This window comes from Alexandromys fortis, unplaced genomic scaffold (genome assembly GCF_014885135.2).
Source record: "Alexandromys fortis isolate MF-2015 unplaced genomic scaffold, M_Fortis_MF-2015_v1.1 scaffold_16, whole genome shotgun sequence".
NCBI lineage: Eukaryota > Metazoa > Chordata > Mammalia > Rodentia > Cricetidae > Alexandromys > Alexandromys fortis.
In genome coordinates, this window is record NW_026067893.1 from 16,217,831 (window position 1) to 16,362,009 (window position 144,179).

The window sequence follows — 144,179 nt, forward strand, 5'->3', positions numbered from 1 at the left end:
GCATGCTTGCCCAGCCCACACAAGGCCCTGTGTTTGATCCTCAGTACTACATAAACCAGGTGTGGTGATATTTGCAGGTTGATAATACCAGCACTCAGAAGGTAGAGGCAGGAGAATCAAGATTCAAAAACTTGCTCAGGGAGTTTGAGGCCAGCCTGGGCTACAATAAGACCCTGTTTTAAAAACAAAAACAAACAGAATTAGCTAATGTTGCAATTTCCTAGGCCCTACACCCTTGCCTTCTAAACCAGCCTCTGCATTTTAAATGGACTTTTTCATTATTTCTGAGGCATGTTAGAATCAGAAGAAGGGACAGCTAGAGAAGACTTGGCGATGATGCTGGCTAGTTCTGCTTCTGTGGCAGTGTGCAGGGTGTTTTTGTTTCTTTATACTCCTGTGTATTGTGAGAAAAGTGAAGGCCCAGATTCCCCATCATGAAACTTTGGGCTGATTTCTCAGCACTTAAATGACCAGCAACCATCAAAGGCCAGCTAGAGGGGCTGATGGAAAAAAAGAGTTGTGGAATCTAAGCCTTGCTTCTTTGTGTTCTTTGACACTGCCAGCATCAGCACCGTTCTGAGGAAAACGAAAATGAGTGCTCTATTTCCAGGAACTGTCTGCTTAAAAGTGAATTTATTCCTTAAGAAATCTGATTTGTGGTAGATGAGTCTTGGTCTGGTACCTTCCTAATGGGTCCTTTGAAGGTGACAGGGATGTCCTGGGGTGCTTGTTTCAGGTAAGAGAAGTGTTTTATAGGTGACATCTACTCTTAACTGTCAAAGGTAGATAGATGAGCAGGACTCTCCTCCCTCAGGGGATGTCACTACCTCAGTTTTCCTGTCAAACTCTGTCAGGCTCTGTAACCTGAAACAAAGGGGGAGCTGGCGAGGGTGAAGGACAGGTTCTAATGAGCTGTCCACTGGGCCCCTCTCGGGGCTGGAAGCCCCTCTCTCTGTTGTCCTGTCTCAGCTCTAACTTGATTCACTGCTGTTGGAGTGACTTCTCTCAGAGCTGAGGAGGTGGCCTGGGGCGGAGAGGCGGCGCTGACTCCTAAGTAGTCCCCCATTGTGCACTCCCAGGGTTTGCTGTTTTACTAAGGTCCTCCTACTGCAGCTCAGCTAAACCCATCCACTATCCCCACCTAGCTAATGGGGGAGACCTAGTCAGGCAGGCAGCTGGCCTCCGTCCCCTGAGAATTTACCAGGTGTGATATAGAAATCTTAGACCAGAGAGTGAGTCACTTCCAGCTGTCCCCTGGTCAAGATGCCAGCAGTAGCTTTAATGATGCAAGCTGGAGACGCCATGGCAGGTCTACTTTGAAATGATAACATAGATTTGTTTTATTTTTATCAGCCCGCTATACCAGTCACTACACAATTCTGCATTTAATATTATAGCACTAAAATAGTAATTACTTTAAATAAATTTTTTATCCAGGACTACGGATGGTATGAGATCCAACAGCTCTGGCATGGGTGTACACTAGCAGTTTGTGAAGATGTTCTTGTAAAATATTTAGAAGTTTACACAGCAAAGTGTCCCTTACCCCCCCCCCATATTCCCAGCGACAACCGCTGTCGACGACTCACTGAGCATCCTCAGTGTTCTGTTTAAACCTTCACTTACTCGTGTACGTACACACTTTTTTTTTCTAGAAAGGAGATTATGTTCAACATATTTCTATATGACTGTGGTTTGTTCTGCTTGAATATTATATATCTGGGGGGATATTTCCTGGGGCTCACCTCATTCTGTCTCATTTAACATCAGTGCAGCATGGCTTTCTAAGGGGCAGCCTTCTGTGCAATCACACCCAGTTAAGGCGTGGCTACCTGGAGCCCAGAAAGAAAAACGAACAAGGGACCAGGTGTGCGTGCTCGCTGGGCGATCCCCGCCAGACAAAGGAAGTCGGGCTTCCCATTTTTGTGTCGTGAGTTTTCCCATTATAACAATTAAAAATATAAATGTTATCCTTAAGCTGGCCTGGTTATTTCCCATATCGAGCTAATTCACAACATTCCATGCTCCAAACAAAGGCATATCCCGGGAGACCATCTAGAACATTCCAAGCTATGACAGTCATACCATGCGTATACCATCCGTCTATGATGCCGGGGCTTTCTTGACTATTCTGGCTCTGATTATAACCTTCTTTTCTGGGGTCCCGCTAGAAGCCTATGGACCCTTTGGCACCCATCCCCAGTCTTCCTTGGCCCAGTCACAGCCAGACCCTCGCTCGCCTGGGAAACCAGAGATCCCAGGATCCCAGCTGTGACCTTGACTTGTCCCTGCCATCATCTGCTCTTTGGGTTGCAATGATCTTCCAGAGAAGATTCTGCAGCCCACTTGGCTCCCTTGCCCATCTCACCTCTCTGGGCAGTGCCAGTCATGACTTCTCCTTTGAACTACCTTTAGGATCCTATGGAGAATTTAAGTAACCAACACAAATATTTTCCCTCCTCTTCTCCTTTTGTGTGTTTATGAGGGCACGCTCATGTATGGAGGCTAACAGGTTGATGTTCGCTCCCCGCCTTGGTTTTTGACAGGGTTCTTCGTGAACCTCGAGCTCACCAGTTCTTCTGGGCTGGTTGGTCATCGAGCTTCAGGGACCCACCTGCCTCCATCCCACCAGCGCTTAGGTTACAAATGCGCACCACAGCACCCAGCTCTTTCCGTGTGTGTTGGGGATTTGGATTCAGATTTTGAGGCTTAAGCAGCAAACACTTACTGACTAAGCCATTTCCCCATCCGGCCTCCTTCTCTTGCTCTCCTTTTCCCTTCACTCTCCTCTTCCTCCTCCTCCCTCTCTTCCTCCTTTTCTGGTTGGTCTGTCTGTATGCCCACCCGTCCATCCACCCACCTATCCACATATCTATCGTCTATCTATCTATCTATCTATCTATCTATCTATCTATCTATCTATCATCTATCTATCATCTATCATCTTTGAGAGAGGGTTTTTCACGGCCTGGAATGGTCTAGAACCATTTTGTAGCTAAGGGTGCTTTTTAATTCCTGATTCTCCTGCCTCCATCTCCTGAAAGCTAGGATCACAGATGTCACCACTACAACCATCTATTTCCCTCTATAACTTTGAAAGGTGTACATTATTTCTTCATATTCCTTAACCAGATAAAAATATTTGCATGGTGCGAGAGAATTGTCTGTATTCTGTCAATCATGTTTTAAATAAACGCTGATTGGCCAGGTAGAAATTATAGGTGGGTCAACCAGGCAGGAAGTAGAGGCGGGTCGGAGCCATGAGAACAGGAGAATGCTAGGAAGGAGAAAGCCCATTTCTGCCCAGACCACCGAGAAGCAAGATGTATTCTGCCTGGCTGAGAAAGGTACCAAGCCACGTGGCTAACAAATAAGCTACAAGAACTAATAAGTAGCCTGAGCTAATGGGCCAATCAGTTTTATAACGGAGATCTCTGTGTGATTTTCTTTGGGGCCTGCCAGCTGTGGGACCTGGTGGGAGGACAGAAACCCAGACAAGCAGGCCCTCATGTTACATTTGCATTTTGCTAATACAAATTATAATATATGAAGTGATATCACCTATGTCTTAGTTACATGGAAATTTACTCACACACAAACACACACACACTACACACACATACAGTACATACATATACAGCACACACACCACACACATATGGTATACACATATACAACACACTACACATACATACAGTACACACATATACAATGCAAACAATACACACACATACAGTACACAGACATACAGCACACAGAGTACACCCCCCCCCACATACACCCCTTACTTCTACATAGTTTGGACACTCACATAATTCTCATGCTTCTTCCATTTTTAGAGCAGGGTTTTTTTTTTTTTTCTGTACAGAAACTGAAACTGTTGTCACTGAAATTAATGTAACATCAGAAAGCAAACACAGTGGTCTTGTATGGGAACAGGACCTTCTTCTTTCTTTGTAAATACAATATCCAGGTGTGGTAGCGTTTGCTTGTAATCCTAGCATTTGAGAGGCTGAGGCAGGAGGAACCTGAGCTGGAGGTCAGCCTGGGCTCCACGGTGAGAGCCTGTCTCAAGAGAGCAACATAGCAGCAGTAGCCATCCTTGCTCAAACCCACAAGTGGGGTCCATCATCCACTACAACACAGGTTTAAAATTCTCTCTCTCTCAAAGGGAGGTTATGGGAACGATTTCCAGGTATGACAACATAAAATGTTCCACAATCCTCTGACAAAAGCACAGTATGGTTTTAGAATCCCATAAAGCATGCATTCCATAAATTCTCTCACGTGGGAAGCAGCCTGGCAAAGTGGAATGGGGACTCTGGAACCAGACAGCCTGTGTTCTTATCCTTAGTATTTTGGCTAGCTGTGCCAACTTGGATGAATCGCTTGACTGCTTTTTGCCCTAATTACCTCATCTGTTAGATGGGATAAGACCACCTACTTCAGTTGTTATACAGTTAGAATGAGTTAGTGTTTGTAAAGCACTTAGCCAGTACCTGGAAGACAGTAAGCACTGTATAACTGTTGTTAAATAAATAAAGCCCTACAATGGGTGAGGCAGTTAGAAGCACCAATAGATCCAGGAAAATACTGAACTGCTGCTATCTACTGAATACTTACTTGTGTTTTATCACTAGTCACTAGGAGAATTGGCACCAACTCTTGTAAAAACACTGAGAGTACAACAATACTCATTTATTTTTATAGTTTCTTGACTAGCTACTAGATATCAGAAGTCATCTAAATGGTAGGATGGAGTATCTTGGGATATACTTATTTTTCTTTATTGATTTGTGTGTGTACATGCACACACACTCATGCATCCCCATGCCACAGCATGGATGTGGGGACAGAGGACAGCTTATGGGAATCCGTGTTCTCCTTCCAACCACGTAGATCTTGGGGCTTGGCCTTAGGTGGTCAGGCTTGGTGAGGTCTTTACTTACTGAGCCATTTCCTTTCCTAGGATTCATATTTTTAAAAATCATCACTTTGTTATCAAGGGCTTTGCTGTTTGGTTTTAAACAGGGTCTCACTATGTAGCTCGCTATGTAGACCAGGATGGCCTTGAACTCACAGAGCTCCACTGTCTCTGCCTCCTGAGTGCTGGGATTAAAGGCCTGCGCCATCAGGACCAACCAGCAAGGGCTTTTAATATTTCCAAACCAGCCTCAAACCACAGCACAGCTGTTCACTTTACTGAGAGATACCTTCTGGGTTCGAAAGTATTATATGTTTGACAGGACCATTCCACTTTTTCCTCTTTTCTACCCAATTTTCATTGCTAGGCTCTTTAATGATTTGTATCCTTTTAAAATCCTTTTCAAATCTGTTAGTTCTCAACAAACGTATGATTTGAGAGTTTATAAAAACAATGCCATTATTTATTATGTTGTCTGTTAAAGTAGCTTTGCACTGCACAGTGTCTGGGTGCCCACCTGTCTTGGCGGACTTGTTACATTTCCCTGGGGTCGACTCTTAGAGGAGAAATGGACCGCACACTTTAACCTGACGGGTTTGCCGAGAGATGCTTTCTTAGAGTCTTTGAAATAGCACTAACTCCAACTGCAACGGCAGTGCTGTTTCTCCCCAATGCTAATCAATAATTTACGTTTTTAGCAGCCTGGTAGGTAAACACTGATAAATTGATATGACTCCAATTTAACAATGAGGGTGATTTGGGGATGTTTGTTGGTTGTTTTTATTTGTGATCAATTGTCTGTTTTGGGGGGGGGGGAATCTGGAGAGATTGCTCAGTAGTTAGGAGTACTTGCTCCTCTTGCAGAGGACCTGGGCTTGGTTCTCAGCACCCACATCATGATTTAAGTCTGTAACTCCAGGGGATCCAACACCCTGTCCTTGTTTTCAAGGGCACTGCACACAGATGGTATGCATGTGAAAAAAAGGGAAAAATATTGTTTTCAGTAAGGAACAGTATTCAGTTATCCTGAAAATCAAATAATGATGAGAGTGAAACCCTGCTCGTTTTCCTAAGTGATCAGTTATGCACTAAACAGAAACAGTTCTTGAAAGTGCTTTTTAGCGGCACCTTCTTTGGCTCCTCTACCCAAGCCTGTGGTTAATCCACAGCTCTGAGAGACTAGCACAGCCTTTCCACGAGGGAAGGAGAACCAAAAGGATGGGAAGCAGGATGGAAGTCTCTGGGTGATCACATCCACACCTACCCCACCTCCCCGCGAAACTCCTATATTCTTTTCATGTTGTGCTTCATCAATGAAGAAGGTTCTTGGGACTAGGAACGAGGAATGTGGGAGGGTTATGAAGAGCTCTTTCTGTAAGAGACGGTCCAGAGATCCGCACACAGCGATATGAACACGACCAATATACTGCCTAGTGTCTTAAAATGGTCAAGATCGTAAATAGTATGCTACATGCTTTTTTTAAACCACAGTAAACGAGCTAATTTTAATTTTCTATTGCAGCTTGTCTTTAATCAATCAACAAACATTTATGCTCTAATTATGGACCAAATACTTTTCTGTCATGGAAAGTGCAAAGAGTTAGGTCTGATGGCTTTGAGTCTCAAGAAACTAGCAATTGCGTAAGGGAGGTAGTTAAGTACGCATGACAATTAGCTAACAACCCCGGGCAATGTAAAGACACCAGAGGAGAAAAGACAGAAAGTCTCGGGCCTTTAGAGCAGTTATTTGTGCTACAATGATAGAAATGCTTGTTAGATATCCTAAATGGCTTTTAAATCAAATTAAAAATTATTCATTAATTTCTTTTTATGTGTTTTGTCTGAATGCATTTCTGTGTGCCTAGTGCCCACATAGTTCAGAAGAAAGCATTGGATCCCCTGGGACTGGATTACAGACGGTTGTTCCCTGCCACATGGTGCTGGGAACTGAACCAGGGTCGTCAGGAAGAATAGTCAGTGCATAACCACTGAGCCATCTCTCCAATCTTTGAAAGCATTTTCATATTCTCTCTCTCTCCCTCCCCCTTTCTCCCTCCCTCCCTCTTTCTTTCTTTAAAAAAAAATTTTTTTTTTTGAGACAGGGTTTCACTGTGTTGTGTAACCCTGGCTGTTGTGGAAGTCACTTTGTAGATCAGGCTGGCCTCAAACTCACAGAAATGCTCCTGCCTCTGCCTCTCAAGTGCTGATATTAAAGGCGTGTGCCACCATCGCCTGGCTTCGTGTGCATTTTCTAAGTTGGCCCTCCTAATAAATCTAGAGGCTCTACTTGAGAGCGGAGGAAACAGAGGCTTGGAGGTTATAATTCACTCAGTTCACCGGGCAGAGTCAGGCCCAGACTTAGTGTCTGCTGCCACTAACTCTTCGGAAGGTTTGTTTAAGTTGGAATTGAAGACTTGCTGCCAAAAATCTTTTCAGGGTCAGGGCAGAACCCAAATATGCTAAGAATACTTTATGTATTTGCTAAAATTAGGATTATTCCCTCCCCATGCGTTCTAGACAACAAGATTGAGACTTACATTTAGTACAAAAGTCGCAGATGTTTTTTTTTTTCCCTTTCATTGGTGAGAGAAATTCAAGTCATAGTGTAATAGAACGGGGCTAGCATACAAGACTAACTCAGGGGCCGTTTCTGCACACTTTCAGTCAACTGCAGCTTCAGCAAAGTTCCTCCCCCACCTGAGGAGCCTCTTTCCTCAAAGTCACAATACCTGTGTTCCACCAGTGATTGCCCTGATCTGTCCGACGTGTGCCAGAAATGGGCACTGACACAGCAGAATGAAATCAGTGAGGAAGAATGTAGAAGCCATCATCAGGGTTATGACCATATGATTTACACCCACTTAAAAACAAAACCACATCCTGCTTCAGAAGGACTTCTATCTAGAAAGTTCAGAAGCATTTACTTTGTTCATACATACCGCTATCTGGTTACCTAAGGTCAAGCCACCGTTTACCTTTGTCAGACAGAACCCAGGCAAGAAACCTGAAACCACCTGTTTTTCACCAATCACTCGGTCTTCCCGTACTAAGCAATAGAAGATACTAAATTATTTCTATAAAATCACATACTCAATAAGGAAAATAAAATTTAAAAGAACATGTACGGATAAAATAAAATTAAAAACAAAAATCGCAACTGGTGGTTGCCCCCTCAATATTTTCCAAAAAGGGCAGTGCTGCCCTCTACTGTTGAAATGTTAGAAATACGCCTCTGCAGGCTTTGAGCAAGCCCTGTCTTAAAACACTAAGAGACACCGTGTTCCTCGCAAAGACATTGAATGTGTTCTTTATTTATCTTTTCATTCGCATCCACCTTGCACCAAAATACAGGATTTGAGGTCATGACCAAAGAAATGGAGGAGGAAAGAACGCCACAATTCATAGACAAAATGTAAGGGACTGGGCCTGGAGAGCGCTCAGCTGCCAGGCCCTTTCCTGATCTTCAGGAGAACTCTTTTCCAGCCTGGCCTGTAACCCGCTCCAAAGACTCTAACCAGGCCTGCCTGTAACTCCAGCTCCAAAGTGTCTGATGCCCTCTTCTGGCCTCTTTGAGCATATGCACGCGCATAGCATACATTCACGAAAACACTGTAAATAAAAAGAAATCTTCAAAAGAGCAGGCATTACATTAGCCATACGTCACCGCGTCTACAGACACATCTAGGTAGAAACAGGATACTGTGAGGTGAGTATTCTGATTTTAAGGCCTATGGCCTTCCCATTCTTCTCTCAGTTTGAAGTGATTTTCTTTTTTTCTTTTTCTTCTTTCTTTCTTTCCTTTTCGTTCTCTTTTTTTTACCTAAGGTGATATACTTTGTGACTTTTGTTGTTGTTTTAAGTCAGTGGTTCTCAACATGTGGGGCAAGACCCCTTTGAAGCTGCACGTCAGGTGTTTATATTATAATCCATAACAGTCACGAAATTACAGTTATGAAGTAGCAACGAAAATAATTTTATGGTTGAGGGTCACCACAACATGAGGTAACCTCCAACAATATTAAAGGTATTAAAAGGTTGTAGTATTAAGAAAGTTGAGAACCTCTGTCTTAAGTGGAAATGAAGGTTTCCCCAGATGTTGAGAGAATTATGGGATTGGTTTCTAAAAAATTTTTTCTCTTGCAGAGAAAGATATAAAAGACTATTATTAATATACTTATGTTTAATTAATTTTGAATATATTATCTTGTTTCTTTTTAATTTTGTTAGCAATTACAGATCTTTACAAAAACTTCTTAGACTCAGTAAGTAGCTAAGGCTCACCTCATACTCTCTCTCCATCAGCCTTGTAAGTGCTGGGTTTATAGGCATGCATCACCACCCATGGCCTCTTTTCCATTTAAAAAAATACCTCAGAGTACAGACCTGCAAGAAGCCAGATCAAGCCAGATCAGGCAGACTTCAAAGAGAGCTCAACCAGTACCTTCCAGCCGCCTAGGGACGAAAGTGTAATCTCTATGACAATAATAATAACTCTATCACTATGCCGCACGTGTTTCTATCTGCTACAATGTAACAGACGAGAATAGTAACACTCAGACAATATTAAGTCACTCACTGTCTCAACTAGTAAGAGGCAAAGCTGGGATCTCATTCTGAGTCCAAGCTTAGCTATAATTTCCACCTGAGCTGCTCATCATTCAATAAAAAGCCTAAATAACTCTCAAGCAACGAGTCTGTGATATTAGTGATGACGACGAATCTTTTAACCCTCGGCAAGCCCTGCTAACATCTGCTGAGTTCCTGGGAAAAACGGTTCAAAGAGTTTTCATGCCAAACTTTTCAGTTGCATTAAATAAGTTAATTTTCCCAGCACCCCCACCCTCACTCTGTGGTAGAACTATTATTATCTTCATATTGCAGGTGAGGAACATGAGCCACTCAGAGGAAATCCACTTCTAGGGGTCAGGCTTTTAACCATTGTACTATGATACTTAAGTACAAAAAATTATACAGCGCAACAATTTCTAAATGGCTCCGTGGGAGTAATTACAGCCGGCAGTGATGATAACACTCCCGGCACTCAGGCCTGTTGGTGTCTTCAGAACACAAAGGTCTTTGCAGCCTTAAATAAAACCTGCACACGTGAGTATCCAGTTCAGGAACTAAGTATAGATCCCGTCTGTGCCAGGCCTCATTGGACATGTCCTTCTGGGGGGATAAGACACAGTAAGGAGTATCCTGGCTTGGAACAAACCCTGAGGTGGCTGGGGATGGGGTGGGGTCATGCTGGAAGAAGGAAGAGACTCTGGAGGTAAGCACAGAGTTAAGCTTTCCCAAGGATCTCCCAGGCACTTGACCTAGTTAGTCTGGGAGAAGCTAAAAACTGGCTGCTCTCTTTAGCAAGAGAGTTGCTATCCCAGGACACAACCCCTTAGCAGGCTTGGTGTTTATTGAACCCACCATTTGGCCACACAGGGACTCTTGAAGGTGTCTTCTCTAACGCCTTTGGTTTTGAAAGAAAATGTGTTCAGCACAAACTCAACATGTAAATGATATCCTCCCCTTCGCGACAGCGTACATACACCCAAATATAACCACCCCAAAGCATTTTGTGCTCTAGTGCAAAGGGCGCTAAACCTCTCTCCCCCGGCATGTTCCTAAGTTTAGACACCCTGGGTGCTCTGGGTGAAGACTGAGTAAAACGAGCAGGGGTGGATTAGTCTGGAGGGCCGGGCAGTTGCCGCTTGTGTTCTGGGACAGTATTGTTGGCCCTAGAGGCTTCAGACTTCCAGAAGAATAGATTCTAAAGGAATTCATTCTAGATACAGCTGCTGCTGTGTGGCCTCCCATTTCCTCTTTTACAGATTTTTTTTTCCCCTTAAGAAAAGAGATTGGGGTCGGGGTGGGAGCCAGAAGGACTCCCTTGAACAGTTTTAGAAACTTGGCCAGGAGGCACTGGAACTCCCAGCCTCTGTCTTCTGACCTCAGCTCCCCTCTCCCTGCCACTCTGCTGGCTGTCTTTCTTGAATGCCTGGCTCTTCTCTTCATAAGCCTGTTGCTTGAATTATTTCTTCAGCAAGGAGGCAGTGTTGAGTCAATTCTAAGTCAAAGTGTTAAAATTAGCAGTGACCGGGAAGGCATTTTGTTTATTTCAAGTTTGGGATTTTATTTAGGAGGTAGCTTACAAGACTCGAGACAGAAGAGAAGATTAAACACAATCTCTAAGGCTCACATGACTGAGGGATTAAAAAAAAAAGAACATTTGAATCCTACGTAACAGGCTTCCTTATCTTTCCAATCCCCTGGTTCAGGTGTTATGGGACAGGAAGTAAAAACACTGTCTTAGTTAGGGCTACTATTGCTATGATGAAACACCATTACCAAAATCAAATAGGGAAGGAGAGGGTTTACTTGGCTTATACTTCTATATTGTCCATCACTGAAGGAAGTCACGACAGGAACTCAAGACAGGGAGGAACCTGGAGGCAGGAGTTGATGCAGAGGCCATGGAAGGGAGCTGCTTACTGGCTTGCTCAGCTTACCCAGTACCCAGGACCATCAGCCCAGGGGTGGCCCCACCCACACGGGCTAGGCCCTCCCTCACATCAATCTCTGATTAAGAAAATACCCTTCAGGCTTGCCTACAGCCTGCTCTTACGGAGGCTTTTTCTTAACAGAGGTTCTCTCCTCTCAGATGACTTTAGCTTGTATTAAGCTGACATAAAAGTATCCAGTTCGCTCTCACAGGTTTGACTGTGGAGTCCTTTGGGCCATCATCTCTGGGGAGATGACACTGTTGGTAAACGTGCTTGCTGTGTAAGGAGGACCTGAGTTTGGATCCCCAGCCTCCATGAACAAGCCAAGTGTGATACCATGCTTTATAACTCCCAGCTGGGGAGTGGAGACAGGAAGTCTCTGAGCTCATTGCCCATACAATCTAGCAGAATTTCTGAGTTCTGAGTTCAGTGAGAGACCCTGTCTCAGATAACAGGATGGAGAGCAATGAAGGAAGACAGCGGACGTTCACCTCTGGCCCCACACCTGTGCACACCTGTGTTTTGTGTCTAACAGAACACACACACACAAACACACACACACAGAAGTATTTACTTGATCTTAGCCACACTGACAGTGTTTGGGTAACCTAAGGTTGCTTTTCTACCCGGGAATGACGCAGAGAGTGACCGTGACATTGTTGGCTACTGCTGTGGAGATCACACTAGGACGGCCAGGTTGCAGAAACACCCCTTTCCACGGCTGCACTCAGACTGATCTTTGGAAGCCCTAAAAGCACCAGAAGGCTGTTGGACCTTTGGTGTTAGCTTGTGACGGTCAGAGGGAAACAGGGAAACGCTGTGGGAAGTCACCTTAAAAAAAGGAGGAGGGAGCGATGTTTTTAAAAAGCAAAAGACAAAAAAAGGTAGCAGGTGCTGCTGAGTTCCGAGGCTTATGTTCATCCTGACTGGAAGACTCGTGTGAAGATTCAACATGTACTCCCAAGGAAGCCACGATACTGTTTTCTCACGAAATAACAAGGAACTGGCTCCTTCCAGCATTTGTTGGATATTTAGTATGAGAAACGGAGGGAGGTTTGCCAGGTCCCAGGCAAAGCGGCGTATCATTGCCAGGGGGTTGCGGATGAGGTGCAGTAACAAAGCTAGTATTTAGAGAGCACTTACTGTATGCAACTAAACGCTTTATATGTATTAACACATAATCCCCACGACAACCCCGAGGAAAACACTATTATCTCCACTCTACAGAGCAGGAACAGGCCTGCCCAAGTTAGTAAGTGGCAGCCAGCCTCCGAACCTAACTTCCCAGGCTCCAGAGCGAGGTTCTACTCAACAGGACATTTTCTAAAATTGTAATGTCGACCACCAAACCCCCGACGCAAACGAAAGAGATTTCTAACCAGACGGAGGGATAAGGAGAGGTTTTACGGAGGGCTGGCAGATGTGAATCTTCAAGGTCAACAGGTGGAGCAAGGATCTGGACAGAAATAGTCTCAGGGGAAGGAGCGGCCTGACAAAAAGAAGCAGCAGTTTGGGTATCAGCCAGTCGATGACAGCACACGGGGGAGGACCGCTTCAAGGGAGGCCTCGTCAGCTGCCTGACGGTCCTTGAGGACTAGCCTCCCCCCCCCCCCCCAAGTTACCGTTTTCAGAATTGGCTCTCTGGGGTTTACCTTTATACCTATGACTCCATCCTCACTGCATTCTGCNCCCCCCCCCCCCCCCAAGTTACCGGGGAGTAAAATTGCTCAAACTAGAAAGCGCTCATCCCTTACTCTCTGCAGGGTCTCCCCTGCCAGCGATCAGGGCAGACCGCGCTCCCAGGTTTCTTTCCGGGAAAACAATGCGTGGGGATGGCCAAGGTCACCCGCGCTCGGGTACAGCGTGTCCAGGTGGACACCACTCGAGTTCTGCGCACAAATGCCGGGGACTTGGCTGTCAGTCCGGCCAGGACAGCTCGGGAACGTGCGCACTGCCAGGGCCTGGCGGGTACAGGAACATCGGTCCTCTGCAATTCCCACGGGCGGCCACCGCCCCAGGTCTCCAGGCCCCATAAGGTCAAGGAGTGTGTCCTCTGGGGACACCAGCCGTCCGCAACATCCTCATCACCCTAAGGAATAAAAGCCTCAACGATTGGAGCAGGCTATGCCAATCATCCTTGTCCCCGCCCTCACCTCCACCGGTGTAAATCGCACTGGTTGCATCACACGAGCCTCCGATAAGATTCTCTTCTTGAATTGGGTAATAGAGACTTGTCCCGCCTAACCCATCTTCGTCGGGAGGTTGTGATTGGCTGACCGCGTTGCCACGTTCCGGACGCGACTCGGCTATTGGAAGCCGTGGGCTGTCCCCGCCCGCCGGTGAAGGTGAGAGTCTCCTCCGGTCACCGCGCCGCGCAGCGCACAGAGCAGCTCTGGGCTCACGCTCGAGGTCTCGGCAAATTCCTTCAGGATGGCGCCTCCATCAGTCTTTGCCCAGGTTCCACAGGCCCCTCCAGTTCTGGTCTTTAAGCTCACTGCGGACTTCCGGGAGGATCCAGATCCCCGCAAGGTTAACCTCGGCGTGGGAGGTAAGGATGCAGTGCCCTGGAATGCGAGCCGCATGGGGGGCACCGTGGGAGGAGCCGAGGCTTAGTTTGGTGTTCCCTGAGAGGGGACCCGGGTGAGAAGGCTGGGGCCACGAGGCCGTCCACCAACCTACCCATTTTGCAGATCGTGACACGGAGCCCTTGGGAAAAGGCAGTGTGTTCAAGGTCACGCAGAACAGGTGTAGCATCTGGAACGTGGTTTTCTGTTTCTCCATCCTGTGTTCTTTATAGTACATGTTTCAAAGCAATGAGACAGCCAGGGATTGTACGGAAGGAGAAGTCTGGTAGCCTTGGGGTCATGGTCAGCCGGGAAGTGGGAATGAAAGAGCTGTTAGCCTAGTGGAACTGTGGTCTGGGCTGGGTGAGCAGCAGGTACCAGTTAGGAAGCCTGTCACACCACGTGAGGGAAGATCTCGGTTTGGTTTATTCTCAGATGAGGTGCAGACCAGCTCAGGGCTCACACATCTGGGGCTTCGTTTCCTTGAATCAGTTTAGCCTTCTGCCAAGGACGTTTGTGTTGGAGAGTGCCTGAAACTCCTTTTAACTGGAGCCTCCAGCGACTTTGTTGTAACCGTCACTTTGACGCAGGAGGCTCTACGGAGCCTGGTTTGCATTGGTCCATATACAGAGGCCAGCCAACCAACGGCAGAAAAGTGAGCAGGGTGGTGGGTGACAGCCTGAAGATGCTAGAAGGTTTGGAAGAAGAAACAATTGTTTTGTAGCCGAGGGTGATGTGAAGGGGATTCAGAATCAAGATTCTTATAGAAGTGTGTGTGCATAACCCTTCACACACACACACACACACACACACACACACACACACACACACACACACCATCAAGGAACAGGAGAGGGGTGAGAGAAAATCCTCAGTGCTGTTGTATTGATGGTGGGCGGTGGCGCATGGACATAAATGACATATATCGTTTTCTCATCTTTTATGTATGTTTGAAACTTTTCAAAATAAAGCATTAAAAAGTCAGTGTTAGTTGTTCCTCCAGTGGAGGGAAATATGATGTTTTTAGCAGCCAGCAGAACAGGAGAAATGCTGATGGTCTTGAATAGAAATCAGAATGCTCACTGTATAAGCTCTTTATTTAAACCCAGTGCAGAACCTCCAAGTGTTTATTTACAGCCTGATTTATATAGAAGAACTGATGAGGTCGAGGGCCTTGGCCCATCTTACAGGGTTTTTGTGGAGACTAAACACAATCGCAGGCTTTGAATGAGGGCTGGCGTATAAGCAGGAGTTATATAACCAGCTATTTCTGTTGCTGTTGTGGCATTTCTTTGAGTGGGTCTCTTAAAAAAAAAGTTGAATGAAAATTATCAGCCTAAGAACTGAAAAACAAAATAATTTATGACGTTGGTTCAGGAATAAAATATACATGCACACAAAAACCTCCCTGCTATAGCATCCGGGCCAGACAACCCGGATCAGCCTTCAGCAAGATTCCCATCTCAGCAGTGATACGCCTTTTGCCACTTTTTCCAGGAACCTAAGAACAGGAGCGAGTGAGTTGTTCATGTCAGTGTGCCTTCTGTCCACAGTACTTCTGGGAGCTGTTTTGTGACTCTCCTGTTTGCAAGGAAGGAGGCTGAAGCCCAGGGGAAAGTATAGTTTGACCCCTAGGTGGAAGAGCTGGGATTCTAGCCATGTCCTAGGCCCCAGGGTCTCTGGCCTCTTCTCGGCTTTGGGTACTTTCAGCTGGCCTGGGGGTAGCCAGTAACCTGCAGGGAGAAGAGGCAGGAGCCCTGGGTGCCCGGTGCCAACTGTGGTCTAATGAGGGTTATTTAATGCCTCTGAAGCCGAGGTAGAATGGGGTATTAGGAATGAATGACAATCAGAATCTATCAAAAGTCTACTCCCAAGATTGTCCAGCACGCTCTATTAAGAGGGTAAATCTGCAGTGTGGGGTAATTGTATTCACCCTATCAATTAACCGTGGAGTAAGAGAACAGTTACGTGTGACATGTGACATGTAGGTGAAAGGTGTTGCGTATTTGCGCATTTGGTCATTACTGTGACCTGTTCTGTGTGGGTGATAGTGGCAGATCGGCGTCTGCTCTGAGCAGAGTAGAATAAACGGTCTCCTGCATGTGCGTGTCCTGTTTTATGTATACATATACGTCAGCACACTCTTGGTCAAGGAGATTAATTAATTTGCTGACTGTGAGATGATGCTTCCTCCCAAGGTCAAAGGTAATGGGAGCCCCTCCTCTCCCATTCTAGCGATGCTGGACAGTTTTAGAATAAGCTGCTACTCTAATCTTGTTAAGCTGGTTCCCACCCACAGATAGTTGCCCCAGAGATATTTCTGCATGCCGAGCTAATTTCAATAGTTTTCTTGTCATTAAACAGAGCAGGTCTCTCTTTTTTCGCTGTTAAGCACAATGCTTATGGAGTTTTGGGCTTAGTGTTTCTCAAAGCCTCTGACTGCAGTGCCTTTAAGGATAGACAGTCACAAGTCCATCCTGATGCAGAATCCTCCCCCGCCCCCAGTACTGTGAGTGTATATATTCATGTGAAGGCCAGCTCTTGACACTGAGTGTCTTGTACTATTGCTTTCTACCTTTTCTTTTGGGACAGTGTTTCTCCCTGAACCCGATGCTCACTCACTGCCAGCATGGCTAGCGGGCCAGTGAGCTCAGGGATCTGCTTGTCTCCTCTGTTCCAAGCTTTAGGTTACACACCATGATGCCCAGTTCCTTATGTGGGTGCCTGGGATCTGAGGTCCTGTCTTATGCATGCGTGGTAGGCACAGAGTAGACTGAGCCATCTCTCCAGCCTCCAGTTTCTTTCTTTCTTTCTTTCTTTTTTTTTTTTTAAATGTGAACTTACCCTTCTTTTGGTCTAGTTAGTTTAGTAGTTTTCAGTGGGGCTCCTCCCCTCTTCAGATGTCAGTTGTTGGCTAGATGGCTGTGTCAGGTGTTTCTCAGAGCACAGGATGGAGAAGGGTCTCAGAGGCACAGGTGCAGGGACTCTTGGGCGTGGCTGGATGAGGGAGGTGGGGCCAGTAGGAGGAGGTGATGAGGGTGATAGTTGAACCATTTAACCCTGTCCTTCCTTTCTGCAAAGCAAGACTGCCGGGCCTGCTCTTCACCTGTGAGACTGCCTCGGAAGCTCGCTCAGGAAGAAAGGCCAGGCTCAGCAGCAGGCTGATAAGGAGGCTCCTGATAGAGGCCCTGGGCCGAGCACTTTGTGATTTCCTTAGGCATCACCTGTTAAGATCGAAAAGAAAGGAAGCGAGAACTCCGAAGTTCCAGGCTAACTCTTCTTATCTTTGGCAAATAATTTCCGGCCTCAGTTTCCTGATTCCTAATACCCATCTATTTTGTGGTTTGTTAAAATAATTAAATGAGAGTCAAGAAATGTGCAGAGTATTTAGTAAATCCTTGCTATTACCATGGCTTCAGTTCCCACTAGTGTCTATAATTATGAGATCTTTCCACTGTGTGTCTGCTCACCTAGTACCCTTCCTCTTCTTCATCCTAAGTTCTGTATCTTCATCAGCCCCCTCCCTCCCCACCACCCACTTATAATCCAGACTAGATGGGTACTGGGATCACCAGCAACACTTTCCCAGCCCCACCTGTATATGTTTGTTCTCTGGGTTCCAGTTTTATGTCCTCACCAGTCCATCTGTGTATCACCCCTTGTCTTTATCCCCCATCGTCACTGCCTTATTTCACATCTTCGTTATCTCTCTTCTGGGTCATTTCTGGAGCCTTCCTTCCGATTTAGCCGCGCCTCATGGTCCTCTGGAGTCTGTTTTCCGTTGTCTCATACAGACGATTCTGTTAAAGTGTACAGCTCCTGATGTGACTGCTTTTGGATGTCCCAGAAGATCCTTGACAGAAAGTCCCCAGACCATGAGCTCTTGTGGTTCCTCCTTCCCTGCTGGTCCCTCACAGAGCCTGCTCCCGATGCAGGAAAATACAGAGCCTCAAATGTCTCATGCCGTCCCGTTCCTGAGGACCTGGCACAGTTGTCCGTCCGACTAGGACGAAACCTCTTCCCTCGTCTGCCTTTTAAACCCTTCCTTATTTACCTTTCATACTTCCTCCTCTGTAAGGTCTTCCCTGACCCAGCATGGAGAATTCAAGCCCGGGGTGCTGCCTTTCCTAGGAGAAGGGATAGCTCGCTGTAGCTCTTTCTAGCCGGTGCCTGGTCAAGGCAGTGGGCGCCCATGGAATGGTGAGATGAGGGGCGGGAGGATGAGCGGCAGGAAGAAACAGGACGGCAATAAGAACTCCCCAGGAGAGACGCGTGGTGGCTACCCACAGCGCTGGCCTTCCTTGCTCCAGCCATTCAGGAGTAGTTTATAATCCCGCTTCACTAAGATACGCAACACGCTAGGGTATGTCTAGGACTGAACCTGGGGGAAATTGGGCAACGAGAAGGAAGCCGCTGAATTAGGCAATTTGCCTTTTCTCTCAGTACAGCTAACAGTGCCTCTTCCTAACCCCCTTCTCCAGCATTGCAGGTGTTTTTTGTTTTGTTTTGTTTTNTTTTTTGTTTTGTTTTGTTTTTTTTTTTTTTTTTTTTTTTAGTGTATATAGCAATGGTAAGAACAGCAGTACAATGGCTTTTTTCTACTTACTTTACAATAATTTAGGAATGACATTATACATATTAACACATAGCATACCTGTGTTATCGTGTATGTAATACCCAGTCATAGATCTGAAGTTAATGGCCGTGGCTTTTCCAAAAAGGCTCACGTTTGGTGAGTATAGATTATCCTTTCTGTGTGGTCCAGACATGTATCCATTCTGTGACCCTTGAAGTGATCTTGAGCTGTAGGGCTCCCCCAAGAGACCACTTCCTTACAATTGTCTCTATACATGCCATACAGTTTGTTCAACTCTTCTTACCAGGACTGATGCAAGCTCCTCCTTTCCCAACATTAAATTCCTTTTCAAAGGATGAAGTTTCGGTAGTGTTGACATTTACAGTAATGGCATCCTCTCTAAAATCATTCCCCAGAGACTTCCAGGAGTACTCGGCAGTGTAGCCTTGGCGCCTGACTTGGTGCTCTGGGCCAAGAAAAGCTCTTTCTCAGAAGTAGGTATTTTGGTCTTTCTTTTCCCTTTAGCCAACAAGCCAACAGTGAGCAACTGTTGTCATCCGTAACTATTATGGCAGGTGATGTATCTTTATGTCTCTATTCCACCCTTTTCATCTGCCTAGTTTCCAAATCCCCCCCTCTCCGTACAGCTCCAGAAGTTTCCCATGACATACAGCAAATATGACTTCTTGTATTTGGTACTATACACCGCGCTGTACACTGGTCTGTCCCTTGCTCTTCCCGCTTGATCTCCCCTTCGTATTTGTGCACAGAAGGCAGCTTTGTTCTTTCCCACAGCTGCCTAACTGATGAATAAACCAGATTTTATTTTGCCAGTCTCACGCTGGACACCCAGGTTGTTTACGATCGTGGGATGTTAAAGCAGTACTTCAGCGGACCACCTAGAACATAGGTCATCTCACGTGCTGACAACACATCTGTAAGGTGCAGGCTGGGATGGAAGGTGCTGATGTGTGTGTGTCTGGACAGATGCTTCCAGGGTGCTCTCCATAGCCCTTCACGGAGATCACCAGTGTACATTTGAACCAGTGCAGGGCGTCCGCTTCCTCACGGCCTCCCGAGTAAATTCCCAGTATGAATGTGCACTTTGTGTCTCAAGGTGGTTTTCATTTGCGTCTCTTTTACCATAAATGTAACTGGAAATTTTTCTTGTGTGTGAGCCATTTACAACATTACTATGGGATGAGGAAATACTCTTTTCTGTGTATGAATTATTAATTATTAACCATGATTTTAATTATCTGCTATTAGAAACGTTGTGTTGAATATTTTTATATCACTAGCATGAGCATATTTATAGAAAATACTTATAAATGTAAAACTACTAAGCCAAAATGTGTTCAGCAAACAAAATACTTTATAAACTATAATCCCATTTTAAGCAGTATGTCTATTTTCTATTTGGTCGGCTAACTGTATTTTCCAAGTATATGACATCTGTAAATATGAGAAGTGTATCAGTGCATCATAAAAATTTGGCGGTCAAGTTGCGATAGCCCCGCCCCTGCCTACAGCCTCTGGGTTGGCCAGTCAGTCTCAAGAGTATGACTGATAGCATCCAGCTAATCAAACGAACTCCCTTCAACAAATATAAGAAGTTTACCTAATCAAGAAGAACCCGATTTTTACCTATCAGAATACTTATTGATGAGAAGAGATACTCATAAAATAGGTTCAAGAGGAAAAAAGACGCATGTTGAAAAACCCTGTGATGGTGAGATCCATATTTTATGGAAGAGTATGCATACTGGTAGTGAAGATGAGAAGGTTGTGCGCTCCTGCTCCTGTCCCGGAATGTTGGGATTGTGGCGTTCATTGATTACCCTTGGCTTACCTGAACTTCTTACAGTTAATGTATGTTGTTCAGTAAGTAAGACACTCTAAAATACGAGTTTCCTCAAAGACGGGGACTGCCAGTTGGACAGAAATCAACAAGATAAAATGTAGTCCAAATGAATCACTGTTAGAATCTGATTTCAGTGCAGGCTAGGGTTGTTGACTAGCTTACACAGTGGAGTACAGAGGGAAGTGACCCCTGTTGGCAATCAGGTCAGAGAGACTGTCTAGGCGAGGGTCAAGGCCAAAGCAGCCGCCTGCTGAAGGCTGCAGCCCAGCAGAACTTTAGAGTGGTGGTGGGGGAGGGGGGGAAGGAAGATAGAGTGGTGTGTGTGTGTGTGTGTGTGTGTATGTGTGTGTGTGTGTGTGTGTATGTGTGTGTCTCGGTGTGAGGGTCAAGGCCAAAGCAGCTGCCTGCTGAAGCTGCAGCCCAGCAGAACTTCAGAGTGGTACGTGTGTGTGAGTGTGGAATCGGAGTAGGAAAGGTCAAAGTGGCCTAAGGACACGCTAAGCACTCTAAAATGTTGAAGAGACTCTTAGAGGTTTACTATGTAGGCTCGTTAAATGCTGCGAAATAGAGAAAGTTAGATCAGTAGGGCGACGTGAGGTAGCTGGTGTGTATGAACAGTGACAGTGGTAAACTCTGGCGGATTTCGAAATACACAGAGAGGACAGAGATGCGCTTTAGTGGGTCCTTGGTCATTGCGTCACCACTGCTGGACCCAGGCACAGGACATTGGCTTCCTGTGTGACATGCTTCTTTCTGCATCTTTGGGACAACTGGAGGAGGCAAACGCCCTTCGATCTTCTCCTTTCTCCGTGTTTGTGTTTGGAGGTGCAGAGATTTTGTGAAGTAGTTCCAAGCCAGATGTGTCCAAATATGACATTGTCCTTGTCTCCAGACCTGTTTGGTCACGTTCATAGCTATGCTGGGACACGTGAGGCTTTGGGCTGCAGCTTGGACACACCTGACCTAGCCTTTTGTGGAACTCACTTGGAGGCATGCTTATAGAGACTTGGTATCTGCAGCATTCAGAGATGGCTGCGGTTCTTAGACATCTCCCTCTCTCTTGACCGGTATCTGTGATGTTTCACTTTTATCTCAGCATCCTAATTCTGGAGATCACATTAAAAACTGCATGATCTGCCCGGGGTAAAAGCAGGGCTGTCCCGTGTGCCCACCACTAACCCAGTACTTAGCCCAGCATGTGAATGTACTTTGTATTTCTGTCTTTATTCTGCTTTGACTAGAAGCTGGTGGAATTTTCTCTGTTTGCAGAAAGCAGTAGAATTTTCTCTGCTCGCAGTTCTATACTCTGGCCTCGACGATACCTGAGATTTATGTATATCTCTTTTTCTGTACTCAGCATACCGCACAGATGATTCTCAGCCCTGGGTTTTGCCGGTAGTGAGGAAGGTGGAACAGAAGATTGCTAATGACAGTAGCCTCAACCACGAGTACCTGCCCATCCTGGGCCTGGCAGAGTTCCGAACCTGCGCTTCTCGCCTCGTACTTGGGGACAACAGCCCCGCTCTCAAGGAGAATCGGGTGAGTTTGGGGTATGAATAGTTTCTGTGAATGTTTAAAAAATAAAAAAAAATAGAAAAGTCAATTTGTTTGAAGGTATTGAAATTTATGTCTTGAGAATTGTCAGAAAATAAATTTTTGTTTATTTGTTTGAAGGTAAGCTGACCTCTTTTAAATTTTATTTATTTACTGATTTTGTGAGGGGGGGGTAGTATTTTGCTTGCATGCACGGCTGTGCTCCCTGTGAGTGCCTGATGCCCAAGGAGGCCAGAAGAGGGCATTGGATTCCCCTGGGACTGGAGTTTCAGATGGTTGTGAGCTGCCATGTGGGTGCTGGGAATCGAATCCAGGTCCCCTGTAAGAGTAGCCAGTGTTCTTCAGGACTGAGCCATCTCTCCAGCCCAGCAAATGCTTTTTTTTTTTTTTTTTTTTTTTTTTTTTTTTCCCGAGACAGGGTTTCTCCATAGTTTTTGGTTCCTGTCCTGGAACTAGCTCTTGTAGACCAGGCTGGCCTCGAACTCACAGAGATCCGCCTGCCTCTGCCACTGGGATTAAAGGCGTGCATCACCACTGCCCAGCTCAGCAAATGCATTTTTAATGGCTGTGAGCAGGCAGTGTGGCCACGTTCAGAACTCAGCTTCACTTGATGAGTTTTGCCCAGTACATCATCAGGCAGTAGTTACTGATGGAATCCCAAGAGTCTGGGGGCACATAGACACGTCTCTGCCACTGCTTTTGGCAATAGGCAAGTCATTTACCTACTTGGTTTCTGTATCTTCAATTTAGAGCGAAGATAATCTGTAGCTCATAATCCCACCAGGAATTCTCGCATAGGGGCTTTCTGAAAGTATATGCAGGATTTTGTTTATTTCTGGGGGACAGTTTCCTTAATTTTAACCAGAATCTCAGAAGGTGTCTATGGTCCCTCAACATTCAAGACCCAGAATTCCTGCCCTGCCATATGTTTGGTGATTCTTCTAGCCTTTCCCTTAGTGGCTCCCCTTTCACTGCCTGTGTTACAACTACAGACATGTGGAAACACGTGGAGGAATAGTGTGTGTTGGGAGTGGACCCTGTGCGATAGGGTGTGTGTGGTAAGAAGCGGTGATGGAGAGATTTGAGGGAGAGAGAGACCCTTGAGGCTGCAGGTGGGACGTGAGCTGTGTTTGAAGGATGTGTGTACCCAGCCAGGGCTCCGACTCAGCTGTTGCCATATCGTAGTATTACCTGTGAGTTTGTACACTGTACCCTGTGAACCCCATGCCAAGCCATTTTGATCAGAATCCTGGAGGGGCACGGCCCTCTTTTCTCCCCACAACCCGCAACGGGATTATTTTTAAAATGTGCCCGCCTCGCTTCCAAAGTACCTGCAGGTTTGAAAACAGCGAAGTAGAGAAGATAGCAATCAGCAGTACTGCTCTTGGGACAGGCGTGTGGGGAGCGGCCCAGGGACAGAGGTAGTCAGAAGCCAGTCTAGGTTGTAAAGACACTTGCCTAAAGACCCGAGTTTGTGCAGGGCTTACCTAATGAAAGTGTTGTTTGAAGGCGTAAACCCGGCTGGGTGGGTGGAAAGGAAAGAGCAATAGTCCGGTCAGGTGTTGCGCAATTGGAACCAGCTGCCCTTGATACCTTCCAGGCTACGTTGTAACGCAGGCCACGGGTCACACCTTGAAAAGGCCACAGTTGTGGAGTTGTGCGAGGTGTTCCTCACCTGTTGTTTATAGAGGCACATTCCTCTCCAGGTGCCCTGATAAGCTGAATGTCAAGGTGAAGTTAAGGTTGCACACACTGCACCTGCACCTTCCTGCCTTCCTGCTCGCCTCTTGCAGGAGGCAGGCTCTGGCGAAGGTCTTGGAACCCAGGGCACTGATTAGACAAGAAATCGAAGTTCAGACTAGGTTTCTGTGGAAGGCTTTGACCTGCCTCGGGGAACTGGAGGTGTGAGGTGTAAGTGTTCGTGGGGAGGGGTGGCTTTAAAAGCTGCCCTGAAAATCCAGTGTTTCCCCAGAAAGTGAACAGTCTTTAAGAACATATAATAGTTGTATTAATTGTCTAAGAATTTCATGCATTGTATTTTGAGTGTACTCAGCTCCATTTCTTTGAGATCCACCCCTCCCCCACTCTGACTCTGTGCTTTTTGCTTTTTAAAAAAATAATACCCCGAGTCCAGTTTGTACTGCCCGTGTACTCATGGATATAAGGCCATCCATCCATCCATTGCCGCATGGGGCCAACCAGGCTACCTACCAGTGGCCACAGCCTGAAGAAAAACTGACCGTTTCTTCCTCCAGAAGCCATCAACTCTCAGTAGCTCCCCAACTGGGGTGGGGGCTCATAGACTCCTTCACACCCTGTGCTAGAGTGTTGACTGGCGTGGTCTTCTTATATAGGCGGCCACAGCCGCTGTGGGCCTACAAGGCAGGGGTCCAGAATGTACTGTGTTGCTCCAGTCCTCCCCAGCCTCTGACTCTTTTCTCACCCCCCTCTTCAGCAGTCCCCGAGCCTGGCGTGCGTGCGTGCGTGTGTGTGTGTGTGTTGTGTGTGTGTGTTGTGTTACAGAAGTCCTATTTGTGGCTGTACACTCCACTGACAATTACTCTCTGCAGTTTGACCAGTTGTAGACGATCTTAATGTAGTTTGAAGGTGAGCAGCTGGGGTGGGGGTCTGGCTCTGCATAGGCCATAGATTAATTAGTTGGGGCAGTTGTTGGCAGATGAGAGGCCATGCTGGGGAGCTGCTTCCTCTAAGAAGACTGCATTCTCACGTGGTTATTTTGTTCATGGATCTGGGTTTTGAGCTCTTAAGACTCCAAACTCATGGCCTTGATCTGGGAACAGAGCCTTGGTCTAGTTCATCTACATTGTCTTTTGATTTCAGAACCTAATCATCAGTCTTTATGGCATCTTTATGGATACTTCCCAGCAGCTGCCTTGCCCTAGGTACCAGCTGCTCCTTAGCACTGAGTCTCTCTCTCTCCTCGAAGTTCTCTCCATGACTTAGTTCAGCCAGCCATCAGCTCATGTGGTCTTATAACAGCCTCATTGACTTTCTGGCCTCGAGTCTCCTTTTCCTCCCAGTACGATTTCCACACACAGCCGGAGAGCTTCCCTATCAAAAGAGCTGATTGTGCCACCTGCTTCCGCCCTCCATGGTGCACCTCCACTGCTGCCCTGAGAATTTGCTCCAGCCGGATCCTGCCATTCTGAGAGCATTGCTGTTCCTCAGCCCCACAGGCCTTCAGCACTCAGAACCCTTGCCTGGCCTTCCCCACTGAGTGGAATGCCCTTCCTTTGCCTCCCCAGCTCTCTCGTCCCTGCCTCTAAGACCTTCAAGACCTGACCAAGGGTCACCTCTGTGCTGAATCATCCACTTTCTTAGGCGTGGCCAGTTCTTTAGGTTCTCTTGAATTATGGTGTGACTGTTGACTGTGGGAATAGCAGAACTCACTGTGTTTTAACTATGATGTCTAACTAGAAAATGTCCTTATTTTATTTTGTGTGTGTGAGTGTTCTGCCTGCATGAATATGTGAGCCACGCGTGTGCCTGGTGCCCATGGAGGTCAGAGGAGTGTTTCGGTTCCTCTGGAACTGAAGTTTCAGATGGCCGTGAGTCACTTTGTGGGTTCAGGAAACTGAAACCGGGTCCTCTTGCGAAGAGCAGCGACTGCTGAGCTGTGTCTCCAGCGTCCTGCGATGTCTAATTTTATAAGCCTTTTCTCTAACAGCGTGTGATCCTGGCAGGGACCATGGCTTCTTTACTCTGCACACATTCCACATTTTAGCTCGTGGGACTTCTGAGAGTCTCGGATGTTTGAGTTAGTGATTCACTTGCTTGCCAGGAGGGCTGGACACTTGGCTAGATGCTAGTAGTATCTAGGTGACCATACAGACAACCTTAGCTTCAGCTTACTGTGTTAAAGTTGACAGAAGCCGTAGAGGAGAGGAGAGGGAGGCATGATAGCAATGGCGGAGGGAGGGAGGCTAGATTCAGTTTCAACTGGAGAGGACAGGATAGGAAGAGAGGAGTAGTGGAGACAAGCCATGAAGAATGAGCAGAGTCATGCAGTAATGTTCTCCCTGTTCATACAGCACCCATTCAAGGTTGAACATTAGCCCAAGTTCTGGGACTTTCACTGTTCCTTACTACTTTTTCATTTTCAGACTTTAGGACTCCAACAAAATGTCCCTTTCATCTCCTGTAGAGCAGTGTTCACATAGCCAGGAGACGTGGAGCCTGTCTTGTCCGGCTTTAACCTTTCAGCTCCTTTGTTCTGGCTACCTCTGCTCTCTGCGTAGCAACTTGAACCAAGGTGACTGACTCCAAGAATTGTCTGAACTTATTTCCTTAGATATTATCTAGTTTCCTTCTTACCAAATATATAGGACTTTCTCAGTTAAAATTTAGTTTCCACAAAGACCAAATTGCTACTTTATTTATTCATAAAAAGCGGTTTCTGTTGATTACTAGTGTTTGGAGTAACTTACGTTGCACTGAAGCCGTCAAGTCTTTAAATCTTCAGGACATGATGATTTGAATGTTTGATATTTCATGGTGTCATATACGTTAGGGAGTGCCAGGGTAGCTAGTGTTAGTGAAGTGGGCTCATGTTTTTAAGGAGCATTTTCAGTTCTGTGTTTGCTTCCGGAACAGGAGGGAGGGCTGAGCTAGCATCAGGATCCCCTGCCCCCACTGTTTTCCTTTGTTATCTTTTAGTATTAGTGTCAGCTCAGTGCCCAGCTCTGTGCTCCCCCCATCCCTGCCCCCCGAGATAAGGTTTCTGTAGCCCGGACTGTCCTGGAACTCGCTCTGTGGACCAGGCTGGCTCGAACTCAGAGATCCGCCTGCCTCTGCCACCCAGATATTGGGATTATATGCCACCACTGCCGGCTCGCTCTCTTTTTAAATTACATATTGCTGGGGATTGAACCTGGAGCCGGCCACATGCTAGGCAAATGCCTACACTAAACTACATCCCCAGCCGCCTCCTTTTCTCTCTAGATGTTTCCCACGTGCTCCTTTTGTTCTCCTTACTCTTGTAGACATATTAGTGGCTTCTAGTTTATGTCATTTCTCTACTGGAGGAGTTATGCCAAAGCCTCACTAGAGTTTGAAGGTCAAATCAAAGAGGTGCATGGGAGTGACGTACAGAAGACAGAGTGACCAGATCCAGGGCGGGAAGACCTCATTTCGTGCCCACCCGTGACTCTAACCTGCTCTCTGTCCTTTCGCAAACCATTTATTTCTCCCAGTCTGTTTCCTCATTCGTCAGCTGGGGACATAGAATTTCCTTTGAGGGGTATGTGAGGAGCGAATAAGACCCTGTGTGGAAATATTTTTGTTAATGGTAAAAACGGGGTTTCTAGTATTGCCCGTATTAGGACTCAGAGCTGAGAGGAAACTGAAGAAGGAGAGAAGAATCCGCCTGTTATCTTTGTTAGGGAGAACACATTTCCAGGGGTTAATAAACTGTGTTCTGGATAGCGCCAAGGGCCAGCTCAATCCAGGACTTCTCCTGAAAGGAGTGCTCTTGGGATGGGTCCCTTGAACAGATGGGTTCCCTTCCAAGGCACACGCTGGCATGGCCTAGGTCCTTTTACCTGTCCTCAGAATGGGAGTTCCTCTTGGAACTGTGAGCTTGAACCTGGCCACCCTGCTCTCTGGCTGGTGACAGAGCAGGGGCTTTATCTCTAACCTTCCCATCTCTGTTTCCCCATTGGTGAACATGAGCAGCTCAAAGGATCTTGGTTAATTGTTGGAAGCTTTGATGAACTCCTACGTTAGGGGATTTGTAAAGAACGGGCACAAAGTAGGTCATCATTATTGTCTTAGTCTTGTGAGTATTAAGTGATGTCACCATCGTCACTCTGTGACCTCCAATCTTCTCTCTTAGGTCGGAGGTGTGCAGTCTTTAGGAGGAACAGGTGCACTTCGAATCGGAGCTGATTTCTTAGGACGATGGTACAACGGCATTGACAACAAGGACACGCCCATCTATGTATCGTCGCCAACCTGGGGTGAGCCTGTTAGCCTTGGGAGAGAGAGCAGAGTAGCTGGGAGGGCTGGCCTGAGGACACTCAGTGATGGCCTGGAAGGGCTAATCTATATCTGCAAGGCAGCATCCCGAGACAGCTGCTGCTCATATTTCAGCCAGGGACACCTTTTCCCAGATTCTCCAGTCTTGCATTTTAGCCCATGCTGAGGGCTTCCAGTATAAAGGTGAATGCAGGAGGCGGCACCGTAGGCTGCAAGTCTGGAGTTCTTGTAACTGGTTTGACTTGTTCCTGGTACTCTAGCTCAGTAGCTAGGCTAGGTAGGTACTCTAACTCACAATGCCCAGTGCGCGCCAGGCCTGAGGGCCTGAGGCTCGCCTGTGTTCCTTCTGATTACACCACCATCCCCTGTTCGTAAAAGCTCCTAATGTTTGTCCCTTTACTTTTCAGAGAACCATAATGCCGTGTTTTCTGCTGCCGGTTTTAAGGACATCCGCTCCTATCGCTACTGGGATGCGGAGAAGAGAGGCCTCGACCTCCAGGGCTTCCTGAGCGATCTGGAGGTGGGTGGTAGAGAAGAGCAGTGGAGACTTGTGCGGGGTCAGGAGCAGCTGGGGAACTTGTGGATCGGTTGATAAGTGAGAGTCCGAGACCTTTTCTCCAAATCAGATAGTGCTAAATCAAATCCAAATCAGATAGTGCTAAATCAGATAGTGCATTTGAAGCAGCGTGTAAGAGAGCGCCCGCTTACGTAAGAGCGAGACGTGAGAAGCGCAGACTGTGGTTGCCCTCTGCCCTTTTATTGGGTCCCGTCTCCTGAACTGCCTGCTGTGTCAGGGCTGACGGACCTCTCTTCTCCTCAGAATGCTCCCGAGTTCTCCGTCTTCGTCCTGCATGCCTGTGCACACAACCCAACCGGGACCGACCCGACTCCAGAGCAGTGGAAGCAGATTGCTGCCGTCATGAAGGTACCTGCTCTTCCAGAGCGTCTGAAACATAGGGCGTATGGCTTAATTTTAGTTAGTTGTTAATAATTATTTAAAACACAGCCTGCTTATTGGAGGATCTGGAAAGTGGAGAGAAGTCCAAAGAAGAAAACAGATATTTACTGTAAATCCTCTTACCCCACCAGACACTAGTAGTGTGTTAGTGGGTGGAATATTGGGGTTTGTGTAGGTTTTAAAATATATATGCTTTATAAAGGTGGAATCGTTTTGTTAATATTATTCTTGCAGCATCTCCCCCTTTTATCTCTTTATATGACACCATTGAATGTTTGACAGCGTCAGTTCTCATAGCCATACGATCCTTTCGTGAATATGACATCTTGGGGATTGAGCAAATCAGTTGAGGAATGTTCAGATTTAGTTCAGATTTCTTGAACTGATTTCTTCACAGAGTGAAACTTGATCTCTTTAGGATGCTTTCTAGATGAGAATTTGTAGCTCAAAGTGTATATTCTTCATCAGCATGCTTATGGGATGCTTACAAGGCAACCCCGGGGTCTGGTAGAGAACAGAGCAGGCACAGCCCCTACCCTGAAGAGCACATAGCCAGATTGGGAAGATCAGTTTAGTATTAAAGCAGTTCTGATACCGTGAGACGCTGTGTGGCTGAGTTCTGAGGGGTGCACAGCTCGGATTTTATGGCTGGTGATAGGCTAGTCTTCCTGGAAGAAGTGGTCTCCACACTGAGTCCTGGAAGGGAAGAGACGAGAGGACATTGTCTGGAGGAGACTGCTGGAAAGCTGGCAAGGGCAGAGGGGGAACATGGCCACGGCCCCACCCTGGCAGACAGTGTGTCTGTGTAAGGAAGTGAAGGACATTTGCATTACTGCCTGGAGTTCTGGGGGATCAAGGGAGGGTAGGCGATGTGTCTAGAGAGTAAATAGGGCTGAGCCTTAAGTTCACCCTGACGGCACGGTGTGGAATAGGTCAGAGGGAAGTTAGCTGAGACAGTGTCGGGAGCCATGTGACATCGGACATGTGTGGAGCGAGGCTCTCTGCAAGACAGCTGGGAGAGAAGTGGATGCTGCCAGTGTCCGAGAGGGTGTTCCTAGCAACCAGATGAAGTAGGAAGCGGTGGGGAAAGGGAGGTGCAAGCAGCTCCTCAGGAGACTAGGCTGGCAGGGATCAGGGGCTAAGATGTGCGGGATGAGCTGCAGGATTTGAGTAAAGGTCCACTCAGGCTTCTGGTTCCGACAGTTCGGGGGAGGGGAGAGGTTTGTCCAGTCAGTGCCAAAGCCACAGGTTCAGCATGGGGGACTCTGAAGAGGTGAGAGCAATTAGAATAGATGGCCTGCTTCGTCTTGGGCAGCTGGTACCTCAGTTATCCTGGCAGGAATTCCTGCAGAAGGATCCACTGCCACAGGACAGTGCCTCCGAGCTTCACGCAGCACGCTGTGAAGAAGGGAGGTTGACCAGTGGTCGTTCGCTGCTTGCTGTGCAGTGAAACAGATGCAGAGTGGCAGTGGCTACGTGAGCGCATACAGGACAGCTGAGGGCAGAGCTTCTTCCCAGGCACCGAGTGGGGACGGAAGGGCCCGTGTCTGCAGCTGCTTCCGAGGACATCCTGCCCTGACTTGCTCTCCTTCCTCGCAGCGCCGTTTTCTGTTCCCCTTCTTTGACTCAGCCTATCAGGGCTTTGCATCTGGAGACCTAGAGAAAGACGCCTGGGCTGTCCGCTATTTTGTGTCTGAAGGCTTCGAGCTCTTCTGTGCCCAGTCCTTCTCCAAGAACTTCGGGCTCTACAGTGAGTGCCTTCCGGAGTCGCTGCCCCACCTCCCTGCCCCCTCAATACTGTGTCAGCAGCTAAGCCTGGGTCTTCTCTTCTCCTTAGATGAAAGAGTGGGGAATCTGACCGTGGTTGGAAAAGAATCCGACGGCATCCAGCGGGTCCTTTCCCAGATGGAGAAGATTGTGCGAATCACCTGGTCCAATCCCCCTGCGCAGGGAGCACGGATCGTGGCCTTCACCCTCTCTGACCCTGAGCTCTTTAAGGAGTGGTAAGGGGCTTGGAACCTGACGTGTGAGGGTGGGGTGCAGAGCTGCACTGTGAGCTGCATTTGCCTAGGTTTTATCCTTTTATCGTGGGAGAGGCAGAACACTCTTAACCTCTCTGAAATTCAGGTATTTCCATAAAGTGGGACTGGTACCCATGTTGTGTGTGGTAGCACAGCGCCTGAGATGTGCGGTAGCCCCGCGCTGGATGTCGGTTCCTCCTTCCTTCGCTGTCTAGTCCCCTCGGTAAAGCTGAAACACAGGCGTTCCTGCAAGAATAGATTGTCTGACTTCAAGGCAGTGTGATCATTCTGGGGCTCTCCCTCTTTTTGCCGTGAATTTACAGGATGATGAAGTTTAGCTCCTAGACTAGACATGGTAGAAGAGGCTAGTAATAGTAACTAATAAAGGAGTGGTGTCATTGTAACATTATACTTTAACAATTGCAACTTCAATCTTATGAAATCTTCTAGAATTTTCCACTTAATGTTTTCTGACTGTGGTTAACCAAAGATAGTTGAGACCACAGGAAGTGAAACTGTAGAGAAGGGTGAAGACCTGTATTTTATCTTATCTGAGAAGACCATGGCTTTCATGTAATGTCTGGTAGATCCATTAGGCCTAACAGAGTACATGGTCCTATTGGTATCAGCACCCCGGTGAAGCGTGACAAGGATTTTAATGCATTACAGCCGTAGTACCACAGAGCAGCACTGGACTCTATCAGGAAGTGCAGTTCTTACTGACCCTTCCTTGTGTCTGTGTCTCTGGCTGTTAGTCCATCTGTCTAGGAACACAGGTACCATAGTAGACAGGTCATGATCTCATGTTAAATGTTCAATTTAAATTGCAAAATGTTTTGCTTTCTGTTTGTTTGTTTTGGATTCGGGGTCTTGCTGTGTGGCTTTAGCTGACCTGGAACAGTAGACCAGGCCAGGTTCGAACTCACAGAGATCCGCCTGCCTCTGCCTCCTGAGTGCTGGGATTAAAGGCGTGCGCTACCACCGCCCAACTAAATTACAGTTTTTAAATTTATATATTTCTGTGAACCGTCTTTATCTATGTGAACGGGTGTTGATACCAGTGTCCATGTCTCAGGACGGGTAATGTGAAGACAATGGCTGACCGCATTCTGACCATGAGATCCGAACTCAGGGCACGATTAGAGGCCCTCAAGACTCCCGGGACCTGGTCTCACATCACTGAGCAGATTGGAATGTTCAGCTTTACTGGATTGAACCGTAAGTGGCCCCCAGCCTCTTGAGCACACGTATGTGTGTGGACACGGTAGTTCTTGGCCAGCTGTTGTCAATGGGTCAGATGTTATTTTGGATCAGAACAAGTTAGGTTTTCTTGGTCGTATCTCCTGAGCTATTGGAGTCTCAGGAGCATTGTTATGGTCTGCCCTCCTGACCCATGGTTTTGGTATTTTCATTTTTATGGGTTAGAAAGTGGCTTAGAGCTAGCTGGGAAATAACAGGATTTGTAACTTGGATCTTTATTCTATAACCAGTTTCTCATAAATCGCCAGGTGCCTTTGGCTTTTCTTTAATCATTTACCTTAATCATAAATACTACATTTGAGTCCTTAGGTACCAAAATTCTTCCTTTTGTTTTTGCTTTTTCGAGACAGGGTTTCTCTGTGTAACAGCTTTGGCTGTCCTGGAACTAGTTCTGTAGTCTAGACTGGCCTCAAACTCACAGAGATTCACTTGCCTCTTCTTCCTGAGTGCTGGGGTTGAAGGCGTGTGACACCACTGTCTGGCTTGGGGCCAAAATTCTTAACAGGTCTTTGGCAGTCTCCAGGTGGTACTCTCAAAAAGATGCTGGAAAGTTATCTCTCCTTGTCATAAATTTAAAAATTGGAGAGGTAGTTGGGATTAAAAGCTGATAGGAAATTTAGTGGGCATGATTTTGGTCAGTTGTCGGTATTGGTCCCTTATGATAGAGGAACCATTTATTTAATAAGTAATTACTTTCTGAGCACTTGCTGGTACCTGCTGTTAGCCTGGTGCAGAGTGGCCGCTGACCTGTCCTCTTGGTAACTCTAGTGAGGGATGGATATGTTGGGTCCCGTTGTAGGTAGGAAACTAGAAGCTTCAGCCAAGTGTAATGTCGGGCTGTCGGAATGCTAATTTGAAATGGACTGAGAAAAACAAAAAACCCAAAGGAGATAAAGGGAAAGACGTGATCAAGATGGTATTATAGACCCTCTTGAACGACTTTGTGTCGAAATGAAGCTGCCCCAGAAAGTAGCGAATGGCTCACTTAGGTGTAGGTGTCCTCGTGTGGGGTAGAGAATTCGTTGGTTGAGAAGTTATTGTGTACACACGTAAAAATAGTGATATGCAAATGAGCATTGGGTGCCATCTAAAAGCTTACAAGAAGGGATCCCCCTCTCCCCATAGCTTTAGCCTACTGCTAATCAGAGTAGGCAAAGTGGTAGGAAAAGACTGAATCTGGCTGTTCTTAGCATTTGACACCACTTGCCATATTTTGAACAACAGTTCTGGTTTTTTCTTCCCCTTATTTTAAACCAGTCAGAAGGTACCATGGCAAAGGCATATCTTCAGTGTACAAAAAAGATTATTGCATCCGGGGAGGTGAGGTTTGAATGGGGATCTGGTGGTCCTTGGTCATGGGGTCTGGGTAGTTTCTCAGCCTCTTGGTTCATTCACATGTCATTTGTCAATACGTCCTGGTGGGCTCCTGTCACATGTATTGTGACATGAAATGCTGAATGGGGGTTGTTAATGGTCTAAGCAGCCAGCCTGGGGAAGACACAAAGCTGGTCATGTAACCAGTTCCTATCAATATACTGTCTTACATCTGGTGGTTATTCTCAATGGGCAGACTTACGTCTGGTGGTTATTCTCGATGGGCAGACTTATGTCTGATGGTTATTCTCGATGGGCAGACTTATATCTGGTGGTTATTCTCAATGGGCAGACTTATATCTGGTAGTTATTCTCGATGGGCAGACTTATATCTGGTGGTTATTCTCGATGGGCAGACTTATATCTGGTGGTTATTCTCGATGGGCAGACTTATATCTGGTGGTTATTCTCGATGGGCAGACTTATGTCTGATGGTTATTCTCCATGGGCAGACTCTCAATGGGTGGACTTATGTCTGGTGGTTGTTCTCTATGGGAAGGCCGTCTAATGTGCAGGATCTGGTTGGGAGGTAGTCCCAGATTCACAGCTACCCTTCTGTTATAGTCATATTGTGAACACCCTGAAAACTGGACATTAAGTACAGACAAGTCTTTCAGGATCTAATAAGTAGTTTTCTATTTGCTGATTGGACAAAGGACAAAGTAGCTCCTTTTGTTTAGCTTGTCTATGTTAAAAGGGGTAGAGTGCCACTGTGCTGCGGTCTCTGGATACCCACAACTTAACTCACCACTCTGCTCTCCTGTCTTCTTTACAGCCAAGCAGGTTGAATATCTGGTCAACGAGAAGCACATCTATCTGCTGCCGAGCGGTCGAATCAACATGTGCGGTTTAACCACCAAAAACCTAGATTACGTCGCTACCTCCATCCATGAAGCCGTTACCAAAATCCAGTGAAGAAACACCACGTAGTTCACACCACCAGGGCAGTTCTGTGTCACGTCTTCCCTGCCTGCGCAAACCTAGTTGTCCATATCCTGGATCAGAGATGGCCGTGGGGAGGCAGCCGCTGCTGGCCCCACGTGAAGGAGACATTTCTTGAAATGAACTGGAGGCCCAGGGGATTAGAGCCTTTTAGAAAGCAGAGCAAATCAAAGTTATTTAAGAATAAAAAGTACTTTGCTATGAGATGTAGTTCCCTTGCCTTCCTCTAGCATTCTGCAGGAGTGCTGCGCATGGAGCCGTGGAGCAAGTGTTGCTTGACTCTGTACAAAGTCCAGTCCCAAAGATCGAGCTGTCTGAGGAGCCGGGTGTGACTGTGGGTGTCGGCTGGGGCATTAAAACCTGTCATCTCCACCCAGAGTCTCTTGTCTCCCTGATCTTTCTGCATGGCTGTGTCCCTAGTCTGAGACATTAGTTTTTTTGTTTTTGTTTTTGTTTTTTTAGGCAATTATGGCAAATATTTACATCATGACACACAGATGGATATACATATTTAATTGAAATAAAAGTCCCACTAAATGGTATTGCTCTTGTGATATGTAGCACCTTGTGATATTTTCTTGGTCGATTCTGTTGTGTTCTGTTTCATTTAAAAAATAAAAACACTCGTCAAGACACATGGAATGGAGTTTTGTCCCGTTATTGAGTTGTGGCCCGTAATTTAGAATGAACAAAACAGAATGTGTTCCTGAAACAGAAAGTTCTAGTGGGATCATGGCTGTGAGTCCGTGTTGCTTTTATGGGTTTATCATCCAGAGGCCAGCCATTTTCTTAAGCAATGAGGATGATGTCATTTAGAGTAATCCTAGAATACCAGGCCTTCCCATAACAGCTGGAGCGCCTCCTAGCATATTGGAAAAATTACAGCTGCGTGAACATGCCACAGTTTCCAGAGAGCTCAGAAGCTCTGCAAATGGTGGGTGTGGAAAATTGTGTCTCACTTTAAGCAACAGAGTTACCACTTGGGAGTTTTAAAATATTTCAAAGTAGCTTTTCAGTATTTCCTGGCTCCCGCGAGGTATAAAATCCTATAGTTTTGAAGGTGATTGCCTCCCAGAAGTCACCAGGTCCAGCACTGCTCCCCCAGGGAACTGGTCTGTTTGGCGTTGTCCTGACTCACCCCTTTCAACTGGGTGTGGTCAAGAATTCCTTCCCAGCTTAGCCAGGCACTGTTGGTAGGGCTTTGAGTTAAAAAAGATCTTTTACCTTGAGCCAGAATTTGGTCTCCCTTTGTTCCCCCATTCCTTTCAGGCAGTTCTATTGGTACTGGATGGATGGCCTCCCAGCTCTTGAAAGCAACTGCGGTTATTTCTGGTCTGGCTTTCCTGTGCAGCCCCTTCGCCTCCTTCAGCATCACTCACGGGTCCCTCTGGCTGCACTCACGGATACATGTGCCTGGCTGGGGTGTGTGGATGAAGTACAGGCTAGATGTTAGCTTGCCGTTTCTTTGTTTCCATCTGCACCTCTTATTAATGCTTGCTCTTCCAACTTCAAAATGTTGCCACCCCAGAAAGAGTTTCCTGTCGTTCTCCCTAGGTGTGGTTTAAGCCATCAGACGAAAGCACCTTCATTGTCAATGGTTGTTGAGAGAAAAAGTGTCTTCATTTGGCCGAGGAGATGACTCAGCCAGTTAAGATAGCTTGTGGCTCTCACAGAGGACCAGGGTTTAGTTCCTAGCACTCACGTGGTGTCTCATGGATGCTTGTGAATCAAGTTCAAGGGCATCTCACACTGTCTTCTGGCTTCCAGTGGTACTGGCATATACACCAATAAATCTTTAAATATATAATCTTAATCACCTGATCCAAAATGTAGTTCTACTCAGTTAACTTTTACTAGGATGTTTTTAATTTTTTTTAAAGGGAAAGGTAATTTTTTTTTGTAGTGATACTTTGTAATCTAACAAAGCTTGCCTGAAGAGTGCTGAGTTAAACCACTAGTTAGCCATAGATGGCAGGCAGTGGTGGCACACTCCTTTAATCCCAGCGACAGAGGCAGAAGGATCTCTGAGTTTAAGGCTACCTTGGGCTACTTGAGACTGATTCTGTCTAAAAGAGAACAGCTCACACAAAGGTAATCCCGGGATTTGGGAGTTACATGCCTTTAACCCCAGCACTAGGGAGGTGGAGACAGGAGTGATATGGTTAGGTGGAGAGAGGAAAGCTGGGAGGAGACAGGAGCTCAGATGCAGTCTGAGGATTTATAGTGATGGATGCAGTCTAAGGATTCACAGGAACAGGACTGCCCCTTTGGTCTGAGCAGTGGTAGAGGTAAGAATTATAGTGACTGGCTGTTCTAATTCTCTGATCCGTCCACTTTCACCCCTGATAGCTGACTCCGAGTTTTTATTATTAAGAACAATTAGAATCTGTGTTATAATTTTTCTCTAGGGGAAGTTCTAAATGTACAGGAACAGCTTCAGTGCCTGTGCCAATATGCTAAAGATGCTTTAGAATTAAAAAGAAAAAAACGTCAAGTGAGGGTTTGGCCTTAATTGTGTGTTTATCTGTCTTTTGGTCAGTGTGTCCTGTACTGTGTCTGGCGCTCTGTGGATGTTTGGGAAAAGCTGAAGGACCTCAGACATGGGTGCATGGTAGACTTATTTCAGAGGTGGGATTGGCGTCAAGGATTCTGTATTCACAGATAGGACACTCAGACTTGCCAGTTCCTGGCCCGGCAACCTTAGGCAAATCATCCGACTTCTCAGGCCGCATCAGCACTTTGCGGGGCAGTTTTGGGAAATGAGCAAACACACCCTTATTACATTTGGTAGTATAGCCCAGAGCAAAACAATTGTTACCTTATTAGGGAATGAATCGCCTCTACTGAGTCTCTGAGAACAATCTTAAATTGTTCTGGCATAACCCAGTAGCCGTGCTGTTACATACCTTGCCTGGCTGTACCACAGAGCTGGCTTACAGCGCACCCATATCCTCTGGCCCTGCTCTTACCTTTGTTTCGGAAGCACTGGAAGCATGCCATCTCGACTTCTTTCCTGAGGGTCTGCAGAAGCCTGCTAGTGTGAGCAGCTGAGTCTCAGGGGCATGTCTGGGTCTGGTCCCCAAGATCCTTAGCTTTTCTCATAGTCACACAGGTTCAGCAGACGGTGGCCCTTCTCATTATCCTCTTAATACCCCTTCGTCTCCATTTGCAGCCAGGCTCATGTTTAACTTCCCACTTCTGCCATTCAATTCCTGTGGAGTCCCAAAGCCAAGTACCCGGAAGTTCCTGTAACCTGACCCTAGCCCCACACCTGTCTCGAGAAGAGTGCTTGTCTAGGCAGTGGGGCCACAGGTGAGATGTGGAAACCACGGCAGAACTCGGAAATTCTGTGTGCAATTAAAGCGGCCATAGTCCAGGAAACACATTTTCATTTTATTTAAAAATTATTTACAATGTATTGAGCCTTCATAAATGCTCTATTTTAAAATCTTTTTTTTTAAAATTTATCTTAACCTGAAGAAAATCTGGGGGTTTGGGAGATAGGGAAAGGGGTGGTGACAGCTCCTTAGAGGTTCTGCAGTGGGGGGAGGGGGGTATCGCAATAGCAGTGGCCGGGCTTCAGGGCCTAAGGGATACTGAGAGGGAGCGGCTTTTGTCCAGCAGGCTCCCTTGCAAATTCTTGTTCAAAACTCATCACTTATTGGCCTAGGTCCGAGACCCCCAGCACTTAGTGTGGGCACGATCTGTTCTGACCACGGAGAGCAGGCAGGGGTGGTGGCTGTGGAGTTAGCTAGAACATGCATGGCTGAGCTTCCAGCCAGGCTAAGCGAGTGGCGTGTGAAGTCAGTGACACACACAGAAGAGACGTCGCTGGCTCCAATCTTCCCTCCCAGGGGCTGTGGCCCTCTTGGCAATATCAGCTGTGGTTCGGTAGACAGTGGGCAAGTGTTTTATTTGGGATGTAGGCTGCACCATACGGTGTGGTGTGCCAAAGATTTCTGAGGACCCTGTCTTGGTGAGTACCAACCTTCCCCCATTGACAAGAATGCCTGACCACTTATAATTAAACACCATTCTCAAAGTGTCCAATATTCACTCTGCATTGCAGAAACACTGGGCTGAAAGTTCCCCTATTTCAAACCACTAAAAGCCTTTGTGGGTCTGGGAACTTTGAGGCTGGTAGGAAAGCTTCAAGTCTCTGGAACACACAAACACACTAAGTTCTGACGGTTCCAAGGGCGTCATAGGCCCTCTAAAGTCAAACTACGGACTCCCCTGGGGTAGTGGCCCCAGGTTAACAACCCCTGAGTTAAATAAAGTTCCTGTGGGCGAGCATTTTCCTTTGAGACACAAATAACGTAGAGGAATTATCAGCTGTCCATCTGCCTGTAACCAAATGTGGGGGAGGAAAAGGTGACGTGGGAATGGAGTGGAGACGCAGCAGGCAGAACTACATCTCTGGGCACTGACTGGAGGTGTGCAAAGGGTGAGAAATAAACCAGAAACTCAAATTCAAATTTAAACTCGACTTACATTTTCCCTCAGACTGGCTGTTTCCCCAATACCTACAGTCTCAGTAGATACGCGTGGTCATTCTGCCACCTTGTGGTTATGACTGGAATTGCATCTGCCTCAACACCCAGGTAGGTTTTCGGGATACTTAGCTGACCAGCAAGGGATATAGTAAGTGGGAAGTATGTGAAAAAGAAAAGTGAGCATTCAACATTCCTGTGTCAAGCACACTGAAGTCCCGTGACAGCACGGGGCATCCTTCCTGGCTGACCTGGGCACTCTTTGGTTTATCATGGCTAAAGTCACTGTAACAACTTACAAGTTTTTTTTTTTTTTTTTTTTTTTTTTCCTGCTTTGATTTTCACTTAAAACCTGAAGTTCCATGTCTGGCTCACAACTTGGTCTCTGTGCTCCCTGATTCTCCTTTTCTGAAGCTGGCTTATTGAGAGATTAGTTACTGGAAGCCCAAGCTGACACGTCCTGGGGAGATATGGTGGCTCAAGCCTTTGTCGCTTGCCCTTCCCCAGGCTTCAGAGAGAATCCAGTCACTGACAGTGAGTCCCCAAAACTCTGAAGTTCTGGTAGAAGAATCCCTGTCCATCCCTGGAGCTGACCTTCACACCCGCTCCTCTAGACTCGAATACACCTCTCTCCCGCATCACCTCCAGAGTTAATCCTAAGCATGAACTATGGCAGAAAGGGCTATTTTGTTCTGGAAGAAAGAATGGTCAATTCCAGGACGTGGGTCTCCTGTGGTCCAGGGACACCAAAGAACAAAGAATATCCCTGGGAGCCTCAGAGAGGCATTACCAGCTTGGGGTCATCTCCCTGCCGGTCCTGGACTATGCTATGGACAAGACCACTTCTAGCCTCTTCCATCACAGGCATCTCCTTCTGTGTCAAATTGGAGACAACTGGGAAAACTTGTCAGACTGACCGAGAGGGGTGTGAGGTGGAGGGCAGGATGTTCTGTCACCGTGGGAGGCCTTGGGGGAAGCAGGTGATGGGAGGGTGGGTCTTCCCCAAAGCCTTGGAATTTCACACGCGGGCCAGTGAGGTCTTCCCCTCGTCAGGTGATCAGAGGTGTTAAATTGGAGTTTTCCTCAGAGGCTTTCTCTCCATCTGCTGACCTCTTCCTTTTCCGGCCACCTGAAAAGCGGGTTGTCAGCTCAACCTGCAGCTAGGGAGGACAGTCTCAGCAGGCTGAGGACTTGGGGACAAAGCCCTGCTTTGGAACTCCTGCCATGGAACCTGCATTGCAGCTTGGTGCTGACATTAGCATCTGAAGCACTTTCCCATCGGAGGAGCCTCCTGAAAAACCACGGTCCCAGGCAGTAGCCTATGGCAGAGTTCATGCAAGGGACTAGGTAAGGCGCTGAAATGCCTTCTCTCCCTTTTCTGGAAGGCTCCATCCAGCTCAAGTGACTGCCTGAAATCCCCAAAGAGTGCTAGTCTCCCAGTCTCTGACATCCCTTGGGCTGAAGTTGGTGGGTAGAGCTGGGAGCCATTCCCGGGGGGTCTGGTTCAGAACGTCTCCTGCCCGCTCTCGGCCAGGTGATGGTGGTTGTATAAATGTCCTCAAAGATGGAAGAGGCCCCTGTTTGCAGCTCTGCAGTCTCCAGGATGGAACATTTTCATCCTGTTCTCTCCGCCACTGGCCCCCGTCTTTTCTCTCTTTTAAGGAACATTTACTGTGTGCAGGGACACGTGTATGTGTGTGCATGTGTGTGTGTGTGTGTGTGTGTGTGTGGTTGTGCAGGTGCCATGGTGTGCATGTGGAGCTCAGGTCACTACTTGTGAGTCAGTTTTCCCCACTTCCCATGTGGGTCCTGGGAATCACACCCAGGTCCTCAGCCTTGGCATCTCCCTCGCTTTCCTTTCTATGGAGTCTCCTGGCCAAAGGACTATATAGTGAATATTATGGGTTTAGCAGGTTCTAAGGTCTCTGTCATGATTATTTAATCATGATAAATTGACCTGATGATCTAAAGGTCTCTACCTATAAAAAAACAGGAGAAGGAAGGAGGGGGGTCATATTTTGACCTCAGGGCATGTCTGTGGACTCCTGTCTCCAGAACACCAATGGAAAGGGACAGAGTCGAACAGTATCACAGGTGTGGCACTGGCTCAGGCCCTGTTGCAGTTTTCTAGAGTCGTGTGTCACTAAGGTTTGCAAGCCTCCCCCTGGGAAAAAGACGCTAGCATGCATTCCCACCGCCCAGCAAGGAGCTTCAGTGGGGAGAGAGGTACTCACTCAAGGTTCTTAGCAGCTTCTTGCCCATGGTTTCCTCACAGTCGCTGCTGCTGGGGCTGGCCTCTGGCTCCAGGTGGATGTTACAGCATTCGGTCTCTGCAGCAGAAAGGAGAGCAAACTCAGGTCTCCAACCTGAATGGCAGGACCAGGCAGCGAGATTCGGAGTGACGCCTGTCTGTGAGGACGGGATGGAAGGGTAGGACCTCCTCAACAGTGCGTGCGAGCACGCATGCGCACCTGCCCCGAAGGGTGCTGTCTATTAGTTAGCAAAAGGGACAGAGAGACAACAGGAGCTGTTATCCCCCAGTCTACTCAGAGTCAGAAATGGTTCCCTCCTCAAGTGCCATCTGGCGAGAGAGTGGAGAACAGACTGTGCTCTGTACCAGACGAAAAGGACACCTGGGGCCACAGGATGTCACTTTCTTTTACCTGTAACACCAAGGGCTCAGCAACAACTGAGCACACACCCCTGGCTCCCTAGAGTCTCAGAGCACAGGAAGGGTCCAAGCTGGGAGGAAGGGCAGTGTGCAGGAAGCTGACCTGCGCCTGCACTACTGACCGTGGAGTCCACTTCCAACGTCAAGCTGTTTCCCCCTGTCAACCTCATGAGTCCTCACGCGTCCCACTAAGAGGTGGGCTAGACGGTCTCCAAAGTCCAGCCATCTCCGTGCCTACTCCTTCGCACCCTCTCTTAGCTACATGCTTCAGTGGAACTACTAAATTTGGTGTGCTGGGGAGAAAGAGGTCTCACGTTTTTCAGTCCAAACCCTGGACTGGTGACTGTATGTGCCCTCTTTCTGGGTTTGTCGCAGGTTGTCTCACTGATCTTACAGGCTCAGGAGCCTTTCCAGACCTTCGCTTTGGTGTGGAACGGGGCAGGTCTGAAGCAGCAGCTGGTGGGTTGGTAAACGGTGCGGGCAGCACTGGGGGCTGTTCACCTTTGCTACTGGGACACAGGGAGCTTTGAGCTGCTCCACTATCAAGGCAGAAGTGTGCTCTGTCTCAAATGAAGGGACCCGAGAACGCAGGGAAAGTTCCAGAGACTTTGGCCTGCTCTGTGGCCCAGGGGAAGGGAAGAGCCCTACCAATGAGGGTGAAGGCTGATGATGTCAGAGTTTTCTTTCTTTTTTTTCTTCTCTCTCTCTCTCTCTCTCTCTCTCTCTCTCTCTCTCTCTCTCTCTCTCTCTCTCTCTCTCTCTCTCTCTCTTTTTCTTTTTGACAGGGTTTCTGTGTAGCCCTGGCTGTCCTGGAACACACGTTGGAGTTTGAGCCCAGGCTGGCCTCGAACTCAGAGATCCGGCTGCCTCTGCCTCCCGAGTGCTGGGCTAAAGGCATGTGCCACCACTGCCCGGCCTATTATTTATTAACTTAGCTTACCAATTAAGATAAGGAAACTGAACCTTGGGTTGAGTAATTTGCTTACAATTGCACAGTCCCTAAAAACCCAGTGTGGGTGGTGCATGCTTGTATTCTCAACACTTGGGAGGTGGAGGCAGGGGGGCTCAGAAGCTCAAGGTTCTGCTACAAAATAGGTTCGAAGCCAGCTAGGGTTACATGAGAACTTGTGTTTAAAAAAACAAAAAACAAACAGACAAACAAACCCAAAAATGTGAATTGAGAGGCTAGGGTATAAATCCAAGTAGAAAACAGATCCTACCAATGCTCAAGTTTTCCTGGAAAGGTGAAAATTAATGGGCCTGATACATGGTAGGTGCTTGGTAAATGCTGACAGCACCCCACCTTGTACCCCCTCCTCTGATATAGGAGCTAGGAGCCCAGGGCCCCCCAAGTCAGCTGGTTCTGAACCACACTTGTGTCTCAGAGCGGTGATCTCCCTTGCTCCTCTGGCCCCAGCTCTGACCTGTTGTGGGAACAGCCGCAGGGGACAGCGAGAGCTGGTGTGTCTTGTTCTCCTCAAAGTCGGCCATTTCTTCCTGGGGGAAGGCCATTTCCTCCATCCTCAGGTACACCACCTCCCCGGGGCTTCTCAGACCATCTGAGCGGCTGCCTAGGGAGGACAGTGAGTATGTCACCACTGTGCCTTGGAGGAGACCTGGGGCTCCGTGAGGCACAAGATGGCTGCGGAGCAGAAATGGAGACGGTAGGGAGGGTTGCTCATACCGCACAGCAGCCCAGCCCGTCTGCCAGACTGACTCACACGGCAAGCTGGTCCTGTTGCTCAGGAGTGTGAGGACTGGGTCATCCTTTGGAGTCTGGGGTGTGCCCCGGGTCGTAGGGGCCTTGGTGGAGTACCCATCAGTGAAAGCCTCCATGTCTGGGGACTGGGGCGAGCTGTCCATGTGGCAGGCCGTGAGTGCATTCTGGTACTGCTGTCGTGTGATCTGGAAGAAAGTGGACAGAGGCTCAGGAGAGCGGTGTAGACACTGCATCACAAACAGCTCCTCTGGGATGCTTTGGAAGGCCTGGCCTGAGGCCATGAAGCGGAGTCCCACCCAAGCACATTAGCCCCGCAGAAGGACAAAGAAGGGTCCTTTACTTGCTGACCACCAACACCCAGCGTACTGGGAAGAACCTGCCTGGACCTCTTCTGTGTTGCTGCAGCGAAGTATCCGAGCCTTGTACTTTATATAAAAAAGAGGTTTGTTTGGCTCAAGATCTCGGTGGTTGGAAAGTACAACCAGCATGGAGCTGACGTTTGGTGAGAGCCTCCCTGGCTGTATCACACGCTGGAGAAGCAGAGAGGGAAACGGTTGACTGTAGCAAGGGGCTAAACACATAGGCCAACCTTGTTTGACAACAACCCAGTTTCACAAAAGCCAATACAGTCCCAGGAGAATGATATTAATCCCCTTCGAGGAGGTGGACCCTGTAACTCTCACATTCCTCTAGGTTCAACCTCTGGAAGATCCACCTCATAATACTGTTACACTGGGGACTTTGTTAACTTTTGGGGACACACTCAAACCAGGGGATGTGGGCCAGACAACTGTGACTCTCACACTTCAGTATCAGACCCACAGGGTTTGTTACATCCAGGTTTCTGGGCCCAATTCAGAATGTTTCTAATTTACTAGCTCAGCATCCAAAACAGGATTTCCATTTCTAGCAAGTTCCACGTAAGGCTAGTGATACTGTGCTTTGCAGGGAACTAACTGACCTGTGCCTCACACTAACTAGGTCTCAGTCAAAGCAGTTTAAAGGACACAGCGGCATTGTGCTCGCAGCTGGATTTGGTAGTTTGCAGGCAAAAACTAAGCCTTGTGCTTTATAATGTGGAAATGTGTGTGTCTGTCCACTCACTGTCTGCCCAAAGCTTCAACAGAGTCAATGCTCTTGCTGAGAACACCTCATGGCCCAGCCTCTGCTGTCCCTCACTCAGCTATCTGGTTATGTTCTGTTGTGGAATATTTGTTTAAGATGTGTTACATTTGTTTATGCTGTGGAATATTTGTTTAATGATGCAAAGTTGTGTTGCATTCTTTTAGGTTGCACTTGTTTAACTCTGTGAAGCTGTGTTAATTTGCCTGCCTAAAACACCTGATTGGTCTAATAAAGCGCTGAACTAGGCAGGGAGGAGAAAGTGGTGGGGTTGGTGGGCAGAGAGAACAAATGGGAGGAGAAATCTAGGGAAAGAAGGAGGTGCAAAAAAAGGAGAAGGAGAGGAGGATGCCAGGGACCAGCCACTCAGCCACACAGCCAGTCAGAGTAAGAAGGATGGGAAGATATAATAGAATAAAGAAGGGTTAAAAAGCCCAGAGGCAAAATGTAGTTAAAGAGAAACGGGATAATTTAAGATAGAAAAACTGGCAAGAAACAAGCCAAGTTAGGCCGGGCATTTATAAGTAAGAGTAAGTCTCCATGTGTTTATTTGGGAGCTGGGTGGTGGGCTCCCAAAGAGTGGAAAAAACAAAACAAAAAACTAACTACAACGTTACATGTAGAAAATTTCCTACAGGACACTTGATAAAGAGAGCAGTTGACCCTCCAGTAGCTGTGTTCTGTAGTGATATTTCATTTGTACTTTAATAAATAAAGCTTGCCTGAAGATCAGAGAGTAAAACAGTTGCACTGATCAGCCTTACAGACCAGGCAGTGGGCACACACACCTTTAATCCCTGTAGTCACACTAGCTCGCCATAAAAGCTGGGCAGTAGTGGTGCACACCTTTAATCCCAGCCCTAGAGAGGAAGATAAGATGGGAGGAGACAGCTGTCAGACACAGTCTCATTCTGAGATTCCTGGAGGCAGGATCGACATTTTGGACTGAGGTAGAGGTAAGGGCCAGAGACTGGCTGTTTCGCTTTTCTGACCTTCAGGTTGAACTTTATTTATTAAAATACAAATGAAATATCACTAGATTGTTCTTTAAAGAATTACTTTTATCTTATTTATTCTTAATTAAATTTTAGTTTATGTGGGGCGTGGTGTGTGTGTGTGTGTGCGCACCACACCTTATCAGAGGTCTGATAAGGGTATGAATCTGCTGTAGCTGCACTTACAAGCTGTTGTGAGCTGCTCCACAAAGGTGCTGGAAATCAGGTTCACTGGAAGAGCAGCAAGCACTCTCAACTGTTGAGCCATTGTTCCAGCCCCCCGCTGTGTTCCTCAAAATATTAATTTAGACCTGTCTTCTAGTTTAATCAAATAAGGCAAAGTCATCCTTTACCCAGAAAGTATAACAGGAAACTCATGGCCTGCTGCTCAGCACCCATGACTCAAGCCTTGGTTTTGTCACTTTTGGGCTGGGTAACACTAGCCAGATCAATAGCCCCTCTGAGTTTGTAGAACATGCCTGGAGAACAGAGATAATATGAGCTCATGCATTATGCAACCATACCATATGACTATTTATCACATGCCCACATACATCTCTCAATCTGACTTTGTACGAGGCACACATTTCAAAGACAGGTGCCATATTCACCATCTCGCTCCTTCTAAATTCTCCACAGCATGCCATGGTGTGGGGGAGGAAGAGGGGCGGTGGCCCTCTGTTCCCCAGAGTCTGTGTGACTGGTGGTGTTAGAGAGACAAGTCTAGAAGCTTGGTAAAGCCTTCAGTAAGAAGACACAGCCAAAGAGGACAGCAGCCGGAGGCAGATGCCAGGGAGGCCGTGGAAGGATCAGGAAAATGGACGGGAAAAGCTACAGTGATCGTGGAAAAGCAGGAGAAAGGAGATAATGTTGGGTTTGACTTTGGATCTGCTGGCTCAGGACTTCCATCTGCCAGGTGGATGGTTGTGTCCCCCAAGCCAGATGCCTTTTGGGAGTGAAGCTGTTGTAAAATGCTCCATCTTCCTTTAACACTTTTTCATACATGGGAGGCTTCTGCCCTGTTGGCCCTGTGCTGAGCTACGCTTCAGACACCACTGTGGCGGAAAGAAAGGTACAGGAATTAATGACCACTTGATAACAACTCTAAAGGAGGGAGCCCTTCTGTGAGATACCGAGTTCCCTGTCATTGGAAGCAGTCACCGTGTTAAACCCCCACTTGTTGGTCCTGTTGTCCTGGCTAGTGTTTGTCAACTTAACACAAGCTAGAGTCATTGGAGAGGAGGAAGCCTACCTTGAGAAAATGCCTCCCTAGGGTTGTGCTGTAGGGAAGCCTGTAGGGCATTTTACTAATTAGTGATTGATGGTGGAGGGCCTGGCCAATTGCTGGCTGGGGCCACCTCTGGGCTGGTGGTGGTTCAGGGTTCTATAAGAAAGCAGGCTGATCAAGCCATGGGAAGCAAGGCAGTAAGCTGCATCCCTCCAGGGCCTCGGTGTCAGCTCCTGCCTCCAGGTCCCTGCCCGGTTTGAGGTCCTGTCCTGAAGACTTCCTTTGATGATGAACAGTGATGTGGAAGTGTGAGCCAAATGAACCTTTTTGCTCCCTAAGTTGCTTTAGTCATGGTGTTTCATCACAGCAATAGAACCCTAACTAAGAAGCCTGCTGGAAAGAAGATTCAGACAGCTGCAGCCAGGACATTAGGAGAAGCACAGTGGTGTGTGTGTTGTAGGGAGTGCTTGGCCCTGGATGCTGGGTAAAGGGTAGAGTTTGGGGGAGGGTCTGCATGCCAGTGGGTGGCTGTTAAAAGGGACAGTGCCATTGACTGGTTACCTCTTTGTTCTTACAGCCTTGCTTTCACACTGTTTAAAGAAAAGAATTAAACTTTAAACTACCCCTGTGTGCTAACACATCACTTAAAAAAAAAAAAAAAACAAAAATCTGTCTCCATAGAGACTATAGAGAAGGCTTAGCAGTTAGGAGCACTTGTTCTTGCAGAGGACCTGGGTTCGAGTCTCAGGCATACACAGACATACATGTGAACAAAATACTCATACACATAGAATAAAATGAATAAATCTAAATAAATTAGAAAAGAGAAACTGTCGACATAAACTCTGTTTTGAAGAATGAACTCGGTTCAAATATCCCTTTTCGTCCTTTCTTTCCCTTTGGGCAAATTTTGTTATTAGTGCTAGTGGGTGGATCCAGGGCCTGGGACGTGCCAGGCAAACAAGGCGCAGCTGAGTTACGCTCCTGGCCCTGACAACTTTTCAATTTAGCATGTTATTGTTAAGTAGAATTATTGTTTAGGAGTTAAAATGAGAAACAGGTCAACCAGAGCTACATGTGACACCCTGTCTCCGAAAAACAAACAAGAGAGAAACAGGTGAACTAATTCTATCAATGTGGCCTTGACAGTCAACTGTTCTCATCGCCACCAGCCCAGAACTGGGGCAGCCTGATCCTTTCCCAGCGTGCTTCACTGCAGCCTCCCATAGCCTTTGTGGGTATGCCCCACATGACACTGCCTTAAGCCGGCTCTGGTTCCGTCCCAGTTTTTAAAGGACCAGACATTGTCCAGATAATATAGTGCTTTAAAAAAGTCACGTATTTAGTGCCTGCACTGATCATTGCTATTTAACTTATTTTTTCTCCTCTTATCTCTTGCAAGGTTGTTTTATATAAAACAATTTACATGCTTATATTTTGAAATTTTTTTTTTAGTTTAAAAATTTTTTATGTGTCCGGGTGTTTTGCCTGTATGTATGTTTGTGCAGCATGTATATGTCTGGGGTCCATGGAGGCCAGAACAGGGTGTCGGATCCCCTGGAACTGGAGTTACAGATGGTTATGAGCTGTCATGTGGGTGCTGGGAAATGAACCCAGGTCCTCTGGGAGCGCAGTCAGTGCTCTTGACCACTGTGCCATCTCTTCAGCCCCCATATTTGTATCTTATATTCAAATATATTTAGCACACTGCACAGTAGCCAAAGAACATTGTTAATACTCAAGAAATTCACACTAATTGGATGGCGAGGTTGAGCAAGCTAATTTTCAGAAGACAATGTTTTCTTCTTGTCTCTCATTCCCTGCCGCGATGTAGCCATGCAATCTTAGCAGTAACTCGAGTTTAGACTGTCCTTTCATACTTTGGCCAGTCAATAATTTAAGAAGCGCCTAAATCATTATCTTGAAACTAACAAAGGTAAGGTTTCCCTTTTGGGAATCTTGACTTGGCAGCCAAGGCACCCAGAAGAGAACCTTTAGGCTCTGGATGTCTCATCATTTTTTGAACCTGTGATTTATTAGCCTTCAAAACAGGATCCTGCAATTTAGTGATCTTACCACTAGATGGTGATGGTGATCAAAGTCATACAACCCACACCGTAAGGGACCTGTCAAACATAAGCTTAACAATGATGCCTACAGGACAGACAGGCAGAAAGACAGACGACAGAAAGACAGACAGACACACACGCGCACACACACACACACACACACACACAATAAACAAAACATAAAAACCCAAGACAGAACAAAGCCACCAACCAAAAAACAAGACAAAATTCACAAGGATTGGTGGCTTCATAATGTATTCATGTCTACGAGTCATGGCTTTGTTTAAAAATATTTCCAAGAAAACCATAAGATGTGCCTTTCTATCTCATTTTAAACTTGTCTTGAAATCATATTTTTCTTGAACTTTGAGTTTATTGGACAAAGACTGAGGACCATCTGGGGTTTGGGCCCCGTGAAAGCCCTTCCCCGTATGGTGTTCCCTTTCGTTCCACAGGGACGATATGGCTCAGAGCACTTCCCTGGGATGTCTGAGGCCCATGCTCAATCTTTAGTACTACAAAATAAAGTAAGAAAGCACAGAGACTCTCCTGGTTAAAGAGATGGGAGAGGAAGGTGGGGAAAGTTGCCTCAGCAAGGCTCTGAGCATCTTCTGAATCCAGAGGAGCTATCTTTTTTGCTTACATTTTAAGAACAATCTTACATCACACAGCAAAGGAGAAAACTAAACCGTAACACAATTGTCTTGAATTTGAAAAGTGCCCCTCGGTAGAGCTAAATGTTTACTGAAGCCACGGGTTTGGAAAGAGTTTGACTAATGTTTCAATTAGACATCCTCAATTTTAAAATGTTTAGGTGCAAAAAAAAAAAAAAAAAAAAAAAAAAAAAAAAAAAAGAACTCTGTTTGGTATTTCCTGGCAGCTTGAACTCAAACACAATCCTCTGATGTAACAAAAAGAACATATAATTCTCAGTTCTCCTGAGAATTGGCCCTGGCTTTGGGGTTCCACTCCCTCTTCTCAGGTTGGAAAAGCTTTTCCTGTTATTTGTGGAAAGTCCCGTTTTCTTAGGTCTAGGAATGGGAACGAGTTTTAGGGAAACCTTCACAGATTTCCTCCGTCCGAGGGCCTCTTCTCAGTACGTTCCTCTGAGGAGCTGCCGCATCCATGTCTGTCTGATTGCTCTAAGTGATCTCGTCAGGACAAAGACCCTCGGCTCCCCATAGCTCCTTATTTAAACCCGATGGATAAGTAATCTTATTCACTTTTCACTCCAAAGCAGCAAACCAAACTGTACGCTGACTTTTTGAACTTTGGCCATAAATGGTGCTGTATGATGCCCAAAAGCTCTACGCTAAAACCTAATCCCCCGGAGAAGGCATTCAGCGGGAGCGCTTCGGAAGGGCATTGGGTCTTAAGGGTGGTGGGCGCTGTGACTTCTCTTCTAAAGGGCTTGCCTCCTTTCTCTGGTCTCTAACACCCAAGGACACAAAGGACACAAAGGCTGTGAGGAAGTGGGCCCTCCACACATACTGGCTCTACAGGGCCCAGACCTTGGACTTCCTAGCCTAACGTATGTAAGCTGTACATACTATGGTGATTTGTGATGGTGGCCTGAATTGACTTCCTGAGTTGAACAGGAAAACCCAAGTTCGGGGGTGGGGTGGGAGAGAAGGACTCTCCTTTCCCTTTCCCCATCCAAACGTTTTAAAATTGAGAAGGGCGGCCAGTTAAACACTCTTTAAACCCATGGCTTTAGAAAACTGTTAATCCTACTTAATAGGTTTTTTTTTTTTTTAATATAATTGCTGGGGCAATGAGCTAAAAATAGAATCCAAATTCCATATGCTGCCCCAGAGGGCCCAGGGCTTCTGCTTCGGATGCTCCATTCCCATCTCACACCAGCGTCTGCCTCTGTTCTTCACAGGCCAGTGCCCAGATCCCCGACTCCCCCAACCCCCAGCACTGTGGTTTCTATTCTGAGTATTCGCTCTCCTTCCTTCGTCAGCCCTCAGCAAGCGTCCTTCTCTCAGCCCACTCTGAGGGCCACTTCAGAAGCAGCCGACTTGTCCCTCCCTGTCTCTCTTTATGCCTTGGCTCTGCCATCACCACTTGAGCTTATCTGGTTTATGACACACTAACCTGTCTCCTTCACCCCTGCTTTGGACATGTAAACTCTAGAAAGACAGCTGTCGCAGTAGCTCATCCTGAAATTCTGAGGCGATACTCCAAGAGCAGAGCTAGCACATCAGCCCCCCTTGCCACCCTCCTCCACCTCTGAGGAAGGTTTGCATTAGCACTGAGAGGTCTCTCAGGCTGGACGCCACAGGAAGTGAGGTGAGCCTCTCTGCTCTCAGGCCTGGCAGCGGTCCAGTCTCACCTGCGGGTGGTGCTCAGCTGGGCCGTGATTGCTTCTGCCTGGGTGAACTTTTCACAGTTCTCCCTGAAGCCCAGTGACTCCAGGGCTTGGACTCCAGGAGCAGACAGAAGCGTCAGCTCTGAAGTGTGACTCTATCGGTTTTTAGCCAGATGGTCTTGCCTTCAAGCCTCAAAGTCGTGTGCACAACGGGAATGGCAGTAGATCCTACCTGAGGGGATGGTGGTGAGGCTGAATGGCTGAGTCAGGCAAAGTGAAGACCCCAGCAGAGCGCTCTGCACCCAGCCGTCCTTACCCTGCCCTGTCTTAGCTAGGGTTTCTATGGCTGTGAAGAGACACTACGGCCGTAGCAACTTTTATAAAGGAAAGGTTTTAACTGGGGCTGCTACAGTTTCCGGGGTTTAGTCCATTATCGCCACGGAGGGAAGAAGCATGGCGGCCTGCGGTCAGACGGGCTGCTGGAGAAGGAGCTGCGAGGCCCACACTTGATCCACAGGCAGCAGAAGTGAATGCCACACAGGCCTAGCTTGAGCATCTGAGACCTCAAAGCCATCCCCACAGTGACACACTTCCTCCAACAAGGCCACACCTCTTAATAGAGCCACTCCCTATGTGCCAAGCATTCAAACACATGAGTCTATGGGGCCCTTCCTATTCCAACCACCACATGCCCACCAGGCAAGCTCTGCCCCTCTGCTGGTAATGTCTAGTGGTTTCTTCTTTTCACAGTTACTTCTACTGGCTATCACTAACGTATCTGCAGAGTCCTGGCACGTAACACCAGCCAGCACACCCCAGAAGTAATCCGTGCTTTGGGCAGGAGGACATGACCTTCTCCCACTGTGGGGTTTCAGTGCCTGGCAGTTACCAAGTGTACTCGCTGGGTGTTTCATTGGACTGGGGTAAGCAGGGCTCCAGCTAAGGTGTCAGCACCATGTTGATAATGGTTTGCTGGATGTTAGAAGAGAAGAGAGAAGAAAATAAAGGAAAGAAAAAGAAAAGAAAAACTCAGTAGAGTAAGAGAAAGGGAGGAAATTTGAATGACTCCTGGGTACTGCAACCCTAAGGATAGATCTGAAGAGACACCAGGCTTTTTCCTTAAGTGCCTGGTTCTTCAGTGACCCATTTTCATATTACGGCTTAGAAATATTATCATGTAAGTCAATATACTGTCGTAGAAGATTATCACGGCTTTTCTGTACTCTTGACTTATTTATCCCTTGCCGACTGACCTTGAAAGAAGGGAATAGAATCTCTCTGTTGCTAGTGGCAGGGGTCCAATCGAGACAGTTCTGCCTAGAAATGGGTCTCTGGCAAGCTCATCTCCCTTTAGTTTGTGCCTAAGTGTCCCCACATGAAATAAAGGATCAGGAGTCTTAACTGTGTCAAATGATCATCAACAGCAACAACGGACAGTAATGATCACGCTTACTGAAAGCAGGTATGGCCAGGGAGGAAGTGCCACGCACCGACACTGGGGCTGGAGAATGGGACGTGTCTAAAGGTCTGTCCCGCCTCCCCCAGCCAGCTGCCCTCCTGGAGGAATTACCTTCACAAACTGCACATCGCTGAGGATGTGCACCGAGTAGTCAGGTGTGTAGAGGTTGTTGCTGCTGCTGTACAGCTGTGTGTTGCTCCCGCCAAAGTCACTGCGCTCTCGGTTCGGAGACTCGGAGCGATTCAAGCCGCTGCAGCGAGAAGGGGACCGGTTTACTGCAGATGGTGAGGAAGGGGGGAGGGAGGGCGGGCGAGAGAAGAGAAGAGGAAGGATGAGAGGAAGGAGGAAGAGAGAAAGAGGTGCTGTTTACAGAGGTCCCACGGCACTACCAGGCAGTGGTGACATTGCGAAGGCAGGGACCCACACCCCACTAGAGCCCAGGGAAGGAGTGGCTTGTTGGTATCGCCTCCTGGGAGGCACAACCTGACCCAGGGAGGAAGCCAAAGTGCTTGCTTTCCCTAGATGGTGGGCAGAGGTGGGATGCTGTCTTGGCTCAACTTCAAGTTAGGTGCAGGATGCCCCCCAAATACACAAGGATAGCGCTATGTACATGGTGCACAACAGAGAGCCCTCTATTGGGGCTAGGCACTGCGCACAGTGCAATAACAAACCCTTTTAGAAAGACCAGGGTCTTCTGTTTGTCGTCAGAGTCACCTGTCACCACCATGGCCATATTTTAGTGGTGCTAACTTGGGGCTGCCTCAACAGTGGCAGGTCCTGGACCAAGAGTGTAAAGAGAGGTCCACAAGCCATAAGGGTAAATTCTTACAAGTTGTATAGCATGTTAACACGCAGTTACATTGTTTTGTCCTTGCCCCTCACAGCTGTTTATAACAACCTGCAAGGCAAGGTTCAACTCCTTGAGTTTTGTGGCAGGAACAGGGAAGTGTGGGGTGAGCCAGGCTCTGGTCTTAGAACTTCTGGATTCAGTATCTTTCAGGGATGGTTAGTTGTGCAGCTCCAGGACTCTGCATGTTCGAGATGTGTAGCGGGACCTAACTCCCTTCGACTCTATGAAGGTCTTGTCTCATACAGAGACGCAGCACTGAGGAGAGCCACAGTGGTCCTTGAAAATGTGGGCCATGGAAAGGCTCATTCTGGCACAAATGGAGCCTGGAATAATCCACAGACTTTCTGCCAAAGGCACAAATGTCTCCATAGCTTCTTTGACTATGCCATTTGGACAGTGAGCTATCTCTCCTAGGACCAATAGGGATGAGGAAGCTGAAGGTGACCGCAAGCATTGTCTCAGCCATGGGACAACCCTCCTGAGAGAACACACAGCCCTTCTCATCCCTCTGTTTCCCTAGTGGTACCACTCTGCACACCTTCCCCCCAGAGCCCAAAGAGGCTGTAGGCTTCCCAGGACTCAGATGTACTTCAGAGAGCTCAAGTGAAGACTCAAAATTTTCAGAGATTTTTTTTTTTCTCAGAGCGAAACAGTGATTTAATTCTGCCCCCCTGAGATGATGCTTGTGCCAGTCAGGATGTCTGATCAGCACTTACTGGAATGAGGCACCGAGCTGGGCGATTAGTCTATTTGCCAAGTCATCGCAGCTTGGCAAACCACATAGCGAGCCTATTTAAATAAACATAGACCGGACACTTTCTCTCTAGAACCACCAATAATCCCTACTTTTGTATGACTATAGAACTGAGGATCTCACTTTTATCTCAGTTATCTCTGCAAATGCCATTTACTTGTGATTTGCCATTTGATTCCCCCAAGAAACTTGGGAATCAGCCTTGACTCCCCTGCTCACTAAGGACCACACTGAGACCTGCCATTGGCCTCTAACCCAAACAGTCCTCTGCTCTCTCTCTCTAGTCAGGGACAGTTACCAGCACCGTTGCTTGGGTCACAATCTGGTCTCCTCGCTTCTAACCTCAAACAACCGTTTTCCATCTATGGGGGGCATTCCAAGACTCCTATAGATGTTTGTAACTCTAATTGTACAAACCCAGTTTATATGCTGTGTCTCCCTACATATATATGATAAACTTTAAATTATAAATAAGAGATCATCTACCACTATGCATTAGCTAATAAAACAGAAGAATAATACACACAAAAATAAAACTTGTTTATACATTATGAATTCCCTATTTCCTAAATATTTCAACTTAATAATTTATGGATCTTAATTATCATCAGCAACTGAAATCATAAAAAAAGGAAGTCTGGATAAAAGGAGACCACTGAGATCCATTTCCACAATCCATTTCTGATTCTATCTGAATAAACTCAGACTGCTTGCTGATCCCCACTTTCCTGACTGATTTCCTCTTGGGCCACCTTCTCCTCTCTTGGCCTCTGGCCTCCTTGGTGTCCTCAATCACGTAGGTGTCTCTCACTGAGAAGATACTAGTCCCTTGGTTCCCAGCCCTGCCTCCCGAGGTTGCTTCCTTCTCAATCCCTAGCTGTCACTGAAGAGGCTCACTTCTCTGAAGACCTCATCTGGACACCCTGAGAAGCTCCTCCATGTTCACTGTGGCTGTCCTTCTCCTGTCCTTCAAAAAGCACTTTTCACAAAATTTACACATTCTTTAGATCTGCCCAACTAAACATTTAGCAAGGGTAGAGACCTTGCCTTTCCTGGCCATCAAAACCCAACAAAACCTGACCAGGACAGGCACTCAATATAAATGCAGAGTGGAGAAATATGACCTCGCAGTCCTCGAAACGATTTTAATTTAGAATCTAAATTCTGTATAAAAAGAGGTTTTAGAGCTCCCAAATGGTCTTGAGATCCCCAAGCCTTTTCTCTGTAAATTATAGTCATCTGGAAAACTCCTCTAAGAAGCTACGGTTGGTAGTAAGGTACCAAAAACACACCCAGATGGAGTTAAATCCAAGAAGCCTCAGGCCTTGGCCAGCAGCTTAGGGGAGAGGCCAAGGACACCAGGACTCTACCTGTCTGTTTACAGGCGGTCTTGGAGTCAGCCCCCTGGAAGTTGCCTATTCACAGGTGTGGGAGGACTCACTCAGCTTAGGCACAAGTCGGGCATTTAGGATCAGGAGTCACCCTACTTTCTCTCAGGGAGTTACAGGTCAAGCACAGTTACATACTTTGTTGTTGTGTTGAAGAAGGAATATATTTTTAATTTTTAAAAAGTAAATGCACTATTGGATGTTTGTTTATAAAATCCCAAAGATTTTCAAACACCAACAGATACAATTGTCTCGTAAAAGGAATTCTTAAGGGAAAAAAAAGAACCCTCATTTTGTGACAAAGAAAGTCCCAGTTCATCTGAACGTTGTGTAAGATGGATGTTCCAGTGTTCCCGAGCCTGACATTCCTCAATAGGTAGGATGCTGATGACTCGGCATTTTGGTAATTGTGCACACACACTTTGAGGCTTCAGAGCCAGGGGAATGGAAATGGAAATGCTTTTAATAAAGAAAGAGAAGAAATCAGTAACAGACGAGTGTCCCAGCAGCATGGCAAACGAGTTCAAGTTGTCTAATTCCCCTTGGCATTTCCTAAGAGCACAGAGGCACAGCTTGGGGGACGAAACAATGTGGGAAATCCCGAGTGCAGTGCGAGGGGGTCGGAAAGCGGCAGATCAAACAGCGGCACCAGAATACTGCCGAGCACAGGGCACCACCAGGAGGCGGCCAAGCGGCCAGCATGCCTTTGGCCAGCTTGTGGTGGAAGGGGCACCGTTTTCTACTCCGCATCACTAACTGCTCTGGAAGATTGTGGCAGACCTCCGTCCTGCAGCCAGTGTGTGGCCATCCTGCAAGAGCCGTCTGTCCTAGCTAGCGGTTTAGAGTGCCCAAGGCTGGGTGGAGAAGATATTGCTATAAAACTGGGGGAGGATGGGAGGTGGAGAAGAAGGTTTTCCAGAGTAACTGCTGCTGCTGGACAGAACCCCTTCACTCTGCACTAATATTTGGGCTTGAAGACTCCTACTCGGTTCTGGGACTGGTGCTTCACGCGTACCTACTTTTACTTAGGGAGCCTTCACAACCCTATTCAGGGAGCAAAACTCAAAATTCACAAGTATGATGCTTGACTCCCCTTGGGAGCATGAAGATTTGGAGAGAAGACGGGCTCTGGGCCTCCCTGTCGACATCTTTTGGCTCATCCTAGAAGGTTGAGGGGGAACAGCTTCCTTTGGTCACGGTTACTACCACAGGCCATCTGTGTTTCCCAAATTGGATGAGGGGGGGGGGGCTGGGGTTTAATTACATAGGCTTATAAGAGCACAAACTAAGATTATTAAAATTCATCATCCTTTGGTAGTTTTCTAACATCAGACAACCAAATGCCAAGAGCCAGCCCTCCGTCAAGCCCCATGCGAACTCTGCGAGTCAGCCCCAGTTACGATCCCAGATGAACTTGCTCACGTTTCAAGGAGCTTTAATGGTTCCCAAATGTTCACTACACAAGCGCCAACCCCAAGGAATAGTTCCACTTGCCACATTGTACAAAGCCGAAAGATTATTTTTAGGGACTCCTTGTATATTCTGGGAGAAGACGCCATCATCTTTGATCTCAAAGAACATTACGGACAGACGATTGAAGCCTCAGCTGTGACTTCTCCTCTTTCTCCGTGTTCTTGTGGACTTGGGAGGATTGCCACGGGAAAGCCAATATTATCTCCATCAGGAGAAGGATGAAGGAATGAATTTGGTGGGAGGGAGTGATAACTGCAGTGGGGCCAATGAGAAGCTCCATTTTTAAACAAAAGCACCTGCGAAGTTAGCTAATTGCACTGTATTCTGGAGGTGATCCACGGACCACTAAGCTCTCCTTACTCCAAACTCAAAGAAATGCCCTATGGAGAATGGTTTGCAATCACATGCTCAATATTTTTGAAATATTTGGTACAAGGACTCTTGGACTCAGTCCAGTGCGAGCACCATATTCATTAACATGGCTAATGCAAGCACAATGAAGTCCTCTAGGGGGCGCAAAATGCCCACATGTGGAGATGCAGTTATCTGTCCCAGGCAAGAGAAAGCAGGATCCAGGGACCTGGATGCCTTGTCCCTCTACCTGCTTACTACACATACAAGACTGACCAAATGGCTCAATTTCCGTGACTCTCTTTCCCTATAATAATTTCTACCTACCTTCCAAAGTGGCTGTGGGTAGTAAAATAAAATGATGATTTCTTTTTAGAAATCTCCTAACTTTTAAAATTTACTTTTATGTGTGCAAGTGTTTTGCTCGCACGTATATATGTGCACCACAAAGAATGTCTGGTACCAATGGAGACCAGAAGAGGGTACTGGATCCCCAGTAACTGGAGTTACAGAAGGTTGTGAACTGCCATGTGGGTACTGGAAATTCAATCTAGGTCCTCTGCAAGAGCAGCAAGTGCTCTTAACCTTTGACCTCCCTTTCCAGTACTCTGATTTCTTTTTAAACTTGTTAATTTCTAGGGCTGATCTTTTTCCCTATGAAAGACAGGTTAAGGCTTGCTTAATATGTATACAAGTTTATATTTCTTGAGCAGAAATCAAGACTGGGACCAGAAGGAACCCAAGACTTCTTGAGAGAAAACTCCTAGGCTTGCCACAAAACTCCCAGACTTCTTTGCTAAAATGGGTCAGAAACAAGAGTGACAGAGGTCATATTGTTGTGTAGGGTACTGAGAACGTCACCCAGTTATTGTGGAGGCTAATGGTTGTCTAAGGACAGAGACCAGCAGCAAGAGTGGAGGAAAGTGCAAAAGGCGAAGATGTTGGCTACTTGCTTTCTCGTGCCGCATCTAGGACTGGTCCTCCCTGCAGAGCTGAACCAAGACTGGGAAAAGGATAGCCTCGTTCTCAACTCATTTACTGGTGGTTTCCTGTTGGATTGAGCATCCATAGTCATGGAGAATGGGGAGAAGGTTGAAAGAGCTCTCTGGGGCACACATCAGCCAGATGTGCAGGAGAAGTTCTGCTTCTGGTGGGAGAAGGGCTACACAGAGATCAAGACTGTTTATTCTCTGACTTTGGGTTACACGAAGTTTCTCATAATAAATATTGGTGAACTACCCACTATCCTTTACACTGGGAAATTATACCTTACTGGGTTGTCTGTCTAGTTGAGGGTTAATTAAAAAGAAAAATATATGCCTGCTTTGATTCTTCTGATTTAAAATCTCGTAAAAATATGCACCCCCCCCCACCGTTTCTGTAGCACATTCACAATGCACTCTTGGCATTCTCCAAGATTTGAAGGTCCATGATGTGGTCATTTCTAATTTTGCTGGCATGTAGGGTTAGACCACGTAGCTGGTGTGGATACCAGATTGGCGTCTCCCATTGACTGTTCTAGCCTGTAACTGTTGGGAAGGCATGAACTCTCACAAAAGAAGAACTTCATTTCTTAGTGGAAAATTACCATCAACAGAGAGGGAAAACTTGGGTGAAATTTGAGAAGGTGGTTAACTTGTCTTGAACAGATAAACATGGGAACCAGATGGTTTTGGATGGGAAAATGCGATTTGGGAAAGAAGTTAAAATAACTATGTTTGAAGTTGTAAATATGGAGTCTGAGGTCTCAGGGTATGGTCTTTCCAATGCAGAAGGTCAACTGACCAGACATAACTGGGTTTTGGATCATGGAGTATATGGTGGGTGTGGATAGGGAGCCACAGAAGAAGAAACCACAGGAAACTGGACTTTTTAGCCGCAGGAAATTGTAGCTAATACATTCCTGCTCTGGTTCTTACTCCATGGTACTAAGAGACCAACTCTAGAGATACAAACGACAGAAACACAGCTATTTAATCATCCAGATTTACTGTACCCAACTCAGCCACTGGATTACTGAGCACTCTGTTAGGCTTCACTTGATGAAAAAGAAAACCATCAAACTGTATTTCATTAACACGAGGAGTTAAATGTAACAAAAGCTACGCGGGCATTTTTACATACAGTAGCCTTTGTGTAGGGGAAGCCCCCCTCCACTCACAACACCTTTGCACGAGCAGAACCACAGGAAATGCAGCTATCCCTCAGTAGTTTGCTAGGAAGAGGGGGATGGGCTAGCAGCTTAGCTAACTACGTGGTAGAAAAAGAGGTGGTAGGGATGTAGGACAGCGTTCCATCATTTCCTCCTACGTTTCTCCTTCTGTACTTTTTATCCCTCCATTCTGCAGAGTCAAATTATGTGGAAGAACTCACACTAGTCCACACCGCAACCATTATTCCGTGCACATACACAAATATATCCTGGCAGGAAAATTCCTAACTGATACTGCTGGACCAGTCTGCTATGCAAATGAGTGTTATCTGTGTGATGTGCTATGCCTTAGTCATTGGAGTGCCTGTGGGCAGAGCCCAGCTCTCATGTAGGACAGGGAGGGAGATCAGATGCCTCCTGCTAACCCCACTGGATCTACAGAGACCCAAGATACTCATGCATGTTTACCTGGGGAGCCTGCCAGAGAGTCCCCTCTGCTGAAGGCGAAGGTACGAGACACAGAGACGGGCACTAAAGAGTCGGGGGGGGGGGGCCAAGGACATGTGAGTAGCAAAGGGGAAGATAAACACAAAAGAAGAGAGACAAAGAGCAAAATGGGTGAGACAGTCTGTCCCTGGTTCTTCCCAATATCACATTTCTTGGCAAAAAGGAAACCTTGCTTCAGAAAGCACAGGAATTGTGTGTTTACGAAGTCACCCTCCAGAGAGACAAAATAAAATGAACTGAAGGTCCCCTGAAAGGATGCGAAAATCTCAGTGGGACTCACAGATGCCAGTGACTGGCAAGCCAGTGCCCTTGGAGGGAACACACAAGCAGCTTTTTCTCTGAGTGCCCACCTCCAGCAAATCTGCCAGAGCCCAGCACCGTCCCCTGCCCTCCACTCTCCCAGTTGTCTCACGTAGCCTGCTCATACAGGAGAGCCCTTGGGCAGACATTCAGAGGTCAGGAAGCCAGGTGCATGCTCCTGGAGGGCATCCGCTAGGAGGCTAGATCCCGCCGGGGCTACCGGGTGACGCTATATTATATGGCACAGTGCTGGTGAGGACCCGGGCATGGCTAGAGGCTGCGGGCAAAGGCTGAGCAGGATTCTAGTAGTTCAACTGTGAGTCAGCTTTATGGATCGGATCACAGTTACTTCCTAGAAATCACAAGCATTCCGAAGCACCTCTCTCTCTTCTTCTCTCTTCTCCTCCCTTCTCTCTTTCCCCAGAGTCAGAAATGGTGACAGCCATCACTCGGGCCTCGGTGGAGCAGACTGTACAGGGCTCCAGTTCTTCACTCATATTAATCCTGATGCACTGCTCTACACGGGATGTCTGTCTGTCTGTCTTAGCTGGCCGTTCTCAGAATCCCTTCCCAGGACCCAAGTGAAGCTGATCTGCAGGCACACTGAAACAGGCGGCTTCTGCAGCTTTCTCTTCTATACCACAGATTTGATCTGAAATTACCTATCCATGCAGGCCAAGAGGAGGGGATTTTTGTTTGCTTGTTGTTTAACCTATCTGATAACCATTAGTTCCGTCACAGGATGTTAACGAGTGTCTGGACAGGCCTCTGTTCTGAGACACACTGGAATGAGAGAGTCCCATTCTCCAGTTCTTTCTAAATTAACTAACAGGCTAAGCAGGCCTGTTCTCCCCACTGCCTACCTCTGTGTGCTCCTGTTCTACCTGAGCACTTGTGAGGCTCCTCTAGAAAACCGGGCTCCCTCACCATGGGTTCCTGGGGTTCCTGGCAACCAACATCAAGGCAAGGAATCGAGTGTGAGCCTAGCCCGACGACATGCCTTTAATTCCAGCATTCAGGAGACAGAGGCACACAGATCTTTGTGAGTTTTGATCTCCATAGAAAGTTCTAGGCTAGTCAGGCTACATAAAGGAGGGGTGGTGGTGGGCAGAGTGTGGATTGGGCTCCCTCTGCTCCACTCAGAAACACCTGGGAGAATTCTTTGTAACTTCAAGTTCAACTCTGAGGCACAGGTCACAGGTGTCCCTACAAATGCATCAGCTCACTTCCACCTCAATGACTGAGTAAGGCTGAGTAAGGGTCTTGTAGGGTCAAAGTCCTGCAGGAGTTTCCTCCCTGATGTTCTTGGTCAGTAAAAAGTGGAGCTGGGTGCCCCTGAGCCTTGACTTCAGCACCAACTTAGGGATCAACCATGGGGCATGGGTGAACTTTGCAGTTAGTCTGTACTTCACTCAGGAGGAAGAACTCGATGGAGGATGGACAGCAGCTCTTTCCCCTACTAGCCAATGATATTTATCTTTCTTGAATAAATATGTATAAGGCTCAGAAGCATGGGAAAGGAAAGAGAATTTAATGCTTCCCTTTAATTAGTTAATTGAATACAAAATATAATGACTCATGTACATGAAGATGCCGTGATAAAGCCCATTATTTTGTACATTGACTTAAAAAATTAATAAAATAGCCGAGTGGTGGTGGCACATGCCTTTAATCCCAGCACTCAGGAGGCAGAGGCAGGTGGATCTCTGTGAGTTCAAGTCTACTAAGTGACTTCCAGGACAGCTAGGGCTGTTACACAGAGAAACTCTGTCTTGAAAAACCAAAAATGATAATAAGAATAAAAAATAAAATAAAATATGCATTAAAAAGGCAACTATTGCAAGCTTACTCTTTTTTCACTGATAAAGTGAAGGGTTCTTGACAGAACTAGACTCAGAGGAGGCCAGATAACACCTTCTTACTCAAAATTGTTTTTACATTTATTGGCATTTATTTGTGTGTATGTGGGTGGGTGGTGTGCCACAACATGTGGGCAAAAGTCAGGGATTTTTCAATGAGGGCTCTGGGGACCAAACTCAGCCACCAGACTCAGTGGCAGGTGTCTGTCCCGGCTGAGCTGTCCTGCTGGCCCTCTTTGAAAGAAAAGTCATATGAAGTAGGGGAGGGGAGAGGGGCGGGGAGACTTATGAAGCTCTCTCTTGATTTTCTCAGGGCTCTTTTTGAAGAACTGGAACAGAGTCAGCATTTCCAGGTGGCATCTTAGGGTGCTAGAGTAGCCTCTACTGTGTCACATGGGCACCTCCTGTCCTGGTCCTGGGAGCTGTCTCTCATCTGTTCACCTCTCTATACTGAGCCCTGGTATCTCTTTTTATCAACTGTGCTTGACAGTCATTGGCTGACATAAATACCATACTACATCAGTTTTTCCTTCCTTCCTTCCTTCCTTCCTTCCTTCCTTCCTTCCTTCCTTCCTTCCTTCCTTCCTCCTTTTCTTCCTCTCTCCTTCCCTCCCTCCCTCCTTCCCTCCCTCTATCTTTCTTTTTTTTATCCCTCCCTTCTATGTCTGTCTGTCTGTCTGTCTGTCTGTCTTCCTTCCTTCCTTCCTTCCTTCCTTTTTTTTTTTTTTAAACAGATCTCATACAAGTTCTATGTCCCCAGGGAGAACAAATACTTAAGACTTCATTTCAGCCATCTGGTGGGCTAGGAATTAAAATGACACGGTAAGCTATTCTATCATTTCCATACAGCTATTGCATTGCGAAACATGGATCTAAACTATATCCATTGTGCTGTGAGAACTAGTCAGGACACAGGAGTAGTCCTGTCTAGGTAAGTCACCAGCTGGCTGGGTGATATGGAACAAATTGCTTCTCTACCTCTTCTTATTAAAATCTTAATTAATAAACTTTTTTATTTACCTGTTTTTGTGGTGCTGGGATTTGAACTCAGGGCATTGCCCATGCTAGACAACTACTTGACCACTGCTCTATATGCCTAGCCCTGTTTTTCATTCTGAAGTGACATCTACCTTGTTCTGTTCTTGGGATATCAAACTCCAAAGTCCTCTGATAAATTTCAATATATGACACTATTGGAAATCTCTTTTATGATGAAAGGAAATATCCCATTTGATATTAAAGTGGCCACCACAGTGCAAAATTTAACCAATGAATTTAAAGGAAATTTAGAGAAAATTCTTGCTGGATCACATTTATATCACAATAGAAGCCATGCCTTCTACCCACAAACACACCAACTCTGCACAGAAAACAGCAAGAAGGTACAGCACAGAAGGACAGATCAAGCCAGCCATCAGCCCTGTGCCAGCCCCTACCCCCAGGCAGCATGCAGGGCCAGCTGGCAGCCACCTCCTCCCCAACCAGAGAGGTTGCAAGCAAGGAAAAAGCAGTAGCTAAGTAGCAGATTGCACCAGCCTTAGTTTACAACTCGGAATGCCACAGTCACGTTCCCTGAGGACAAACATTACGGACAAAATCCCAGCACTCCAGGTAAAGGCCAGGGATTAATGATCACTGCAGGGAAGGGAAGACTGGGCCATACCAGAGCACACAGATCAGCTGCTTGCATTTCCTAGCAGGTGGCAACTCATGGTGCCGGCAACCACAGCACACACCTACCCTCCTCTACTTCCATTTATCACTTGGGTGTGAACAGAGAAGCCACAGCTCACATTCCAGCCACACACCACTTAAGCCTCAATGCTCTGTGGGTACCTGGTGGGAGGCCCTGTTCCTGGCAGAGTATTGCAAAGAGGCTGCCAGCACTTGTGTTAGCCCTGCCCATGTTCAAAATGCTTGGCTCAGGGTCCCAAAGTGGGCTGAGGCAGGGCCATGATGGGGAAGACCAGGAAGGGGTTTGAGAGATACATACGAAAGACAGAGGATCCGGCCAGACTTCCAACCTTCAGCACGTCATTATCTAAGGACAGAAGGATGCAGTGGGGTTCAGAAGTAATTCAGAAAACATAACTTCTTATGGGAATCTCCACTTCCACTCCACCCCAGGACCAATTAACCCTGCGGAAATCAGGCAATCAAACATGGGGGTAGGGGAGAGGGGTAAAAAGTGAAACCACTTGTCTTTTCATACTGAAGAATACATTCTCCACCCCAGCACTTGCTATGTGATTGCATTTTCCTCTCCCAACTCAATTTTCTTCCTCTTATTTAAAAAACTAAACAAAACCTGACTAGAAAGTTATTTTTATGTTCATCTGGCATGAAGGAAACCAGATTCAAGGAAGTTAAACAGCTTATTCGGAGGGTCTTTAACAGGAGTCAGAAGAGCCAACGCTTGAGCCTAGATTTTTCTTGGTGATCCTCACTGAAGCAGTAATAAACTCTGATAAACCCTGATAAACTCAGGCTTGGGGACTGGAATACCTGAGCAAGCCGAGGTCATGATGGCAGGAACGCCGTAGTAGGTAAAGGCTCCGTTCTCAAAGCGAAGGCCTTCCTTGCCAACCTCCACCTCCACTTTACCCTGGAGAAAGAAAGTGTGCGGAGGCTGTGAGGGGCACGTCCAGGGTTCGTTTCCGCTCACACCCCATGTGCTTATCTGTGTGTGACAAGAGGACCCCCATTCTCACAGGGCAGCATTCATCCCCCTGATTTACAGGACAGGACCTCCCGCCTGAGAAGCCCTTTGCCGCGAACTCGCTGCTGTCAATCCTGGGGTAGCAAGCACCTGGGCACTAACAACCACGCTTTCCGGACACACGGTCTTTCTGGAACACAGGTCTAAAGCACCAGCTAAGCCGGAGCCCTGTGAACAGCTTCACTGACTTGGTCCCGATGAGACCATTTCCAAGCCTGGATGAGACAGAATCTGATCTTGTTGAACTCATCGTTGGCGACAGTGACAATCAGTAGGAGAGTGTACAGCCACATCCACGCATTTGATACTGTTGTGTGCACCGTGTGGATGCTCTCTGTCAGCCCCGCGGCTTCACAGAATACGTAATGTTTTTATGTCTCTTTGACAGATGCATTGATTCAGGCTCAGAGAGGTTAATTGGCTTGGCCAAGGTTTGTTAGCAATTGGAAATGATGACATTTTCAAGGCAAATCTTTCTAATTCCTGAGCCTGCCTACCTTTCTTCCACGTTTTGTTCCCTTCAGCGTTCTATCTGAAAATTTTTTGTTAAACATAAGAAGGCTTGCATGTGTCCTTGCATTATAATAAGATATATTGTTATATAAACAACACACACACACACACACACACTAGAACAGGATCCATCTCCATTTCTCACAGTGAAGAAGGTGGCCCCACATTTTGGGGAAGAACAATCACCTTATTGAGGTTATTTGGAATGATATCACACAAACCGCGATTCTGGAAGGACAGACTGAAGTGGACTGTAACAAACAGGCTATTTCTAACTTAATGAGATCTTCACTGAGATCTTAAACCCATCACTACTGGGAAGAGACATGGAGCCAGTGGCAGGGCTTACGGTGGGGACCAAGACAGGGCACAGCTGTGCTCTTGCCAAGTGGTTCTGCATAACCCAAACCCAGTATGTAGATCAAACTTTCCTAAAACCCAGAGCTATCCTCCTGCCTCTGCTTCTTGAGTGCTGGAATTACAGGCCTGTGAAACCATGCCCAGCTTTGATACCTACTTAAGATAGGCCTGATCAGATATCCAGGGCAGCGAGTATTTTTATGAATGTCCCGGGGAAGGGTGATTTCTTTCATGCAGTCATTGCCTCCCTTCCTGACCCTCTTCAGAGAGAGATGTTTCAGGGGACCACAAAGAGTGAAGCACAGTGAATGAATGTGCTCCACGTGCTCCAGGAGGCAGAGCGAGGACCAGCATGGACACCAGAGAAGCTGAGATTCAGGCCGACTGAAGAGAGGTTTTAACAAGAATCATCTGCATTCCAGAAGGCAGCAGGGGATACCCAAGCAGATCCCTGGAAATATCAGAATTCCACAGGGCTCTTTCTGTTCAGAAGCAGAAAGCCGTACTGAATATACACACCCCTCACTGACTCACAAACATACCTGAGTGCTCAGATGAAAGACCACCAAAGAAACTATGACTCCCAAGATACCACTCTTTCATGCCCGTGGCCTTCCTGTGTGTAATGCAGGGTACCTACCTCATTGGTACCACTCCCTAGGCAGCTTGCATTGAGAGGGGACAGCCACGGTCATTCCCCTTTACCCTGCAGATCTTTGGAAGTTCCCTGACCTTGCACCCACCTGTAAAAGCAACACAAAATAGTCCACAGGGCGGCTGCGCTGGTAGAGGTAATGTTCTGGGGCTTTCTTATTTCTCTCATCAAACTTCAGCTCCTGGATCACGTTGGGATGCTTCAGTAGCCGGAGCAGGATCTTCTCCGAAAGGTAGAGAGACTTAAAGGGCTCCACTTCTAGAAGGCAGCAGGGGTTGGTGGTAGATGTCAGTGCTTCTACACCTCCCCCATTCCAACAGCAAACGCTGGGAGGAGGCAAGTGCAGCACCTGGGGGTTCATCTAGAACAAGCACCCTAAGGAGGTCAGGGTTCTGCAAATTCTTTGGATTGAGGAATTTCAGTCCCCAGTGTGTACCCTGGAGCCTTCTGGGGATGACTGCGGCCTCACTAGCATTTCAGGAAAAATAGGTCACCATTTGGGAAATGTCAGTTTTGCTATGAATTTTCTCCTTGTCTTTATTTAGAGTTGGAGCTGGGCAACTAAGCCATGGACACAACAAGGTCTTTAATTTTACAGTAGACGACACACAGAGAACTGAGTCTGGTTTATTTGCTTTACATTCACCTGCTGGATAAAATGAAATCCCAAATCAATGGAGACAGGTAATTATCTAAATAATAAGCTATCAGTAATGTAAAATATCATTTATCATACTTAACCATTAATAGATGTTATATATTGATATATTGATACTTGCAGTATAATGCTAGGCAGACAAAGTTTCTTTGCTTTGGGAAATTGGTCTATGATGTAAAGAAATTTATATTTAAAACAAGATTCCATGTTGAAAACTCTACTGTAGGGAGGCTCTACCTTATATTTGCCCACCTTTTATCACCTGGAACTAGCTAGCACTCGTTATACCCTCAATAAATAGATATTATATTAGCTAAAAATGGGACTTAGTGATGGATTGATCATTCTAGGTCAGCATATTAATTAGGGCCGAATAAAATCAGAGAGTTCAAAGGCAAATGCTGTCCTCTTCACAAAAAGGAGTTCGACCCTTCCCCTGCTTTTCTTTCCAAAGGTACCAAGATTTCCAACCCCAGTTTTCAAGTTTGTGAACTCCTAGTTCACAGGCCTATCTGACTCCCGGAGGGGGTGGAAAGGCTTGTTGCTTGCTAGGCTAATGCTCTTCCTTCTGGGACAAATGCCCTGGGGCACCAAGATCCCAGCAGGTTAGCCTCAGGCTCCAGTAAGCAGAGGAAATGGAGTTCCACAGTGGTTTCCTTAGCCCTTTTCTGGTGGAAAGGAGAACACTCACTTCCTCCCACCAACACAGCATGGGAGCCTGGGTCTTACCAGGTCACACCACAGGAGGCAGCCTTGTGGTTCTCAGTGCCAGGGGCACACAGGAGTGGGGGTGGAGGCTATTAAAATATGTGGTACCTGGTGATACCCCAGGTTCTACTAGAAGTGCTAGGGTAGGGAGTGGGTGGGGCAGGTCTACCTGTGGCCATGAAGCGGTGCGTGGCGAGCAATAGCTGTGGCGAGATCTTCACTCTGATCTCTGAGTCCGAGAGCTTGAACAGAGAGAAGTCATGCCGCCTCCTCTCTCGGTGAGGAACCCTCTGCTTTTTCCGATTGTCAGCTATAGGGGCACAGGGGAAAGAATCATTGTTGGCCTTTGGAGGTTTACACAGATTCTTTGGGACCCTATACATTCTGCAGTGCCAATTGTAGGAGGCACAATGGACTCTCTCCCAGGAGAAGGTGGCAGGCAGCAGATGGTTTGGCATTGTTTGTGCTTAGGTGGTCGATGAATAGGGGAAGAGCTGCCTGGGGGTTCCTATCTAGGCTGGTTCCCTTCCTGATGGCTGTGCAGACTTTCTATACATCAGCATTTGTGATTGTTTTAATCCATTCAAGAGAGCTGTGGTATTGAGTAGCTTTTCTACCCATGTAGTTATTGCAAGACCTCGACAGGCAACTATTCATGGCAGCGTTCATACAAAGTCATACAAACATGATCTGCTGGTATTCTTGGCATTAAGGGTTTGGGGTCTCTCCCTCTGTCATCTTCCATCCTTCAGAGCTGGGCTCACACAGTCTCTCTCCTGTGGGGCTTAAGCCATGCTGTGAGAGGTTCCCAAGGAATGTCACTGTTACCACTCATAATTCTGCTTTTCCTCTGGAGAAAGAATCATGGGAAATCCAAGAAACAAGAAGGGGAAGGGTAAGAATAAATATCTACTTTCTAAAAGCTGGTTATTCAGGTGAGAACTCTGCAGAGCCTGGAACCTCAATGTAGTTTATTGCTTTTCAGAAGGAAAAGCCTACATAGTATACACATGTAGAGACACACATTTATGTACAAATGCACATGCATATGTGTACACAGTGGAGAAAGTGTTTACTTTGACCACTTCTCTTTTGCTTTCCCTGAGTATTAAAAAAAAATAAAAAATGCTAACCTACCTCATCTGTGCTGAGGGGAGGAGGAAAGCGATGTGTCTCTGTTCTCAGCCTGGAAAACAACAGGGCTGCAGGACCTTGTGATGCAAGTAGACCAGATACACTAGGGACCAACAGACTGTGTCCTCACGGCAGGAAACCAGGACCCCAGAATCTAGCTCTTGCTCTCTTTGCTTGGAGCTGGCTTCATTCGGGCCTTTGGATTTTCTCCCATCTACACGGCTCTCGTGGGTCTGTCTTTGACTCTGGGACTTGGCAGGCACCTGGCTCTGCCTCAACACTATTTTTGCTCTTTTGGAGAAGGTGGGGAGATTCCAACCCAGGTGTCCAGATTGGGTAAGAAGTCCCAGTCATGTTAGAAGAAACAGCAGTGTTCTGGGCTCCTCTGCCTTTTCATGGCTCTTGACGAATCAAGTTATGAGTTTCTTTACAGGGAATGGGAACCCCTGGCCCTTTCTTCTAGAAAGAGCCTCATCCAGAAAATGAGCATCAAGCAGAGATTAAGGACCCATTTTCTGTGCTCTCATCCGCGAGCGGCCCTCTGATTGATACGACGCTCATCCGCGAGCGGTCCTCTGATTGATATGACACATTTGCTTATGTGTCTGTCAGCATGTCACTAACCTTTCCTAGTAGAGATAGCCCTATGATCTCTCCATTACCTTGATTTAACAGTGGGTATTTGAAGCATTCGGGACATTTAAATCCATACCCCAGCCTGCCACCAACTACTAATACTTTAGTGCAAAGGTCCTTATCATTTTACATTCAGAGATCCCTGGGAATTTTAGAGCAAGAGTGATGGGCAGGAAAAAGAAGGGAGCCTGGAATGGGGGAGATCCTTTCTGAGCTCCGCCTTGTTTGGAAAAGCTCAGTACAGGTCCCTGAGGGGAGGGGCTGTGACACTCAGCTTATTCTTGTTAAGGGCTGGCCCATGTTCTAGATTTGATCTTTTCTTGGCCCAAAGGTACCACTGCCATATGGTAGCAAAGCTTTTCGCTGTGAGGAACCAGTTTCTGGAAGACTGCTCTGGCCAACTGAGGCTGCTGACCTCGAATGAGTTATCCCTGGGAAGGGCAGGGGATGGCTACCTTAGGAGACGAAACTCTGAAGAGGAAACATTTCCTGGCCAAAGACTCCCCTGGGTTTAGATAACACCCCAGTTCCATAGACAAAGCAAGGCCTTGTACTGTTGGAAAGCAAAGTTTTGATAAGGCTCCTGAGTCTAAACTGCCCGTCACTGCTGAGAAGTCCATATTGTTCCTGAGGGGTGTAGGGAGAGGAAGATCTCGAAATAGAAACAGGAATAGGAGTCACACAGGGACATAATCCAGGGGGCAGGAAGGAGAGTGGGAAACTCAGTGGGGCTGCTAAAAGGCATGAGGGACAAGAACAGTATCCAGCAAGGACCATTTAAGTTTTTGGCTTGGGCAAAGGGCAATGCCATGACGGTGTTCATTGCTCACTGGTGGGTTGAGTGTGAGTGGAATTCCAAGGGGAGCTGGGCGGCTCTATGTAGACAAAGAACTAAAATGAGAACCCCTGGGCCTCCTCTTGGGCACAATGTATTTCCCTTAGTCTTTTTTTCCTACCATTTGAAGGCTAGGCTATCTTTTCCCAGTTCTGACTGTGTTCAGGAAAGTTCCCTTCTGATAACCTTGTGCCAGCATGTTCTCAATGACTCAGGATGATCTGAACCAGGGTATCTTGCCATGCTAGGACTGGGTAGAGGTAGATGATGCACACCGGTGCACACACTTGCCTTGACACCCTCTCACACCGTTTATCAAACTGATGCACTTCTGGGGATTCCCCAAGGGCACACACTTACTGTAGAGGTAGTTAGCTGACCCCCAATGGCACTTACTGTAGAGGTCAGTTTCATCCAGGATCTCTGACTTGATGATCTCTTCTATGATGTCCTCCAGGGTGACAATGCCCATCACCTCATAGAAAGGGTCCCCTTCGCCTTCATTGTTCACTCTCTGGACAATGGCCAGGTGAGACTTTCCTGGAAAACCAATGAAATCATAGTTAAGCATTTGGATCATTTTCAGAGAATTCTGTTTGTGAGAAAAACAATGCAAAGATATCCGACCAATACCAGAACTGAACTTACCCCAGAATCACCTGAAAATAGGAAATTTGTGTGCACGCTCTTACAAAGGAAAGCCTGGTACTTAGAAGAAATAGAGTTGTGTATTGCTCAGTGATAGGGGCGGAGTCTCAGACCTGAACTATTAGTCAGTTTCATCGTGTGACTACTGCAGAGTACGCTTGCGCTAGCTAGTTTACCGTCAACTTGACACAAACTAGAGCCATCAGAGAAAAGGGAACTTTAACTGAGAAAATGTCTCTGAAAGACTAGGCTGTAGGCAAGCCTGTAGGGCATTTTCTTCATTAGCAATTGATGGAGGAGGGACCAGCCCATTGTGATTGGTGCCCCCTCTGGGATGGTGGTCCTGGGTTCTATAACAAAGCAGGTTGTGCAAGCCAGCAAGCAGCACCCCTCCATTGCCTCTGCATCAGTTCCTGATTCCAGGTTCCTGTCCTGAGCTCCTGCCTGCCTTCTCACAATGGAATGTGATACTTTAGCTAAACAAACCCTCTCCTCCCCAACTTGCTTTGGGTCATGGTGTTTCATCATAGCAATAGAAATCCTAAGATGTACTTATGCAAATTAAGATGGTTATGACATCCCTAGATGACAATTTTGAGAGGACCATTCTACAAAGTCTAATGCTGGCCATAACATCACCATGTGGCACTTGAATATATTTTATAATTTTAATTGGTACATAGGTTGGACACACTTATATGGTACAGTGTGACATTTGGGGACATTTACATAATGTATAATGGTCAGATCAAGGTAATTCATGTATCTACCACCTTGAGCCGCATTGTGTCTTTGCATCGGGTCCATGTATACTAGCTGTTTTGAAACACATGGTTCATCATTGCCAAGTGTGGATACCGTACCGTATTCTGAGCCATTAGAAGCAACTCTGTGTACCTCACCACTGCACCTGCTGGTCCCCTTCTCTATCTTTCCCCTACCCACCTCTCCTTTCTCCTGGAAACTGTCTATATCTGTTTCTTTTTAGGAAAGCCGTCAAATATATACACAACTGGTTACATTTTTTTCTTTCAACTTTCATACATTAATAAGCATAAAGCTGGAGGAGACTGAATAACCTAAAAGAAAAACCAACGTGGGGGGGAAAATTGCCTGCTTAAGTCAGTTTCCCTGCTTAAGTCACACTAGTTGCTGCTTTTGGGCAAATTATTTAACTTCCACTGAGTTGCCATCTCTCACGTGGAATCAGGGACTAGCAAAGTGTGGTGATTCCAAAACAAGGCTGCCAAATTCCTGCAATTACCTCTATGGAAGGGCATGGGACCTAAACCTGGGATGGGCTGTGACTACTTGAACCCAATAACACTTAAAGGTGTCCCGAGGCTGGGTGATAAAAGGCAACAACCTCTGCTGTAGATACCCTGTGAGAAGTCTGCTAACTACCCTGAGGCCACCGTGGTGTGAGAAGCCACCTTGAAAGTGGGTGCTACAAGCACAGTTGATCCAGCCTTTCTTGTCTTCTCTAGTGGTGGCCTGGGCACAGCAGAGCAAAGTCATCCCTGTTATACATTTCTTAGGGCCTGGTTCATAGATGCTATTAGCATAATAAAATGGGGATTGTTTTCTACCTGTTTCCAGGGGTGTCTTGTTAGCAATCATATAACTAGAATAACGAGCGCCCACGAAGTGGCCATGCAGCTGGTGGCTATGTCTAAAGGCTTTGTAAACTGGAAAGCGGCAGAGGCAGATGAGAGTGTCATCTTGATTATCAACTTGGCTGGATTGAGAAACATCTGGGAGGTTATTAAGCACGCTTCTGGGTAAATCTATGAAGGCATTTGCAGGAAGGATTAACAGAAGGAGGAGGATCCGCTCTGAATGCCTGTGGCACCACCAACATGTCTCAGATAACCCAGATGGGATAGCAGGGAAGAAGGAGAAAGCCTGCATCCACAACCATTCTCTTTCTGCTTCCTGGCCGCCATGATGGGAGCTGCTCTTACTCCCGTCACCATGCCTCCCCACAGAGACAGGACGAAACTATGAACCAAACAGATCCTTCGTTGTTTAAGTTAAATACTAGGAACTTGTCACAGAGACGAACATTCTAACATTGCAGGGGTTTTTGTTTTTATTGCCTAACGACTTAGCAGCTGCTAACATTTATCGAGCTCTTACTACATGCCAGACATTATCTGTAACACTCAACACCCGCCAAGTTATTTAATCCTCAAAAGAGCCCCGAGGTGAGGAGCAATGTTACACTCACTGTGCACAGAACTGAGGCACGAGTCGGGTTAGTGATAGGCCTCGGGTTGCACAGTCTAAAAGCGGCAGAGCTGGACTGCAGCCCAGGAGCTGGCTTCAGTCCTAACCTAAGGCCGTCCCTTTCCCCCTTTTCTCCTGATAGAATTGGATCTAGGGGTTCACATGTGCTAGGTGAGCACTTTATTGCTGAGCTATATCCCCAAACCCCATTATTTTAAGGTTATATATATTTTCTTTTTTTATTATTTATAATACCTGATACAAAGAAAACACAGTGTTATTGAGTACTGAGGGCATGCTGACAGGAAACTCGATTTATACACACCCAGTTCATATGTAATCTCCTTACTCCCCCTCTTTCTCTGCCCCCCTTCTCCCTCCCGGTAATTTTTCTTTCCCTTTTTTATGTCTTCAGTTCTCAAATGAATTGAAAACACAGCGACTATCATTTTGCAACTTTTCTGACTTGTTTGTTAGGGATGAGAACAACGGAGGGTGTGTTGTAACTGCTTCCTAAGTTTTGCAGGGGTTGACTTAGTCTTAGAAGTTTAGCTCATGTTGAAAAGACTGCACATAAGTGCAGTGCAAAATATTTTTCCTAGACATCTTCATAGACAATTCAGAGGCCTATTTTGAATGTAAACATTTGTGTGTGTGTGTGTGTGTGTGTGTGTGTGTGTGTGAGAGAGAGAGAGAGAGAGAGAGAGAGAGAGAGAGAGAGAGAGAGAGAGAGTCTTTATCTACTGACTTACCCTTTATCCTTTCCACATCTTGGTTACTTAAATGGTGCTGCAGTGAACAAGGGGCTCAGCTATCTTTTGGAGGTCCAAACTCCATATTTAAAAAAAAATAATTTAAAAAAAAGAAAAAACAAAATATAAAGGCTAGTCTTGAACTTGTGATGTTCCTGCCTTCTGAAAAACTGGGATTATTATGAGCCTTTGCTGCTAGGCCTGGCTGAAGTATTTCTAACAGCCCTCCTTCATGTCAAGTGTGTCTCCTTTTATAGTGCAGACCCAATTCCTATTTATAAAATGTAGACCCGAGTGGTTCCTTTTTCTTAGTTACAAGACATATCTAAGGAGAAAATCTGAGGGACTGGCTCAGATGAGTTGGCCTTGGAAAAGACCCTCAACAGCTTTCGCTTGCTTATTGCTAAAAGTATTATTTAAGAATAAAATGAGGCAGTCAGTTCTCCAGAAGTATAATTAGCTATTTAATTTTCCTGCTGCAGTGAGAAAACACTTGCAAAAACAACTCAAGGGAAAAGGGGTTTATTCCCCCTCACTGTTGGAGTCCCAGCTCATCAAGGTGGGGAAGTAACAGCAGTGGGACCTTGGGGACCAGTGCACCCTTGGTCAAGAAGCAAAGAAAGATGCCTGCTGCATTTAGCTCACTTTCCGCTCTGCACAGTTCAGGATCCCAGCCTGGGGAATGGTGCCACCCACAGGTGACTCTGCCCACTCCCACCAACCCAATCAAGATAAACCCTCATAGGTAGCCCTAGAGGCCCAACTCCCAGGTAATTCCAGATTTCATCAATTGGCAATTGGGTTTAACAACACCGCTATCACAATTTAAAGACACAGACACTCCTTGGGATTTGAAGTGGAAATGAAATTTGAAAGACAGTATTTTTACCAACCATGAATGGTCTCTAAAATTTCCCTGCCTTCTCCCTAAGCCTGTACACTGAGACTCTTCCCAGTATCATAGTATTTGATCTGCTATGCTACATACCACCATCAGCAGTCTGCCCTCTGGGCATTCCAGACAAATCCCACTTCCTAAGTTTCTGCCCTGTACCCTTCCTAAGAGCTCACAATGTGGCCTTCCCCTACCCTATCTCTGTTGGCCCTTCAGGTTACAGCTTCAGGAGAAGCCATCCCGGCCTGACCCCATTCTGAATCAGAGCCCATCTCCTGCTGCCTTGGGCTCTGAAGCTGTTGGCACCGCTGCAGCTCCCTGCTCCTTGTGGCTAGTGGCTGTGTTGTCCTGCCTTAGTGTAACTCTCTCAGAGGGTGAGCTCCTTCGGGACAAAGGGTCACATCTTTAAACAGATTCTTTCACCTATAAATAGATATTTGAGGAATTGAACTAGGCTGGAGCTCAAATAAAAACACAAAGCTGGTATGACATATGTTACCAAGAGCCTTTAATTCTGATAGTAGGCTGTAGGTTTAAATTAGGATTTCAAGCCTGCCTCAGTGCTCCAGAAAATTACCCTAGGAAACAGCTGTAACCTCCCCAACTGGACTGTTCTGTAGCTTAAATTAGATTATGCTAATTGTTAGAATGTGTGCAATTTAAAGATAAAAAACCTTCCAACACATTTTTTCTTAAACTTATGGCACCTGTTCTCACTTTTCTACGAACATGTGCTAGCAGATGACAAAACAAAATGACTAGCATCATGGAAAATCTGGGAAAACCGGCTTCTTAAAAACTGCTTTCTATAAATGAATGTCTTTTGTGCCGTGGAGCTCAGAATGCAAACAATACAGACACACTTTCCACAGTTGATGTGGCTGGTTCATATGCTGGAAATAAATAAATGAAAAGAGTTTATGGTTTTAAAAATAACTTCTACACTATAGACACCCAAAGTTATGCTCTGACCTCTGCACGCATACCGTAGTATTCATACCCAGGAAGATAGGCATACCCACCCCAAACGAGACACTTTTTTTTTTAAATAAAGGTCCTATATCTTATAAGGTCAATCTGAGGATCATGAAGGAATTTTAAACTTTACTTATAAGTTATTCAAGATACTGAGACACAGCACCTAAGTGAACTATTTAGAAACATTTTACAACCATTCTCTGAGATACCCTTTGGAGTTGTGGATATGATTGTGTATGTAATGTGTATATAGGAAAGGTTACAATTAATTTTGAATAATTAATATGCACTAATAAAATGGTAAAAATTTCACCTCACAGTCATAGAAATCAACAAACAAATGAAGGAAGCAGTCTTTCTTATGAACAGGCAGGGGTAGGAGAAGGGTTGATAATCATAAAAACTCTGTTTTGAACTAATACAATAGGGAGACAACCAGTTGTGTCAATGGTAAACACACATAAGGTAAGACACTTCTCTTACAAAAGTTGGCCTTATTTTGCATCCCCCTTTTTTCCTCGGCCCAGGAAGGAGTGTTGTAGGTGGTCTTATGAGAAGTCAGTCTGTAGACACAGAAAAGTTACTCACCCCCTCATTCCTGCCATGATACCCTATGAATAGTTCTTATTTACAGTTAGGACAATGCTTATTATTATAATTATTACTGATGTAGAATGTCATTCTGTATGCTGTGAATATGTTTTATTACCAATTGGTTAATAAAGAAGCTGATTTGAACAATAGCCAGGCAGAATAGAACCAGGTGGGAAATCCAAGCAAAGAGACAGGAAGAAAGAAGGCAAAGTCAGGGAAACTCCAGCAGCCAATGGGGAAGCAAGATGTGAGGCAACAAGACACAAGCCTCGTGGTTAAAATATAGAATAGTAGAAATGGGTTAAGTTGTAAACTTGAGTTAATAGGACAAACAGTTTGTTATTACTATTAAGCCTCAGAGTGGTTATTCGGGAACTGGCAAGCAGGAGAGAAACCTCCAGTTACAGGTTACTATAGAAACCACTATTTATCATATACAGTCCAGGTGCCAAACACTGGATATACATAATTGTACAATGACCTATTGCTAGAATATATTAAGAAATATTCAATCTCATGAAAAGACAACTCAGTTAAAAATTACAGCTAAAAATTAAAAATGGTTTGAATAGGTGCTTCTCCAAGGAAGATATATAACTGATCAATAAACATGTAAAAAATGCTGAACACGTAATCATAATCATTAAGGAAATTCAAATCAAATGGAATGAAGTATCATTACGTACCTACTAGGATGGCTATAAGAAAAAACAAACCTCAAGGGGTGGAGAGGATCCTCTATTACTGCTTTACTGTTCTGGAAGTTCTTCAAAATACTAAACATAAATTACCACAGGGTTCAGCAATTCCACTCCTACACAAATGAAAATGTATGGCCAACATTATTAATGATGGACCAAAAGAATCAACAACACACATTTCTAAACAAATAAAATGTGGTAAATCTATATGATGGAATATTGTTAGGCCACAAAAAGAATCAAGTAATGCTATAAAGCAGATGAGCCTTGAGAACATGGTAAGTCTGAGAAGCCAGGCACAAATGGCTGCTTGCTATATGACTCCATTCACGTGCAATTCCACAATAGGCGAACCTACAGAGGAAGAAACTAAATTAGTGACAGCCAGAAATGGTGGAAAGAAGAAAATGGAATTGCTTCTGAGTTCAGGATTTCTTTCTGGTATAAGGAAATTCTAGAGTTAGATGGAAGCAATGTCTGCATAATTCTGTGGGTATACTGAAAATGTAAATTATATGCTTAAAGGAATGAATTTTATAACATGTGAATTATATCTCTATGAAAATTTCTTTTGAAAAAAGCTAGCTGAATAAAAAGCTCCAACAAGTCATGGTTAAAAGAACAGGAAGTTAGCAAAGCTAAAAGCCACAATCACATGAAGGTGGGAGGCAGAAGCAGCTTCAGAAGGGGAATGAATCGAAATAAAAGAGCAATGGGGTTTGGACTGGGGAATTGTGCCAGTGAGTGTTGTTGACAGCATTTTATCATTTAGTGCTCTAGGATGTGGTGACTGAAAGTGGACATAAATAAGGTCATAGGAGACTAGAGGCATGAGGAGATACCATTTATGCTCTTCTGGAGAGGGGGAAAGTGATGAACAGGGACATGGGCTTGCTCTAGATGGCAGAGAGAATTTGAAGAGCTGGGCTTAGGAGGGTCATTTCTGTTATCAGAGATCTCATCAGTTCTCAGAGATGACTAAAGAGTGCTTAAAACTCACAGACTGGGGAGAACTTAGAGAGACGGAGCTCTAATAGCCTAGTGTGTCCATTTTTTTTTTCTCAGCAAATGTTGGCTATTTGTTCTTCAGTGGTTCAATGCTGTGTTTGGAAGAGTGGCTTACATTTGCCTACTTCCCCATGAGATTCCATGAACTCAGAATATGACCTCTTCTCCTGACTAGCAGGAACTCTCAAATGTCTTCATACCACTACAAGCCCATTCCTTTCAGCTTGTCCCTAACTTTGTAGGAAAATGGGAGAATGATCTTGTACACTGTAAAGATTTGTCACTCGTATTTGGTGTAGGACAATGGTTTATATTCTGACAATTATATTTTAAATAAATGCTGATTGGCCAATAGCCAGGCAGGAAGTATAGGCAGGACAACCAGACAGGAAGTAGAGGCAGGTCAATGAGAACAAGAGAATTCTAGGAAGAAGAAAGCTTAGTTGGCAGTATGACCCCAGCCACAGGAGAAGCAAGATGTGACTGCCTCGCTGAAAAAGGTACTGGGCCATGTGGCCAACACAGATAAGAATAATGGGCTAATATAAGTTGTAAGCGTTAATAAGAAGCCTGAGCTAATGGGTCAATCAATTTATAACCTAATATAGACCTCTGTGTGATTTCTTTGGGACTTAATGATTGTGGGAACAGGACAGGACAGAAAACCTCTGTCAACATGTATTGATTTAATAAAATGCAGATTGGCCAGTAGCTAGGCAGGAAGTATAGGTGGAACCAGGAGAATTCTGGGATGAGGAAAGACACAGTGTCATTCACCAGCTAGATGCAGAGGAAGCAATCTAAGAATGCCTTACTGAGAAAAAGTACCAAGCCACGAAGCTAAACATAGACAAGAATTATGAGTAAATTTAAGTCATAAGAGCTTCTTAGCAATAAACCTGAACAATAGGTCAAACAATTTATATTTAATGTAAGCCTCTGTGTGTTTATTTGGGATTGAATGGCTGTAGGACTGGGTAGGACAGAAACATCTGTCTACACATATCTGTCAGACACTTTAGGTCAATGACAATTACAATTATATAGAACTTCCCAGTTTCTCAAGAGGCTTTCCAGAAGAGCCTTGGGATGGGCGAGATGATCTTGAGAACTTCATGAATTTCCTAAGGAGTGAGTGAGGAATGATTTTATAGGACCCAGTTTTCTTTCAAACCCACTAAGACACATGCATCTTTATGTATAATCTTTAACAAGTTAGCTCCCCTTTCAACTTTCATTATATAGTCCCCCTCTCACGTGGTGGCCATATTCCTAGGGCAGGCAGTGTTCTTTTAGAACCATGACTGCTAACAAGGCACCATGTGCAGAAAAGCAAAGCCATGCCCAGCTGCAGCTGTGGAGGAGGATACTCAGCTGAAGGATCTGCTCTGCACATCCTTGGCCATCCATGTTCAAAGCAATGGGGCCTGGCATAACAACCCCTTCTGTTTCTAAGAATAGCCAATGTAACCATCTTTAAGTCAGTAAGTGCATGGGCATCCTGTATCTCATTATGATACACCAGAGGCAAGAGTAATCCTTCAGTCAGAAACTCCAATGCTAGTTACTACATTTGAGGCATTTTTTTACATGTCCCTTGAACATACAACTGTGACATCGATAGAAAACCTCTAGGCTGAGTTGAGCGGTAAAGTGGGTTTTACTTTAATCCACGTTCCCCCTCCCCCTCCCATGTGCGCTGTGCCTGTGTATGTGTAAATGCATGCATGCGGAGGCCAGAGGTCACAATATGTGTCTTCTGCTATTCCTGTCCACTTTATTCTTCTGAGACAAGATCTCTCACTGAACCTGGAATTTGCCAATTTAGTAAGACTAGCTGGCCGACCTCAGGAATCTTCTCTCTGCCACAGCTACACACTGCTTTTCATAAGGGTCGTGGAGATTCAAATTCAGGTCCTCATGCTTGAGTAGCAAGAACTTTACCAATTGAGCCATCTTCCCAGCCATGCCAATATTCTCTTCTACTCCTCTCCCTCTGTATCTCTCTCTCTCTTTCTCCCTCTTTCTCTCTCCTCCTTCCTCTTTTTATTTTATTTATTTTTGTGAGACAGGATCTCACCATGTAGCCTTGGCTGGCCTGGCACTCACTCTGTAGACCAGACTGGCCTTGAACTCACAGTAATCTGTCTGCTTCTCCAGTGGATTTCCTTAAAACAAAGTCTATATCTGTCTCTGAATTGTAAAACATTACATTTTACCTTGGGTTCACTAGTATCCTACTTAGAAAATGGTAAGCACACACTCTGGGATCAGGTTTGAACCTGTGTCTGAACACTACAGAAGCCTACCCCTGCCCTGATGGCTTGGTTCACCAGCACTTCTCTTTTCTTGACTTCTAGAAGCTCTGGGATCCTTTATCCATCTATAGGTTTGTTGCTGTGAATTATCCTTCCTTTCTCTCATTTAAAGTCTCTGGATTCAATGCTACCGACATCCTAATGAGACAAAAAGTAGAGAATGTGCATCCATAGCTTGACCCTTACTTGGAACACAGCACCAGAATGGTGGTGTTGAAGCTAGAGAGGTAGACCTTAATGAAGCCGAAGGATCTTAAACCAGCTTCTCTAGGATTAAGTGGGATTTATGGTGATCTCTCTATTAAACGGTACCACGGGTAAGATCCCTTCACTCCCAATGCTTTGAACCCTTTCACCTAATTCAGAGGCTTTCACAATTGGCTCTGCGTGAAAATTACTCCAAACTTTGAACATGTTCTACACACGAGATCCCACACCCAGATATCGTAGCTCCAGTGCTGCTCACATGCAAAGACCACCACATCAGTGCTCAAAATGATCCCCAGGTAATCCCTGCTTTCCCTAAATTGAAAACCACTATTTTTGTTTATAGGAACCATGTTCCAAGTTTGATTTCTAGACGAGCAGCAACAGTGTCTCTGAACTAGCTGGAAACACAAGTTATCAGGTACTGCCCCAGACTCCCTAAATCAGAATCCCCAGGGATCATTACAGTGATCTATAGTTCAATAAGCTTTATAGGTTATTTTAATACAGGCTAACACAGCAGTTTAGGGGAAAGATTTGTGTCACTATAGTTCTCTGACACCTATGAAGCAGGGAGGTAACTACTGAGATGTCTACCAAACTCTAGTCCCTTTCAGCATCTGCTTTCAGATACTGAGTCTTCACAGGAAAGAGAAGAACTTTCTGAAACCAAGGGTGTTGTAGCTATAAGTTACGTAATGCATTCTCTCATGTGACATGGGGTAGCTACAATATTTTTGTTGACACAAAGCAGAAAGCAGTTGGTGATGTTAATGCTGAGCATAGGAAGACATCTTTTGTGACTTTTATACCAGTCACTTCTGAGGCAGGCTTGAAGTATCACCCTCTTAGGCTCTTGACATATCTGAGGTAATTCAATTCTCCACTACTATAAGTCAACTAGGTTTTTTTCCCCCTCCAGAAACCCCAGTTGTGCTCCTAATACTGGGTATTGGTGATTCTTTGTATAAGTTTCTACAATCACCTGGCATCAACATCCAAAGTACAAGGCAGATCCCGTTGACAGTCAACTACATATTCAGACAGTATATTTACAGACTGGTTATCAGCTGGGGCAATTTTGCACACACCCTACTCCCCAACACCCTACTCCTCAGATAGCATTTGGCAATGCCTAGAGACAAGTTGTCTGTTACAACCTGAGGTTATAATTCAGTGAGTAGAAACCAAGGAAGAGGCTAAGTATCCTATTATGCACAAGATAGTTTCCTCAAGGCCAACAAAGCCTTATCCTGCCCAGAATTCAACACTGTTGAGGCTGAAAGGCTTGCTTTACAGACACCTATTGTCGGGTAAAGAAATTTTACATTACATGTTTGTACTGGAAAAAGTACAAACAAAAAGCCCTAGTCTTCAAGGCTGAACTGAAAAAACACTAGCCTACTGGAGCAGGTGGCTCTGGCAGGCCTTGCCCTGCTCCCAGTTCCCTTGGTCTTGCTAAAAACTGTTAGGCTACCTTCCTGTGGTGAGCCACCAACGTCTTTCCCCTTATTTGGTCACTTCCTCCTCCTGACTGACTCCCCAGGCTGACTCCTAGGCTGACTACCAAGATCCTGCTATCAAGGTAAAAGGCCCCTTTGGTTCACCTAATTAATATGCTTTGAATCAAAATATAGCACCACATCCTTTCCCATTCTAACACAGACCTCCCCCCTTTCTCTTCAAAAGGACACCTGCAAGGTCACTGGCTATTGTTTTGCTGCCCGAGTCAGACAGCCACTTTAACTTTTCTTCCCTGCTTAATAAAGGAACTCTCAAGAGAAAACAGATGTTTGGGTGGGGTTTGTGCCTAATCCGGGTTCTGAGATAGAGCCCCTGATTTGCGGGGTAGGGTTATCTGTTCTGCTAAAGGTGCTTTAGGCTTGGCCCTCAGAGAACTTTCCTGGACCCTGTTAGCATACTTCCTCTGCCAGGAGAAAACAGCCAATAATTGATCTGATTCTTCACTGTTTTAAAAATAGCCACAGCACTTTGGTAAGGTGAAAATAGAAGCTGGGAGGAGGACATATTGCTTGGTAACAGAGAGCATGAATAGGGAAGCAGAAGTAATTTTATGGTTTCTGCGGCTCTCATGACCTTCACCTTGTAAAACAAGGAGGCTTCCGTTAAGCTCTTTATGGCATCCCCATAGTGTTTGCCAGATAGCACTCGTTGACTCCTTAGCAACCACGTGACCATTGCGTGACCATTGCCCGGGTACTTGTTCCAGAACCCCCACTTCTGAGACTCAGGATCAGGATTGCAGGGTGAGGTGAGGGTACAGACAATCTAAAAGAACGAACTCTGAAGAGGATTCTTACAAACTTGGAACCTCGAGGACCACTGTTCTTGACACTTGCTAGTCAAAGTGCAGTCCTTGGCTCAGAAGGCCGACAGCACCTGGAGACTTGTTTCTAGCTCCAGAAGCTCAGGCCCCACCCTAGTCCTCAGAGGTAGACTCTGCATTTCGCTGAGATCCCAAGTGGTTCTTACACACAACTATGTATGAGAAAAACTGGCCCAAACTAAACCTAGGCCTAATCCTAACCCTAGACACTAGATTGCCATGGACTGTATGCCTCCTCCACACAATGGAGATTTAAAACAAATGTTGACATCATGGTCATAGTGCGTAAAACTGAGTTTCTGTTTTGAAAGGATTTTTACAAATGTAAAAGCTCTGTAACCATGAGGGATTATCACTGCTCTTTTTATTAGTTTTCTTTCAAGGCTTCAGTTTTTGCTTTCTTAAAATTAAGGTGGTGAATGCCTGTAAATCTAGCACTTAGAAGGCTGAGGCAGGAAGATTTGGAATTCAAGGTCAACCCAGTCTCAAAATAAATAAATAAATAAATAAATAAATAAATAAAGTGTAAAAATTAAAAGTTGGGACCAAAGGTCTTTTCTAAAATTTTATACTAAGTCTAAATAATCTCAGGCTACAAGAACAGTTTGACGTTTACAGGGTGTTTGATGAGAACATATTTACGAATGCTTTATGGATTGACCGGGGAAGGGAGGGACATGAACGTGCAGGTACCATGGTGCACGTACTGGTGCAGAAGTCAAAGGACACCTTGCAGAAGTTGGCTTCAGCCTCCATCATGTGGATCCTTGGGATGGAGCTCAGGTCATTAGGTCTGGAGACAAGCACTTTTACATGCTGAGACGTCTTACTGACCCCAGAAATTTAATTGTGCCAACAATTACAGCTTCTGTGTTAACTAAGAGCTCTGAACCCCTAATGTTTTTATCTTAATGTTGGAGCACCCCACAGGAATGGGATAAGGAAGAGCTACTAGGCCACAGGCTCCGTGTTTCTTATCATTTCTATACAGTCATTCATCTTCTAACAAATCTCAAAGAGAAGACAAAAAAATTTCCCCACTAATCCTACACCAGTCACACTGACTTAAAGAAATAAAACTCCTTTTTTTTTCTGGTTAAAAATAACAAGGAATTGCAGTTACATTTTGAAGTCACCGTCTTGTTCTAGAGAAATAAGAATAATCAACACCTTTATCACGCACACATACACAAATCTCTTGAGCTACTAAAAGGCAATTATGAAAAAGCCAACTGTGTCATCCGGAGTACCATGGTAACCAACATCACCAGGGCATGAAAAAACAGTTGTTAGGCACTAGAATCAAAGCCAGTTGGCAATTTGGCTTGCTAAGCAACACTACAAAAATAGCAGAGTAAGGGCTCATTATCCGGAGGTCTGATGCTGCACAGCTTGGAATCTGGCTCCAGAAGGAAGTGTCCCAGGTCTCTCCATCAATCTGAACCTGAGGTGCACAGTCCAAGTCTAATCTATCACTTATTTAACCAGCATTCATCAAAACGGTTGCATCTGAGGCAGATGGTTTGATAACCCACATGTTTAGTTGGGTTTTCAGCTGAACAGGAAAACTGTGGGTCAATGATGGACAGAACAAGAGTGGTCCTGGCAGGAGCTTGGTGAGGCAGGATTTGACTGAGAAAGACTCAAGGAGAATGAACAGCTGACCACAGAGGACAGAGAAAACTATAAGGAGTAGACAGAGAGCTGGTTATAACGCAGCATTAAATAACTGTATTCTCATGGCCCTGCGTCATCAAGAAAAAGATGGAGTTATATTTAGGATCCTTAGTTAAGGCAAGAGTGGGTACAAGTGATTTTGGAACTACCACAGTCGAAAGGAAGAAACATGCTGTTTTAGCATTCGTGAGGAATAAAAACTATTCGTGGCAAATGCTTCATTCTTCCTAATTTTCGATTTTGGTAGAGATTCAGGCTCGTGAGAGTTGCTTTAGCAGCATTAAGATGTATTGTCGGCTCTGTTCTGCCTGTCTTTTCCTAGCTCAGATTCCTGCCTCAGCTGGAATGTCTTTTTCTTTCACAATCGCTGATCACAGTTCTTTCAAGGCCAAGCTAAAATTGTACTTCCTTCTGAGAAATTTTCTCAGATCACCCAAGGACTCATTGCTCCTTTCTCTTCTCAGATGCCCTTGTCTGTAACCCAGGCTACCTCTTAACCAAGACCCCTTGTACCAAGACCCTTTCTTCCTTTGTGTTCCCACATTTACATCTGCGTCTGCCTGCCATTGCCCCAGTGCTGTCGGGAACAGTACTGAACTGGGCTGCCTGGTGTCGACAGCCACAGGCAGGCAGAGGGAAGGCTGGTTTCCTGAACAAGTGGAACACAACCCAGAGGGAACCTTGGATGCTGCTACTCCCTTCTCCCTTCAGAGCCTGCACATTTGCTTCCATCTTCTGGGGACCTCTTGCTTGGAGAAACTACTGCCCATCCTCTAGGGTTCAGGTCAGATATTTGGGGAGTAACCAGCTGAGGTTGCCCGCCACATACTTTTTGTCCCAATTACAACCCATTTTGTAATAATTTGTCAGCTAGAGTTCTTCTCTCTGTTTAACTGCAAGCTCCAAGAGCTCACAATGATGCTTACCTGGTTACTATATCCCCATACAGAACAAAGTTCCACCAATACACGGAAGGTAGGCAGGAAAGAATGGGAAGGAATCTCAGTCTGATAAGGAACTTGAAGCAGAAAATGAGAGGACTGAAGATTCCTAGTGTCTAAGGGGATGCCTAGAGGCAGATCAGTTTGGGAGAAACCAAGAGAACTCGCAGACCCTCTTCTAAGAAACCCAGAGGTTGGAAAGAAGTTAGAAGCATGGCCGCATACATCTTGTGGGGGGTTAAACATGGAACTGAGCTGAGCTACAATAATACACAGTATCTTTCGAATAAGAGAGAACCCAGGAGATATGATAAAAAGAAGAAATCGAATTTAGCTGCAGCCTGTGGGATTTAGATTAGATAAAAAGGCAGCCTGACAACAAAAGCTGGCGTGGCCAGGAAAGGAAGGCGAACTCTAAAAAAAGAAAGAGTGGGAATTAGAATTCCACTCAGGTTCTTTAATGTTTCTTTGGGCTCTGATTATGTTGTTATCTATTTTTTTTTTTTTTGCCAGACTGGTTTGGGGGGTAGCATGGGCAGGGAGAATATTGCAGGAAACCGTGATGTTGCCACACTGGAAAATATTAAGATAGAAAAGTAAACCTACAATTTTGTCATCTTACATAGTTATTTTCATTTTTCTTGGTTCCCTTTACTTTCTCCCTGTGCACGACAGACTCTACTTTGTCTACAGTTTGTTCTGGTGGGTCACAGCTCATTCTACATCCCACTAATTATTTAGCAATGCTAACATATTTAACAACATCCTACATTTAATTTTACCAGTGCACTTCAATATTGTAACTCAATGATACTAATTGAAGCATTAATGTTTTTGACAGACTTCTATGGAATTAACCAATGGAACGATAATTCTTCCTACTGACATACTCCATCAGAATTTGGGGTATGAGGTAAAATACTGACTTTTCAATTATTCATCAGTGAAAAAATTAGAATCTGCAAGCGGGGAAGGGACATTTCCTTGGTGGTTGGAAACACTTTGGGGGAAAGATCCTCTGAAAGAAGAACCAGGAATCGCGGACTGTCACCACCGTATTCCCAGAACATAATAAAGTGCCTGTCTTCAGAGTTCAAACACTGTTTGAATGAATCAATGGACGAGCAAAGACTGTGCATAAGATAGCGATAGGTCATTTTATAGCTATGCTAGTCTTCAGGCAGAGGAACCAGCGTAGGTGGGTTGAGTGGCAAAGAGCATGCTATTATTTGACCATATATCATTTAACAGAGTTAACCATCAATATTATAAAGCCCACGGACTTGGAGTTCAGAATACAGTTTCATTACTTTTCTGTGTCTACACAGGGTTAGTTTTCACTTAAACTAGTCTACTATGAAGTAAACTTTATGTTAAGTAAAATAAACTTCAAAGTGTCCATATTATAAACCAGGCTTCCCAAATTATAGTCCTCAATCTTGAGAAAACTGTAGCGAAAATAATATACAAGCCAATGAATGACTCTAGGAATTATACAGGAACGTTGGATCAGGGTAGGCTCCTGCTTTTTCTGTTTATTTTCTTTTTAAAAATTGAAGTGATTATGTGCAGTATATATTTAATATAATAGTAAAAATTATTTCATGCAAGGCTAAAGAAATTGTTCAGCATTTAAGGGCCTGTGCTCTTGTGGAGGACCTGCCTGTATTTCCAGTTCCAGGGTATCTGATGCCCCCTTTTGACCTCATGTGCACTCACGCGGTGCACACACAGACAAGCAGGGAAACACACATACGCAGAAAATAAAAGTAAAACTTTAAAAAGTTATCTCCTGATAATGGGATTCTTTTTACATGTTTTAACACTTCTATTTTTTTTTAGTGTTCTAATTTTTTTTAATTAATTTATTTATTTATTAAAGATTTCTGTCTCTTCCCCACCGCCGCCTCCCCTTTCCCTCCCCCTCCCCCAACCAAGTCCCCCTCCCTCGTCAGCCCAAAAAGCAATCAGGGTTCTCTGCCCTGTGGGAAGTCCAAGGACCACCCACCTCCATCCAGGTCTAGTAAGGTGAGCATCCACGAAACTGCCTAGGCTCCCACGAAACCAATAGGTCCAGTAGAATCAAAAACCAGTTGCCATTGTTCTTGAGGTCTCAGCAGAGATCTCTCAACAGAAGAAGTTCAAATGGCCAAAAGACACTTAAGGTCATGCTCAACTTCCTTAGCGATCAGGGAAATGCAAATCAAGACAACTTTAAGATACCATCTTACACCTGTCAGAATGGCAAAAATCAAAAACACCAATGATAGCCTTTGCTGGAGAGGTTGTGGAGAAAGGGGTACACTCATCCATTGCTGGTGGGAATGCAAACTTGTGCAACCACTCTGGAAAGCAGTGTGGAGGTTTCTCAGGAAATTTGGGATCAACCTACCCATGGACCCAGCAATACCACTCTTGGGAATATACCCAAGAGAGGCCTTATCACACAACAAAAGTATATGCTCTACTATGTTTATAGCAGCATTGTTTGTAATAGCCAGAACCTGGAAACAACCTACATGCCCTTCAATTGAAGAATGGATGAAGAAAGTATGGAATATATACATATTAGAGTACTACTCAGCAGTAAAAAACAAGGACTTCTTGAAGTTTGCAGGCAAATGGATGGAAATAGAAAACACCATCCTGAGTGAGGTAAGCCAGACCCAAAAAGAGGAACATGGGATGTTCTCACTCATATTTGGTTTCTAGCCATAAATAAAGGACATTGAACCTATAATTCGGGTTCTTAGAGAAGCTAAATAAGAAGGAGAACCCAAAGAAAATCCTGAATATTTCTCCTGAATATTAAACTTCATCAGGCGATGAAAGGAGACAGAGACAGAGAACCACATTGGAGCACCGGACTGAAATCTCAAGGTCCAAATCAGGAGCAGAAGGAGAGAGAGCACAAGCAAGGAACTTAGGACCGGGAGGGGTGCACCCATACACTGAGACAATGGGGATTGGGAACTCACCAAGGCCAGCTGGCCTGGGTCTGAAAAAGCCTGGGTCAAAACTGGTCTCGCTGAACATAACACTTCTATTTTTTATGTCTAATTTTTTTTCCTATATAAAGTGTAGAAGTCTATAAACTTCAGTATAATTTTTATGAAAGCAAAATATGCTATTTAATCAATTGCTCTGTCTTCCATATTCCAATTGCATCTTTACATGTCTGTTATAGTATTTTATCGCCATGGTTTTCATATAGGTTTGTCTTACACACATATTTATATATTGAGCTATGACTCATGGCTTGGAATGTCATGGGAAGTCATGGTAAAAGATGAGTTAGTCTGCTAAGCTTGCAAAGAGAATGCAATATTATTCTTGGCATTAGGCTTCTGGGTGTAGATTTTGTAGATTTTGGTCTATGTAGTCTAGAGTGGCCTAGAACTTGAGATCCTTCTGCCTCTTCTTCTGAGTGAATACAGATGTACATCACTGTGTCTTGTCTAAGAATACACTGAATACTAAAAAGAATTGTAACAGTTGTTTCTAAAGAGACAGAAAAACAATATAGGCTGTATTTTTCCTTTACTATTTAAAGTTTAATATGTCCTGCTCTATAGGCCAGAGCTATTGGGTTAAAGACAATTAAAGATTCATTTACTAGAGCTCTGCAGAACTCATCTATTACATTATATATTATAGCTTAGCTCCTCAGTCATCTAGTCAGCCTTTCAAAAATCCTTTATAATGTACTAAGCCAGACGTGGTGGTAAATGCCTGTAATCCCAGCATGCAGAAGGCTGACACAGGAAGACTCTGAGTCCATATGGCTCCTTTAACAAGTGAGTTGGGGAGGTAGCTCAGTTGGTAAAATGCTTGCCTTGTAAACATGATAACCTAAGTTACCCCAAGGACCTACTTAAATAGCTAGACCCATATAAGACAACTAGGTATGGTGACCCACACTGTAATCTCAGTGCTGGGAGGCTGAAGTGGAGGCAGAGGCAGAGGCAGAGGCAGAGGCAGAGGCAGAGGCAGAGGCAGAGGCAGAGGCAGAGGCAGAGGCAGAGGCAGAGGCAGAGGCAGAGGCAGAGGCAGAGGCAGAGGCAGAGGCAGAGGCAGAGGCAGAGGCAGAGGCAGAGGCAGAGGCAAAGGAATCCCCCGGGCTCAGGAGTTAGCTAGCCCACTTTAACGGGCAAGCTCCAGGCAAATGAGAGATACTGTCCTCAAAATAAGGTAGACAGTGTTCTTAAGGAATGATACCCCGATTTGTTCTCTTGCACACACACACATACACACATGCACTTATACAGGCATATAGAACAACAAAATTGGATACAACTAAGGTTTATAAGAGATGCTCCAGAAAGGGCGGCTCCTAACCTGAGGACATGCGTATCTAGCCCATCATATTCTCATGCAGTATGAGAAAGAAACAGATAAGACATAGCACTGTGCTGTTATGGAATTCGAGGCCAAGGGCACCTAAAGCTGTGGCAGAGAGTGGGGAGCGCTGGGACCGTAAAGGTGGTCAGACAGCAGGTCACCAGGGTACTGACAGCTCCATCTCTGCTTAGACTTTATCCTCTGGATGATGGAAACTGCTGAAGGGCTTGAAACAGAGGATGAAAACCTAGAGAGGATTTTAGTGACACTAGAGAGGACAGGCTGTAAGGAAACAATGAGTTGAAGAAGCGTAACTTCTTAGGAGACATTTTCACAAAGGAGTAATAGCTAACCACAGCTAACACTTAGCATTTGTGATAGATGCCGAATAAGCATCACAATGCAATGGTCTTAATAGTACCAAGCCAGGACCAGCACCACACTTCCGCTAGGAGTCTCAGCCTTACTTGTTTAATGTCTATCTCTTCTTCCAATAGAGTTGAAGCCTCATGCAGACAAGCAGTTTCATTGGCGTGTTCTTTACAATGTCTATACCCCCAGCACATAGTAATTACTTGTTGAATAAAATCAATGACTAATCTACACGAAGACATAGTGGGATAAATTATGTAGGTCCAAGAGTCTGGATGCAATACTAATAAGCAGTGTTTTCCTAAGGAGAGACCAGAGTTCTTTTGCTCTCTCTTCAAATCCACTAAGGACAGACCATGTGGAGACACAGAAAGAGGCAGACAGATGCAAGCCAGGAAGAGAGCACACGTCAGGAACTGTGCTAGCCAGAACCTTGAACTGGGACATGTACCATCTAGTAGAGTGGGAAGAGGGATTTCTGTTGCTGAGATCACTTCAGGCTGCAGTATTTGGGTATGGCAGCTCCCAAGGAACACACCAAGATGAAGTTTAATATGACAAGGATGGGTTATATGAGTGATTTCTAAATTAGCACACTGGAGGGACCATGCAGTCTGTACTGGAGGAAAAGGAAGAGACATTTGCAGTGGTCAGTAGACAGCCCCAATTATTTTGTATTCATTTACCTTCACTCAAACACAGGAATATGAAATTTGCCTATGACTACTTACTCAGTCAATGTTTACTTATGATTACACGGTAGTCCCTGTGCTTGTTCTGAGAAAAGGGATAAGATTCATTCTCTGTTATCAAGGAACTCAGTCATGTGGGAAGAAACACCATTTCCTTTTTGTGAAGCAGGCATGCCAACTGGAAAGACCATTTTCCCTTTCTTCACCCCTAAAGACTTACAACTGATAAGTACAGGGGTAGCATTCTATATAGACTAAGAGCTTTGGGTCATATGATCCGTATTTGAATTTGGGTTACATAGGCTCAGTGGTAATCTAAGAATAACTATCTGGGTCTTAGGGTCAGTCTTTGTAACTGTAGAATCAGATAAGGTAGACAGAACCCTAAAGTGGAATATTCATGGTAGCGGTTATTACAATTATTAAAGCTACATTCTCAACCCAAAGAGACTAAAGCTACAGGTAGCAAGTCAGGAAAAAAGGCCAGTTTCACCACCATGCTTGACAGCAGAAATTCCAGGTTTCCCGGGGACAGGATTAGAGTAGCCAGAGTCAGGGTGGCAGACAAACAGGTATTGGGCATCTACAGCCCTAGTTCAATCACAGTTCAGTGATCGCCTACGGGCAGTTGAGTAAGTCATGATATCGATCTTAGCTTTAGTTGTTTCATCTACAAAATGGAGTTAAAGACCTACCCAGGAGGGCTGTTCTGAATATAAAAAGGGCTTGGCGTGGTGCCTGGCAGAATTGTCACTCAATTAATGGCAACTGTTGCTTTTATTAATATAATCATTTTCATTTTCCTCTTTCACCTCCTAAGGGATTTGCTTAGATGGTTAAGTTACTTGAGATACGAGGAAGTGAGGGAAATGGAAGAGCTATTAAAGACTAGCTTTTTAAAAAAGTTATTTTTAAATTTTAAGAAAAGCAGTTTAACTTGGCTTGCTTCTCCTAACATGTGGTGCAAGCGTAAGTCATAAGTTGGCCACTGTTCTGTGGCTTAGAGCCTGATATAACCTCCTTGTTAACGATTCCTCATCTCCTACCCAAAGCAGGTCTATCAAGCTGTTACTAAGGGTTCTCTGAGGATGTTTAATTCCTTTCCAACTTTAATGTAAACTCAAGTCACACAAGGACTTATTAAAAATGCAGATTTTCATCCAGGAAATTTATAGTAGGGCATGAAATTCTGCATTGCCAATGAGTTCCCATGTGAGCCCCATGCTTTGGGTTCAAGGATGGCATTCCACGGAAGTAGCAGGGCTCGGAGAAGATAGAGAAATGCCTTTGTTGGCCTAGTGCTTGCTGTCATGGCCTACTTCCGTTTAACGATCTGTCTAATAATAGACTGTTAATAGAATATGAGCAAGCTTGTTTCAGACTGGACTTGGAAATTCTGCATATGGACTCATTCTAAATCAATATCAGCTGTTCTGAACAACTCTTCCTGGAACACAAAGTTTGCTCCTAAAGACAGCTGTTATTACCTTAGATACCTCATCGACTGTTAGCTTCCTGAAGGTAGTCTTGCCTCCACTGTTACCCAAAACTGTGTATCAATGCATACTGAGTGGATGAAAGAAATCACAGTCTCAGTAAAAATGTTTTTTGAACTAAAAATTTCAGTACATCCAGTGGGATACCACCCCTTGAAACTTCATTTAGAGCTGTCCTGGAGATCCCCCCCCCCCCCCAAAACACTACAGGCTATTGTAGTGTATTAGAATTTGATGGTATGACCCTATTGTTGAAAACACCATATACTTTGCTCACAAGTTACAGAGGAATCAAGCAGGTACTGACTAGGAGGCTTCTCTGCATGTTTTTTTCAGAGTATTGGAAGGCGCTATGCAGATCGCTGTGGGGAAAGTCATCAACTGTCTTACCCAGCTACGAGCCCCGTGAACCAAAATAATGACTCATTGTGTCAAGATAGACCCATGGACGCAATAGTGGCATGGATGTTATGGGGGTAACACATTGCTTTATGATTGGATTTAAGGCCCGTTTCACAGGAGGAAAGATGCCTGGTACTATAAATCTGTCCAAGAACCCATGGTTGGAGAGCTTGCAGGCCCCGGTGGGGGAGAGAAGACCTACCATGAATTCAATTCTTCTGCTAAATAGACTTAGTATCAAACTGCCCTCTAAATTTGTATCTCTACTCATAGATTAGCGTAGTTCTCAGACCTTATCAGAGAAGTCTCTTTGTACTATAGATGGTGGTTAATACAGAAACTTACAACTGGTCAAAGCACAGAGAGTAAGTATTAGTGGAGTGCTCAGCCATAAATGGGATATCTGTATCACCTGCCCTAAAGTGCAAGGACCATCACAGAAGAGGGGACAGACACACTGTAAAACCTAGGAGTTGGGGAGGACCAGAGCGAAACTGTCTTCTGGACACGACAGGACCTCTGAGCTCCCAGCAGCTGTGGTTGCCTGCGTAAGATCTGCATAAGATCAAGCCAGTCAACACTTAAGCTTAGATGGGGAGGGGCTTATAAAAGTCCCCACCTTTACCTGAGGAGCTATAGGCAGTTGAAGCTTTGGGGGGCAGGAAGTAGCAGTGTTCTTTCAGGGTGTAGCCCCTGGTAGGTTGACCATACTCTTGTGGATATGGGGAAAAAGAGAACAAGATGCTGAGAGAGTGGGTAGGTGGGGTGGATCCAGAGGGAGTCACGAGGAAGAATGATGGTGAATATGATCATAATGCATTATATAAAATAATCAGAAAAAATAATAAAAATACTTCTGGCACTACATGACAATGAGACACTTGTCAATTGTCTCCAGACAAACGAACTGGAGTTGCTCCCAGAAGAAACTTAAGCCTTGGTAAGCCTCAAGGAAAAACCACAAGTGGGAGACAATGAATCAGAATATGGCAACCAGTGAGCTGAGCGGAGTGGAAGAGGCCTGGGGCTCAGCCAATGGTGAGGGAGACAGGGAAACATGAGACTGTGTTTTGAATATTTTCAATGGTGACCCCTCAAAGTAGACTTGATTAAAAACAAAAACTAGGGGTAGTTCTGGGCCAGATCTGGTAAACAAGGGGCAGGGCAAACACAAGGCCAAGAGGGCTAACTCTAAAGTATCCAGGTTGATTTTTTGAGTGAATTTGTACTCAGGCCCAGAAGGCAATCTCCAAAGACAAACCCACACATGCAGTCAACGGTCATATAGCTTGCTATAGCACCCCAGTTTGAGGTTAGGAGGTATGGGGAAGATACTGATGGTGTTGAAAGAAACCCATTAATTTGGGTGAAAATTTTCTCGGGTCTTCCCTCCGAATAAATACTTTCTTAAGTCCCTACCTACCTCGCTACTATGAAGAGGTAGAGCTCCTGGAAGTGCCAAGACCTAACTAACTCTCAGTCCCTAACCTGGTTATTCTGTGTGTCAGGCTGCTAGTGAGTTAAAGAGGGAGAAGAACCTCTAAGGAGCCTGGTGTTTCTTCTCCCTCACTCAAAGGGCAGAACTGGGAGGCTCTCGAAAGAGACCAGCGCTTCTGCTCCCGGTATGGCAGACACTGTCAGAGCTGGAGCTGTCCAGCAATGGAGTTCATTCTCTTTGGAAACTGGGAACTTCCAGTTTTAGGAGTCTGAGGCAAAGGCTGTGGGATTCTATAGAGGGAGCCCTGTAGTGGGTGGGGAGGTTGCAATAAACTCCCACGGCTCACCTGGGCTCAACCTCACAGTACCTGGTGCTTAGTAGACCGCAGAAAGAATTATAGTTGGGAGAAAATGGATGAGGAATATGGTTTAGCTGGTGAGCCAAGAAGAGTGGAAGAGGCCTGGGGCTCAGCCAGCTGCAAGGAAGGTCGAGAAGCATGTGATATCTAGGGAGCCAATAGCAGACCTTGATGGAGTTTCTGGCTCCATAGATCAGAGGCTTTGCTTTGGGTACCTGAAGCCTCTCATGGTTATGAAAGACAGTATCTTTGAAGGGGGATAGGAGCCAGGGAAGGATAAATACCACTGCTCACCCTTCTTAAACTCCTCCAGCACCGTGTCCAGCCGGGTATCATTGAAGACGCAGTGCAGGGGCCGGTTGTAGAAGCGGGTGACTGTGAGCAGCGGGGTACAGTCGTCCGGGTCCACAAAGGCCAAGTCTTTAACGAACAGAATGTCCACAATATTGTGCCTCTGGTCGCCTTCATACACAGGGATGCGAGTGTAGCCACTGCGGAGGATCTCGGATACTGTGGCGAAGTCAAGGACAGCGTCGGAGCGCAGCATGAAGCAGTCCCCAAGGGGGGTCAGCACCTCCTCTACCACCTTAGTGCGCAGCTCCAGGGCGCCCTGGATAATGTTGAGCTCTTCCTTCACCAGGTCGCTGTAAGGGTCCGCGGCCCGCAGAGTCTCCAGCAGTTTCTCCCTCGTGTAGAAGGTGCTGATCTCCTGGCGTAGCGCCCAGTCCAGGAGGCGGCCCAGCGGGTAGCACACCGGAAAGGCAGCAGCCATGAGGAGCCGGGTCAGGCACACACTGTGCGAGGCGATGGCCAACCCGTGCCGTGAACACACTGAGTAGGGACAGATCTCGGCTCCCAGGAACACCGCGCCGGTGCACACGAGCGCTGGAAGCCACGGGAAGTGAACCCCCGCCTCGCCATAGTCCTCCCCGGTGCCCCCGACGCTCGGCGGCAGCGAGGCATACAGCCAGCCGGCCAGCGCGGCATTGGCACCGGCTTGGCCCAGGAGCAGGGTGCAGAGCAGATGGGTCCCCCTGCCGCGCACGGCCTGCACGCGGCGCGCCTGCTCCTGCTCGGCGGCCGAGCCACTGTTCCGCAGCACCCGTAACTCCACCGGGTCCAGCGAGAGCAGGCTCAGGCGCAGGCCGCTGAACAGAGCGGACAGGGCCAGCAGCAGGAGCGCCCCGAGCGCTCGCAGCCACGCGGGCGGCAGCAGGTCCCCACCCGGGCCGTAGAGCCGCGGGCGGACGCGCAGCAGGAAGCCGCCGGCGGCGCCGTGGTGGTGCCAAGCGCGCCCGTCCCAGGCGCACAGCGAAAAGAGCTTCCCGCCGCCGCCCGCGCCACCGCGCTCCGCCTCGCCCTTACGCAGCTCCCGCACCCGCACCTGGACCAGGGCCGAGCCCGCCACGCCCCCGGGGCGCAAGGGCCCCAGGACCTCCACATCCGACGCCCAGTCGCTCTGCTCGCGGCAGCGCTGCGGTCCCGGGGGACGCGTGGGGACCGCGCTGGGCGCCACGCCGCTCGCACCGGGGGGTTCCTCGATGAACACGAGCCGCGGGGCCCAATCGCCTGTGCCGTTCTCCCCCGGGGCCAGGGAGGGTGCAGGCACAGGCGCGGAGGGGACCGCCGGCCCAGGCTGGAAGTAGACCCGCAGGAGGAAGCTGGTGCCTTCGGCCGCGCGCAGGGTGCCCCCCTCCAGGGATACACGGCCTCCAGCTGTGTCTTCGGGCCGCAGACCCAGCAGCCAGGCAGCAGCGGATGGGGGCCGAGGTGACAGGGAGAAGAAGAGCAGGAGCACGGCGCCCCGGCTGCAGCAGTCCCGGAGCCTGACACCCAGCGCTGCTGCCGCCGCGGCCGCCGCCGCCATCCTGCACCCGGCGCGATTGCACGTGATACTGCAGCAAGCCGAGTGCGAGCTGGAGGGAGGAGGAGGAGCTGGAGCCGGAATCCGGCCCCAGGCAGGTCACCACGTGTGCTCCCCTTGAGCGCGTGGGCTGGAGGCGGGGGTGGGGAGTGTGCGTTGGGGGGGGGGGAGAGAAAGGGGTGATCGGAATCCGCCTGGGAGGGGTCCCCTGCGGGAGGCTGGAGATGGGCACACACTGACACAGTGCCTAGCCTGGACACACTAAGTGTATCTGTGCTGTAGCCCTGGAAGGCAGGTTTGGAGCACGGCCTCCTACTTCAGTAGTTCCCCCCCATCAACCTCCCTGCGTTCTGCTCACTACCCTTATGCGAACTTCTACCCGGCAGTAAATCTGAACGGCAGGCCTTCTGCTGTGCATTCGACCCAGGAAATTTCCCACCCAGCGTTTCTCCTCTGCCACTTGTCTTCTTCCTTCTAATTAAAAGATATTCTGGTCCTGAATCTGTGAAAAATTTTGGTCTTTCATATTGTAAAAATTTCCAAATTAAATTTAAGTCCAACTTTTTGTTAAGATACCAATGTTCATCAGTGAATTGAAAAGCATGATGGTACGATTATGAAACAGAGTACTATACATCCAGGAAAAAGGTTGTGCAGGATCCAATGTATATGTAAGGTTCAGAACGAGGATGTAATATACCAGTATTTTGTTAAAAAGATATTCATGAATTAATTTTTATGTACATGTTCGTGTATGCCAGTATCAGGTTTCAACGGGGAATGATGCCCAAGAAATGTAATGACAGGATGTTTCTTAATGTAGAGGTTAACAAGAAGTTACAAAAAATAATACACAGAAGTATCTCTACTTTTCACTCAGTTCCTTCCACGGTTTACATGAAAAGCAGGAAGCTGACATTGGTGTTAAACTCATATCATTTTGTTGTATCTAAATTTATGTAACCACCACCACCATAGTAAAGACATACATCTTACTCTTTCCCCAACAAGATCTGGGAGATTTTTTTCCACTGAATCGCTCATGGTATTTGTATCCACCATCTGCTAGTATTGCTTTATTTTTATGCCTCACTTCTTAAATGTATGCATCAAAATTCACTTTCGTGTTATATTGCTATATAAGTTTCATTGCATTTTGAGACTGGGTCTCATGTAGCACAGACTGAACACATTGAACTGCTGAAAATAACCTTGAACTCTGGATTCCAGGATTAGACGCGTGCGCTGCTATACCATGCAATATATGCTCCGATGGATGCATATTTATGTGCCAACCACCGGAAACATTAGTTCCACCTTTGAACTGGCAATGTAGCTAGCTTGCCTAGTAAGTTGTAGACCCTGGGCCCCACCTCCACCTGCACTGGGAGTGGGTGGTTCCACCGTCTTCCTTTTCCTCTGTAGTTTCCTTTTCCAGAATATCATATGAATAGCAAGTATGCACCGTTTGGGAGCAGCCACTGCTTATGCTGCATACTTAAATTCCATCCAAGTTTCACGTATCAATAGCCCATCCACCTGTAGATGAGTAGAATCCATTATGTGGGTAAGTCACAGTTTGTCCAGCTGGTTAAAGAACACTTGATCTCTTTTTGGCAATTCCAATAAAGAGCCGTAGGCATTTTCTTTTTAGCATTTTTCATTCCTTAAGTGACTATACCATAGCTCTGTGCAACATTTAATTAAATAATCATGTCTTCTGAAGTCACATTTTGTGTGTACACGTGTACATGCATGAGTTTGCATAAACTATTCATCTTGTTTTGGTTTTTGGTTTGTTTTTGAGGCATGTCTCCACTTCCCCAGCACTGGGATTCTAAGCAAATATCACCAGGCTTTTTTTTTTTTTTAAATCTGTGTTCTGGAGATTTTATTCAACCCCTCATGTTGTGTGACAAGCAACTTTCTAACAGAATTATCTTTCCACCTCCTGAAGTTACATTTTTAAGGTTTCATTTTTACATTTTTTGTTTTGATGCCGAGGATTAAACTCGGTGGCTCTTGAGTGCCAAGCAGCCAGTCTGCTACAGCTCTGGTTTTATTTCCAGTTGACAAATCATAATTATTTAGAGGGTATACTTGGCACAGTATGGATGTGGAATGATTCCATTAAGGTCACAGACATCTGCCACATCCAATATCTTAGTAGAAATGAAAATATTTAGAACCTCCTCTTAGCGATTTTGAGGTGGTCAGAATGTTAACTGTAACGAGCTAGCTGGACAGGGGGGCACCAGGCTAGCTCCTCCCATCTAGCTGTCGCTTTGTAACCACTGAACAAAGTCTTCCTTTCTAGGCCAGCCTCCTTGCTAGCTACTGACCTTTTCTTTAGATGACATGTGTGTTTTTAGATTCTGTTAGGACCCTATTTGTGTATTTGTCTGTGTATATGCACGTGGGGTAGATGGAGGCCAGACGAGAGTGTCAGATGTTCTGGAGCTGGTGTTACAGACAGTCGTGAGCTGCTCCTTGTGGGTGCTGGGAGCTGCAATCTGGTCCTCTGCAAGAGTAATGAGTGCTCTTAACTGCCGAGCCACCTCTCCAGCTCCTCACTTCCCTCTTCTAATTGGGCTCTGCTACCCCTTAATCATGGGACTGTTTAAAACAATTCAACTGGAGAATCATTTTCAACTCTGATGAGGACTACAGAGATAATGTGCTTGGTACAGCCTAAGCCCCCCAACACATAATAACAAATTTTATTATTAGGAATATTAATACTTTTTTGTAGTTTACAAAGTAGTAAAAAAAAAAAGTCAAGATGCATGGGTTGCCCATTTACAGCAAAACCCGTACACCTGTCTAAGGTTCAGGGAAGATCATGGAAGAGGGGAAGGAAAGAGCGTAACAGCCAAAGGACCAGGAGCCTGCTGCAAGTTAGTGTATTCTATATACGACAGGGAAGTTGTTCCCATGACAAACAAAACCTGGAAAATGACAGCATCAACTGACATGTGAATGTTTATGGGGGAAATCTCCCAAGGCTCTACCCTTAGGTGAAGAGTAACAATGAATCAGGGTGTTCTCCAGGATTGAGCCGGTAGGTCAGCCAGTCCCTGTCTGTTAGCTCTAAACACACAGACACATGAGTAACTTTAAACAAATGCAGCAAGTTGTATTGATGTATTTACTTGTTTGTATATGTAATAATAATAACTAAAGAAAATGAGGCCATGAATTTGAGAGGGAGCAGCCTGGCCGTGGGGATGGCCACAGGAGGGGTTGGTGGAAGAAGGGAGGGGGAAAATGTAAATACGTTCCACATATATGAAATTAAAAATAAAATAGTATGAAAAGAAATAGAAGACAAAATATTTTCCCAGTTCTTCAAATTTATAACCTCTTCTATTTTCATGTTGGTTTTTTTTGGGGGGAGGGGGAGGGATTTCTATTTCCCAAGCTTTCTATGTGGTCTCAGAGTTACACAACCTTACTATAATCTCTTATGCAAATCTCCTGACAAATTTCTTTCCTTCTTAATCAAAACTTCTAACACAAAGACACTAGTTTATCATAAGGGCTCTTGCACCTCTATTAGGCCAAGAACTTGATCATCACGAGAGTCTCACCTAACACCCGTTATCAAGCTGTGGATGTACACAAGAGTCCTGTGAAGTAGAAATAATTCCATCCATTTTGCAGGGAAGATTAAGTGGCTAGTAAGACATTTTTGGAGCTCTGTAATGATGCTCCTTGCAGAATGAAGCAGTAAAAAAATAAATTCTTCCTAGAATATTAGGTAAAGAATTTAAAAAGGGATCATACATTCATGCTAAGAAAAAATGTAACACAGAAGAACACAAATAAAATAAGCTATAAAACAACCAGAGATAAATGTGCAATCTTTTGGCATATTTTTTAAAAAGTACTACATACATAAATAAGATAAACACACGTACTTGAGCTCCCTACATTTTTTATATTTTCTAGTCATTTACAAAATTCAACTCTGTTTCTGCTGCTTAACATATCAAGATCTTTTCCACTGATGTAACAGAAAATTCTTCCAAAATTAATAATATTTCTCTTATAACCCCCTGCCCTGTTCTCAAGTACCCCACCAATGCTTCAGGCATACAACGGGTGAGTTTTCTACCCAGCCACATCTTAGCCCCTTGTAAAAGTAAGTTTATAATGAGAATAAGGGGGGGGGGGATAAGAATCTTCATGTTCTCAGTTGCACCAGATCTATAAACAAGTGGTAGGCTTAGAAAATCAATTAGTTTTCTGAGCCCAGTGCCTCATCTGTGAAATGAGTTTTCAGATTTCCTTCCCTTCATGAGTCAGAGTGTGAGGGCTAATGAGCCCCAGGTGAAGATAATCTAGAGAGACTGAGTACTTTTCCTTTTGCTGAACAAGAGGTCCTGGAAAAGTACTGGGTTTCCAGAGCTCTGTTGTAACTACAAGGATTCCTGGGGACAGGTTCAGCTAGCGTGATTGTCCAAAGGAAGAGCTGGCAGAAATAGCTTCCAGAAACCAAACGTTCACTCTCTTCCTAGTTTAGAAGATAATAGTCCCCCACTTCGAGAGAGGAAGGAAATCACATTAACTTCCAAAGCCATAAAAGTTCTGTTTCAGAATACTCTTACCAGAATGCTTTGTTTTATGCCTTGTTCATCTAGGCGAAAATGTGTTAATTGGCAAAGCCTCAGGTTCTGGGCTCGATGTTAACACATCCTTGCTACACTGGAGCTTAGATTTGACTAGGAAGATGGGCACAAATGGAAACTGATTACTCACTGAATTAAGGAGTCCTTCAAAGTACATGAGGCTGTGTAATTTCCATCCCTTTTAGAGAAAAGCGTCTGGAAAATGATGTCTCAAAATGAGATGCAGAGAAAATAGGAGTGTATACATTTCATTTTTTAATAGTACTTTTACAACTGTGAGATTAGATGAATGACAGTCCTAATGACAATCCGTTAACACGCGTTGCTCTGTACCAAGCACTTTATCCTTACGACCTTCATAGCAACTGGAAAAACTATTTGATTGGGTGATTCTGTGAATCACAACGCTAATGAGCCTGCACTGAGACTTTTGTCTGTTCATATGTATGTGGATGTTTATGCCATGGTGTTCATGTGGACGTTAGGGGATGACTTGCAGTGTAGGGCTCCTTAGATCAAACTCCAGTTGTCAGAATCGGTGGCAACCACCTCTACCTGCTGAGCCGCCTTTCCAGTTCCCCCGCCCACAAAGCCTACAGTGTTTTGTTCTTTATGTTTAAATTTATTTCAATTGTGTTCATGCATGTGTTTCTGTGTGGGGAGCCTGCGCACCCGAGTGCAGGTGCCTGTGGAAGCAGAAGGATATTGGATTCCCTGGAACTGGACTTAGAGGTGGTTATGAGCCACCTGAGATGGGCACTGGAAATCAGACTCAGATCCTCTGCAAGAGATGTATGTGCCCACGGTGCCCTCTCTTCATCTGCTCTTTTAAAAAAAATCAGCATACGGATAATGAATTTTATTTTTATGTTCTCATACATGTATATTATCAGGTATGGCTCAGATTTAAGCTTCACATTAGCCTTTCTGGCCACTCCTTCCATTTCCCTCTTCTTGACCCCTAATAGTTTTCCTTCCTCTTTCATGTCATATATGCTTGTATATTTAAATCTCTATTCTACATGTAAGACAAATGTGACATTTTTCTTTCTGTGTCTAGTTTACTCTATTTCAAGCGATGATCTCCGGTCACATGCATTATATTGCAAGATCATTTTCTTCTTTATGGGTCAATAATACTCCATTATGTACATGCATACACCACATTTTATTTACTTAGTCACCAACTAGTGGACGTCTAGGCTGATTTTATATTTCGCTATTGTGAACAGTGACACACACACACAAAACCCCATGGATTTTCAGGCATTTCTGTGATATGCTGACTTAAATTCCTTTGGGTATATATCCAGATTTCCATCCCCACCAGAGATGCATATCCCCTTGTTGTAGAATATTAGTTATGTTACATTTGTTTATGCTGTGGAACGTTTGTTTAAAGATGCAAAGATGTGTTATTTTCTTTTATATTGCATTTGTTTAACTCTGTGAAGCTGTGTTACTTTGCCTGTCTAAAACATCTGATTGGTCTAATCAAGAATTGAATGGCCAATAGTGAGGCAGGAGAAAGGACAGGTGGGACTGGCAGGCAGAGAGAATAAATATGAGAAATCTGGGAAGCAAGAGAAGATCAAGGAAGGAGAAAAGGAAGGAGTGAGAAAAAAAAGCAGTCAACCACCCAGCCACCCAGCCAGTCATAGAATAAAAAGGAAAGAAAAGACACACAGAAATAGAGAAAGGTAAAAGCCCAGAGGCAAAAGGTAGATGGGATAATTTAAGTTAAGAAAATCTGGCTAGGCTGGGCAGTGGTGGTGCACGCCTTTAATCCCAGCACTAGGGAGGCAGAGGCAGGTAGATCTCTGTGAGTTTGAGACCAACCTGGTCTACAAGAGCTAGTTCCAGGACAGGCTCCAAAACCACAGAGAACCCCTGTCTCGAAAAAACCAAAAGAAAAAGAAAATCTGGCTAAAATAAGCCAAGCTATGACTGGGCATTCTTAAGTAAGAATAAGACTCCATGTGTGATTTATTTGGGAGGAAACAGAGAGAGTAGAAGAATCAAACAACCAACTACATCCCTACTCCTCTCTCCAAGTGTCCTCACCACCATTTGTCTCCTCTTTTCTTGATGACTGCCATTCTGACAGGGCTGAGATGCAATCTTAATGTACGCTTGATCTGTATTTCCTTGATGCAGAGCCTACAATGTAAAAAGTTATGAAGACGGAGCCAGCAGGATGACTCAGCAGCAAGGCTGCCTGCTGTCAAGTATGAAGACCCAAGTTCAAACCCTGGAATCAGCATGGTGGAAGGAGTGGTTTGATTCCTGGCAATTGTCTTCTGAACACACCTGCAAGCTGTTTCTTGAGTACACACACACACACACACTCACAGACACACACATGAGGCACACACCCATACACACCCACACACAGGGAGACCCACACAGACACACACACATAGAAATCACCCACAGACACACACACACACATGAGGCACACCCCCACACCTATACACAGCCCCACACAGGGAGACACACAGACCCACACAGAGACATCCCCCCACAGAGACACACACACATTCACAGACACACACACACACACATACGAGGCACACACACACAACCACACATAGGGAGACACACAGACCCACACACAGAGACACCCCCGACAGACACACACACACATGAGGCACATACAAAAAGCATGGAAGGAGGTAATGAATAAATAAATGAAAATAAAAATTAAAGTTAGGAACATGGTGTGGCAATTCCAGGCAACTTTGACAGAGTATTATGTATTAGGTATAAAGTAACTTGTTTAATTTACAGAAAAATCTTTGGAGGTAGATATCATTACCATTTCCATTTGGAGCAGAGGACATTCAACCACAGAGTGATTAAATACTTGGTTGTTCAACATTTGTCTATCACATCCAGTATTTTATACTATGTTACAACTACCTACTATAATTTTGTTCAGTGACATATAAAGTTTTACATGGCTTTACTTACAAAGTTCCTATAATTTTAGTGCTCCCTCTTTCTTTTCTTTCTTCCCTCCCTCTTTGCTCCTTCCATCCTTTCTCCTCATCCTTTCTTCTTATTCAACATATCTAGAAACAGTACCTAACTAATAAACAGAATAAAGATTCCCCAACAATTCTTTTCTAGCTACATCCTGTTCACAACTATATTAGTGAAATTCTCAGATGACTTTAAAAGAAGTTGTGCTGCAGAACCTAGGAGAAGCCAAAGAAATATAAACATTAGCAATATGGCAGAGAGAATGACAGTCAACTTGGAAAAATGTCAAGTACAGGTACTTGGGGAAAAGGAACTGCAAACAAAAACTTTTACAGGGAGGGCAACACCTGCAAAATAGTAATGGTTGCAGAGACCCAAGGGTGACGCTGAGCAGCAAATCAGACACACAGTTGCTTTATAATATTGTGAGAAAAATGTGACGCTGGCCGCTTGTCGTGAAGCAGGGGAGTAAGGGCTCTTTCCGTCTGACTGTGGTGACAGCGCCTGGGATGCTGCTTTTAGTTTTGGACACTTCATTAGGAGAAAATTGTTGATTAGCATTTGGGAATTTGGAGGCACGAAACAAGAACCATTAAAAGTATTTACTAGACTTGACTCACCCATTCAAACCCAATGATGCAGAGGGATAAAGGAATATACCTCTGTGCTTAGCATGTATGGCTGAAAAACCGAAGTCTCTTCATTTTAAATTTAGCATAGAATCACTGGTTGTTGAAGGGGAGAGGGACTTCGGAGATGAGTTTTCATGACCTGTAAGTTCCTAGACTAAAATTCTGTTAATAGGGTATGTTGCTCTTGTGCAGTGCATTGAAAAGACATCTAGAAAGTTTTTTAAAACATAGACTTGATCACATTAATATTATTTAATCTGTTTAAAAACTTCAGTAGTTTCCTATGGCACTTGAATAAATTCATCCATCTACCAGGGACTCAGAAGGTTCTGCTGAATGTGGTTTTTTTTTTTTTTTTGAGACAGGGTTTCTCTGTAGCTTTGGTGCCCATCCCAGAACTAGCTCTTGTAGACAAGGCTGGCCTCGAACTCCCAGAGATCTGCCTGCCTCTGCCTCCTGAGTGCTGGGATTAAAGGCGTGCGCCACCACCGCCCGGCTGAATGTGGTTTTTACCCGAATCTCAACTTTAGTTTCTACCACTCCACCCCAAGTGCTCCAATCTTTAACCACAGCTGGTTTCTTACTGTTTCTAGAATGCTCCAAGCTCTTCCTCCTAGACCAGCTTCTTGCATTGTGGGTTCTTTTCCATCTTTCTTCCTGCAGTGAACATCTTATTTCCAGTCTCCATTCCTGATCCATAATCCTGTTTATAATATCAACACGATGTGTAATTTTCACTTTTATTTCTTTCTTACCTTTTCTCTAGTAGAGTATAAAACCCAGAAGCGGAAAGACCTTTCCTGTCTCTCTCAGTAATTTCTGATTCCAGGGCTTAGCATGGGCATTGGTTGATATTCTATTCTTATAAATATTCCTGACTTTATTCATTGTTTCTCATAAATCATGTATACTCACAGAAATCCCATGCAGTAGCACCATCGTTAGCGCCACCATAACTAGCCACATAGCCACAATATATAGAAATAGGAGGTAGATCTAGGATTAAGTCTAGACAGAATGAGTTGCCCAGGATCCAAAGCTATATGCTATCTTTTCCCCAGGGAAGAATGCAGGCAAAGAATCCCCCCTCCATATTTGAGAATTCATTAGTCACTCCTACTGGTGAAAATGGGAAAATTTAGGGAGAACATAGCTGGGGGAAGAGCAATGGGGACCAGATCAGGATGTAGAAGTTCTGAAGGAATGAATTGTGCTTTGTGTGATACAACTGTGGGGAGGTAAAAAACAAAACAAAACAAAACAAAACAAAACAAAACAAAACAAAACTAAGGGTTGTGTTTCCTGGTTTGTTAGCAAGTGGTGATGGAAGGGTTTGGTAGCAGGCCCCTCATCAGCTTACTTATCAGAGGCCAAAACATGACCTTATACCTATTTTTGAATGAATACTGAGAAAGACTTGTTTAACTAGCAAAAACAAAACTACAATGTTTCCAAAACTGAGATATTAAAAAAAAATTCTGGAAATTGCACCCAAATCTTGAGCATGCTACAAGTGTGAGTTGCCACTGAATAGCAGCCTTGGTCTTTCCAAGGTCTTTCTTTATTGAACAGTCAAGTGACTCTGTGTCTATTATCTGTGGAAGCAAGGGTATGGAAGTCAAGGGCAGCCCTGTTATAAACCAGAAAGGTTTATTTTGGTGAAGGAGCCAGCAGGAATAAAACCTCAGGTTGCATGCTGTCTGTTGCTGTGCAGAACAAGTTTCTAGATACTCTGTCAAAACTGAAAGGATTTTAGGAAGAAAGACTTGATGATATACTAAAATTATTTGTACAAACTACTGTTATTTTTGTAGGTTAATATTATCACTAATAAACTTTTTCTTTGGATTAGCAGGAATGAAAACATTATAGTTCACTAATAGTGGCCCTGGCTTTTTCAAAATTTAATTTCCCTGTATTTCTTTCTGATTATCATCATCATCATCATCATCATCATCATCATCATCATCACCACCACCACCACCACCATCATCATCATCATCATCATCATCATCATCATCATCATCATCATCAATTTCCAGAGTAATATTTATAAAATACAGACCCTGTGTTCTGATTTGGGCTTTCCACTGGGTTTCTATTGTTCATAGGATGAAACATAAACCACTTACCAGAGCCAAAGTCCTTCACAAATTGTGTCCTTTAGCCTTTTGCTTTATTTGTTTGGTAGGAAGTGGCAGAGGTGAGACTTGATCCGAGAGCTACATCCAGAGCTAATATTATTTTTTTAAAAGATTTTTATTTTATGTGTGTGAGTGTGCTGCCTGCATGCATGTATGTGCCCATGGAAGTCAGATTTACCGGGTCCGGAGTTATAGATGGTTATGAGCCACCATGTATGTCCTGGGATCTGAGTCCCGATCTTCTGCAGGAGCAGTCAATTCTCTTATCCACTGAGCCATCTCTCCAGCTCCAGAGCAACTCTCTCCTTCCCCAGACAGGATTTCCCTGTGTAGCCCTGGCTGTCCTGGAACTAGCTCTGTAGACCAGACTGACTTTGAACTCATAGAGATCTGACTGCCTCTGCCTAGGAAGTGCTGGGATTAAAGGTGTGAACCACCATCAACTTGTGCCAATAATTTTAACTGCCTTGCCTCAGGAGTCAGTCATCTTGAACCATTTTTCCAGAGTTTTTTCTATGAATTACATGTTCTCTTGTTTTTAGGTTTTGCTACATCTTGCTGTCTCTGATTGCATTTTTCTCTGTTGGTCACTCTCCTGCTTAAGAACCACTTCCCCAAACTTGGATATTAACAGACAGCTTTCTAGGAACTTTATTCTACACGACTCTTCTTTTAAAAATGTACTCCAGTAGTCCTCATTGTCCGCTATGTTCAGCGAGACCGGTTTTATCCCAGGCTTTTTCAGACCCAGGCCAGCTGGCCTTGGTGAGTTCCCGATAGAACATCCCCATTGTCTCAGTGTATGGGTGCACCCCTCGCGGTCCTAAGTTCCTTGCTTGTGCTCTCTCTCCTTCTGCTCCTGATTTGGACCTTGAGATTTCTGTCCGGTGCTCCAATGTGGGTCTCTGTCTCTGTCTCCTTTCATCGCCTGATGAAGGTTAATATTCAGGAGGATGCCTATATGTTTTTCTTTGGGTTCTCCTTATTTAGCTTCTCTAGGACTACTGAGAACTCAAGAACAATGGCAATGGGTTTTTGATCGTACTGCACATACTGGCTTTGTGGGAGCCTAGGCAGTTTGGATGCTCACCTTACTAGACCTGGATGGAGGTGGGTGGTCCTTGGACTTCCCACAGGGCAGGGAACCCTGATTGCTCTTTGGGCTGATGAGGGAGGGGGACTTGATTAGGGGAGGGGGATGGAAATGGGAGGCGGTGGCGGGGAAGAGACAGAAATCTTTAATAAATAAATAATAAATAAATAAATAAATAAATAAAAATGTACTCCATTTGCTTTGAAGGCGTGGCAGGTAAGCTGACTTGCATTTCTCTCTAAACATGGCAATTTGTTTCTTGTACTTACCTATGAAACTCATGTTAAAAAAGCAAGCTTTCCAAAAATAAAAACAAAAAGCACTTCTCTAGTGGCATACTATTTGTGTTTTTAAAAATAAAGTATGCCAGAAGATCAGAGAGCAAAACAGCCATACACTCAGCAATATAGGCCAGGGAATGGTGGCACATTTAAATTCCAGGACTTGGGAGACAGAGGATCTCTGTGAGTTCAAGGCTACCCTGGGCTACACAAGATTGAATCTGTCTAAAAAGAGAAGCAGAACTCATACAAAGGTGATCTCAGCACTTGGGATCACATGCCTCTAATCCCAGCACTAAGGGGGTGGAGACAGGAGCGTATGGTTGGGTGGAGAGAGGAATATAAAGGGGAAGAGACAGGAACTCAGTGGAATGGGGAATTTGAGGTCGGTGGAGAGCATTGCAGGATTGTCCTTCTATCTGGGCCTTGGTAGAGGTAAGGTCTCTCTAGTGGTTTGGCTGCTTTGCTTTTCTGATCTTCAGCTTGAACCCCAATATCTGACTCTGGGTTTTTACTATTCGTGCAACACCCTTCCATGTTCAGATTGCATCCTGGTAGCTTCGTCACGATGTTTTCAGGGACTTCCTTCACGTTGATGTTGAAATCCTGTGCTTGATGCTACAACAGATTCTCCATGTCCTGGCACCTATCATTTATTATATAAATACTTACAACTCATGACAGCTCAGTTTATAGCGTTTTGACTTTATGGTGGTGAAAAGTGATACACATATTCATAAGATTGAATTTTTTTTGAGACGCGTCTTTCTCTGTTGCCCATGCTGGCCTTGAACTCATCCTTCTGCCTCAGTTTGCCAAGTGCTGGCATTGGAGGAGCACAATCATCATGTTTGTTTAGTACATTTTGAATTTTAATTTTTATGGGCTAGCGATAAGTGGCCTCGAGGCAGGACAATAGGCTAGGGGATGTAGAAAGGTTCTGATTTTCATTTATTTATTTATTTTTTTGGGTTGGCAGACACACAGAAGTTTTAACATAACTAAGCAGACCACCTGCAAAATTACAGCACTTCCATTTCTGAGAAACATAAACAAGACTGAAAACGGATAACGAACTATGTCTTAAGTCCATATGAACTATGTTATAAACCTCTTCATTGTCTATGTGCTCGTAAGCATCTCTCCGAGTAGCTTCGTCTCTCCTGGAGCTCCTGTCTGCCTCTGTCAGCCTGCACAATGAACTTAAGTGTTTCTTCATCAAGTACTGAATTTTGTTGATATGAAAAAAAGAATGTAACAGCACATACTTTATAATATCTAAAATTAGCGGCAGGTTAGGTAGAGTCAAAGCCCCCGATTCATATATCTAGCTAAAGCGGAGGCCTTTCTGTGCGTTTCTCTCCCACCTCCTACTTCAGCTTAACTCTCTTCAATTGCCGCGCGTATTTCTGCTTCACCAGTAAACTCATGGTCTCACTTTGTGCGTTGGCTACTTTTCTATTGTTTGATAAAACACCACCATTTCCCAGGCAACTTATAGAGAATGATTTAATGGTTTCAGAGGCTTAGAGTCCATAATTATGGGGTAAAGGCATGTGAGGAGGGTGAGGAAGCTGAAGGCTTGCATTTGAACAGCAAGCATAAATCAAAGAGAGGACGCTGGGAATGGAGCATAGCTTTGAAACCTCAAAGCCTTCCTCTAGTGACACACTTCATTAGTAAGGTCATGCCTCTCAAACCTACCCCAAAAGTGCCACCAACTGGGAACCAAGTATTCAAATGCCTGAGACCGTCAGGGACATCTCATTGAAATCACATCCTGACCCTTCTGAAACTCTTTTCCGTGGAGGATATCGAGGCCACCAAAGGCTCTGAGGTTTACCAGGCAAGATGGACCTCAGGGGTTACTGAGTTGTATTTCTTGCTAGTGGTGACCGCATGACTCTCCACCATAGCTGGACTATGTTGCTAAACTGATATTCCACAGATTAAGTATATTGAATACATGTCAGCATACAGAATTTTAAATTTACATGGGTTAATACAGATATAACCTCATTGTCATTGGGGGGGCAGCTCTGAATTATAAATATCAGTTTATTTTTCCACTTTCCTGACGAGGCTTTGAATTCTGCCCCTTCAGGGTCCCACCATCATATCTACAGAGCCAAGCATATGAGTGTTGCATGAACAAAGAGACTTAAAATTTCTTTCTTTCTTTCTTTCTTTCTTTCTTTCTTTCTTTCTTTCTTTCTTTCTTTTTCTTTTTTCTTTTTTTTTTAATTTTCAAAACAGGATTTCTCAGTAGCTTTTGGTTCCTGTCCTGGAACTAGCTCTTGTAGACCAGGCTGGCCTCGAACTCACAGAGATCCACCTGCCTCTGCCTCCCGAGTGCTGGGATTAAAGGCGTGCGCCACCACAGCCCAGCTGAGACTTAACACTTCTGACTGGCTCTGCTACTCCAGGGAGTCTTCAGGAACTAAATTGGGGAGGGGGGGGGGAATCTTGTCTCTTCCTCTTTGACTCTGTGGAGGCCATGCAAAGCCCAGGTTTCCCATCAGACTTTATCCTAATGAGAAGAAGGCAGGGACTCGAGCCAGGTCGAATCTGGGGCTGCTTGGCTTCTAGCATTGTCCTCTGTGGCCTTTGGCTGGCCGGCCAGTATTTCGGCTGTGGTGCCGACAGTGAGGCCAGAGGGTAGAGACACTGTCGAGGAGAAGGCAGCGCTGGCTCAACTAGCACCTGGGGGAATCTTCCCATAGCGCACCCCCCCCCACGTTCGACTTCCGGAGCCGCAAGGCACGCCGGGAGCTTCCTCACAGGTCGTCGTCCGCTGCACGCTGCGCGCAGCACGCTGCCCACGGTGCCGTGCGCTTCTGGAACCACATATCCCGGCCTTCGCCCTGACTTTCCGGGCCTGGAGCTGGCGGCCTTGCCAGCTGACAAAGCTGGAGCAGGACTGGGGTCACCTGACCGAAGGCCCTGAGGAGAGAGGCCCTGCCACGTGCCGGCTCCGTCTGTGCCATGCTGGGGCCTCTGAGGAGGACACCCAGGCCCAGCACCCAGAGTGAGAAAACTGCATCTCCAAGCGAGGAGCGCCCTCGGGCACAGGGCACCCACGGTGGTGGTGGTGGTGTCGCTCTCCCCCGCGGGGTCACGGACAAACAGCACAGGTCCCAGCGGGTAGGTGAGTCCTACCCACCTCGCCGCCCCTCAGAAGCTCCAACCAGGCGACTTGCGGAACTGAGGGTAGATGAAGGAGCAGGACCCCTTGCAACAACCTGGTCACAACCTAGTTCGCTACAGTCACCACGGCATTAGCCTTTTCCTGTGTCTGAGCCCAGACAGGTTAGTTCCGTGTCTGCCCGCCTTCCCCATTCTGTTCCTTCTGTCATGTCTGTCTCCTCAAAATCGCCTTCCTCCAGCTGCTTCTCCTCTCTCACTCCGGGAATTCTCCTTTTCTTTTTTATTTTATGTACTTGTGGGTGCTTGGTTTCTCACTGTGGTCTGGGGATTAGAGAACAGCTTGAAGGCTCCAGTTTTCCTTCCACCGTGTGGGTCGTGTGTGTGTGTGTGTGTGTGTGTGTGTGTGTGTGTGTGTGTGTAACTCGGGTCACCAGAGTTTGTTGGCAGGATGCCTTTACCATCTTGCTGGTCCTGAACCAGAAATTCTTAACATTAGAATTGCGGTGGTCTGTGAGCTAGGTTGGGCATAAATAACATATTTAATGCTATATTGCTAATTAAGGATATATTGAGATGGGGTCTTGTTGTGTGTCTTTGAATTTCTTTTTTTGTTTTTTTGCTTTTTGAGACAGGGTTTCTCTGTAGCTTTGGAGCCTGTCCTGGCACTAGCTCTTGTAGACCAGGCTGGCCTCGAACTCACAAAGATCAGCCTGCCTCTGCCTCCCGAGTGCTGGATGTCTTTAAATTTCTAAGATCAAAAGATTCTCCAGCTTAAAACCCAAGAATGTGTGGAACTCCTGGTACTGTGCTCATCTTTCCACAGATGTCTTGAGGAGGAAATGGCTGTGGGTTGAGCTGGCACAACTCTCCTGGTTTCTTTATTTTCCTCCTGTTAAGTTTGGATTCTTAGCTTCAGGTGCCCGTGGTGGCAAATGTGATGAAGTAGAACGTAGTAGATGTTAGTGCCATCTCGCTTATCTTACTCAAGGTTCTTGATCCCGCCAAGAGCTTGTATACCAAGTATCAGTAGGTTCTAAAAACTTCTACTTTTTTTTTCTAAATAAAGCTTTTATTTCAGATTTCAGAAAATACTTCATGGGGAAAATTTCTGTTTGAGGTTTGCCATATCTCCATTCTGTCATTCCTGCCCGGTAACTCTAAAAAGTTCTGTTTGTTTCTCTAATTCCAATTACAGGTCTCACCAACTGGCTTGTGTTCAGAACTGGCGAGTGCTCTTAAAAACACCTCTGCTCTCTGGATTTTTTTGCTTTACATTCCTTATTGTGTTTGCAGTTTTCTGGTGGCTTTAAATATTGTGAGGCATTTATCTAGCTTTAGTTGGAAGTGATGCTTGTCTACTTCAGATTATTTAATTATGCACGGGAAGGCAAGTGTTTTTAGGTTTATGCTTTTAGAAAAAGTCTTTGGGAAGACACTGAAGGGAAATTTTGAAGCTCTTCTTCCAAAAGAAAGTAATTAAATAGACCACTGCAGTGGGAGAAGTGTGTGGTGTTTAGGGGCTACTGCAGTGGGAGGAGTGTGTTGTGTTTAGGGGCTACAAAGACCAAGCCAAGGTTAAAGAAGCTATACTTGGAGAGTTGGGGGGCTCTTTTTGGAGTCAGTGTTTTTTAAGATGATAACATAAATGCTATTTTTACAAATGGAAATTGTATCAAGTTGCTTTCCAAATTATTTTTTACTTCAACCGTCTTATTTATCTTCACATTAATTATAGGATTAATCTATAACCCCATTTATAGATGAGAACAGATCTTCCGTGAGGTGACGAAGTTTCGTTCAGGTTTTTATAAGACATATTTTCAGTTTTAGTGTAGTATCCATAAACATAATTTAATATATTAATAATTTATTGTATAGATAAATTGTGCCATTATTCTGATCTTCTGATACCAGAAGATGAAGCCAGATCTCCTGAAGCTGGAGTTATGAGTGACTATAAGTGCCCTGACATGGTTGCTGGGAACTGAACTCTGAACTTTGAGCCAGTTGAGCATCTCTCCAGCCCCTCTACCATCCCCTTATTTCTTAAAAAAAGAAATATATTTTAAAATCTATCTATCTATCTATCTATCTATCTATCTATCTATCTATCTATCTATCTATCTATCTATCTATCTTTCTTCTTCTTCATCATCATCATCATCTATCTATGTGAGTGTTTTGACTGTATGTAAATGCTCCATGTTCATGCAGCACCCACCAAGTCCAGAAGAGGGCAGTCAGATCCCCTGGTACAAGAGTTACAGCTGATCCATGAGCTCTGAGGAGCTGCTTAGCTCTAATCCCTCTTCAGCCTGTATGGGCTACAGAGACGTGCTGCAGTGCCAGGACTTTTTACGTTTGTCCTGGGGAACTTGAGTAGCAAGTAGTTTGCAAATTGAGGTATCTCCTTAGCGCCAATGTCTCCATTTTTAAATGCAGAAGACCGTTCTTGTGTGATGATAGGATTGAAAGGGTTGACAAAGGAATATTGCCTAATAGAAAATAGCTGCTATTTGAGTAAAAGCATTTCCCACTATAGTGTAGTGATTTCCCATGGTACCCTTGGACTGTGAGCCCAAATAGTAAACTCTTTCTTTCTTAAGTTGTTTTTTTCTTAATAATTAAAAAATTTTAACTAAAATATAATTACTTAATTTCCCCATTTTCTTTCTTCCCTCTAACCTCTCCCATGTTCTCTCCCTTACTGCTTTTCAAATTCTTGGCTTCTTTTCCATTCTTTATTTTTTTTTCTTTTTTGAAATTATAATTACATCATTGTCCCTTTCCTCTGTCAAAACCTTCCCATATACCCCTCCTTGTTTGTTTTCATTTGTGGCCTCTTTATCTAGATATATGTATATTCCTAAATACATAAATACAACCTGTTCAGTCTGTATAATGTTACTTCTATTTATGTTTTCAGAGAAGACCATTTGGCATTGGGTAACCAAATAGTGTGCTCTTCTCTAGGGAATACTATTTTTTCTGCTCTTAGCATTTCTTTTTGTTTTTAAAATAAGTTATTTTAATGTTAAAATTAAATTATTATTTTATATTTATATTATGTATTTTATATAAATAATAATTTAATTATTATTTTAATGTTATATGCATTGATGTTTTACCCTCATGTATGTCTGTGTGAAGGTGTCAGATCTCTTGGGACTGGAGTCACAGACAGTTGTGAGCTGCCATGAGGGTCCTTTGGAAGAGCAGCTAGTGCTCTCAACCACTGAGCTATCTCTCTAGCTCCAATGCTTAGCATTCCTTAGTTGTTGTGATTATTTGTATAGAATTGAGGGCTCCTGGGCTTTCCATGTTATCATGTCTGTTGTCCTTGTTCAGCTCATGTTTAGGCAGTCATGTTGGCGAGACAGACTTTATTGGTATAGTTTCTGACATTGATAGGAGACATAATCTCACAGCAAACTTCCGGATCTTCTGAATCTTAACCCTCTTTCCACTAATGATCCCTGAGCCTTAGGTGTGGGAGGTTGGATTGTAGATGCATCCTTGGGACTGGGCTCTACAACTCTCCATTTTGATTGGTTGTGATTTTATCTAATGGTCTCTTTCTGTTGCAAAAAAAAAGTTTCCTGGATGGGGGCGAGGACTACACTTACTCATATATAAGTGTAGTATAAGGGCAAATATATAGAATGCAGTTAGGGATTATGCTGGTTTAGTAAAGTAGTGGTTTTAGGCTCTCCTCTAAGATTCATGGTTTCTTTAGTTGTGGGTAGTTGGTTAGGTTTCTAATACTAGAAATGACTTCACTCTTATTGCTAGGGCTTTAAGTCCAATTAGAAAGCTGTTGATTATCACCAAGGTGTGTGTGCCAGTACTGTACCATCAGGGTTACAGTGCCATTCTGGTTATCACTGTAGTTCATAGATGTCATACTGGGTAGGACTTGTAAGCTTGCATGACACCTTCTGGTACCATATACACTATTCACAATAGCTACAAAGTCAAAGTAGCCTCAGTGTTCTTCAAACAATGAATAGAAAATGAAAATGTGGTACATGTGCACTATGGGATACTATTCAGCTGTAAAGAAAGTGAAATGATGAAATTTACAGTAAGTGAATGGAACTAGAAAAGATCATAGTGAATGAGGTAACCAGACTCAGAAAGACAAATGTTCTCTCTCTTCTAAGGCTCCTAGCTCCAAATCTTCAGATGTGAGTCTATATCCTGGAGTAAATGCAAAAACTAGAAAAGCAAAAAGGGACTATTGCCAGGGTTGAGGATACATGAGCGATAGAAAGGGAAACATCTGTGTTTAGCGATCTGATAGAGAAGGGCAAGTGGGGGTGGGAGCTCTAATTAGGGAAGAGGAAGGGTAAAATAACACTAAGAATGTCTGGAAAAGTCCTAAGAAATCATAGTCTTAAGTATCTGCCTAAAAATCCCTACAATACATGTAAGTTGGTGTTTAAATTTATAGTTTAAATGAAAATTTTCTGTCTGGGCTCCTTCCAAGAGACAAAGATCATTCAACAAAGCCTAACACCGAGCTTGAGAAGCCCTCTTTTGAGTTGTTGGTCAGGGTTGTTCAATCAAAACTCCTATTACAAGCTATTGCTATTGCCTTTGGTTTATCTTCAGAGGTGGATGCTTCATTTTTTCATGCTCACAGTTTTTAAAATTTTTTTATTAATTAATGTTTCTTGTTTATTTTAAACATTGACCACAGTTTCCTCTTCCCTCTTCTCTTCCCATTTCATTCCTGACCTTCCATTTACCCTGCTTCCCATCCACTCCTCCTCCATCTCTGTTCAGAAAGGGGCAGGCCTCCCTTAAGCATCAACAAAGCATGGCACATCAATTTGAAGCAGGACCAAGCTCCTTCCCATGCATCAAGGCTGTTTGAGGCAATCCATCATGGGGAATAGGTTTCTAAAAGCCAGCTCAAGTGCCAGGGACAGGTCCTGATCCCACTTCTAGGAGTCCCACAAACAGACCAAGTTACACACATGCAGAGGGCCTCAGTTGGTCTCTTGCAGGCTCCCCAGCTGTCAGTCTAGAGTCCATGAGCTCCCACGAGCTCAGGCCAGCTGTTTCTGTGGCAAGATGGTGGGGAAGAGTAATGAAATGGGCACAGTTTTTACAACACTGTTTGCTGAGAAAACTTCTACTGCCATTGCAGTAAGAAATCATGTCGAAAATCTATTGATAATTTTATGGTTTGACTATGAAATGCCCTCCATGGACTTGTTTGCGAATGCTTGGTCCCTAGCTAAGTGGCACTATTTTAGGAGGGATCTGAGAACTTTGGAAGGTGTATTATCATCCTTCAACTGCTCTGGTGAAAGATGTGGGAGAAAAAGCTGAAGCAATAATTAGCTAATTGAGACTTGAAAATTCATGTGAATATCAAATGTCTGTTTTGTTTCCTTTCTATATAACTGAGGTCATTGAAGCTTTAGTATATTATAGCTACTACATAAATGTAGGCATTCTTTTAAAAGATGCAGAAGACTTTAAGGTCCTTGTTCCAGATAAACTTTTATTTTTATCCCTTTTTCCCATTGTTACCCACACCACACCCTTTGATGTTCTGGTTCCTTTACAGTGCCTTTAATATATCCTCCTCACCCCTCAGCTTTACCCTCTCTTGTGGTAAATCTGATTTTTTTTTTGCAAACTATTTGAAAATTGGAATGACTTTTGAAGAACTCCCACTCTAGAAAGGTGAGGAGACTTGTCTAAAGTCATGCTAGTTAATATCCCAGCCTTGTGAGGCTTTGTATGCAGACTGCCCTACTCTGCCTGGTTTTGGGTTGCTAGAAGCAGTATGTACAGGATATGCTGAGAGGCCTCTCTTATGGATTTCTTCTGACATCAGCTTTAAAGTATGTGCTTGTGTGAGTTTTCATGTACAGAGTATGAGATTTTAAGAGAAAATCACGTCTGTTTTATTTACTCTGTGTAGTCCCTGACAGCAATATGCAAATATAGAATTTATTTAGTCTGCCTCCCCTGGTGACTTGCCAGTCTCTGAGTGGGGAGGAACACATTTTAAGTTTACCATGGGTTTTGTTTGTCATAGTTTGATTTCCCATAATGAAAGAGTCCTGGGTTAGCCCCATATGGGACAAAGCCGAATACTATTAAATGCTTCCTTTTTACATGTATTGGGCATTCACATTTACTTACGAGGTACCTCCATGCATTGAATTTGAACTTGCCAAAACCTACTGCTTAAAAATTGTGTTCTTGGCTAGACTGATGAACCAGAATACTCAACATAAAATTCTAGACTTTTACTTACAGTATAAGATTGGATCCTGGATTTTATTTACAAATTAGAAATCTTGACTAATTATAGTCCCTTAGGCAGAGAATAAAAGCCTTGATTTTTTACTGAGACTCTAAACTCTCACCTCTTTTTTCTGTGCTGACATAACCTCTATCAGAATGTTCTTGAGCTCAAAATCAGAATCATCCAATCTTTCTGAATATAATTTTTAGCATTTTTCCGAGATAACTTATTAATGTGCTGTTACTTTCAATGATATCGGTAAAGAATGATGCAGTTTTTCAGGAAAAGAGCTATTTTCTTATGCTTTCCTATTTGGTTCTGTTATTTATCAAAAGAAATAATTTTTTAAGTCTGATGTTCTGAAATACTTATTTTTTTTCTGATATTAAATATCTAGAGCACTCATAAGAGTTCAATTACTAGAAAAGAAACATGTTTTTGTAAGGTACAGATTTACCACTTAATCAGTTAGCTGTGGTAGTTTGAAGTCTGGCAGATTTTTTTTTTAAGGGAATATATGCCTAGAACATAGCCTCTTTGAAACACTTCAAGATTACTCTTTTTTTTTTTTTTAAATTGCAGAATGCTCTCTGGGTAAGACCTCTTGTTAGTAACCAAAACTTTTCTTTATTGAATATTTATTGTGCTATGTAACAACTGCTATTATACTTTAGCTTATTCAATATCAACAAATATACAAAGTGGTGTTTGTTAATTCATTTTACTTTTTATTGATTCTTTGTGGTTTTACATCATACATCTTGATGCCACTCATCTTCCTGTCCCCTTTCATCTGATCTCTGCACTTGCAATATTCCCCAACCCAAGATAAGATGAAATAAAATCTAAAAGAAAACAAGAAATAAAGAAAAAGAAAAAAGAAAGATCTGGTTATGGAAGCTGTAATGTTACATAGTGAGTCATACAGTGTACCCTTTAGTCCATAGATCTTACAAATGTTCATTGCAATGAGTCATTGATGTGGTTTAAGGCCTCTGGTTTCTGTTACACTATCGATACTGGGCCCTTACTGAGGCTCCTCTTGGATATCTTCTTGTTGTTATCCTGTGTCATGGAGATCCTGCAACTTTGGTTTTGCAGGATCAGCCCCTTCATTTGCTTCAGTAGATCACAGATGGGGTGGATGATGGATTGACCAACTCATATCCCTGGCTCTGGGCCTTCCTGAGTGATTGTTGGGTTGACCAGTCCACCAGCTCTCCTTCATCTTCAACACCAGTGTGAGTTCTCCAGCACCATCCCAGATAGCTCACCCTATGCAGTAAGCAGCAAGGGGTGGAACAGTTTTCCTATTCTCATGCCCTTAGGGACAGCTGACTCATACCTACACTACTAGGGTCAGCTCTGCTGTGTTGCCTACAGGTAGATGGGTGGGGAAGGAGTCTTCTCTCCCTCACCCATGCCACCATAAGGAGATGAGGGGCTGACTCACCCACGCCCCCATCAATGGGGTCAACTCCTCCATGCTTCCAGATGAGGTACAGGGCCTAGTCTCCCTAGAGCTGTAGCTGGTGAGGGGCAGAGCCGGTTCTCCCTAGTGTTGCAGCCAGTGAAGGCCAATTCTGTGCAGCCCTGTCTTTTTGGCCTTCAATGGTAACAGCAACCGAGACCAGGACATCACTATGGCCCTGGCTGACAAGAAGTTCACCCACCTCACCTCACTCTTCATCACTTTCACCTCTTTGGATCTGCCTCTCTCCACAGGACATGAGCCATTCTGTCTGCACTCTTCATCACTTTCACCTCTTTGGATCTGCCTCTCTCCACAGGACATGAGCCATTCTGTCTGCCTTTCTCTCCCATACCCCACTCTATATTTGCTCACCATATTAGACTATTCTGTACCAAAAGGCACCTGGTAGGCCTGTGTTGTCTCCTGTTCTGGGGCAGAGATCCCCAGGTAGGCATGTGGATTGTTGTCTCCCACTCAGTCTTAATTCAAAGTGGTTATTTTAATGGTGCAGGGGAATTGTCTGTATTCTGTCAATCATGTTTTAAAGAAACGCTGATTGGCCAGGTAGGAAGTATAGGTGGGTCAACCAGACAGGAAGTAGAAGCAGGGCAAAGAGAACAGGAGAATTCTAGAAAGGAGGAGACCAATTCCTCCCAGTCCTGTCCGGATCATAGAAGAAGCAAGATGTGACCTGCCCTTCTGAGAAAGGTACGGAGCCATGTGGCTAACATAGATAAGGATAATGGGTTAATATAAGCTTCAAGAGCTAATAAGAAGCTTGAGCTAATGGGCCAATCAATTTATAACCTAATATAGACCTCTGTGTGATTTCTTTGGGACTTGCTGGCTGCGGGAACTGGGCAGGACAGAAACCCCAAGAGCAGGCCCTACATGTTACATTTTAATACTTACTTTTATTGATGGAATAATAGAAGGTTAGAAAGAATAGGTAATTTGTTCATGGTTACATAGTTTACCATAGTGAAGTTAAGGTTTATTTATTAATTTATTTTCCTGTTGATGCTATTAAGCCTAAGGCCTTACACATACTAGGCAAGTGCTCTCCCTACTACTATACTCCTAGCCCAGGAACTTGGATTTAAGCTCGTATTTGTTGACTTCTAAGGCCAGTAATTCTGGTATTCAACTTATTTTCTTTCTAATAGACAGAACTCAATATTATTTATTAGCTTTCTATTTAGCTAGGAGTGATCATGAGGTAGAGGAAGGTATTGTCAGTGGCATAATCAGAAATGATTCACTTAGCCACAATTTGTCTCTTCTTCTTTTTTCTTTTTTGTTTCCCCATTCTTGTTTAGAAAGTAATGTGGTACATGTTGTAAATGGACCAGCATTAGTGATATCTGGGAGTTGATAAGAATCACAGTATCTCTGATACACTAATAGACACATAGAATCAGATTCTACATCTTAATAAAATCCAAAGATTATTTGTGGAAATATTAAAGTTTGAGAAACATTGGCTGCCTTATGGTCATGAGGTTATGAACTGAAGACAAGTTCTATAAAGTACATTTAGAGGTATGTCTTACTTTATGTAACTAACTGGAAGTATCTTTTCTGCCCACCAGTTCCCAAATAACTTCTCAGAGGCTTAATATTAAATACAAAATCTTTGGCCTATTAGCTCAGGCTTATTATTAACTAACTAGCTCTTACAACTTAACCCATTTCTATTATTCCATATTTTACAACAAGGCTGTGGCTTATTACCTCACATCTTGCTTCCCTGACAGTTGCTGGTGTCTCTCTGACTCTGCCCTTTTTCTCCCTGTATCTTTGCTCGGATTTCTCACCTGGCTCTATTCTGCCAGGATATTGGCCAAATCAACTTCTTTATTAACCAATAGTAATAAAACATATTCAGAGAATACAGAAGGGTATCCCACATCATCTCCCCTGTCTTTCTCATTAAAAAGGAAGGTTTTAACTTTAACATTTTAAAATTATATATAACAAAACAGTTATCAAGCAAGGATTACAGTACAATATTTAGTGTATTTGTTTTTGACAAAATTAAAGAAAATACTCTATCATCTTTCCTATCTTTGTGAGTCTAAAGTTTCATATCCAATTTATCATTTTTCATAACTAAAGAAAACTATAATTATAACTATATAGTTTTCATCTCCATCAAAGACCCCAGAAGGATATAATATTACCTAAGTAAATTGGAAGTACATTGTAAATAACTTCCAAAACTCTAAAAATGATGGAGAAATCTGGCTGCCTGGACAGTCATCCAAAATTCTTCTGCAGCATTGGGGCATCTTTCTTTAACCTACAGGCCTATAGTATCTGGCAGATTTCCCAGTGAAGCAGAAAATTTAAAGGACTGTCCTGCCTTTTTTTTTTTTTTTTTTTTTGCAAAATTGATCAATTGCTTTCTTCTGTGCAGAATGTCTGGCAGACTCTTTTATGAAGCAGGAATCCTGAAGGACTGTCATACCTTATTTTGGCAAGTTCAGCAGTCATTTTCCTGTGGGTCCTGCATATCCACTTTATACAGTATATTGTCAAGCCATCCAAGCAAGAACAGTTTCTTGCCCAAATGGCTAATCTTGCCACATTGAAAGCAAACTACCTAAGGAGCTTCTTCAATGCTCATCATCCTCTTGAAGTAATTGGTGCTGCTAGGAGCAAATGTGTCTCACTGCCAAGAAAATCTTAAGTTCTTAAAACATTTAAAATATAATATTCTATAGGTCTTTGAAGTATTTGACAATTATGTAACCATCTGAAATATATCTCGGGATATTTAGAAAAACTAACTAGCATGACTATAAGTTTGACTATTATAGATGACTATTTGTATTTTTTAGTTATACATTACATTTTTAAATGAGCTATATAAACATAATAACTTAAGCAAGAGTAGAAACATACTTATAGTATAACAAAATTGACCTTAAATTTGTACCAATAAACCAAAATCCATATCAATATAATGTATTTGGAGATTAACAGTCATTTTTGAACTAAAGTAGATTCAATAATTTACCTTTGTTTCATCATTTCTATATCACCCCCCTTTTTTTAGAGATTGACTATGACCAATTTCCCTTTAAATGAAAACAAACATTTATAAACAATATTTTTGGAATTTAGGTATAGTTTTTTATACTACTTTCAGCTGATTTTTGGGAACTGGTAATCTTATGGGTGTTGTGAGAAGTCCTTCTGTATATGTGTTGCTTTTATTGGTTAATGAATAAAGAAGATGCATTGGCCTGTGATAGGGTGGAGTTAGGCAGGGAAAACTAAGCTGAATGCTGGGAGAAAGAAGGTGAAGTTGCGAGAAGCCATGTAGCCACTTCCTGGGACAGATACTCTGGAACCTTGTTGGTAAGCCACAGCCACGTGGTGATACATGGATTAAGAAATAGGTTAAGATATAACAGCTAGAAATATGCTTAAGCTATTGGTCAAACAGTATTGCAAATAATATAGTTTTTGTGTAATTATTTTGGGGCTGAGCAGTTGAGAATGAACAGTTTTCGCCAACATATGGAGATCCTGAAAAAAAAATCTTGGTTAAATCTTGGCTGTGGTCTGAGAGGCTGAATCATCTCAGTCAGTTGCCTTGAAGCAGTTTTGGATGATGAATCATTTGCTTCCATCAGAGACCTCTCAGGGGTCTTACTCTATCAAACCATAATAGTCCGAAAGGAATCCACAGGTTTTCATCTTTTGTGGAAACAAAAGCAGAACCTCTTTTCCAAAGCAACATATCCTTAGACCCAAAATTTGAAGTCAAAATACCTTTATGTTGGTTTAGTTTAGCAGCCCCCACAATCAAATGCCTTTCTGCAATTAGCTCATTAACAGTCAAAGATTCAAAGAAAACACAATAGTATGCATAATACAGACTCTCTGTGTATTTTCCATTCTTATGTGGCTGATTATAATTTTTATTACTCCATATATTTTTAAGACCCTCAGTTTATTATCCTTAAATTATTCTTTTAATCTATGATTCTGTCTTTCCTTATCCTCTCTCTCCCAAACCTGTGTTTATTTATCAAACACATTGTGACCTGTTTAGAGGCCTTTTTGTCTGAATCTGTCTTTATTGTGTATCTCTAATCATTTTCTGACCAGGAGAGTTTTTAAAATGCTATGTGGGCATGATTAGAACCAAAGACTTGTCTTTGGCTAGTGGTTTCACCCTATTAGGCTTTATATCATGGCAGAGTGGAGGTATGTTCACCACCAGCTCTGGGAGCCGTACTAACCACCGAACTCTGGGAAACAGTAATAAGTAGCATACAGCTGTGATCTTAGGCCCACAGCTGTCTTCTCAAGCCCTCAGACAGTGGCTGGGAGCCTCTTTAGTGCAACCTGTGTAAGAGACTGTAGGAACCTGCCTTGCAACTCGGCCCATGGCGGTTGGTGGCCAGCTCTATCTCTTGGGCAGTTGTCTAGAGATGAATCTTTGTGCTATGGCCACCGGAAGAGACTAAGAAGCCCAGTGTGGCTCCAATTTTTTGTGCTTAGAATCTTTTAAAAGCTTTTTTAGGTCATATGAAAGCTTTTTTAGATCATGTGTGGGTCCATATTCCACAGTGTGCACCATTTGTAATTGGAGGTTTCTCTCCCTCTGTCTAGTTCCTGAATAACCACTCAGAGGCTTAATATTAATTACAAACTGTTTGACCTATTAGCTCAGGCTTATTATTAACTAGCTCTTAAAACTTAAATTAACCCATTTTTATTGTTCCATATTTTACCACGAGGCTTATGGCTTGTTACCTCACATCTTGCACAACAGATCACAGTTGCTGATATCTCCCTGCCTTTGCCCTTTTTCTCCCTGTATCTTTGCTTGTATTTTCCACCTGACTATTCTACCTGGATATGGCCAAATCAGCTTCTATATTAATCATTAGTAATAAAACATTCACAGTATACAGAAGGGCATCTCAAATCATTTAATAGGTGTATTTACAGTATAGACCAACAAAATCTTACAAATTAATATTAAACATATCAAAATAAAACGACAAGAGTTTTATTTTTTTGTGGATCTCTATGTTGCAGTCATTGGATTGGGCATTTTATTGGCACTTTTTCTACAAACAGTCCCATGGCTATAGATAATTACGTTTTCATGACCATTTTGCTAGTGAAAAAACTGGAGATTAAAGAGTTTAAGTGATTTGTATTTTATCAACTAGTATATGGCAGATCTAGGACTTGAATTCAAACCTGACAGAGCCCTTACAGCATACATTTTTAAGCTTTTAAAGAACTCTCACCAAGTACTCTTTGGTAAGATGCCTCTTTTCTTTCTTTCTTTTTTTTTTTTTTTTTTTTTTTTTTTTTTTTTTTTTTTTTAAAGATAAGGTCTGGCTATGTAGCCCAAACTGGCCCCGTATCCTCCTGCCTTTGCTTCTTGAGTGCTGGTTACAGGGGTGTGCCACCACTTCCACCTTTTCTTTACAATTCTTTATACAGAATATTTCTGTGTAACCACGCAGGCTCCTCAAATGCTAGAAGTATAGGTGTGAACCTCTATACCTAGCATAGAAGTTTATGATGCACTAAAACTATGTCATAGACAAAGAATCTGATAATGTCAATCTGTCTACTAAAGATGAATTAATTACTGCTATTATTATTATTATTATTATTATTATTATTATTATTATTACTACTACTACTATTGGACAGGCTTTCTCTGTGTAGCCCTGGCTATCCTGGAACTTGCTTTGTAGACCAGTATTGCCATGAACCCAGAGATCCACCTGCCTCTTCCTCTTAAGTGCTGGGATTAAAGGCTTGAGCTACCACACCTTGTTTAATGGCATTATTTCTGCTTTAAGTCCTTAACACATATAAAGGTAGAGAAATAATATGTAGAATAAAATTGGAGTTTTGGAAGATCTTAATTACCTTTCTTTGATATTATGAATTAAATTTTATTTCTTAGAATTGCTGAGTATATTTTAGATTTCTAAAAGTAGTTATAAATATTTGTTTTAATAGAGCATTAAAAATTATGCAAAAGAGCTGGGCAGTGGTAGCATATGCCTTTAATCCCAGAACTCAGGAGACAGAGGCAGGCAAAGCTCTGTGAGTTTGATGCCAGCCTGGCCTACAAAGTGAGTTTCAGGACAGGTAAGGCTACACAAAGAAGCCTTGTCTTAGAAAACAAAACAAAAACAAAAAAACCCAAACTAAACAAAATCAAAACCAAAACCAAAAACAAACTAATATGTGTATATTAGATTTGTTGTTGGAAGGAGGAGCCGCTTGTTTGTCCCAGCCACCCCGAGCCAAAATAATCACAGAGAAACTGTATTTATTAAATCACTGCTTGGTTCATTAGCTCTAGCTTCTTATTGGCTAACTCTTATATTAATTTAACCTATTTCTATTAATCTGTATATTGCCATGTGGCTGTGGCTTACCGAGTAAAATTCCAGCGTCTGTCTCCAGTGGGCCTACATGGCCCACTGCCCCTTTTTCTCCCAGCATTCAGTTTAGTTTTCCCTGCTTAGCTAAGTTCTACCCTATTATAGGTCCAATGCTGTTCTTTATTCATTAAACAATAAAAGCAACACATAGACAGAAGGACCTCCCACACCATTTCCCCTTTTCTGTTTGTGGGGTTTCCCTCTATACACTGTGATTACCGTTAATGAATAGAGAACTGCTTTGAGCCTTTAGCAGAGCAGGTGGGCAGAGCAGAGCTTCTTTGATATTTTGGTCTTCTTTGATATCATCTCCCTTCCCAGGTGCTCTCTAGCTTATTATTGTTCTTGATGTGGGCTGTTAAGGTAGGATAAGATTTTGTGAGGATAAACTCTGTTGTTAAACTGTTTGGACATAATAGTTACTTAAACATTCTTTTGTTAATGTCTTTAGAATCTTTACAACTTACAAATAATGCTTAGTGATTATATTTGTACATGATTACATAATGCATCACTCTATATCTGAAGAATAATTTTATAATGGGAACTGGTAAAAAATTAATAAATGTGAATATGTAGTGCTTTTGATATATATTGATAATTTGTCTCCTATAAGGATTATATAATTCTATTTGTCTACTAGAAGTTAGTAAGGACGTGGTGGTTGTGGCACACACCTTTAATCTCAGCACTTGGGAGGTAGAACCAGGTGGATCTCTGTAAGTTATAGGCCAGCCTGTTCTACAGAATGTGTTCCAGGATAGTCAGGGCTACCCAAAGAAACCTTGTCTTGAAAAAATTAATGAAAAAAGGAAATAGATGAGAAATACATGTTATTATATTCTTGTTTAAAATTTACTATATTGTTGGATATTACTATCATATTTTACACTTTTATAATTAAATGGCCTAAAGTGAAATTTGTGATTTACCTTTGCTTTCTTTGATTCTTGATATTTTAACTTCTGCAACTGTTTTTCATTGAATATTGCTTACCTTGCATGTCTCAAGTGTGTCCCCTTTATCTGTGATCTTATTTTCTGTGGTTTCACTTACTTGTAACTAAATAAGTCTGAAAATAGTAAGCAGAAAATTATAGTGGTACATTCAGTTTTAAATTGCATGCTGTTCTGAGTAGCACAGTAAATTCCACAGGGCATGAATCACCGCTCTGTCCAGCATGTGTCTGCTACGTGTGCTACCTGCTCAGTAGTTACTTACACACCACCAAGTTGCCAGGTTGATTGTGGTGTGACAGCATTAGGTAGTCCTATGTTACTCAATAATGGCCTCAGAGTGCAAAGTGTATTGATGCTAACAGTTTAGACAAGTCCTGAACTGTTTTCTGTAAGTGAATGGCTTATCTTAATAAAAAAAATCATATGATAGTATTGGTATGGTAAGAATGAGTCTCCTGCACATAAAATTGTGAAGGAGTAAAAGAGAAACTCTAATTTTACTTTTATATTACAAACTTCAGAATTGAGCGCTGCAGTGTATTATAAGTGCTTAGTAAGATATCCGACTTGTATGTGCACATACACAGAAAAGAGCATTGACAAGTCTTAGAATATTTTCCCTGCAGAGAAGTGACAGGGTTAACGGTTACTGGCTCTGTTCTGAACATTGTGTATTCAGTATCTGCTAAGTTCTTTCTTCCTTGATTTAGTTTTTGTGCTAAAAAATAAATGTAAAATTATTAAGTAAAGCATTTTATTCTTTATAGGAATAAAAAGACAGAATTTTAATATTGACAAAGTTGATTTAGTGTAATACTTCTATCAAAATGCAGATCAGTAGACTGGAGAAACACACAATTTTATTCGTTTAAAATTAGTATTTAGTTTATCTTAGCAATTTTTTTTCTGTCATAGTTTGTTTACATTTCTTAAATGATTCAAATTGTTCTGTATCACTTGATTGTGTGTGCATGTGTGTGTTTGGTCTTTATAATATCATAAAATATATACACATATAAATTGTCTTTATGTTGTTTCTACCTCTGGGTGATAGCTTGACTTATGTGAATGAGGATAAATCAGCTTCCAACAATTTCCCAACTTTTTTTTTAATATTTTCCCTGTAATTAGGTAAAACTCCACAAGATGGCAGTCATTATCCATTTTCTCATCTTGGTACTATTTCAGAACTGACAAGATAAATTAAAGATTATGACTGAATAATACAGGAGCATAATTTAATATTTGTATTCTAACTAGGTGATATAAATGTAAATGGTATAATTATAAATATTTCCCAGTATTTATAACAGAATAATATTTTTATATTTTCATGTTCTTTCTGATACCCAACTCACCACTTGGTATTTAATTCATTCAGTATACTAAGCTGCTTCCAAAGAACTGAACAACACCCCTGTGGCTTGAAAAATGTATTTGCCTCTGAGTATTTGTGTCATTGTCACTGTTTTAATAATTACCTTTGTAGAAAACAGAACTCAATATTGTTTCTTGTCTGTTGTTATTAATAGCAGCCTTTTGCCAGCTATGAGATTTTCAAGACTTTAAGCAAAGATTTAAAGAAATGACACTGATTTTTTTTAAAAAAATCTTCTGGAATGCCTAAAAGACATTAGTTGGATGAGGCTGTGAATATTTGAGGGCACCAGAGAAAAGAAGTGACTAACCATAACAACAGCAGCAATAAGAACAAACAAAAGACTATTTGAAACATAGACTTGATAGGGTGCAGTGTGTAGTGAAATCTTTGAGCTTGAGGAAAAGATTTTCAAAAAACATCTTGCCGTCACAACAATGGTGCACAAATCAATCATGTAATAGTAGTGCTTTTCCTTCCTTCTTCTCTCCTCCTCCTTCTTCTCCTCTTCCTCCTCCTCTTCCTCTTCTTTTTTGACAGTGTTTCTCTGTGTAGTTTTGGCTATCCTGGAACTCTGTAGACCAGGCTGGTCTCAAACTCAGAAATCCATTCACCTTTGCCTCCTGCGTGCTGAGATTAAAGGTGTGGATCACCAGTGCCTGACTCCCATGGGATTTGTATGCTAACAAAATAATGATATTTAGTGACACATGGAATAGTTCTTGGCTGTAGGGTAAATATGATTTAGGAAAGAGAATGTTTAAGATGCACTGAAGATAGTATAGTACTAAATGAGCTATTATGATTGCTGCTTTAATGAACAATGTTGTATTACACTTTTTTGAGAACATTAATACTGAGTTTTGGAGAGGCTAGATTCTAGGTTTAGCTGAGCCACTTATTATATGACTTTCCCCTCTCTGGCCTTCCAAGAGTCCCAGATGAAGAATTGAATTAAATTTGTCCTAAGTCTTTTCTAGCTCCAATATTAAATGATTAATTTTTCATGAGACAGTAGGCTAGAAAAGAACACTGTTGCAGAATTTTGTCATAGCTTCAAAAAGTTACCATGTAAGATAATTAAATCTGGTATGGATGAAGTCTGTTTCCCAGTTGAGCACTGTGTGTTTGTTTTTATACTATGTGAAGACTTGCTTACTTCTTTATTCTGTGGAAATGGGTGTATGGGGGGTGGCAAGAGTTCCTTTTCAGACAGCTGCCATGACATCTTGTTAGAGAATCTTGTTATCTGCATTTAGTTCCTTAAGAAATAATCTCAGAATGGGAAACTCTGAATTAATCAAACTTGCACTTGTCCTTAAAAAGGTGTTTCTCGCATTTCTGATGCAGGAGTTGAAAGCCCTCTCTCATTTCCACTTCCATTGATTGACAAATTACAGTTCAGGATCTCCGACCTTAGCGTTTAATTTCTGTTCCTGTTTCTCTATGCTTCTTAATTGGCATTTGGCTAATTTTCATTTATATAAAACTTGAATATTATATGACCTGAAAATCTGTTTGCCTTTATCTTCTAATAGGGTTTTATTAAGATTATATCTTAGAAATCCTATCTCTGATAGCAGAAATAGTTACAAAATTTTACTGGCCAGAGCACCCTGGTTTTCATTTTGTTCACACTGTTCATAATAGCCACATATTTTGTATTGTTCATTATTGTTTTAGTGGGTTCTGTTAGTAGTCAGTGGGTCATTTATGTGTCTCTTCCTCTATCTGTCCATCCATTATTTATCTATCTGTCCATTTAATATGTACTTTGATTACATTTCTGTACAAAGCAACTTCAGTAAAGACATGTCTCCTTTGCTTTTCTTGGTAATGAATCTCATACCTACACATGCATCTCTCTCTCTCTCCTATGTTGGTGTATATTGGGGACAAGTTATGAAGAGCCCAATTTTTCCAAATTATAGTGACTAGTTTTTGAATCCTATTTTCTTAGATTCTATTTTCCTTACTCTATCATTAATTTGTCAGTTATTATATTTAGGTTAAAAACAAAGTTAGGAAGAGAGAGTTCACAGGCCATGATTTTTTTAACATTAAAAAAACCCTTTTTATTGTATAGCGTTTCCATAAGATCTCAAAATAGAATATTTGAGCCTCTTTCTCTCAGAGTCAGTAATTAATGCTTTAAGAATGCTTTTTGTCATTTGTCTTCTCTTTACTGCTTTTTCTTAGATTATCTTAAAAATCCCCCAATATGTAAATTTGCTTGTAAATATTTCAGAATGCATCTCTTATTATGATGAACTTGAAACCAATATGAGTCACAACAGCCTGAGTTTTTTATGACTTAGTTTTTGTTTTCAGGAAACTTTCATAATGGAAAGCTTATAAGTAATGAAGGAAAAGTTGGGGTATGTAAACAGGGGTTTGGGGTCTGATCCATGAAGATCAGAGTTATTTCTTTAAAGAAATTTCACCCATTTACTATGAAAAAATGTAGTCAGATAATTTAAACTTTGAATCCATGCTGTCACTATGTTATGCCCAACTTCATTCACAAGTAAATGTTCTTTTTGAACTTTCAACATTGGTCTAAGCCTTAAGGATTTTTTAAAATATATCTAAAGGTAAGCAGTTTTTAATAATCAAATCACATAAAACTTTTCATTTTGTTCTAGGCTATTTCAAAGGGTAGAATTAGAAAGTCTGTTTTTATTAAGTTAAATAAACCCTGAATTTCTATATTCTTTTTTTGTTTAAAAAATTTTTTTTGAGAATTTTATGTATGTATAGAATGAAATATAGACAAAGAGTTCAAATAAGGGAACTATTTCAACATCAAGAGGAAGATACAGATAGCGAGGGCTGCATTCCAGGCACTAGGAAAGGTTAGGTCAGCAAGAGACAGCGACAACAACAATATTATACATATATGAAACTCTTGTCTTGAGCTGCCTTCTTTGCAACTCTGAAACCTGGACAATGAAACACTCCTCAGAAGAGATAGGCTGTCCAATGATGACATTAAGAAATATCTCCATCTACAGAAGGAAGCAAACTACCCATGACCCTCCAACAAATTCCCCTCTCAATATCATGCCCTATTTTGTGTTTTATGCTATTTTTGATAACCCACTAAGTCTATTAGTTCTGCCCATATGTTTATGGGTGAGGAGACATCCACTGGAGCTTGGAAAACCTACCAGTGGCCACGCCATTAAAATAAAAGAGCGATTCTTTCTCTTTCAGCCATTATCAACTATCAATAGGTCTACAGTAATGCATAGAATGTGGAAAGCATCTTTCCCACCTATCCCGGTGTCTTAGTTTGGGGTACTATTCCTTATGATGAAACACCATGATCAAAAGCAAGTTGGAGAAGAAATAGTTTGTTTGGCTCACACTTTTGCATCTATAGTCCGTCATTGAAGGAACTCAGGACAGGAACTCAAATAGGGCAGGAACCTGGAGACAGGACCATGCAGAGATCATAGAGGGGTGCTGCCTACTGTCTCGATCCCCATAGCTTCCTCAATCTGATTTCTTATAGAACTCAGGACCACCAGACCAGAGATGGCACCACCCACAACAAGCTGGGTCCTCTCCCATCAATCATTTATTAAGAAGTGCCCTACAGTCTTTCCTAAAATCCCATATTATGGAAGCCTTTTCTTAGTTGAGTCTCCCTCCTCTCAGATGATTTTAACTTGTGTCACTGACATAAAACTATCCAGCATAGCTGAAATTTTTGACTAACTTGATCTTGTGCAGGTAACCACAGCTGCTTTGAGTTAATGAGTGTGATAGTTATGTCTTGTCTAGAAGATAGCAACCAGCACTGTTTTTCATCTTCCGGCTTACATTCTTTCCATTTGCTATACTGAAATGCTGAGATGTTCCCTGAGCTTGTGATGGTGGTATGATAAAGATGTCCCATTTGGGGCTGAGAACTGAGTCTCTAATTTTTGATCATTTGGCCAGTTTTGCATCTCTCTATTGAGAGTTGCTCCCTGAAACTTCTTTGACAAAAGTTGAGAGCTTTTCAGACATATGCCTATAACACAAATATTTATAAGGCAATTTGACAAGTATGACCATTTATCAAAATAATAGCAGGTTGTACACTAGGGTATATGACCTCCCCAGCCATGGGCTTTTGACCAAAGTTATAGTAAGTGGCATGGAATTCCTTTTTCTGGGGCAGGCCTCAAATACGATCACTACACTGTTAGTTACCCTGTAACAGTCATGTGACTATTGCAGCAGTGGATGCATCTTGCCTGCGGCTGGTATTGCAGCATGCATAGTCAAGTACTGGGCAAGACCATTGATGTCTGCCCTCCAGCAGACTGAATTGCACTTTTTGGTACTATGACAGCCAGCAGGCAGGCAGCTTCCTGATCTGTTTGAGATTATTTTTTTCTTATGTCCTATTACCAAATGTGTAGTGTTTTCAGTAATAGAATCTTTAAAATTTTATCCTAAGTTTTTCTTATTATTTTATGTATATTTTGCCTGCATATGTTTGTGCACCATAAATGTGTTTGGTGCCTATGGAGGTCAGAAGGGAGATGTTGGATCTCTTGGAACTGGAGTTATGGATAGTGAGCTGCCATGTAGGTGCTGGGAATCAAATCCAGGTCCTCTGGAAGATCAGCCAGTGCTCTTAATAAGGTCTTACTAACCTTGTAGTTATTGTGGGTAACCAAAAGTGATGACAATAGCTTGAGTTGTTTTGGAAACCTCTGGGTCCTCCTTTACCAGTAACTTATATGATGGTTTCTTGTGCTGTATGCTGCAATTTTCATTTAATCATCTTTTGGGAGTGACATCGTCCTCCCAACCAAGGTAATCCCATTTGAACTTTTTTTTAAAGCTATATTTGTAATTAGCTTACTAGTTAGTGTGTTTTTACATTCATAGGCCTTTTCATATACTCTTAGTTTGGATTGTTTCTTCCTTTAAATTCAGAGCTTCCAGATTTTTACTCAGCCTCAGATTTGTTTGATTTTTGATATTAAGTGTTGTTCTAATTAAAGTTTCCTTCATATATACAGAGCTCCAGTTCTCCTGAATGCTACATATTATAGACTAAAATAGAGTCACATAAAAATCTATTTGATTTACTAATTTCTGTTATACATATAACAGTTTAAGAATGATAATACCAACATTATCACTAACATATTATAAAGGTTATTAGAGAGGTAGAGAAATATTTTGAAATGAAATCGCTTGAAGTAATTTTTCCATGTGTGCTTAACTTCTACCTAGACACATATTTATGTTGCCTTGTTTTATTTTCAATTTTAAGAGATATATTAAAAATATATTTTTGTTTATATTTAATTTAAGTAAAAGTTTACATCAAAAACGTCAAATCAATAGGACAAGCTATATTTCAAAGGTGTAACTTCCCAAGTGATATAATGCTTTAGTTTTCTTTTTTGCCTCCTGATAATAAGCATTATTGAAATGAGGCATAACCTGTCTTTGTCATTCCTTCTCTCCCAGTATCTAATTTAAAGTATTATTTTTTAACTTCAGTAAACCAGTCAGTATTGTTGTTTCCATCCTTGATTTAGTTTGTTTGTTTATTTTATTTTATTTTTTTGCAAGACAGGGTTTCTCTGTAGCTTTGGAGCCTGTCCTAAAACTAGCTCTATAGACCAGGCTGCCTGAACTCACAGAGATCTACCAGTCTCTGCCTCCCAAGTGCTGGGATTAAAGGGGCGTGTATTACCATCGCCCAACTACTTCCTTTACTTAGTTTTTACTTGTGATACTGGGTCTACATTGTTAGAGAATACAGCTGTTACCTCTTGTGTTGCCATTGTTTAGTCTTAGTTCTGTAAGTACATGTACAGCTAATGATTACAGTTAGTTCTTAAATAGAAATCTCATCAGTCATTTGTGTTACATGTAGTTTCTTTTCTTTCCTTTTTTTTTTTAGCTTTTTATTTTATGTGCATTGGTGGAACTAGATCTTCAGACAGTTGTGAGCTGCCATGTGGGTGCTGGAAATTGAACCGGGGTCTTCTGGAAGAGTAGTCAGTGCTCTTAACCACTGAGCCATCTCTTCTTCCTCCTGTAGTTTGTTTTTTAATAAATTTCTCTGGAAGGCCTCCTGGGAGCATTCTTTGAGTTATTACATTCCCTAACAGGTTTTTTTTTATGGCCTTTACACTTGAAAATCATCATCCCTGGTTTACATTTTCAGATCTTGGGTTTTATTATTATTTCCCAGAATAAAATATGGTGTTAAAAATTGATGATAAATTTGATTTTCACCCTTGTAAGTAAGTCTTTTTGCCTGTGCCCAAAGGATATCTTTTCTTTAAAAAATGATATTTATTTTTATTAATTTTAATTCTTATTGGTGGTGTGTGTATGTGTGTGTGTGTGTGTGTGTGTGTGTGTGTGTGTGTGTATGTGTACTTCAGAAGTGAGAGTTGGAGTTATAGGTGCTGGTGATTTGGCTAATAGGGTCTTATGGGATCTGTACTTGGGCCTTTTCTAAGAGCAGTACATCTTGTATATGTACTTCTTAACTGCTGTTTCCATTTATTCTGGCACATCGTTTTTATGTACTATTTTACTAGAATATATGTATCTGTGATTTACTGTTATACAACATCCTTTTAATATATAGTTTAATTTTTTTCCAGAAGATTTTTTTTTGAGACAATGTTTCTCTGTAGCTTTCTTTCGTGCCTGTCCTGGAACTAGCTCTTATAGACCAGGCTGGCCTTGAACTCACAGAGACCCACCTGCCTCTGCCACCAGAGTACTGGGATTAAAGGCATGCACCACCACTGCCCAGCTTCCAGAAGAATTTTAATTAATTATTTATCTATTTTATCCTACTGCCTTGGTTTTCTTCTTTAGGAACTCCTATCAGATTTACGTCACATCTTTCTTAAGCCTATTTTTGATGTATGTTCCTTTCTATGCCCCTTTTATCTTATTTTTGACTTAATCTACTTTCTCGGGGTTAGAAATAAAAATAAAATATAAAAAATAAATTTCTTTTAAGCCTATTTAAAATGCTTATTGAATTAAAAATGTTTATTGAATCTGTTCTTTGACAATTTCATACATGTAAAGTACATTCATATTACTATAGTTTTCTATCCATTTGTAGACATTTCTTTTTGGTTTACCAGCTTACAAAAAAAGACATGGAGACATCATTAATTATGAAAACTTGGTCTTGGCTTAGGTTTATTTCTAACTATCTCTTATAACTTAAATTAGCCCATATTTTACAATCTATGTTCTCCCACATGCATGTTACCTCATCTCCATTATGCCCATCCTGTTTATTCTGCATCTGACGGTAACTCCACCTTTCTTCTTTTCTCAAGACCTCTCCATCCCCAGAAGTCCCACCTATACCTCTTGCCTAGCTATTGCCCATTTAGCTTTTTGCTAAACCAGTTACAGTGACATATCTTCATGTAGTGTAAAAGAATATTCCAGAACATTTTGGATTCCATATATGTAGTCAGACTTTTTTGTTAGTACCATTTGCCCCCCAATAATGACATGAAGTCAGGGAGATGCCATGTAGCTGCTGAAGGAGAAAGATGCTGGAACCTTACTGGTAAGCCACACACATATTAATAGCAATGGGTTAATTTAAGTTAGGAATATTCCTGAACCATTGGCCAAACAGTGCTGTAATTAATATAGTTTCTGTGTGATTTGGGTCTGGGTGGACAGGAAATGAATGTGCAGTCTCCATTTATACCTCTCTGCTCAGAAATCTTGCCTAGCTATTGGCTCTTCAGCTATTAAACCAATCAGAGTGACATATTCACAGAATACAAAATGATTATTCCACACCATTTCCCACTTTTTACTCTAAATAAAAAAGAAAGCTTTTAACTCTAACATAGTAAAACTATATTCAATAAGAACAATTATCAGGTATTGTCTAAATAGAAAGGAAGGGTATTAACGTTAACAAATGAAACTATATACAAGAACAATTATCAAGTAAGAATTATATCCACAATGTTTAGTCCATTTGTATTTGACATATTTGGAGAAAATATTTATTTTATCTTGATGAATTTAAAGCTTTATACCTAAACCATTTTCTGTTATAACTTTTATTACCATCTTAACACTCTCTTTTTAGACCTCAAAACCTTTTTTAGATAAGTAACTTAAACTTTTATGTCTCTCAACTTTATAAACTTTACATCTCTTATGTAAGTTTTTTTTCTGAATTTGGTAACAGGGAAAACTGTAAAACTATAACTATCTAGTCTTCAACCCCCATCAGTCCCGAAAATGATATATTCCCTGAGTAAACACAAAGTACAGAGCAAACAACTTCCAAAACTATAGAAATGATAGAGACATCTGGCTGCCTGGACAGTCACCCAAGGTTTCTCTACAACATTGGAGCATCCATCTTCAGCCTACAGGCCTAGGATATCTGACAGATTTTTCTGTGAAGCAGGAATTTTGAAGGACTCTCCCACTTTGTCTTGGCAAAGTTCAGTAGTCTTATACTTTTGTGTCCTGCTTATCTAGTTTGGACAGCATATTGTCAGCAATTGAGGCAAGGGCAGTTTCTTTGCCTAGCGGTTAACTTTTGCCACAAAGAAAGCAAACTTGATATGGAGGGTCTTTGATGCCCATCACCTTTTTTGAAGTAGATTGATGCTATCAGGAGCAGATGTGTCTCACTGTTATGAAAAGCTTTATGCTATTAAAACATTTTAAATGCCATATTCTGTAGGTTTTTGAAGTGTTTGAAGATCATCTATCTAAAATATATCTCTGTATGACCTTGAAAATATACTTAACATGACTATAAGTTTGATAATTACAGATGACTCTTAACCTGTATTTCTTTATAATTCTAAATAGCTTTCAAGGATTAAAACTTTACAGTACATTTTAAAATTAGCTGTATATGTACAATACCTTAAACAAAAAATAGAAATATATAATATAATGTAACAAAAATAACATTAAGTTTGTATCAATATGCAGAAATCCATATCAATGTAAATAAAATATTTGAGACCAGTGGTTGTTCAATAGTAGACTTAACAATGTACCTTTATCCCATAATTTTTCTACTATATCCCCTTTATTAGATCCTTGAATCTAATCTACTTTGTTTAGCTTTCTCCCTGACCATTACCAGTAATGATTTGTAACCAACGCCCATAAGTGATGACAAACATCACTGAATGATCAAAAAACAATCCATTCCTGTGGAGGCCTGAAAATGTGAGCCTATTTCCACATTGACCAAAGGTCAGAGAGCTGGAACTTACCTGTAGTTCCTTCAAGGTTATTGTGCTTCTACCCCAAATAAATGTCCCACCGAGATGTAGATCAGAGTTCTGCTCTCTTAAGGTTATTGTCAACAGGTGTGGCTGATAGCCAGCGCTTGTACTCCAGGAATAGAGAGTAGATCTGTTCCTACCTCAAACAAAAGTCTAAGGATCCAATTAAGTTCCAGTTCTTTTAAGGAGATAACTTTGAATTCCACTCAGGGAGTTGTTTGCTTACAGAATGTTTTGGACTAGGATGTGAGCGTGACTTGTTTTGTTCTAGAAACAGAATGTTTAACTATGAATGTAGCCTGCTATCTTCAATTGGTATGTTCATTTCCTTGTATCATGTTAAAGTAGTTCTTTTTCTTACTTCTACCTTTTGGGGTCAGTGTATTAAAGCAAATGAAAATTAAACGTGGGCGAATTTCATTACTCACTGTAATTTCTTCCCAATACTATCCTATATGTTTCTCTGTTTTATTATTTTTATTTGTGTCTTCATATCCCTTAATATATTTCTAAATCCCCATGTCTCTACCCTGGCAAGAGGTATTTTTGTTGAGTCTGGTTGCTGACACATCCCTCCTCTTGGGAATGTGGATGTATGTTTATATACTGCTTTCTGCTTCCTGTTGTCTGGGGGTGTTGGATTCTGTAGGGGACCCTGTGAAAATTGGGATAATGGTCAAGTTCTGGGAGCGCTAACCGTAACATTTGTTAGTCTCTGCAATGGGAACGTGCAAAGCTTATCTGCAGTTCTGAGTAGAATAGTCTGAGACTGGACTGTCTCAGCAGCCTTGAAGCTGTTCTGAAAGCAGAACTCTTAGAAACTGCAACAGAGGACTCTGAGAGGCTGGATCACCTGGGCTGTTTCCATTGGTATCTGGTTCCTTTGCTCTGAAAACATACAAACTTTCAAAGATAACATATCTATCTGCATTAACACAAGTATGGAATGTGTGGTGTACAAAAGTCAGTTAAAGATGATTTTTTTGTTCTATATTTGAGCACCTATCAATTTTATAAGTCCACTTGGATTGTAATTGTAATATAAATCTCTATCTATGCCGTATGAAAGGACCGCATGTAATAATAAGTCATGAGGACTCTATAGCCAATAAGATTTACCTACTTCCTTATCCATACAATCCCCCTTTAATTATTTCTTTAACAGTCTTGCTTTTATTTCATATTTCAAGTGGCAAAGTAACAGCTAATATAACTGAAGTTTTGCATAAACTTATTATTTTTAAAATTATGATATGTCATCTTCTCACTTCCCTTTCCCTACTCCAACTTCTCACATGCACCCTGATTTCTGTTTCTCACATTCATGGCTTCTTTTTACTTCTATGTACATATATACAAACAAGTATATATATTTATATACACATATATTCCCCAATATTCCAGTACACACACACAAATATATACATTCATACATGCATAAATACAATCTGCTCTGCCTCTCTAATATTACATGTATAGATATTATCTCAATACTGACCATAATTCCCTTTGGGGCATTTGTTTTGTTTTGTTTTTGTTGTTGTTTTGAGATCCATTGAGTTTAACCAGAATCATCTGTGTGACCATGGCTTTGGAATTCTTCATTAGATCTTTGTGGGTTCACCAGAAGGTCTGCAACTGAAGACATGACTGCCCTTTCTCCAGAATCCATCAGTAACAAGTAGCTTAGCAGGGAGGAGTAGGTACCACAGGCCCATCCTGACCACCTGTTGATAGGCTCATTCTTATGTAGACTTACTGAATATAACCACAGCTCCTTTGAAGTCATGACAGCATTGGCCATCCATAACTTGAAGATGGCATTTTACTGGGTCTTCCAGATCTTAGATTTCTTTTTCCTCCTCTTCCATGATGTTTCTTGACCTTTAGATAGGTTAGTACAAATATTTATTCTGTTTAGGGCTGATCTCTCAAACATCACTAATTTTCAACACCTTGAGTAGTTGGATGCCTCTGCATTCACCACTGTTCATTGCAAAGAAACTTTTCTGGGGGTTTCTTGGAGTCAGATTTGATGTGACTTAGTGTCTAATTATAGTATGCTTGATGTGAGTGAAAAATAACCATTGGTGTAGATTTATTTAGCAATTAAAAGTCTATAAGGAAGATCAAGTGCCAGTCGGATGATAGCTCAACAATTAAAGCATTTATTCTTGTAGAAGACCAGGCTTGTATTCCCAGGACCCATATTGCAGTTTACAACCCTCTGTGACTCCAGTCTTAGGTGATCCAATGCCCTCTTCTTATCTCTGTAGGTAAAACACACATGTGGGCAAATACTCAAACAGGTGAAATAAATAAAAAAATTAAGAGTTTGTAAAGAAAATTAAAGTCCATTTTTTGGAAAAGTAACTAAATTTTGTTTTGTAAAAAATAAAACTGCTGGTGGTGGAACACTACTTTTTTCCCCAGCACTTGTGGGGGTGGGGCCAGAGGCAGGAGGATCTCTGTGACTTTGAGGCCAACCTGGGCCGTGTAGAGAGACCCTATCTCAAAAAACAACAAACAAACACCAAAAAAAAAACAAAAAGACTGTTACTTAGAAGCAAGTATCAGTTAGATTAAGCAAACAAAACTAATAAAAATATTGAAAAATATGAACATTCATTTAGATGTTTATTAACTCTTAACTAAATATATGGGCTCATTTACATGTTACATGGGTTAATTCAGACTATGCTAGAAATTAAGAACTTAGCCTTTGTAATGGCAGATCTAGATTTGAATCCCCAAGCTATTGCTTATTTGTAAGTGATTTGCAGTGTTATTTATTACTCCAATTCTTAGGTTTATTTCTCCTTTATTTAAAATGAGGCAACTAGAATTCATCTTTTAGAATTATTGTAAGGATGAAACGAAGTAATACATTAAAATGCTTTTTACAGTGTCTGTTTTTAATGTACAGTCAAGGAAGATGGTTAGTTAAGTATTACTGTTGGTCTGCACCACTGACATTTCTTACTTGAGGTGATGAAAGCACAGACTGAGCTTTTCCTTGGCAAAAATAGCTTTCACTTGCTTGCACAGTCTCTCATGTGTATCCATTCTCTCTAATGCCGTAGCTTGCTTTTATTTTATCATGCCTTTTATATGGTGGGACACTGAATGAATTTGATGACAATTTTTCTTCACTAATGTAAATAGAACATTGTGTGTGTTTAAACAGTTAGATCAAGGTTCCCAAGGAGCATGTCCTGTGTCGTTTGCATCTAGCTTACTAACTTGGTCGTTCACTTGGGCTTTCAGACTGTCTGTATCTAAGATGAGCTGCTGCTGGGTTTGAGATTACTACTTCATGGCTCAGTGTTTTATCAAACATATACAGGGATATATGTATGCATTAATCTTTATGTTTATGACTGATCTGTTCCATATTTTGCAAGGGCTTATTGATCTCAGTAACAGGAACCCTGTACTTTCATATTCTTTGTGGTATTTGCCCAGTCAACTTACGTTTGGACTTTGGAGTATTAGTCTATTAATGACATGTTGGTATTGCTTATGCCTTTCTTTCTTATTCCTCTTGACTGTATGTTGTGTATTATATGAGTTTTCCTGAACTGAAGATTATGTACTTAATTGTTAAACTTTAGATAAATTTGTCTGAAAGGAGTAGAATGGTAGTAGTTCTAGTAGATCTTCTGAGATAATGGAGCTAGATTTTATTTAGCATCTAGGTGATACTGACCTTGTTGAATCTGTGAATCGTTCAGAAATGTATATACTATTACATCACACTTTACATTCTATTTGTACTTTTTATGGAATCAGTTGTATAGGATGTCTTAGATTTTTCAAGTGTTATATTATAAATGAAAATATAAAATTGGTACAGGATTTAGTTTTTAGCTCCATTGAGGATAGGTGAGAAATCGCATTAGTGTCAGGGTTAGTTTAGTCACTGAACTTTCCTGACAGCGCTGTATATTTTATTCTATACACACGCCCCAAAAGTATTAAAAGAACTCTGCTCCTAGTTTATGTATAAAAGGGGATACAGGAAATGCAAACATATTCCTTAAGGCTTTGAAATACATGACAAAGCTGAAGTGAACGTAAGCCTAATCTCAAAACTTCTTTTTATACTGAAATAAACTGTCTTCTAAGGAGTTCTACCCTGAAATGAATGCTACATAAAAATTTTCAAATAAATTTCTTTCAGAATCCTTTAAAAGAGTTTCTATTTATCTGGGAAAATAAACTATGGAAGTGTGTGTGTGTGTGACCATTTATACATTTGCATGTATAGCCATGATCCTCTACTTTAAAGTAGATGAAATCTTAAACTATAGCTGATATTTTAGGACTGTAATTCCAGCTACTCAGGAGGCTGGGGCAGGAAGATTATAAATTCAAGCCTAAACTACAAAGTAAATTCAAGGAAAAGTTGTTAACTTAGTGAGACACTGTCTCAAAATAAAAGTAAAGAGAAAATTAGGGATATGACTCAGTGGTTAAAATGATTGCGTTGCATCCCCAAGGCCCTATAGTCAATCCTCAGTCCTATAATAAAATGTGAAATCTTGTAATTCCTCCTTTATAAAACCAGAATTCTGAACTAAATGATTTCTAAGATTACTTTAAGCCTAATTATCCTACTCTAGATATGATTGTTTTGTTTGTAGATTGTGGGGAGCAGGGAGTGAGGTAATGAGGGATTTTAAACATTGCCACCAGCAGATGGCACTGTAATATTTCTACAGCCTATAACCCTCACCTAGTCTCAGTCAGAAAGTTAGTGAAGTTTTACATAGTCCCAGGGTAGTGTGGCGCACTCTTATAATCTCAGCACTTGAGAGGCTGAGACCAGCAGATCTGAGTTTGAGGTCAGCCTAGGCTATTTAACCTGACTTTGTGTCAAACAAATCTACCGATCTGGACACATAAGAAGAATGGAATATTTTATTCATTATTGTGATATAAAATATATTTATCAAGCAATTGGCCTCAGATATAAAAAGAAATAATAATTAAGAAACCTTTAAGTATTTCTTAGTAATTTTCACTAAACTTTGTCTTAGTACCTGTCAAATGGATATGTGTGTGTCTTCCCAGTCAGTTGTGAGATTAAGGAAAAGAATGTTTTTATTTAATCTTTGGAGGGGAAGAGAACAAAATACCTGGCCCATAGATGTCACTCAACAAATATTTTTTTTATTTAATTCATTTCCCAAAAAATTTGTTAGGATTGCTTTGAAGGCATTTGAGAATTTATGAGCATTGGTCAACTCAAAGGCTTTTTGTTTTTCCTGTTAGCAGCTACATTTGAGGCCTAATTCTACTGTGTTTGATATATGTTCCATGATATTTTAATCACCTTTCATAATATGTTTTTACACGTGTGTTTAATTTTCTCTTATATTTTTGATATGTTCTTGTGTGTGTTTCTCACACATCACAGCGTTCATGTTCTTATTTATTTATTTATTAAAGATTTCTGTCTCTTCCCCGCCACCGCCTCCCATATCCCTCCCCCTCCCTCAATAAAGTCCCCCTCCCTCATCAGCCCAAAGAGCAGTCAGGGTTCCCTGCCCTGTGGGAAGTCCAAGGACCACCCACCTCCATCCAGGTCTAGTAAGGTGAGCATCCAAACTGCCTAGGCTCCCACAAAGCCAATAAGTGCAGTAGGATCAAAAACCCATTGCCATTGTTCTTGAGATCTCAGTAGTCCTCATTGTACGCTATGTTCAGAGAGTCCAGTTTTAACCCAGGCTTTTTCAGACCCAGGCCAGCTGGCCTTGGTGAGTTCCCGATAGAACATCCCCATTTTCTCAGTGTGTGGGTGCACCCCTCGCGGTCCTGAGCTCCTTGCTCGTGCTCTCTCTTCTTCTGCTCCTGATTTGGACCTTGAGATTTCTGTCCGGCGCTCCAATGTGGGTCTCTGTCTCTGTCTCTGTCTCCTTTCTTTGCCTGATGAAGGTTAATATTCAGCACCTCCACCCCCCCCCAGCAAATAGCATTATAGAGTGAGAGATTCAGGTTATGTTCAAGCTCCACTCCAAATCAGAGATTTGAGTGTTGTTTCAAATTTTTATTTATTTATGTAGTTTATGTGTAAGTGCTTTGTCTGCACGTATGCCTGCATGTCAGAAGAGGGCATCAGACCCATTCTAGATGGTAGTGAGCTGCCATGTGATTGCTGGGCATTGAATTCAGGTCCTCTGGAAGAGCAGCCAGAGCTATTAACCATGGAGCCATCTCTCCAGCCCCAAATCAATGATTTGAAACCTACTCAGATGATTTCAATATGCAACTAGGGCTGAGAACCACTGACCTAGAGGCTTAGGTTTTTAAAAAATCATTTTTGCCTGACATGGAAAATATTATTTTAAAGTAAACACAAAACACCATTTTGTTACATTGGCAAATTTTAATTAAATCAAAGAGGAATTTAAAATTTAAATATCTTGTGGAAATTCCACACTCTAAGAGTCATCAACACTGAGTGTTTCTAGGTGATTAAAAGGATGAGGGAAACTGGAAGATTTTGCTGGCAGTTAAGTCTGGTAAGGCTGAATTTAACTTCATTGAACTAAGGAAGGACTTAGAGTTGCTTCTCTGGGGACCCAGATACTCCAAAGAATTAGAAGTAGATTCCATTTCAGGCAGAAATAAAATACTCAAGTAGGTATGTATTTGCAAGTACATTCTTCCCATACAGTTTTGGCTGTTGAGGAGCAGACTGAAACAAGTACTGAGCCAACATTTATTAACTCTCATTATGGATTAA

The 144,179-nt window shown here is 43.6% G+C and overlaps 2 protein-coding genes across 3 annotated transcripts; one reads left to right on the forward strand and one right to left on the reverse strand.

Moving 5' to 3' along the window:
- The first annotated feature begins 13,766 nt into the window (after positions 1–13,766).
- On the forward strand, positions 13,767–35,168 carry Got1 (glutamic-oxaloacetic transaminase 1). Its single transcript, XM_050147146.1, has 9 exons — positions 13,767–13,969; positions 21,783–21,964; positions 27,834–27,957; positions 28,384–28,496; positions 28,797–28,901; positions 30,534–30,684; positions 30,772–30,937; positions 32,031–32,173; positions 34,365–35,168. Exons 1-9 carry the CDS (start codon positions 13,852–13,854, stop codon positions 34,502–34,504), a joined length of 1,242 nt encoding a protein of 413 aa, XP_050003103.1. The 5' UTR covers positions 13,767–13,851; the 3' UTR covers positions 34,505–35,168.
- A 2,780-nt stretch (positions 35,169–37,948) lies between these two features.
- On the reverse strand, positions 37,949–96,748 carry Cnnm1 (cyclin and CBS domain divalent metal cation transport mediator 1). 2 transcript variants are annotated; one of them, XM_050149055.1, is made up of 11 exons: positions 95,143–96,748; positions 70,851–70,994; positions 68,019–68,159; positions 66,572–66,741; positions 64,742–64,841; positions 64,230–64,277; positions 52,714–52,877; positions 43,417–43,600; positions 43,120–43,266; positions 41,259–41,354; positions 37,949–40,153 (listed from the first exon to the last, which is right to left on the reverse strand). In XM_050149055.1, exons 1-11 carry the CDS (start codon positions 96,713–96,715, stop codon positions 40,074–40,076), a joined length of 2,847 nt encoding a protein of 948 aa, XP_050005012.1. In that variant the 5' UTR covers positions 96,716–96,748; the 3' UTR covers positions 37,949–40,073. The 2 variants fall into 2 exon arrangements, 1 of the variants encoding a protein (XP_050005012.1); XR_007592982.1 differs by lacking the exon at positions 37,949–40,153 and having other exon boundaries at positions 41,262–41,354; positions 43,120–43,262.
- Positions 96,749–144,179: the final 47,431 nt, after the last annotated feature.

What these genes read in the sequence shown, in the direction of transcription:
- Got1 (XM_050147146.1), top strand. Translation starts at nt 13,852, where the DNA reads ATGGCGCCTCCATCAGTCTTTGCCCAGGTTCCACAGGCCCCTCCAGTT. An exon ending in GGTTAACCTCGGCGTGGGAG is followed by an intron (nt 13,970 to 21,782) that starts GTAAGGATGCAG and finishes TTCTGTACTCAG; the next exon opens with CATACCGCACAGATGATTCT. An exon ending in AGATTGCTGCCGTCATGAAG is followed by an intron (nt 28,902 to 30,533) that starts GTACCTGCTCTT and finishes CCTTCCTCGCAG; the next exon opens with CGCCGTTTTCTGTTCCCCTT.
- Cnnm1 (XM_050149055.1), bottom strand. Translation starts at nt 96,715, where the DNA reads ATGGCGGCGGCGGCCGCGGCGGCAGCAGCGCTGGGTGTCAGGCTCCGG. An exon ending in ATTTTGTGTTGCTTTTACAG is followed by an intron (nt 64,842 to 66,571) that starts GTGGGTGCAAGG and finishes TTCTTTCTCCAG; the next exon opens with GGTAAAGTGGAGGTGGAGGT. An exon ending in GCGATGTGCAGTTTGTGAAG is followed by an intron (nt 43,601 to 52,713) that starts GTAATTCCTCCA and finishes ACTTTCTTCCAG; the next exon opens with ATCACACGACAGCAGTACCA.